At 50.3% G+C, this 142911-nt stretch overlaps 2 protein-coding genes and 1 non-coding gene across 4 annotated transcripts; 2 read left to right on the top strand and 1 right to left on the bottom strand.

Moving 5' to 3' along the window:
- The first annotated feature begins 13293 nt into the window (after window positions 1-13293).
- On the top strand, window positions 13294-43400 carry Grip2 (glutamate receptor interacting protein 2). Its single transcript, XM_027428888.2, has 24 exons — window positions 13294-13333; window positions 20329-20409; window positions 20649-20784; window positions 21431-21576; window positions 22185-22271; window positions 22891-22966; window positions 23898-24043; window positions 24779-24926; window positions 25011-25180; window positions 25579-25701; window positions 26015-26158; window positions 28651-28837; window positions 29255-29400; window positions 30022-30102; window positions 30328-30394; window positions 30489-30634; window positions 31653-31797; window positions 33645-33784; window positions 34271-34450; window positions 35225-35396; window positions 36445-36550; window positions 40805-40948; window positions 42302-42448; window positions 43242-43400. Exons 1-24 carry the CDS (start codon window positions 13294-13296, stop codon window positions 43398-43400), a joined length of 3117 nt encoding a protein of 1038 aa, XP_027284689.1.
- A 4790-nt stretch (window positions 43401-48190) lies between these two features.
- Slc6a6 (solute carrier family 6 member 6) lies at window positions 48191-119998 on the bottom strand. 2 transcript variants are annotated; one of them, XM_027428886.2, is made up of 16 exons: window positions 119780-119998; window positions 104935-104978; window positions 94894-95010; window positions 83200-83439; window positions 81767-81901; window positions 79805-80039; window positions 71535-71667; window positions 66470-66604; window positions 65477-65580; window positions 65232-65356; window positions 61544-61656; window positions 57836-57973; window positions 56816-56918; window positions 56247-56347; window positions 54032-54202; window positions 48191-51514 (listed from the first exon to the last, which is right to left on the bottom strand). In XM_027428886.2, the coding sequence occupies exons 3-16, from the start codon at window positions 94910-94912 to the stop codon at window positions 51368-51370; spliced, it is 1899 nt and encodes a 632-aa protein (XP_027284687.1). In that variant the 5' UTR covers window positions 94913-95010; window positions 104935-104978; window positions 119780-119998; the 3' UTR covers window positions 48191-51367. The 2 variants fall into 2 exon arrangements, with proteins under 2 accessions (XP_027284687.1, XP_027284688.1); XM_027428887.2 differs by lacking the exon at window positions 94894-95010 and having other exon boundaries at window positions 119780-119997.
- LOC113834240 lies at window positions 67288-67413 on the top strand. Its single transcript, XR_003487601.1, has one exon. It is a non-coding gene; the product is annotated as a U6atac minor spliceosomal RNA (small nuclear RNA).
- Window positions 119999-142911: the final 22913 nt, after the last annotated feature.

Genomic DNA, 142911 nt, shown 5'->3' on the forward strand with positions numbered 1-142911 from the left:
TCACACCTCTGCTGCAGGCTGGGGCTGAGGGTTGTGGGTGAAGCCTGGGCCTGGCTCTGGTCCAAGCTGAGTCAACTCTGAGCCCTGGTTCCCACTGGTCCCATCCCTGACACAGGCATAGCCCCTTGGAGAAGAAGAGGGACCCCAGGTGGGGACAGGTTGCAGTGGGCTGGGAAAACAGTGTGGAGCTGGGTGTTAAGCTTCAGAGTCTGGAGCAGAGCCTAGACATCACTTGTGACCACCCTTCCATTTTCCACCTATAACACCAGGGATGAGGATGGTAGGGATTCATGGTCCTGTGCTTCAGGCTGAGAACTAAGAATAACCAACCAGACTGTTAACAATAGGCCCAGATCTTATCAATACAAGTGTGTGTCAGAAAAGGCATCTCTTCATTTAGTCTCCACTGAACCCCTCAATGCCAGTCCACCCTTACCTTGCCTGTGTAGCAGAAAACTGAGTTCCAGGGAGATTAAGGAGCTTGCCCTTAGGCCACACCACTCACTCACAGATAAACTGTTGGTGAGCATTTTGTTAACATTTGAAAGCCCTATGTGAAATGGAGATGCTCCCCTGGACATATCCAAGGGGTAGTGAGTCCATGGGGCAGCAGAGGGCTCCAGGACCTGTTCTGGCCTGTGGGCAGTTAGAGTCTTCTAGAGGTCCCTGCAGAGGCAGAGGTATCAGGAGCAAGGTTACCCAGGAACTCTGTGCTGGGTCCCCAGGACCCCCTCTGCTCAATGCTGTTGCTCAGTTGTGTGGGTCCTGAGGATCCTGTAGATGTGATATGTGACCACATCTCAGGGCTGCTCTCTGTGGAAGACCCTGAGATCAGGAGTGAGAATTCACTTGTAGTTTTGGATATCAAGGAAGTTCTTGTATCTGCCCAGACAGATGGGGGTTCAAATCTCACTCTCTGTGTGGCTATGGACAGCTGTCAGACATCAGTTTCTTCAACTGTAGAGGGGGACCAAGAAAAGCCATCCTCTTCAGATTTAACTTAGAGTCTGGATCAGGACCCAACACATAGTAGGCTCTTGGAAGGTGTGGTTTATCATCCCACCCTCTTCCACATTACACCTCTGCTCCACAGTGGTCATGCCCTTGAATGTTAAGATCCTCATGGGGAGAAAGGCAAAGAACATAAAAAACCATGTATCCTGCCTGGCTAGCTGAGGACCTACTGTATGAAGGCATAGCCTGGCTGCTCTTGTTAGAGGTATTGTCTGGGAGATACAGAGCTGCACACCCATTGCATGGATATATTATTTGAGGGAGACCTCCTGAGACCTTGGTGGGAAGCAAGAGGTTTCCCTGGCTTCATATTTCTAAGATTTATTTATTTATTTTATGTTATGTATGTGTACCGTGTGCATGCAGGTGCCCACAGAGGCCAGAAGAGAGTGTTGGAACCCCTGACTGGAATTACAGGTGATTGTGAGCACCTGGCATGGGTTCTGAGAACCAAACCTGGATCCTCTGTTTCCTTCCACAGAACAGGTTCTTAACCACTGATCTGTCTCTCCAGTCCTTCAAGGTTTTATTTTAATGTCTGGGGACATGTTTCCTTACCTTCAGCCAATGGTCTTGTTGTTTAATTGGTATCTATTTACATTTATTTAGCCTGTGTGCCCACATGTGCCGTGGTATATATGTGGAGGCTGGAGTACAACTTGCAGGAGTCAGTTGTCTCTTTCCACCATGTGCATTCTAGGAATCTAACTCATGCCAGGCTTGTTGGCAAGGCTCTTTACCCATCCTACTGGCGTTCCAACCATGCTTTCAATGAGTCGTCCTGTTTCTCATCTTTTCTGAATAAGACCTCCAAATAACTCATCCTTTGAGTGCTTGAAGGGGGAAGTCACAGGCTACATGGCCATAAGAGACCCATAGCGTATTCTGTAACTTGAGTCTTTCTCTATCTCACCAGCCACCTCCCAAATAATGACATGGAGACTTCTTATTAGTTATGAAAGCTTGGCCTATAGCTTAGGCTTGTTCCTAACTAGCTCTTATAACTTAAATTAGCCAATTTATATTAATATAAGCTCTGTTAAAGGTATTGTCTGGGAGAAACAGAGCTGCACACCCATTGCATGGAGATATTTTTTGAGGGAGACCTCCTGAGACCTTGGAGGGAAGCAAGGTGGCATTACCTCTCTTCTATCTTGTACCTCCTGTTTCCTCTCCATGTCTCCTGGCATCTTCTGTGCACCTAGATTTCTCCTTCTCTTCCTTTCTTTCCCTGGAAATCCTGCCTATAATCTCCTGCCTAGCTCTTAGCTGTTGTTGCTGGAGTTACTTTCCCACCAGTTCCCACAGCTAGTTTGCCCCAAATAAGCACACAAAGACTTATGTTAATTATAAAGCTGTTGGCCAATGTCTAGGGCTTCTTGTTGGCTAGCTCTGTCTTAATTATTAACCCATAACGACTTATCTATGTGTTTCTACATGGCCTTATCTTACTGGAGAACGCCTAGTGTGTCCTATCCTCCTGGTCCCTGCATGGCGTCTCATGGTCTCTCTTTGCCTACCTTTCCCAGCATTCTCCTCGTCTCCTAGTCCCACCTATCTCCCTGCCTCTATTGGCCAAACAGTGTTTTATTCATCAACCAATAAGAGAAACATATATACAAAAGGACATCTCCCATCAGGCTGTTCAGCTTTTTATTACATCAATCACAGCAATACGTCTTCACACAGTATACAAATATTCCACAACAATATTCCTCAACTGAAATCCAAGGGACCAGTTAGTGTCTGAGAAGGAAACAATGGTTTTGAGAAAGGCAAGGGAGGGCTCTTGGAGCAGGAATTTGCTAGGTAAGTAACAGAGAGGACAGCTTGTGCAATCAGGGCTCTAGAGCACAGAATCAATAGATGCTGACACAGGGTATATTGCCCCTGCCTCATTCAACGTTTGTTGAGAACCCTTTGTGTGCCAAGTACTGCCCTACGTCTTAAGGGGATGCAGGGCAGGATAGTCATCTTCATTTGTGGGTGTATCCACACATCATGGTGACTTCTTCCTCTCTCTTGCCCCTGAGGAAGGATGCTCCCTGGCACCCACCCTGGTCACTACAGCTGGCTCTTGGCATTTCTTATATAGCCCCTCTCACCCCCCACAGAAGCATGAGGTTCAGTTCTGACCCCCAACTCAAACATGTTCCTTCCCTCCAATGCTCATCCACTGGTCCCTCTCTCCTGGGCTTCTGCTCTCCTCCTGGTCTGGGACACCAGGTGTCTTAGAGACTGTGCCAGGGATAAATTCATCCTGGGATTGTTCCAGAATTGCAGAGTCCTGGCAGGCTGCTGCGAAGCTCTGCCTTGTTCTGTGTTCTTTGCTGAGTGCTTGCTATTTGTTAGCTACCGCACTGGGTACTTGACAAGCATTTCCTTGTACTCCTTGAGGGATTGGGAGCTGTGATCTAAATTGCCCTCATTGTACCTGGGGAAACTGAGGCTCAAGGATGAAGTGACTTGCAAAAGCCAGATGTGTAGGAAATGACGGAGTCTGAGTCTGCCCAGGCAGGATAACTAGCCAGCCCAAGCATCTTGTCAGGGTATCTCGTTCCTCAGTGGTCAGGTAGTGCATGCATTTGCTGGGAGCAGTGTCCTTTCCGTGATGTCCCCACTTGTGACCTCACATGTACTGCTGGCCTGACTTTTCCAGTATCTCGGAAGTTCTCTGCCTTCTGGAGTTCTGCCTAGGGGGCCTTGGCAGCTTTGATGGGCCCTGAAGCTTCTGGCTGCTTCAGTTAATATTGCCCATGCCTGACCACTGCCTCTGCCCCACCAACTCCTGTCTGTGTCCCTTTGTGGAGTACAGACTCAGCTGGAACTCACGGCTTGCAGTGCATGAGAGTCACAGAGGGGGCAGAGCCAGCCATAGCCCTCCCTCGCCTAGCACACACTGAGTGAAATGTGCCTCCGCCTACCCACCTTGCTCACATCGCTGCCACTGGAACCTGTGCTGATCTCATCAGCTAATGCCCCGTGCTGTCTCCGTTTGTCAGCTTGAATGCTCAGTCCGGCAGGACCATCTGCCTGCTTTAATTGCCCAGATAATTGTGAAGGCTGCTGTCCCTGCCTCCTTCACTGATGATCTGATGGGGCGGAAAGAACATCTATCAGTCAGGAGGCCTGGACAGACCCACACCCCACCCCACCCCAACTCCCTGCATGTCCTTGGGCAATCCCCCTCTCTCTGGCCTCAGTTTCCCTTCTGTGTCCGGGTCCTGTCCTCTTATAAATAAAAGCTCCTCACCACAACCCCCATTTACCCACACAGTGCCCTTGGGCTAACCTTTATCTCTGCAGCCCCCACATTCCTGTTTTGGCCGAGGTATCAGTGACTCAGAGCAGATGTGGGCAGGTGGGCGGACATGGCGGCACAGAGCCAGCAATCTCCGATTGCTGCACAACTGGGGCAGCTGGAGTCCCCCAAGAGACGACCTTGGACAAGGTCCTTATCCTTCACAGAATCTGGAGGGGAGGCTTTACAGAATGAATGTGTTTGAGGCAGGGAGACAGCTGCAGGTCACTTGGGGTTTATAACTTGGGGATGGAGATGAAGGGACCCCAGGCTGACTGAGGCTGAGCTGAAGCTGGCCCATAGGCCACAGGTCCCCCCTTTCTTTCCTAGCCCACATGTGGACCCCATTTTACACATGGGAAGCCAAAGCCATTTCTACACATAGATATTCAGCTGGTCAGAGGTGGGTGTGTGGGGGTTAAATTCAGAGCCCCCAGAAGGTCCCAGAATGTTCTTTACTCTTTGCCACTTGCCTTGATGGGGGGGGGTGTCTAGGTGAGGAAGAGGATGAGCATCCAGTCAGAAGGAAGACCTTAGGGAGTAGGTTAGCTTCCTGGAGGACAGGACAGCAGAGCTGTATGGAAAGAGTTACAGGACAGAGAATACTAGGGACAGGCATGTCTGGGAGACTATGGTGCTAAGGCTGGGAGCTGGGTTTTCTCAAAGTGTTTGTGCCAGAACTGAGGGAGGCTGCAAGGGAGGTTGCCCAGGTTTGAACCCTTCCACTCACAACACTCCTGGTGTGCCATAGCAGGAGTATGGAACCCTCACTTGTCAGGTATCACAGATGACCCAAAAATACCAAACTCCAGCTCCTGCCTCAGACAATGCTTCCTACAAGGCCTCCACCTTCTAACCTTCCCAGGCATAGATACTCCCTGACATAGGTGTGACATAGGACTCCCTGGTGGTCCTTTTCACACCCTCACACAACAGCCACCAGCTATCATCAACTACAGATCTTTCTATGCCATCTTTCCATGCCAGCCCAGTGACTCCCTTTGGGTATCACATACACATCAAACTGTGACTTAGTTCAAGGCCCTTCTAGGACCATTCGCTCATCTGTCAAATGGAGCTGTTATCCAAACCTCATGAAGGCAGAGGTAGTGCCACAGAAGGTGAGGTACAGTCTGAAATATGGGGGGTTGGAAGAAGTTAGCTGATGTGGCCAGTGGTGCAAGCTTGTGTACATTCTCTCAGAGCCCCAGTTTCCCCTCTTGTATGTACCACTAGGCACTGGGTATGGAAGATTTCGGTCTGACATAATCAATGAGTGCTTCGGCTTCTTTCCTCCTCCCTCAGGAGGAGCTCTCAGAATAGCAGATGAGTGGCTATCACCTGGTCCAGCCATACACAGGGGCTAGTGAAACCACATGCAATTCAGAGCTGTGGCTCTTACTGCCAGGCCAGAGTCTGCATTGATTCTAGTGAGGAATCGCAAGTGCCTCTCACCCACTAGACATTCCAGAGCAAGACAGCGTGTCTAGGAGGCGGTGAGCTCTCTGTGGAGGTGTCCCTCACAGGATGGAAAGTCTAAAATGACAGTGATTCTGAGATTGTGCATCTTAATTATTGATGTCATAGTCACTCAGCCACACTGGTATGGTGCTTCCTGCATGTAGAGCTCTGGGCCTGGGGCAGTGGAGGATCTCCCACTGAGAGGGAAGAACAGGGTTAGTAAATGGAAGGAAAACTGGAGTCAGGGCTGGCTACTGTGAGGAACAGGTGGAAGCTGGAGTGAGGACGGGAATGAGAACATTCTAGGCAGAGGAATGTACCTTCATAGAGGACCCAATAAGGAAGCATCTGATTTTGATCCTCAACCACCAAGCTGTGCGTGCTGGGCCCCATCTTTTGTTTCTCTAAGCCCCAGTTTCTCCTCTTTTGTAAAATGAGCCACAGTACCCACTTCATGAGGCTCTTGAAAGAATCCATTAGACACTGTACATGTAGTATTACATATCCAGTAGGTGCTCAATAAATGCTGGCCCCTAGCCTCTATTTAGGGCATTTGCACTTAGAGAGTGATGCCTGATGCAGAAGTGGGAGGCAGGACCCTGGTTGACCCAGATGCACATATTTCCCCCACAAGTACCTTGTGCTCAGCTTTTGCTCTCTGCACCCCCCTCCGAAAGCCAGATTTGGAATACAGATGCCCAAGTGCTGCCCTGCAAAGCAACTGCTCCTGTCCTTCCTAGCACACTGAAGTGGCTCCTGGAGCCTGTCCTCCCCATGTTACCTACATAGCAATCATGGTGCCAGGAATGACACTCAGTGCCTTTTACCCCACACCCATCTGCCTAACACACTGGCCTGCTCCTGACCTCAGAACCAGCCAGGCTTGTGAGGGCTTCCCTTAGACACTCCGGGCATCTCCCACACTCTGTGAAGGCTACCCCCACTACCAGGAGTGCCCTTCCCACCTAATCTCTGTGGTTTTTACATCCTCTGTAGCCCCCTGATTGTGATCCACCCTGAGAAAGATGCTGATGCTCCAGTGTGTGTTCTGCTTTTAGCACACAGTAGGTCCTTGGTGAGCTGTAGCTGGACCTCAGACCTAGATCATTCCACTCCTAGTGTCTTTTTCATGTTGACATGACTCAAGTTTTGATGTTTTGCTTGAAGGCATAGTGAACGGGCAGGGAGGGAGGGATGTTAATGATCCCAAGTTCATCGACAGGTACGAAATGGTCCCCAAGGGCAGGAAAACGGGAGGGGGCATTAACTGAGGTCAGCTGAAGTCTTCACCTGCTTCCCAGGGACTCTGTCCGTTTAGTTATTTCAAGACCCTTAGCTGACCTCTCTCCCTCCATACTCTTCTTTGGCTGCCCAAGTGTCCCGGGGAAAGTTCTGAACATGACCCTGGAGAAAGCTATTTATTTCTCATACCCCAGGTTCCAAGGGTACAAGGTCCCTCCATTCAGAACACATGTGCTTCTGAGGCAGCTCAACCTCTGGTCTTTACAGGGAGCTGCAGGCTGGCAGGCCCTGTGGGACTTGTCAGGTCCCTTCAGGACAGGCAGAGCCTCACCCTGCGCTCTCATCACAGAAGACTCCCAGGGCCAAGTTTGAGGTGCATGTAGATATCTTACTCTCTAGGGTTCATACCCTCCAGGGGTCTGTCCAAATGTTGGAACATGGGGTGACAGGTTATTCCTGTAAACACTGCCTCCATTTGCTCCTCCCACACTCCAGCAGGGCTACCACTCCAATTTTCCATAACGTCTGCTGCACAGGAGAGGCAAGCAGGAGCTTGGATTTCCATCTTCCAGTGGGCTGGGCCAGTTGTATCTCTGTTCTGTCTTCCTCTCTCTTCCTACTTTGCAACACCCCTTCCTTCCCAGTCCCTTCCTTCTCTCCATCAGAGACCAGGTCTTGCTGTCTAACCCAGGCTGCCCTTGAACTCATGGCAATCTCTTTCCAGCTTCCTAAGTGCTGGGATTGTAAATGTGTGTGCGCCCCATGCACACACATCTGGTCCCATCTCCCACTTTCTAGCCTCTCCTGCCTTGCGGGTCTCCAAATATAAGCTACTGGCCTTCATGAGAAAGGCTTTAATGTGCCCCAAAGGAGTCTGAGGCACAGAGCAGGAAGGGGCCTGGGATCCAAGGGCCTGGCCTCTGAAGCATCTGACTCATTTTCCCCTCTGGTCCCTCCGAACCCTGCCCTTCAATCCCCAAGACATCCATTTCCTCGTACCCTATGTGGCTGTCATTGGCTCCCTTCAAACTAGGACACAGTTTAGCTCTCCTTTGGATCTGCTTCCCTGAGGCCCTGGCTCCTGTCTGCCCCCAGCCACCATGAGCATGGCCCTCCTGCCTGTCCAGAGCCTTCTTCCTTGCTTCTTCTCATCTGTCTCAGCCTGAAGATCACCTCCTCCGAGGGGCTCTTCTTGACCACTTGCCCTGAGTTCCCCGCTCAGCATCATTCCCATGTCCAACATAACCTCGGCTGTGTATTTTCTTGACTTCACTCTGGTCTCTCTTAGTTGGGGAGCTCTGGAAGTATGAGGCTTGTCTGCTTCACTCACTACAGAAACCGCAGATCCAGATTAGTGCCTGGCAGGTACCAAATGCTTGGTAAATGTCCTCTAAGTGAAGTACTAGGTACTTAGTAAATGTCATGAGTGGGGTACTAGGTGCTTAGTGGAGTCTTTAGTGGAAGAGGAAACTGCAGTGGGATGGGTTAGGACTATGGATGTACAAACCTGTACCAACCACCTCTATATGCCCCATGCCCTGAATTTCTCAAACTCTACAGGAGCACACACTTCATCAGCCATCAACCCCTGCTTGGTTGGATCCTCTTGCCTTCTCCCTCTAGGAGGGAGGAAATTACTGACATCGAGGGAGGCATGGAGCCTATGGGAGCGGGAACCTGTGGAAGCCACCTTTACCAGGGCCAGGCTCTAGCTTATGTCAACCTGACCATCCCTAGTCTCCGGAGGCTCCTTAGGTACAGCAGGGGTGCCAGCCCTCTGAACATGAGATCCTTCTGTCCACAGTGCTGGGCTACCCAGGAAATGGGCTGCTGGGAGCACTTTTGTGTGCTTCCAGGCATTCTGGGCAGGTTAGCGCTGCCGACAGATGGCCTGGCTTCCAGCCTTGGCTCACCCCTTAGTCCTGGGGAAGGAAAGATATGGGGTTCACTATGACCTTGGTTCCCTGTCCACACACGGGGCTTCCACAGAAGGTGCTGGATGGAGTACGTCAGGGGTGGCTCCCATTCTTCATGGGTCAACTGTGCCTCTTCTGAATCTTCAGGATTCCTGGTCCTTCTACACTGGTTGTTACGTTTTTTTGTTTTGTTTTGTTTTGTTTTTTTGCTTTTTGCCCTCCTGAGACCCTGAGCCAGTGACCCCTTCATGTTCTGCTGTCTGTAGCACAAGGAACAGGTGGATCTGTAAGCAGCACTGCCCTTAAGGGACCACAGGGATTGGGAGGATGTGGACACCTTGAATAGGTGTGACACAGCCAGATAGCACCCAAGGAAGCCTGTCTCAGTTCTCTTTCCCTGTGGCAGGCAGAATGGCAGGCTGGCCTCTTCTTCCCCCAGAGCCCCCACTTTCTAGATGTGTTTAACAGGAGCAATGCAGTGGCCCCTGGCCAGAAACTGCTGCCCCCTGCTTAGTGAGGGAGGAGAAGGAAGCCCCTCAAGCCTACAGCAATAAAGGGTTTATCTCACTGTCCTCTATTGCCATCTCAGCCTTCCTTCCCGCCAGACTTAATTTCCGCCTGTCACTTGAGGGGCCTGGATGGGTTCACAGCTTGTTTGTGTCACAGTGGGCTCAGCCCTGGATTGTGAGAAGAAGGGGGGAAGGGACAGGCATAGCTCAGTGCTGGGGGGGCCTTTAAGGCCCCTCTGGGTCTCTCGTTCCCATCATAGAGTGGGTTGTCTGCTTGCTGTTGTGGTCACAGCCCCTGGATCTCTAGGGATCCTGGGAGTCCATCAGCATAAGAACATCAAGGAACATCCTACCTGCAGGGCCAAGTAGAGTCAGCCACAGCAGAACTGGCATAGTCTGAACAACTCTTCTAGGGTCCCACCCTTCTCCATGCAGGTGTGACATCTAGGGCCACTCACAGCTCGTGGGTAATGAAGCTTGACCATCCTGAGGCAGAGCAGCTAGTCCATGTCACACAGTCTTGCTGTGAGGTGCTTGGCAGGGGGGTGATGGATGGATGCTTTCTCTGGCCATTAGTACAGGTGTCTCTGTTGTCAGCAATGGAATGAAACACCAGGGGTTTGTGCAAAGGAAGAAGCCTGCTTTCGCCTCATTGTACTGGACCCCAGAGTCCAAGGTAGGTCAGCAGCTGGTGGGGTAACAGTGCAGTCCCAAGAGTAGATAAGGCATAATCCAGTCCCCAGGCTTCTGTTCCAGGACCCATACACTGCTGGCTACTGTGGTCATGGCCCCTGGGTCTCTGGGGACCCTGTGAGTCCATCAGTACCAGGACACCCGGGAGTATCCCACCTGCAGGGCCAGGGTGCCTGTGAGGAGCCCTGCTCCCATCTCATCATGCCTGAGGGTATTCCCAGAATTTGGGATACATGCTTATGCTACCATTCTATAGCTTGGGAAGCTGAGACCAGAAAGGCTGAATGAGCAAAACCATCCCCTGATAATCACACAAAAGCCTCTGGGTTTGGAAACACGGAGTCTCCTGCCAGCTCAGGGGTCCAGCCACCCTCTGGGCTAACCTCACGTGCTGTCCAGTGTGTCAGAGAACAGATAAGTCAGATGCTATCTCTGGGAACTGCAGAAGGCCTGGCTCCAGGCCACTGTGTACACCCTGCAATCTGTCTCCCTCTCCTCTGCCTCCCTGAGGCTGGCAGTATTGGGCTAGAGGGGTGGTCGCTGGAGCAGCTCCCAGAAGCAGCTTGGCCTGCACTTGGCTCCCAGGTGGGACTTCACAGCAGCATTCCAAGATGCCTGAGTTCCTGGCAAAGACTCCTCACCCTCTTTTCCTACAACCATCTGTGGCACCCCCATCGTCTGCAGGAGGAAAGCAAACTTAGACTTCAGAAGCGTTTGTTAACAGATAGGTTTGGCCTGAGAGACCACACTTCTAGCAAGTCCCCGGTAGTGGTAAGAACGACGTCCCTCAGACCTTACTTGGAGGAATGAGACCTCACAGATCTCCATCTGCTGTTTCTCCCTCATCTTTCAGGAAGACTCTGCCCACAGGTTCACATGGTAGCTGCCTTCTCAAATCTACTTCTCCTTCAGAATCAGGCTCAAAAACTTCTTCCTAGTGGCTTTCCTTGTTCCTAGATGGCTACATGGTCATCATCTGCACCCCCAGACCTCTTTACTAGCCCTTAAAATCCTGAGTGGTCCCAGACCTCAGACTCCTTGGATCACACCCAGATCAGTTTCAGTGACTTTGAGAAAATTGCTTAGGCTTTCTGTGTCAGAGTTCACATTTTGTTCCAAGGTTGGCCAACAGTCACTTCCTCACATATGTATGGATAAAATTAAATAAAAATGTGTGGTGGGGTGACCGGGGGCAGGGCAGAGGCAGAACCTGTTTCCCTTCCTGTCTGGTTTTGTCTCCGGTCCCCAGTGCCCAACACAGCAGGCTCTCCTGTTAATCCATGGGGTGACCTTTCCAAGGGCTTCTCAAACCACAAAAGTAAATTCCAAAGGAGCAGCAAAGAGCCCAAGAGCTCCAGCTGAGCTTCCCACTGCCAATCAGAATCGCTCTAGAAACTCATCTGTCAAGAGAACAAATGTTTTCTTAAAGAAAGAGCAGCCGTCATGCCAGACGCCTATGTATCTTTTGCCATTCTGTCTTCAAGAGGCCACAGATGCCGGGGGGGGGGGGTGTCTGCTTTCTTCCCACTGGTGTGGAGTTGAGGTGCCCAGGTAGCCCTCTGTGCCCTGGTGAAGGCCCATGTCTTCATGGCCATCCCTCCTTGCTGTTTCCCGTCAGGGGAACACTTGGAGCCTGTGAGCTAGTTCTCTCTCTCTCTCTCTCTCTCTCTCTCTCTCTCTCTCTCTCTCTCTCTCTCTCTCCCTGGTTTGAATCATCCATATGGGATTCAGGCCCATCTTTTCCATCCTCACTAACTCTCCCATGGCTGCACAGTGCTCCTAGATCTTTGACCTTGGCCTCAGTGCTGGTCCAGAGAACTTGTCCAGTGCCTGGACCTTTCCCCTCCCCTGAGACCCTCTATTCTCCTCTCTACTCAAGGAAGTCTATTCAGGGAAGGCCTCCTAGGGTGTGAGAGCGAGTGGGGCAGAGACTTGAGCCTGCAGACAGATAGAAAACACAGATTCATCTAAAGGTGCCACCGGAGCTGGCCTGGGGTAGCCTGTGAGCGTAATCTGACTTCCATAGTGACTGGGCAGCCAAGGGTTCCCTGGGAGTGAGGACCCTGTATCTAAATCTCTGCTGTATTTGTCTGCATGCCCTGTGCAGTTGTGGATAGCCCCTGTTTGGTGCCTTGTGTCACTAATACTCTGCCCTTTTTCTCAGTACCCATGTGTAGAATAGAATGGGGCAGTTGAGGTGCCCAGGTAGCCCTCTGTGCCCTGGTGAAGGCCCATGTCTTCATGGCCATCCCTCCTTGATGTTTTCCATCAGGGGGACACTTGGAGCCTGTGAGCTCCAACTGGGAGAGTAGAATGGGGCAGGAACAATGAGTAGGTACCACTGCCCCCTCTGGAGGGGTCCTGGGGCTGCATTAGGATCTTCCTGGTTGATCTTGAGCCCTGAGTGAAGGAGGCCTATCAGAGTGCAGGATTGGGGTCCAGCTGGGAAAGGCAAGGGGCAGCCTGCCAGCTGTGACTGCAGCCCATGACCAGCTGCCTCTGCCTGTCAAGCTTAGATGTGGAAGATCCTCGGCCTGGGGCACTCAGTCCTTGTGTGATGTGGACTTGTGGACACTGTGTTTGGGAGGCTGTTAGGTCATAGTCCCTAAGCCCCTCCTTCCAGAGAGAAAAGTGAGGCAGAGAGAAGAGATCAGTGCCAGGGTCCTGGGAGGACTGTAAGCACTTGCAGAGGTGCCCAGGGTGGGGAGGGGGTGTCATGGCCAGAGAGGCCGAACTTTTTGACTTATGGCTAGAATCCTGTGCTGGTTCTGCTGAAATCTTTTCCTAACAAGAAAAAAGTTTAGAAAGTCCTGTCTTTTCCAGATGTGAAAACTGAGGCCCAGGGAGGACAGTCATTGGCCAAAGCCCTGGGGAACTCTAGGAGCAGAACCCTGTGCCCAGGACACTGTGTGAGGACCCAGGGTCGCCCTCTTCTAAGAGCCTGGGTGCTGCCATATGCCCCTGGGACTGAGGGGGCCTCAGATACTCATCTTCGAACCACAGGGATGAAAGCCTTGTCCCCTTTAAGTAGAGAGCTGGCTGCAGTGGGTTGACTATGCCCAGCCAGTGGGAGGGAGCTCCAGGGCCCCTCCTTGGGAGGGTGAGGGAGGGACCTGGTGTGTGGCTGGCAGCTGTGGGCAGTGCAGAGACTGCAGACATGCTGTGTGGACTCGGCCGGGACAGCCCTGCGGAGGCAGGTAGGTGGAGCGTGCAGACGTCACACCAGCTGAACGCAGCAGATGGGGGGCCTGGATGGTAGGAATGGGGCTGCCACTCTAGGGGACAAGGACTTTGGAAGTTGGGTGGAAAAGAGGGCATGGGATTCCTAGCCAGGCAGGTGCTGAGGGCTGTCTGCTCTGGAGCTATCCTGTCTCTGGAAGGCTGCCTCCCAGGGCTGTCCCTGGGGCACAGGTTACAGGGTGTTTAGCCAGAGACCCAGGGAGGCTGCCCCTCCTGCCTCAGTGGGGAGAGTAGTGTTGCTGGCCATTGGGAGCATGGGACTGTCCACTGGGACAGAGTCCTCCCCAGACCAGGGTAGGTCAAGGTTTCTGGGAACCCTGGGCTCTGGAACTCAAAAGAGGGGTGGGGCCCAGCTGCCACATTCCTAGGTGGCAGTGGTAATGTCTGGGACTGGGGAGAAGCTGTGGGGTGAGTACAATGATTGCTGTCTCTGTCCATCTATCTGTCCGTTTCCTAGCTTCAGCCAGTTGAGCCAGCCTGACACCATCCCCTAATAGTGTGGGTCATCCCAATCTCTGTGCCTTAGTGTCACCACCCTTCAATGCTCCCAGTTCCTTCCACAATTTACACACCCTTCAGGGTCTATGCCACTGAGCGCCACAAGTCTTCAAGGAACACCTCAGTCATAACAGTTGGAGTTGGGGACTGTGGAACTTCTGTGCTTAAGCCTGAGGCTGCTGGGCTTTCAGCCATACTCTCTTTGTGGCTTTCAGGCTGTGTCCTGGTCTTCTGGCCTCTGGGCCCCTACCTCTAGTGAGGGCTGCTATCTGGTATTCTGAGTTCCCAGGAGGGAGTGGCTAAGCCCAAAGTCTGATAATGGCTCCTGAGCTCTCTCAGGGCCTCTCTTGGGCTCTCTAGTTTCGACTCTGATACTTCCCTGACTCCATCACCACTGCAGCCCTTGAGAATCTCTTCCTTAGGTCACAGGACCCCACAATCACACTTGCATCAGTACTGGTTGACTTCCAGGTGTTCTGTGTTTCTTTATTTATCTCTTCCCTATTCCTCTATATAGCTTTGTTTCTGGTTCCTTCTTCTTCTTGATCATTAAGCTTCAGAATGTCAGAGAGCCTAATTTCAATAGTTCCCTCAAAAGTCTCGGGACCTAACATGGATCCCATGCCCATAGCTAAACCAACCACAGGGCTTCTCACTGGCCAGGCCTAGTTGTAGGGCCTCTTCTAATCTGGGGAAGGAAGGTGGCCAACAGGTGGTCACAGGCATGGGGGCTGTGGCCTCTGTGTGAGTGGAATCGGGATTGGGGTCTGTGAAGCAGGCATCCTGGCTCTCTCTGACCTGGATGTACTCTGCTGGAGTGGATCTTTCCCCAGGGACTGTTCAGGCTCTCTCCTGGGAGCCTCTAGGGTATCTACAGGATGGAAGATAACATACAGTAGATCTGACTCAAACTAAAATGGCTAAGAGCCCCACCCACCAACCATGCCAGCATATGCATACTGCCTTTGAACCCCTGCCTGAAGGACGGGCATGTCCTCTGACTCCTGACCACAAAGATGTCTTTGTCACTAGGGGCTGCCAGGCTTTACTGAATACTGGCCACTCACCAGGCTCAGGACAATTGAGGCAGAGTGTATGCACAATGGAGGATCCCTGTTGGCACCCCCTTCCCCAGAGGCTTCATCAGAGCCACTTCTAGTCCTGGGCTGTGGCCATGAGGGAACCTTAGAGGCCACCCACTTGGGGGTTAGCCAGGAGCCTGGAGCCAAGGAGGGGTGGGCTCCACCCAGGCTTCATCCCTTCCTAATCCTGGCTTCCGGCCACTCGTCTTGCTTCTTTGATGGCCGTTCTCCTCATCCACAAATAGGGCCTGAGTTCAAAAGCTAGGTGCTTACAGAATACTAGAAAGCCCTACCGCAGACTTACCCCCACTAGAAGCACAGTGAGGTCTTTCTGTTCATGTTGAATGCTGAAGAAAAAAATGGCAAGAGTTGATAGGGACTTTAGGAGGTGTTGGGATGAGTCTGCACACAGACTCATGGGCATGGGCTTCCTGACTGGGGACTTTTCATCAGGATGCTGCAGGAGGTAAGAAGGAATGTCTGGGAAGTCTTCCAGGATCAGGGAGGAGTGACTCTAGTCATGGCTCCAAGGAGGCTTGCCATACGTAGCCAACATTTCCTGCAACCTCGCTTGGGATCTTTGGTGCTCTTGCCAGGGGAAGGAATAGAACTGGGAGTGAAGGATGCATCCCCCTTGGGTCAGGGACACCTGGTTCCAGGATGCTGTGCAGCACACCAGCTGTGGCTGCAGTCTCCCCATCACAGGGACCCCAGTGAGACTGCCCCCTTGCTTCTCAGTGAAAGCAGTTTGTGTGGAATCTTGCAGTGGGCTGGTAGAGGGAGAGTCCAGAAAGGTTGCCAATCTGTGTTCTTTCTGGCCACCTTGGCACTGCACTATGAGGATTCCTGTTTGACGTGTGGCTGCTGGGCTCATGCCATTGAAAATGAACCGTGGTCGTCTTATCTGTCGTCACATGCATCTGCCTGTGGAAAGCTGGCTTCCTGGAGGCCTATTGGCTATGGAGACCAAAGCCCGCATTTCAGACCTGTGCTGATTCAGCCCTGCAGGGACAGGGGTGTCACTGTGGGACAATGTCTCTTTGCACAGAGAGGTCCAGGAGCTGAGGTATTATCATGTTCAGAGGGAGGGGGCATAAGGGGTAGGACCAGATGCCCTGGGAAGCCATGTGGCCTGGGCTTAAGTGCATCCAGGAGCTGAGTGTCCTTAATGTGGTTCCCTTAACTTCTGTGTACCTTGGATTCTCCATCCATCCCGTTATAGTGACAGTGGCACTTCAGACCCAGGCTTATCATGAAGACAGTGGTAGTGACTTTGAAGTTCTTGGAACCAGGCCTGGGGCAAAGCTTGCCCCATCTTTTGCCATGAGGTAATACTCACCCTTTCTGTGCCTCAGTTTCCACCCTGCTGTGTATCAGTATGCCAAGCTGGCCCGACTCCAAAGTTCATCCTTCCCTCTGCATACCAACAATGCCTTCCGTATTCTGGTGGTGAAGTCAAGGTTGGGCAGGGATGTGATGTCAAACAGCCACTCTCTAGGAATTGTCACTGAATCACCACCGTCAAAGTGGGCACTAAGGGACCTTGATCCAGCTGCCATGGGAACACAAGGATCCTACTAAGGGGTCTTCATCTTCAGCAGATGCCAGACCTCAGCTAAGTTTACAGCACCCCCCCAGCCCCATGCCCCCTTTCTGCCATTTACTTGGGCGGCATCCTGGCACAGCAGCTTGGCAAGGGACAGACTTCCTTTTCCCTTTGTCAGAGCTCAGTAGCTCCCTGGGGCTGCAGAGGGAGGGAGATGTGAGGCAGATCAGCAAGATTTGCCTGAGGAAAAAAAAAGAAAGGACTCCCCCCCACACACCTCTAGCAGCCTAACTGCAGCAGCCAGGACCAGGTGTCTAGGCCTGTGCCCTGACTCCCCATGGGCCCCGGAAGTGAATTTCTCTCTGAAGCAATTTCTACAGCACCGATTGACTGAAGTAGTGCTCATAATTGGCCATTGCTGGAAGGAGGAGACTAGAAAAATGCAGATAAAAATATCCCTGGTTTTTTTATGCATGTTTCCAGCTGAAATTGGTGGGAAAGATGTTTTTTTTCTTTTTTTTTTTTGAAAAGCCTTCATCTGTAAGCATGTAATTACCAGGTCCAAGAACCCCCCTATCAAAAAAAAAATACAAGAGGACAGGAGAATGTGAACATATTCCCTGAGGGAGGATGCTGGGGGCCAAACTCTATGGAGGCATCTATAAATAAAGTGGTCCCCTAATTTCTCACTGTCCTCAGTGAGGAACACCTCCCCCACTATGGAGAGCAGAAGCTCAGGCATGCAACCAATTGGCAGTTCTGACCCTGCCTTGATTCTTGGTTTGAATTCTGCCTCAGTCTCTCCCAACAAGAGATTATCCTGGGAGGGGGGAATCAGGATGTTCCCCCTGAAAATGCATCAGTATCATCCATGCCTTATGGGTTATTCTGAACATGACTGGGAGAGGAGGAAGTCCTAGATTCAAAAGCCTCCTACTCAGTAGACCTCCTACCTGGTATGACCTCATGACCTCCAATGGAGCCCCCTGGGCTCAACCTGAAATGCCTGTCCTTGCTCTGGCCTCTGCTAACTTCCCTGCGCCCACCCCCATTGTGTGTGTGTGTGTGTGTGTGTGTGTGTGTGTGTGTGTGTGTGTGTGTGTGTTTGTATGCATGCGTGTGCACATGCACATGCTTGGCTTTTTATGGGTTCTGGGAGACTTGAACTTGGGTTTTCATGCTTGTGTGGCCCCTCTCTACAGTCCCTGCCTACTAACTCCATGCACAGTGCCGTTAACCTGTTTGTGACCTCTTCCCATCAAAACCTGGAATTGCATAGCTGGCAACCAGGGCTCAAGGCTAGCAGGATTTGTATGACGGATAAAGTTGGGGCCACTCAGTGTTATTAATAGAAGACCCATGTGACTTAGTTGCCCCCATGAAGTTACCATGGCCAAGTTCAGCACTGGATGAGATCTGAATATTGGGATGAAGAAAGCAGGGAGTATCATCTTTAAAGATGGGTTGTAGGGACACTCTAGGTACAGGGTCCCCTCCTTCAGCAGCTAGCTTCCAAACCCTGACTGCTTAAAGTATTTGGGGATGCCCAACCTTCAGTTCTCTGTTCCTTCTATTTTATCTTCAGGGTTCAAATCTCCGCCTTTAACCCACAGGTGTTCAGGGCCGCATCCCAAAGGAGTCACTGCTCTGGTGTAGAAAAACTTGGTCCTCAGCTTCCTTGAAACAGGCCCCCACACCCTTCCCCGCAGAGGCATAAACCTTGAAGCTTATCTCTCATCTCCCCAGCACAGCCCAAGAGGGAGGAGCCTATGAGACAGGATCTGATTTGTCTGGATGAGACACATTTCAATTTCAGAATCGCCCTGGTGAAATACTAGACATCTGCACCACATCGCCGATGGAACACAGCCTTTCTAATTTTATTAGCTCAGAAACGTCTTGTTGGAGATAATGAAGGACATACAAGGGAGCAGTAACAGGAGGCATTACACTAAATGGTGTGTTGCCTGCATTGGAGATGGCTGTGAACATGGGTCTGGAAAGGAGGGTGAACACAGAGCTGCTGGGGACCCCACTCCAGGAGCCCTAAGAAAGCTGTTCACTTTAACTGCTGTTTGACTGGTTACTTACCAGCTTTCGGGGAAGCAGAGGGAGCCTGGCCACTCAGCAGAGTAAATGTAACCCAGAGAGCATGAAATGAGGGTACAGCTGTGAGCATAGTAAAGTCCAGAGAAGGACTTGTGTAAAACAAAGGTCCTGCAGGAAGGGAGAGGCAGTGGCTTCACCACAGAACACCACATCTGTTCTGAAAAGCAGATGTGGGTGAGCCTGGGAAAGGATGGAGGAGGCAGACATCAGTTAGCAGACAGGGAAAGGTACAGCTCTCCCAGGCCAGTGCCGGCCACTTAACCATTAGAGTTTCTGGGTTACACAGGTGCTGATGTGCTGGGGGCGTCCCCAGGTGTCCAATAGAGGATGCTTCCAAGGCTTGTGAATAGCAAAAGCCACAAAGCTTAGATCACGTTCCTAAAACAATGTCATCTTTGTATGTTACTTGTGTGCATTCCAAGGACGGTCAGCTTTCTGTATTGCCTTGTCCCTCTGCTGTGGGCCAACCAACCGCACATAAAAATTGTCAGGAGAAATTTGTACTGAACATGCAAACGTGCAAATCTTTTGTTTTTTTCCATCATCATATTACATATTGTGTTACCCAGTCATCTAGGCTGGAAGGTGCTCGCTGTGTTAATAGCATACTGTTTTATGAATGGACTGGAGAATCTGAAGTCGTGGTGTTCTTCAGGGATGGGGGACATGATCCCAGTGGATACTGAGGGATGACTACACTGTCTCATCTCTAGATGAGGCACAATGTCCATGTTGATCATACAAAGTAGAAAAAGCCTGGGCATGTTCAGTATAGAAGCATTTTTTTTTTCTGAACATTTTCTCACAGTTGAATCTATAGGTGTGGAGACAGAGAGCTGACTGTATTCTCTTTATATTTGAAATGTCTGGATGGGGTGTTTGTTTTGTTTTGGTGAGGGCCTCATAGCACAGGCTGATGTTGAAGTCACTATATAGTTGAGCTCCTAACCTCTGTCTCTACCTCTGGAGTGCTGGGGTCACAACGCCTGCCATCACACTGTGCTCTAATAACTCTTTTAAAAAAAAGTACCACAGAGACAAATGTCTGTGCAGATGAGACACGTCCTAGGAAGATAAGGAGACAGGAAATGAGAGAGGGGTGGTAAGGATCGGGGAAGAGAGTGGCAGGCCCCACTCCATCTGCTTAATGTAGGGGTGGGGTGGCTGAGAAATGATACTTGATGAAACAATGGGGAAGATTTTTCATTTAGTAAAGCTAAGGTTGGTGGGTTTACACACAAGTAGGGCTTATAGTCTGTAAAGTATTAGCATACATACACACACATGTACACAGAAGCACTGGCCAGGTCTGCTTACAAGAACCATGGTAAATGCCTACCCTACCAGGGATGCATCTAGATCTTGCGACAGAGCCAACAAGCCTGGGTTCTAAGCTAGGTCACAAGCCCCCCAGCTGTGGAGTTCTCCCTCTCTGAGCCTTAGCTTCCTTTCTGGATAGTTGGGCAGCATTACCTGTGATAACAATTTGGACTATAGCATGGGCATGTCAGATGCTCAGCCTTAGATTGGCAGAGAAACTGCCAATGTGGGGATCCTTATCCAAGCATTCTTAACCCCGAAGAGACCCCCAGGACACCTTTACCAGACACCAGGTATAACTGATGAATGGCATGAAGTAGAAGAGCTCCCCAAGTGGAATGAAGATGAAAGTGGGGCCTGGCAGTTTCTGACTCCAGTTTCCACCTTTCCTCCACAGATGATGGGCCTTACTCAAAAGGGGGAAAGGACGCAGTGGGGCCTGATGGGACCCTGGTGTGCCGCCGACAGAGCATTCCAGGTATGTTGGATCATTCTTTGCCTGGAGCTCTGCCATGAGAATTCCAGTGACTCATGAAGTGTGGGCAGTGCCACTAACTAGCCCTGTGCCCTTAGTGTGTCACCCATCTTCTCTGGTCCTCCCTGGTGGAGGACTGTGTCACACAGTGTAAAGTGGCCAAGTGCCTACCGCCCTGCCCAGCCTCCCCAGTCTTGGTCCCTGAGTAGGCACTACCAGCTCATCCTCCCGTCTGCCTACAGAGGAGTTCCGGGGCATCACCATGGTGGAGCTGATCAAGCGTGAGGGCAGCACTCTGGGCCTGACTATCTCGGGAGGAACTGACAAGGACGGGAAGCCCAGAGTCTCCAATCTGAGACCTGGGGGCCTGGCAGCCAGGTAAGAGGTGTGGGTCAATGGATAGGGCACCGGGAGGCAGATAAGTGATGGAGCTTGATGCCTGCCACAGGGAAGCCTCTAAGTGGCTGATTCAAGGCCCAGCCTCTTTCCTTCTCTTCCTCTAGAGTCACAGCACCCCACCCAGGCAAGGTGTGCACCTTTCCATGCCATTCCCTCTGGCCCCCCATACCACTCTCCTGGCAGGCTCCCATTCCTTCCTCCATATGCCACATTGCTTCCAGGAAAACCGTCAGGTTTCCAACTATACACACTGTCCTGGATGCTTCCTTAGACAACAAGGACTGGAAGGTGGCCCAAGTGTCCAGATGAACCAATCAGAAGGGCCTCAGAAAAGCGTGGAAAGAAAATAAGAGAAGAGTGATGGATGGGACTCTATGGCTCTTCTTTGGGCTTATGCAGTATGGTCAGAGATGTCACCATGATGCTGTCACCAGGCCAGCACAGTGGGACAGGCTGGGAAGTTCTGTGTGTCACACCCGGCCTTGGTTAATCAGGTGCTTGTGTGGCCTCGGATAAAGGAAGGACCGCTCTGAGTCTCAGCTCTCTGAGGATCCTGTGGGAGGGTGAATGTTGGTAGCCAGAGGCTAGCATTGGTCCAGTGTGGACTCTGGCTTTCTTGCTGTAGGAGTGATCTACTGAATGTAGGCGACTACATCCGCTCAGTGAATGGGATCCATCTGACCCGGCTCCGACATGACGAGATCATCACACTGCTGAAGAACGTGGGCGAACGCGTGGTGCTGGAGGTGGAGTATGAGCTGCCCCCGCCCGGTGGGTGCCCTTGGACGGGGAACTCTGTCCACTGCCTCAGGCATGGGGGGACACAGCGGCCTCCCTGCCCAGGCCTAGGGGGTGTTGGGGATCACCTAGACAGGGTGGGTGATGTCTGGAGGCTGGCCACACATGCTAGGGCATGCATACAGTATGTTGTTATGAGGTGGTGGTGGGACCCTATTCATAACTTGTCATTTTGCATAGTTGGATAGAAAGGAAAGTTTGGGGACAAGGACTAAATAACCTGCTGCCTGCCACCATTGCTGCCGACCCCACTGCCCTGCACTGAGCACAGTGGCCTAGGACTTCTCCCAGCTCTGAATTTCCAATGTTGGTCTAAAGGCTGGAAGCAAGCCTAGCCTAGCCCCCAGTCTCGCCGCATCTGTGGCCCTCATGAGCACGGTCAGGTCCTCTCCACTGGCTGTGGTGGACTAGGTGTGGGTAGAGATGATGAACTCCCGGTGCCCTACCTCCTCTGCCTGTAAAGTAGAGAGAGGTCAGCTGTCACTGTGATTCTGTGACTGGTCACTTGACGAGCCTTGGGCATATCTACCAGCACAGAGATATGGCAGAGAGACTCAAAGGAGGCCTCCATTTCTCCATAGCTCCCGAAAACAACCCGAGGATCATTTCTAAGACGGTGGATGTCTCCCTCTACAAGGAAGGCAATAGCTTTGGCTTTGTCCTCAGAGGTCAGTGTGACAGTCATCCTTGGAGTTGGGATGACAAAAACAAGGTCATCAAGAACCCATGCATGCTCTGTGTCCCATTAGTGGATGTGACATACATTCTGCCCAGAACTTTATCCTTTTATTTAACTGTATGTCTGTGTGTACATGCAAACGTGACATGTATGTAAGGGTCCAAGGACAGCTTGTAGGAGTCAGTTCTCTCATTTCAGTGTATGTATGGCATCTATGTACCACACTCAGCCCATAAGCCTTGGCAGCAAAGAGTTTTACCTGAACCATATCTCACTAGCCCTTGCTTAGGACTTTAAAGGACCCTGGACCACTGAGTCAAACATTAAATGGACAATTGTGAGAAGCGGTGAAGCACGCATGGTTGATGAGAGCCCAACAACAGAGATGGTGGGGAAAGATTCATAGCAAAGTTTGGAGTTACTGAGTAACCAGGGCAAAAAGGAAGAGAGGGTGAGGTCACGGGAGATGCGTGCTGTTTGAGAAGATGTGGATTGTGTTTCCTGTCCCTCATCCCACAGGGGTGGAGGAGTGGGGGGCGGGGGAGGCTGCTTGAGCCGGCGTCAAGAACTTTGCTTATCAGGGAAACTTCCTGTTGAATTATGCCCAGGAGGTGCCCATGAGGACCTGCACAAATCCCGCCCATTGGTCCTGACTTACGTGCGGCCTGGTGGCCCAGCAGACAGGTGAGCCTGCCTGAGGCAGAAGCATCTGCATCCTCTGGCCACTTGACACGTGTACCTGTGGACACTGTGTGGCCATCTGAGGCCCTGCATCTTCACATCACTTCCCAGATGGGAGACTGAGGCCAGGAGGGGACAACCTGCCCAGAGTCACTCAGGGAATTAATGGAGGTGGCTAGGAGAGACCCCAGCTTGCCTCTTCCCAGGATCCTTCTGATCCAGCCTGTGGCTAAGCACTGTGACTGGCCATCGCTGGGACTGTCTGTGAAAACCTCTTATGACCCAGCACTGCCTGGCTCAGCCCATCAGGGTCTGGAGGATAGAGTATGAGAGAGGAATATGTCCAGGCCCTGTCCCATCCCTTGACCCCTCACCCTTGATCTCTGAGCAGGAGACTCCCGACCATTTTAAGAGAAGCCTGGACCAGGCTTGTTGTAGATCTAAATTTGTCCTTGGTCTGAGGCCCTGCATGAGTCACTATTCATAGAACCTCCTGGAATAGCTTTGGCACCTGTCAGGGGTGACATTCCAGGGCAGGGATTGGGCCCAAACTGGAGCCCTGCTGAGTTCTTTCCCAAGCTCATTTGTCACGAGGCCAGAGTCACCACTGGAAAATGAGGGTGGGGACAATGGAAGGAGACTCTATAATGGTCAACATGGTGCCCATAGACCACCGTCGTCTCTGATGCTGTGTGTCCCCAGCCAAGTGGACACCCTCTCTGAGCTGTGGTGCTCTCTTCTGCCTCTGGTGCAGGAGGTGAGTGAGTAGTCTTGAAGAACACCTCCAGCTCAGACATGCTGTGGGGTAGAAGGCTGGCCTGGCACATTTTACTTGCCCTCTCTGTCTGTCCAGCCCCAACTTCCTCAGGCTTCCCTCCACACACTGCCCCATCCCTGTGCCCCACAACTGACTGGGATTTCACCTTCACCACAGGGAGGGCTCCTTGAAGGTGGGTGACAGGCTGCTCAGCATAGATGGGATCCCACTGCATGGGGCCAGCCATGCTACCGCAATAGCCACCCTGCAGCAGTGCAGCCATGAGGCCCTTTTCCAAGTGGAGTACGATGTGGCCACCCCAGGTATGTTGGAGTCTGAGGTACGGGCCGGGGGCAGGAAGAGGTTCCAGATGCTCAGCACTACAAAGGCTGTGTGATCTTAGGCCAGTACCTTAGCCTCTCTGAGTCTCTTGACTGTGCCAGGCATCTCCTGATTTCACTGCGGATCTTGCAGGAGCAATACAGGTGAAGTCTCTGGTCCTGTGGGGCAGGGAATGTCAGGTAGCATACTAGGTAAGGTAATATGTATTAGATGGCAGAGAAAAGAGCAAAGAGAGCACACACCAGAGCACGTGCGTGCACACACAAGCAGCCTGAGCATAGCTTCTAACTAGAGCATGAAGTGAAGGAGTGAATCTTTGGGGAAGCTCTAGACGGCATGGACTGTAAGTGCAAAGGCCCTGGGGCAGGAGTATTGGCTTGAGAGTGCGGGGCCAACCTGCCTGTAGCAAATAAGCTGCAGGGAGGAATCCAGGACAGAAGAGGTGGAGGTAGAAGGCCCAGGACTACAGGAAGTGACTAGCTGTCTCAGGGGGAGCTGATGTGAGATCAGGATGCTTGGGGTGCAGATAGGGGGTGTTTCTGAAATATGATGGAGGCCTGGCCTGATTTGCTGGTGGCTGTATGTATCTCTTCCTCTCTATGCTACCCCTTTCCTCAGTAGTAAGGGTTGAAGGACAGCAGGGCTAGTCCAGGCGGGACAGTGAGCATGTTTATTTTCCACGATTCTTTCTTTTTTCCTCCTCCCCATCATTCCAGACACTGTGGCCAATGCTTCAGGTCCATTGGTGGTAGAAATAGCCAAGACCCCAGGATCTGCACTGGGAATCTCTCTCACCACTGGCTCGCACCGGAACAAACCTGCTATCACCATCGACCGCATCAAGCCGGCCAGCGTGGTGGACAGGTGAGGCAAGGCAGGGGAGCACAGGGCAGAGGAAACCCATGGCTGTGTCCACTGGACCAGCCCCACTGTGCCCCTGTCCCACAGGAGTGGTGCCCTGCATGCTGGAGATCACATCCTGGCCATCGATGGCACCAGCACAGAACACTGCTCACTGGTGGAGGCCACCAAGCTCCTGGCCAGTGTGACTGAGAAAGTACGGCTGGAGATCTTGCCTGCACCCCAGAGTCGTCGGCCTCTGAAGCCCCCAGAGGCAGGTAGGCACCTTAGCAGGTCTGGGGCCCCAAATCTGGGATGGCATGGGGAGAATGAGAGCAGCTCCAGAGTTCCAGGATGGAAGCCTTGAGCAGACAGGACTGTGTGAAGCCAGTAAGCTAACTGCCTGCCACATTTGGCAGGGAAACGGAAGCTGCAGAGGCTTCTGTGGGCAGCACTCAGCTGGGAACCTCTGGGCCCAGGGTCTGGCCTTCCTGCCTGTTACTGCAACTGGTGCCTGGGCACATAGTTGGTGGCAATGCGTGTGAGCAAGCTGTTCCTTGTCTCGCTGGCTTGGGCAGTACAAAGATCTCAAATCATACCATCAGTGTGGGTGTGTAGACTAGTCTGCTGAATAGCTCCAGACATCTGTGACACTTTCCTCTTCCCACTGCCACAGTGAGGGTACAGAGGAGCGAGCAACTACACCGCTGGGACCCATGTGGCTCCACTTGCCACAGCCCAAGGCCAAGCCACTGCAGGGCCCCCACCTGGGCACCCGGAAGCCAGGACCAGAGCCGATGTAATGTGGCTGCTGCAGCAATGCTGTCTTTCTAGCACCCCTTCCTGGTGGGCGGTGTCTGTTGTGCGGGAGGAAACTGACACTGGAGCAGAGGGCTGCCCCTTGTCACTCAGCCTGTCCCTAGAGGCCTGTGGAAATACTAGTCAGGGAGTCCCAGAGTGGGAGAGAGACCTGTCCAAAGTAAGGGACTTTGGTGAAGGGGAGAGGGGATGCCTGTCTCTGTCTATGTGACTGTATGGTTCTCCAACCCCACCCACCCCCTGGAGACCAGGGCCCTGTTGGGGCTCACAGGGCTGTGCTCTGGTCTCCCCAGCCTTGTCCTCAACTCCCTTCTCCTCACCAACTGTGAACCCCGCCTTTCCCTGTGCCAACGCCAGCACCCTGCCCCGAGGACCCATGAGCCCCAGGACAACAGCAGGGCGGAGGAGGCAGCGAAGGAAAGAACACAGGAGCTCTTGTAAGCTGGAGGCTGTCCCCATGGGGCACCAGTGTGGCTGAGGATGGGGCTGGGGTGAGACTTGGGGTAGTGTTGCCAAGTAGGGTGAAGGATAGAGTTAAACATACAAGGCTCACCCTGGCCACCTGGGTGTGGTGTGGGCCACACATTGGATAGTCCCAGCTGTGACAGGAAGGAGTCTCTGAAGCTGCTGTGTTCAGTGTCTGAGGTCTGTCACCAAGAGCCTCATAAGAGCATTTCTGTGATGTGTCTAGGAAAACCCTCAGGGACAGAAATAGGTTGAGGATAGATTGCCTGTGGCAAGATGCAGGTTCTGGGGCAATGGGTGAGGAGACAGTGATTCCTTTCTTTTTCTGGTTTGAGACAAAGTCTCACTATGTGGACCAGTCTGGCCTAGAATTCAGTCTTCTTGCCTCAACCTCCCAAGTGCTGTGATTTCAGCCATGCACCACCCGACATGGCTAGGGGTTCCTTTGGGAGGGAATGACAATGCTCTAAGCCATCAAATTATACACTGAAAGAGTGACAACTATTGTGTGGGGACCTCGTATTAATAAAGCTGTTACCAGGAACTGGAGAGATGTCTCAATGATTAAGAGTGTTTACTGCTCTTGTGAAGATTCCAATTTCAGTTCCCAGCACCCATAACAGGCAGCTCACAACCACCTGTAACTCTACTTCCATGGGGAGCTGACAGCTGACACCTTCTTCTGGCCTCTGCAGACACCCACACACCTACACCCACATACACACACACACACACACACACACACACACACACACACACACACACACACAAGACATACATATGTACATAATTAAAAACAATAAAATAAATCTTAAAAAAGAAAACTATTATCAAAGCAAAGAGGCATGTAGAATACAGAACACAAAATATAGCACAACCCCAATCTGTGGTGATATTTTGTTTATGATCTAACAAATAAAGCTTGCCTGAAGATCAGAGTGCAAAGCTAGCCACACTAGTTCTCCATAGAGACCAAGCAGTGATGGCACACACCTTTAGTCCCAGAAGCCATACTAGTTAGCTAAAGAGGCCAGGCAGTGATGGTATACACTTTTAATCCCAGCACTCAGGAGACAGAGGCAGACAGATTTCTGTTAGTTAAAGGCCACCCTGAAATACACAAAATTGATCCAGTCTCAAAGAGAAACAGAGCTCACACAAAGGTGATCTCACCTCTTGAGATCACACGCCTTTAATCCCAGCACTAGAGAAGAATATAAGGCTGGAGGAGACAAGAGAGAGATGCAGTCTAGGGAGAAGGAAGTCTGAGGTTTGGTGGAGAGCAGTGCAGTCTGAGGCGGTGGATCACCCCTTCGGTCTGAGCATTGGTAAAGTTGAGAACTCTCCAGTGGCTGGCCATTTAGCTTCTCTCATCTTCAGCGTTAAGCCCATATCTGTCTCTGGGTTTCTATTATTAATACCAATTAGAATTTGTGAGACACCAATCCAGTTTTACTCTCCCAAGTTTTAGTCACCCACAGTCAACCACAATCTGAAAATATTAAATAGACAGATCTGGAAATAGACCATAGGTTTTAAATTGTACACTGTTGTGAGCAGCACAGGAAAAGCTTACGTCTGCACCACTTGGTCCATCCTGGGATGCGAACAGCATGTTCACCCAGCACATCTATCATGTATATGCTACTCAGCTGTCAGTCCCTCTATATCATCTCTGTTGGCCAGGTTGGCAGGTGTCCGCTGCTCAGGCGACATTTACTGTACTGAATAATGCCTGAAGAGCAACAGTCATGGGGCTAGGGATGTGTCTCAAGCAGTAGATTGCTTTCCTAGCATGTACGAAGTCCTGGGTTTTACCCTTAGTACTGAATAAACGGGCAAAGTGGTACATGCCTGTAATCCCAGCATCCAGGATTGGAAGGTAAGAAGGTCAGAGGGTCAAAGTCATGCTCATCTACACAGAAAGACCAAGGCCAGTCCAAGCTGCATGAGACCCTGTTTAAACACAAAACAAAAGGTGCTATAGTAGTGATTCTGGTAATTTTCTGAGAACATACTGGTATAATTATATTTTATCATAGCTATAGCTAATCTCTCTCTTCCTGAGGCTTGTTTGTAGGTGAAACCTCATCATAGGTGGGGAGGCGGGGTCTAGGGTGTCTGTAGACTTCAGTGCTATCCATAGTTTCAGGCATTTCCTGGGGTCAGGAAACACATACCCTATGGATAAAGGGGGTTCTGTAATATAATAAATAATACCGACTTCTAGAATCTTTGTCTTATAAAATCACAGTCCCTAACGCTGTCTCTCTTAGCCACTGGTCATGTAGGATAGATACCATAGTGCTTCTGTACAGATAGAGAAACCCGGGCCTATCCCAGGTGGCCTCGAACTCCTGAACCCCTGCCACTCTGGCTCCCAGACCTCTTGAGGACTCTCAGTGGGCAGCTCTGGGAGGCCTCATCAGTGTTCATCTGAGCATCAAACCCTCCTTTCCCACAGTGTCACTGGCCTCCAGCACGGTAGGGCCAGGCGGGCAGATTGTTCATACGGAGACCACGGAAGTTGTGCTCTGTGGAGACCCCCTCAGTGGCTTTGGCCTCCAGCTCCAGGGAGGCATCTTTGCCACCGAGACCCTGTCCTCTCCACCATTGGTGCGCTTTATTGAACCTGACAGCCCCGCTGAGAGGTGAGCCTGCTGCCTCTATGGGCCTGCAATTTGGAGTGCTCAAGCCAAATGGGGAACTGAGTCACAACTATGGGCCCCAGCTTCACCAATATACCTTTCTTAATCACTATATTGTCCCCACTACTAGCCCCATTTTCCAGTTAAGGAAGGGGAAGCTCAGAGAGGTGGGTACACTTGCCTAGGGTCACACAGTACCTAAGCCCTGTCTGCCTGTTTGCCTCTGAGACTGTGTATATCTTGTAAGGACAATGGAACCATCCCCAGTGGACAGATAGAGAAACTGAGGCCCAGCAAGCTTAAGGCGTTAGCTGGGGAGCTGAGCCAAAGAGACCAGAAGCTGAGAGTGGGCCCCCACCTTGCACCACAGCTGGGGTTCAAGTCATTGGCTTCTTCTTCCCACTGGGCTCTGGGGGTTAGGTGTGGTCTGCTGCAGGTGGGGGACCGTGTCCTAGCCATCAATGGCATTGCCACTGAGGATGGAACTATGGAAGAGGCCAACCAACTGCTGCGGGATGCAGCTCTGGCCCGCAAAGTTGTTTTGGAGATCGAGTTTGATGTGGCAGGTGAGTAGGCCACCCAGCTACATACATACACACCCTGGGACCCTGCCCCTCCCCCCTTTATGCTCCCTGAGACTGTGCACAGTAAATGCCTAAGCCCTGCATAGGGAGGCGGGAGCCCCACACAAGAGTCAGGAGGGTGTAGTGAACTGCATACAGCAGGGACATAGAGTTGGGTTGAAGGTCTCCAGGCAGCTTAAGTCAGGGCATTGGTCCTGGGAGTTCTACACTATGTGGACAGGATACTGCCTCCCTCTGCCCTCTGTTTCCCCTTCTGTCAAATAGCAGAAGACAGGGGTGTGGTATGAATTAGTGACAAGTTGTGAAAATGCCTGGATCCAGAGGGCTAAGTTTTGTTACAGACCCCACACTTACTAGCAGGCCCCATCTCTGGCCTCTGCCCTGTCTCCATTCTGAAGACAGCACTCAGCTGCTTGAAGCCAAGCTGTCAGCTCTCTAGGCCTCAGCTTCCTCCTTCATCAGGTGGAGGCAGCAGGGTGGGGCTGGAATGGTCACTTTCTGAGATTGCCCTCCTCCCAACCCATGAGAAGCCAGAGTGGGTGCAAGATACAGATCTCTGAGCTCTTTTGGAGTCTCTCGTCACCCTTGGCTGTTGGTTCACAGAGTCTGTCATCCCAAGCAGTGGGACCTTCCATGTGAAGTTACCCAAGAGGCGTGGCGTGGAGCTGGGCATTACCATCAGCTGTGAGTTCTCTCATCGCCTTACTGTTTTACCCACCACATCTCCACTATGGGCCGCAGCCCCATTTTACAGAAGGGAAACTGAGGCACATAGAGATGAGCTGATTTGCTTACAGCCACCCAGCCAGGAAGCAATGGGACCAGGAGTCCACAGAATCCTCTCCCAACCCTACCTTAAACAGAGGTCCTTCAAGACTCAATTCACAGTCTGTCTCCCCTGCTCCACAGCGGCCAGCAGAAAGCGAGGGGAACCTCTGATCATCTCCGACATCAAGAAAGGCAGCGTGGCGCACAGGTGGGGCACCACACAGGCAGGGGGGGTATAGCCATGGGGGTGGGGCAGTGCCCATCTGCACCAGGCTCCTCCCATCCGCACCCCACTCATGCAGGACTGGCACCCTCGAGCCAGGCGACAAGCTGCTGGCCATTGACAATATCCGCCTGGACCACTGTCCCATGGAGGACGCTGTGCAGATCCTACGCCAGTGCGAGGATGTGGTCAAGCTGAAGATCCGGAAAGATGAGGACAACTCAGGTATGTGCCTAGGAGACCATGTCTGATGGTCACCTGCTCGGGAGGGCTGGGAAGGCTTGTGCAGGGATCCCTGCTACCCACATTCCCCTGCTCCAGGGCCCTCAGGAGCCACTGCAAAACTCCCCAGAGTGTGAGATATTGACAGGACTGATGTACAGGGCTGATATCTGAGTGGCTTACGGGTTGCAGGGTTGGCCCTGGCGTAACAGAGGCAGGCCTGAACTGGTGGATGGGGAAAAAAAGGAGGAAAGAGGCAGGAGAGGCATAAGGGTGTGGTGAGGAGTATGATAAATGGAGAAGAAGCCACTGGTGGCCAGTCTTGTTTTCACTCCGCCCCTCCCCCTTTCTCCCTTGGCTCCTGCTATTTCTTTCCTGCTTCTTTTAAATATATATATATATATATATATATTATTTTTTTATTCATTATTTTTGTTTATTTTGTTTTTATATGTATGGGTGTTTTGTCTGCATGTATGTCAGTGTACCACGTGCATGCCTGTTGCCCAGGGAGACCAGAAGAGGGAGTCAGAGCCCCTGGAACTGGAGTTACAGGTGGTTGTGAGCAGACATGTGGGTATTGGGAATTGAACCCCAGTCCTCTGGAAGAGCAGCCAGTACTCTTAACCCTTGAGCTATCTCCAGCCCCTCCTTTCATTTCATCCCCCTTTCCTTCTCTTTGTCTTCACCCTCCTCTCCCCTTCCTCCCTCTTTCCCCCCTCCTTCCCTCCCTTCTCTTTGCTCTAAGTCTTGAGTTGCTGTGGGTGGCCTGTGAATCTGTGTTTTCAAATCTTGGTTCCACATCCCTGTAGGTTTTTCTTTTCTTCCCTTCATGGCACCCAGGCAGCAGGCTGGGAGCCTGAGGTGACCTCCAGGTCCCCAGGTTGTACCCCTGAAGGCCTGAGCAGGTGTGTGAGGGGTTGATGGAGTCCTAGGTGGTTGGAGAGTGCTGAGACTGGGGAGGGGTGGGTCCCAGCCCTCCATTCCTGGTCCTCACCCTCAGGAGTCTGTCCACTTGTAGATGAGCAGGAGAGCACAGGCGCTGTCAGCTACACGGTGGAGCTGAAGCGCTATGGTGGACCCCTGGGCATTACCATCTCTGGCACTGAGGAACCTTTTGACCCCATCATCATCTCTGGCCTCACAAAGCGTGGCCTGGCTGAAAGGTAAGTTCTGTGGCGGCATAGGGAAGACCTGGGGACACCTAGGGAGCAGAAGGCAGACTTTGGGCCTGAAAACACAGATTCACAGGCCACCCACAGATTCTTATTTCTGCTTCAGCATCAAACAACTCAAGGATAATCACGTCCTCTGTGAGCACCAGCTCCCCATCCTTCACAGGAATTTAGGTCCAGCCCAGAAACCAGGGTAGAGGAAATGATGGCAGAAGGGACCAGGGGACCACAGCTAAAGGGTCCATCAGGGCAGGTCTGGGCTCACTTTCAGCTGCCTCCAAGAGTATGTCCCCTTAGTGTCAGCATTATGAGGCCTCTATGTGTCTGAATATCAGGGGTAGTGCCCCATTGCTAGAGCCCCTCATAAGGCTTATCCTGAGGCCCTGGGGCTTTTGGGCTCCCTGCTACTCAAAGTGTCTCGGTGCTGTGCCAGGGAAGGAGCCTTGAGAGGAAGGTATTCTGACTGCCCCTCGGTGGGGTGGATAGAGGTGAAGTGGGCCTTGGGTGAGTGAGTCCCATCTTTCTGCCTCAGCTTTGCAAGGGTGAGTCAGGGGCACCAGGGAGTGTGAGTCGCTCTGCACAACAGAGCAAGGTGCTGGTGTGAACGGTGAACTTCATAGGGCATCCAGCACAACTGCCTAGCCAGGGTCCAAACTCAGGCTGGACTGCTCCTGGAGCGCCCTCTACTGGACTCTAGAGAGACTGCAAGAGTCTAGTGGACCATGCTGATTCCAGAGGGCCGACTGGAATGGTGGGTGGTTCACAGCTTTCTAGACAGGGCAGTATAGCCCAGAGTAGCTGCAGTATGTTCAGGCTTGCACTTCAAACCAGCTCTCTAGTAGCCACATTAAAAAAATCCCAGTGAAAAGAAATTACTCTTAAATAAATACACATTTCAACATGTAACCAATATTCATTTTTTAAAGCTATCGTGCAAAGTAACGGATTTCATCATGACATTTTTATATGCATATGCCATCCTCCCCCTCCCCCACTGCCAAACCCCTATCCCTCTGCCCCTCTCCTCCTGATCCCCTTCCTTCCCTTACATAGCTCCCCCTCCTGTTCAGGTCCTAAGTATTCACCCATTGTCTTCTATTTTCCCCTGTGTCCCTGCTCCCTTAAAATCTGGCCCCTGACATGATCCTCATAATCTTCATAACCCCTCCCTATATATAATTTTAAATCTAGCTTCCACAAATATGAGAAGAAACACATGATTTGTCTCTAAGTCTGGCTTATTTTTCTCAGCTTAATTATTTCCTACAAATTTCATTTTTCCCTTTAAAGAATTGTTACCTCAAACTCAAAGAGATCCGCCTGCCTCTGCCTTCCGAGGGCTGAGATTAAAGGTGTGCGCTACCACATTGGGCATCTATTTTCGTTTTTTTAAGAAGCATCAACATTGACTTCCTTACAGAGCTCCAGGCCAACCTGGGCTACATAGGTCAGCCTGGCTACATAGGCCAAAGACCTGTCTCTGAATGAAAGAGGAGCAAGAGGGTGACTGAGTTGAACTAACAGAGGTACAAAGCCTGGAATCTGGGGGAGAATTGTCCAGCAGAAGCTCTGAGGATGACTTGGATCCCTCTCTCCTCTTCCCTCATTCTCTCTCTTCCCATCTCTCTGAGGCAGAGAGGGTCTCAGGATCCCCCTCTGTCTCTGGAACACTGGAAATTCCAGAGTGTGCCACTCTACCTAACTATCCTTCCTCCTACATAGCTGGGGCCAACCAGGCCTGTGCCTTGGGGCCTCTGTGGGGTGTTTGAAGTCAGGACCAACACGCTCTGAGGCCCTGAGCATCTGGACCTCATTTGTGCTTTGTGTCCACTCCTCAGGACTGGCGCCATTCACGTGGGGGACCGTATCCTGGCCATCAACAGTGTGAGCCTCAAGGGCCGGCCCCTGAGCGAGGCCATCCACCTTCTGCAGGTGGCAGGGGAGACTGTCACACTGAAGATCAAGAAGCAACTAGACCGTGAGCCTTGCCACTTCCTGGGGACTTCCTGGCCTACAGAGGATGGCTAGTCCTGGATCAGGCTGTGTGCCACCAATCTGGAGAGGGGGTGGGGTCCTTGGAACAGCTGATGAGGAGGCTTAGAGAGAGGGGCCCTTTGCCATGGGGGCACAGTGCACTATGGGGTACACTCTGGGTCCAAATCAGTTCTCTACATGCTCCTATGTCCTATGTTCTATGTTCCTATGGTCTATGTATGCCACAGTTTACCTGAATCTTGGGGTCTTCTTTTTAATCTGGCTTCCATTGTTGTTCAACAGATGGCCTATCATTCAGCCTCACAAACCTCAGTTTTCCCATCCGTGTGATGGGTTCACTTACTAGTATGCCCCCATCCACATGGCAGCAGCCAGATTGTCAGGTGCTTGGGAGTTCCCGGAAATGGGGAAACTGAGGCACACAGAACATCTGTGTCTCTGAGGTCACAGTTGATACTCCTCTTCCCAGGTCCCTTCCTCCCCCGCCAGTCAGGCAGCCTCAGTGAGGCCAGTGATGTGGATGAGGACCCTCCCGAGGCCCTCAAGGGAGGCTCACTGACAGCCCGCTTCTCACCTGCTGTACCCAGTGTGGACAGTGCTGTGGAGTCCTGGGGCAGCTCTGCCACAGAGGGTGGCTTTGGGGGCCCAGGTAACGAGCCTGGGATCTTGGACAGGCTTTTGTGGAGGTGATCCTGCTGCCTGCCCCTCTGGCACCTTCTCTCCCAGCTGGCCTTTCCTTCAGAGGAAGCTCCCGAGGGTAACCTAACTCCACCCTTCCCCTGCCCCTCAGAGGGATCTGCAGTCCCATCTTCCTCGCTATGAGCTGGGGACAGACCAGCTTCTATTCTGCCTCTCTCCTTATCCCCATGCCTAGCACATAACAGGTGTCAATTCATGTTTATTGCACCCAGTTGAAGGTGAGAAAGCAGACAATGCCCTCATTGCTCGTGTGGCTGAGGCCCACTAGTGCTGCCCCTTGGCCTGTGGTTGCAGCTTGGGGAATTAGCAGAAAAGCATCTTGGGGTTTTTGGTGAATCCCCACTCGGTTTCAGTTAGGGCCTTTGGCTCTCTCTCTGAGTGTCCCCATCCCAAACTCCAGGGAGCTCACTCTCAGGGCTCCCAGCTTATCTTCAGGGCTCCTGCAGGTAGATCTGAGAGTGTGGTCCAATCAGAAACTGCCTTTCAAGGAGGCCCTAGAGCAGGCCGCGCCTGTGGAACTGACCATGGTGCTGGAACTTCAGTGTCCATGGCTGGATGGCTGGATGTTCAGGGGCTTGCTAGGGTGACTTGGACTCCTGGGTCTCTCAGTGGTCACTTGGGCCCAAGAAGGGTACAGATCTGCTCAGTGGTATCCAATTACTGGGAATGAGGGAGGGCAAGACAAGATAGAGAGAAGGCCCACATCCCTCTCTCCACCCGCCAGGCTCCTACACTCCACAGGTGGCAGTTCGGAGTGTGACTCCCCAGGAGTGGCGTTCCAGCAGACTGAAGAGCAGCCCCCCACCCATTGAGTCCCGGAGGACAAGTTACACACCTGGCCCTGCTGATGAGAGCTTCCCAGAGGAGGAGGAGGGGGACTGGGATCCACCTATGAGGTCTGTGGTAGGAACACTAACGGGGTGGGGGTGGGGTAGCCAGAGGGTAACAACACCAGGACGGGGCGGGGGAGCTAAGGAGGACAGAAAAGCGTCCCTGGCCTGAGGAGCATATCTGGGCTGGAAAGGGTGTCCTGTGGAAAGATAGCAGCAAACATGTCCTACTGAGGCAGCAGCCCAGCTTGTTCCACCTGAGTCTGTGAATAGCTGTGTTAACTGCAATACCAGATTCAGAATTTGAACCCAGACTCCCCCTCAGATCAGGCTGTATGAGTCACGACTCTCAGTTCAGAGCCACCAGCCCTGGGCTATGCATGTTGCATGTGTATGATTGGGCTGGTACAGCAGCCAGCTCCCACAGTGCGTCCCCACAAGGAACACCCATGCCTCCTCTGCCTGGGATCACCTCTCTATCTGTGCTAGCATTGTTCTCCTTAAAAGCAAAGCCGGGCCTTTGAGAAATGAGGACTTTGTAAATCACATTGTGGCAAATGGCTAAGGGCTCTGAGAGCTGTCAGGAGTCCTGCAAACTAGGTATTAGCTGTAGATGGTCACACAATGGGCTACCAGGATGGGTGCTGCCCACCCCTCCCCCAGCACAAATATCCCATCTTCTCCATCCATCTGTGTCCTGGCTGGTTCTGGCTCTGTCCTGTCACTGTCCCGTGGTGCCATGTGTGGGGGTGGGATCAGAGGCTGCCTTCTGGGGCTATCCCATGGATCTTTCTGTCTGTCTCTGTCTTCTGTCTGTCCGTCTGTCTTTCTTCCCAGGCGTCCTGTGTCACCGCTCTCCACCCCGTCTCATCTGCCCCTGTTCTAATTGGCCACCAACAGTCTTGGTCACCCCTAACTGCGTCTCCCCCCCATTCTGTGTCACCAACCACTGCCCTGGGGCCCCAGCACTGCCACCGAGGACACCCGCCTGCCTGCCTGCACGCCCTATGGCCCCTGGAGCCCAGCACTGGGCCCTGGGCAACGGAAGACTCCTCAGGCCCAGCCCGCCCACCCTCCTGCCTGCCAGGAGTTGACGCTGTGGTTCCTGTTGCAGCCCAGCCCCTGGCCCCGCCCGAGAGGAGGGCTTCTGGAGAGTGTTTGGAGAGGCCCTTGAAGACCTGGAGTCCTGTGGTCAGTCGGAACTACTAAGGGAGCTGGAGGTACTGTTACCTGGCCAAAGAGCCTGCAGGACACCATGTATGGACACACTGGAGGCTGGGGAAGGCTACATATCAATAGAGTCAGGCTTCTGTGTCACCTGGGGATATATAACACCTATATATCTTGCTGTGACAAAAGCCGCTTTAAACAGGAAGGGTTGGGGCTGGAGATGGCTCAGTGGTTAAAGCCCCGGATGTCAATGTAAGTGCAGAGTGGGCATGACAGCCTGCTTGCAAATTCCAGCCTCTGGAAGGAGAAGTCAGGGAATCCCCTGACCAAGCTAGTTAGCAAGCTTAGCTATTATCGATGAGTTCTAAGTTTGATTGAGAGATCCTGCTGCAATGAATAAGATGAAAGAGCAATTGGGGAAGGGTGACTCTGGACGTCAACCTTGGACCTCCACATGCACTCAGACACACATGCCTATGTACCCCCAGACTCGTGCACATATACCCATGCAAATAGGCGTACTCACATATGCATATCACATATACACACATGATAAATTGAAACGGGGGTTTTGGCCCACACTTCCAGGGCACAGTCCATCTGCTAGCACATGAAGTCACAGCAGCAGGAGCTTGGGAGTGCTGGTCGCTGTGTCTACATCAAGGAAGCAGAGCCTTGAATGCTGTGCTTGGTTCTATTTTCCCTTTTGTTCAGTCCAGAGCTCTAGCCTATAGGTTGGTGCCGCTCACATGCAGAGTGGATCTTCCCACCTTCCCATTAAATGAACCCATTTAATGGACATGTCTCCAGGTTTATCTCCTCACTGTTTCTGAGTCCTGACTGGTTAACAATAATTAACTATTACTGTATGTGTGCTCTCACCTGGGCACCCTGGATGTGAGGGGTCTTCATATGTGAGGGATATGCACACACATGCATATCTCTTGGGCATGCATGTCTGAGTGTGTACATGGAGGTACCCTGAGGCCATCCTGCTGTCTTTGTGGATGTATGGCGTATTTACTCATGGCATGGGTGATGAGAGGCTATAGGGGCCAGCTATGGGTGAGGTCTCCATCACTCACATATAAGACAGGAGGATCTCACAAGGCCATTCTGTGTTCAGTTTTGGGACAACCAAAAGCTCTGTTTCATGGGCTACCACCACCACTCCTGTTTGACTCTAGCATGGCTGACTGGGGGCATTATTCCATTCATCAGCCTTGCCAATTAGCAGGTTTAAAAAAAAAACTCCCATTTTGGTTTTTCAATCTTTTCTGTTTATTTTCTGTCTTGCTCATTTTGATATTCATTTTCTTAGACTTTTTTTTATGTAAGTAAAGATACTTGTCCTGGTTTCTTAGCTATTTAATCTCCACTCTTCTTTCTTCAGATAATATAGTTCAAAGCTATGAGTTGACCTGTAAGCACTGATTTGGCTGTGACCCCAAAGGTTTTGTTTGTGGAACTCTTGTTGTCTACTCAGTATCAAATATTTCAATGGTTTCCACTGTCACGTGACTTAAGCCCTTGATATCTACAGAAATGCGTGTTTGAGGGTTGTCTTAGCCAGGGTTTGTATTGCTGTGATAAACACCCTGACCAAGAAGAGCAACTTGAGGAGGAAAGAGTTTCATCCACATCATAGTATATCATCCAGGGGAGTCAGGCCAGGAACGCAAGGCAGGAACCTGAGGCAGCAACAGTTGCAGAGGCCTTGGAGGAGTGCTGCTACTGGCTTGCTCTTAGTGGCTTGCTCAGCTTGCTTTCTTACACATCCCAGGACCACCTGCCCAGGGGTGGCACCTTCCACAGTGAGTTAAGCCCTCCCCCATCAACCTTCAAACAAGAAAAAGTCCTGTAGGCTTGCCCACAAGCCAATCTAATGGAGACATTTTCTCAACTGAGGGTCAGTCTTCCCACATGACTCTAGCTTGTGTCAGATTGACATAAAAGTAGCCAACACTTGGGGTTTTAACTGTTAATTGCCTTCTTTAATCTCTCTCCCAACTCACCAAGCCTCTCCTAGGCTGTATTTATCCCAATATTTAACCCAATTCCTAGAAATTTTTTCAATTTCTACATTTTTTTATTTCCTTATCATCTCTGCTTTTCACATCTTGAGATTTTTCTTTCTTAACATCTTTTTAGCTTCTTACTTTTCTGTATGTTTTAGACAGACTTAAATTTTCTCTTGCATTTTCTATTAGTTCTAGCCATCAGAGTTCACGTTTGCCTATCTGTTGTGTCTACATGGTCATGGTTCAGGTCCGCCTATCTGTTGTTTCTACATGGTCATAGTTCAGGTTCGCCTATCTGTTGTGTCTACATGGTCATGGTTTAGGTTCGCCTATCTGTTGTGTCTACATGGTCATGGTTCAGGTTTGCCTATCTGTTGTGTCTACATGGTCATGGTTCAGGTTTGCCTATCTGTTGTGTCTATGGTCAGAGTGTGAGTTCACCTATTTGTTGGATCTATGGTCGGATGGGCTTTTCAGCTTCATTGTTGCAGCCGCTTTAGTGGCGATTGCCCATTCTCCGTGGTAATGGAGTGAGTGTCTCTAAGGTCTCAAGTCTTTGAACTTCACTAGTTCCAAACTAGGTCCCATAGAGGCTAGAAAAGGGCACCAGAACTCCCGTAACTGGTTACATAGGTTATGAGTGCCATGTAGCTGCTGGGAACTGAATCCAGGTTCTCTGCAAGAGCAGCCTGTGCTCTGAACCACTGAGCCATCTCTACAGCCCCTTCACCTTCTATTTTGAGACAGGGTCTCTTATTGAACCTGGAGCTTAGCATTTTGACAAGACTATCTGGCCAGTGAGCCCCGGGGATCTGCATTTCCATCCCCCATATAGCCCTAGTATTATAGATGCACACTGCCATGCCTCTACACAGGTTCTCGGGACCTTTATTTTTTTTTAAAGATTTTTCTTATTTATTATGTATACAACATTCTGTTTCCATGTATATCTATCTGCACACCAGAAGAGGGCACCAGATCTCATAAGGGATGGTTGAGAGCCACCATGTGGTTGCTGGGAATTGAACTCAGAACCTTTGGAAGAGCAGTCAGTGCTCTTAACCTCTGAGCCATATCTCCAGCCCGGTTCTCGGGACCTTGACCCAGGTCCTTACACTTGTGCAATAAGCACTCTCCCCATTGAGCTACCACGTAAGCTCTATACTCTCTAAGGACCCTTTCCCCAAGATCCTTGCCTGGTCTTGCCTGGTGGACTCCGGCTCTCCAGGATGTGAGGACTAGTTGTAAGAGATGTGCAGAAGGCACCTATATCCACTCCACCAAAGTTCTCCCCATCTCCTCCACGACAGCTTGGCTGGCCCTAACACAACCACTTTCTCAGTCTTCCTGGAGCGTGGGCATCAGTGCCAGACAGAACAATCCACCAGAGTGGAAACTCAGATACAATGATGGACACAAAAAGAGAAATTTCTAGACTGGGGAGATACCTGTGTGCCTAGGAAGCTGAATATCACAATGGAAGAGGCTCGCCCTACTTTGGCACCTCTGTGTCCCCCTACTCATGTGGTCTGTGGATGTCCCTTTCTGAATGTGATGCTCTCAGCTCACATTCACATGCTGGGCACTTCTGACTCTGCCCACTGCCCCATCCTGTGGCACAGCTCTGTACTTTTCTTATCTCCATCCTTGTCCAGATGACCCTTTCCTTTGACTTTTGCTTGGCAACTCCATGGTCCCACCATGTCCTTCTGGCCACCAATCCCTCCTAAACACACACATCTGTTCATGTTACCTTCTTCACTAATTACTTGCTCCAGAGTTACCTCTTGTCACTATGGGATAAAAAGTCACATATGTACTTGTAGGCTGCAGGGTACTGGAAGACCCTTACTCTCCAGGCTTTCCCACAGTCCAGCTTTGCAGTGTTCACTCTGCCAGGGGTGCTCATGTCTCCCCTCCCTGTTGGGGAAGTCTGGCCTAGACTCTCACTTCCCATGTGCCTTGATATGAACTGAGGCTCAGAACCCTAACTGTGGTGTCAGATTCTGAGTTCAAATTCTCTCACTAAATATATTTGTCTGTAAAACAGAGAAAATGGCTCAGTACTACAGAACGCAAGATGAGTTAAACTTGTAATTTCTGAGAACTGAGCCTGGCACAGAGCAGATGTTAGGCTGTTGTTAATTCCCAGAAGCTTTCATTCTGATCCTGTGAATGGTTAATGACCCTCCTCCTCTGTGTTCACCCTGTGACCGAGCGCCTGCCTGACAGAGCCGGATGGAGTAAGTATATGGTGTGTGAGTGACAACTGTGTTTCCACAGGCTTCCATCATGACAGGCACTGTACAGACTGTGGCTGTGGATGGCAGGCCTGGCCCTCGGCCCTGGCGCCGGAGCCGGGAGATCCGAACATCCTCTGAAGACCTGCAGGAGCTGCTGTTGCCAACGCCTCTGGAGATGCACAGGGTGGGCACTGGGGGCCTAGCGCCAAGAGGAGCTTACCTGCTTGGGATGCTGAGGGCCTCCACGCTTTGCCAGGCTTTATTCTCTCTCACTGACAATAGGGACTTGGGAGCTGGAAAGATGACTTAGCAGCTAAGAGCACTGGCTGCTCTTTGAGGGACCCAGGTTTGATACCCAACACCCACAGCAGCTAGAAACCATCTATAACTCTAGTTTCAGGGAACCTGATGCCCTCTTCTGGCCTCCAAGGGCACCAGGCACACAATGGATACACAGACATACATATAGGCAAAATGTCAAACACATAAAATAATAAAAACTTTAAAAACCCAAACCAACCAATCACCACCACCAAAAACACCCAGGAGTTTTTATTAGGTTTTCTGTAACCCTCACCATTTGCATAATTACACCCCACACCTGAATACAGACATGCCTGTGATACACAGTGGGCTATTCATTTTTTTCAGCCAACTTTATCCCTGTATGCATGTACACATATGCAAATATGTATGTTACATACACACATGTGTACACACACCATAAGGTTACATTACATGTATGTATATGTGCATATATACAGCTAGTCCTCTCTACCTACAGGTTCGGAATTCAGCCCACCAGCCACAGATCAAAGTATTCAAGGAAAAGATGAGCATGGTGGTATAAGTCATTAATCCTAGCACTTTAGAGGCAGAGGCCAGTAGACCTCTGTAAGTTCAAGGCCTAGTCTACAAGCAAGTTCCAGACTAACCAGAACTACATAGCAAGACTCTATCTAAAATAATAATAATAGCAAGTATTCACAGAAAAAAAAATTGTACTGAACATGGGCTGGCTTTGAACCTCATTCCCAGAGCAGTGCAGTGAATCATCTACGTAGCACCCACCGTGAACTAGGTCCCAGAAGCCCTCTGTAGAGAACTTGAATATGTGGGTGGGCAGGCACAGGTTCTCTATAGGTCCTACACCATTGAACATCTGCAGATTGGGGGATCCTCACAGGGGCCAGGAGCTGGTACCCTGCAGACACCAAGAGACAACTTTACATGCCACCATAGGCAAATGACTGACATCACCAGCTGCATCTCTTGCACCTGTGTGTATCTATAAAGAAACCAAGACATCAGAGCACCCTGGGTTTGTTCAGAGTGGTGAAAACACTGAGATCCCCTACTCTGCTTTCTAAGGGACCCTTGAGCACTGGGACCTGTGGGGTGCACATGGCAAGGTCGATAGCATAGAGCACAGGCTCAAAGGCTGCTGAGGCCAGTCAGTAGGCTGGGCTTGGATCCCAGGGAGGTAATGGAGCTTAGAGCAGAGGTCACCTCCTCTTCCTCCTCTTTCTCCTCCCAGGTGACCCTGCACAAGGATCCAGTGCGGAATGACTTTGGCTTCAGTGTCTCGGATGGCCTCCTGGAGAAGGGTGTCTATGTCCACACTGTGCGCACTGATGGGCCAGCCCATCATGGAGGCCTGAAGCCCTTTGATAGGCTTCTGCAGGTAACTCAGGGGGCCCCAGCACTGGCCCAGGGACAGGGTCCAATTCCCACTGTGAAAGTTCATAGAAAGGCCAGTGGGATGAGTCCAGTGAGGCTGCTCACACAAGAGCGAGGTTCCACTCACTGTTGACTCCCTGGCTGAGAGGGCCTGTCTAATAACTGTTCCTCTGAGACACATGATCTCCTTAGACTTCATGGTGTAGGAAATTACTTTCATTTTTTTCCTGCCTTTAATCCAAACCATTATATGACAGGTCCCTTCCCAGCCTATGGCCAGAACCAGTCACATGATCTTCTCACAGAAAGGAGGTCTAGGAAACAAAGCTGCTCCTAACTCAGCCTCCAAGACTGCCCTTCCCTTGCTCCGGCTATTTTTGTTCCCTTGTTGACTTGGCTGTATTTGTACTTAATTTATGTTTTCTCCTAAATCTTGATGGGAGCAGGATTTCATTTCAGGAAAATCAAACAGTTTTGATGTATTGATGAAAAAGCACAGTTCTCACTTCAAAGGGGATGAGAGAGTTTACTCTGTGATTGAAAGCAAACAGTTTTAAAAATATTGATGGAAATACCAGGTAGGCTGGTTACAGCAAGTCAGAAATCCATGCTTTAGGCCTCTGATGCCATTCTTAGCTTGAGAGATTGGTGGAACCTAGTGGCCACTTGATCATTGAAAGGATCAATGTCTGTTAGGTCAGACATTGGTGGACCTAACAGACATTGATCAATGGGTGCTAAGATAGCTCAAGATAAGTTCTAAGGGTTGGTCCTGCCATATTCTATCCTCTCTCCAGGTCAACCATGTTCGCACTCGGGACTTCGACTGCTGTCTGGCGGTTCCTCTCCTGGCAGAGGCTGGGGACATCCTGGAGCTGGTCATCAGCCGTAACCCACTGGCACAGAGCCGCCGGACACCACGGACACCAGGCCCCAGCAGTCCCCAGATGCTCTGAGGTCATCGTGTAGCTCAGCTGGAGGAGTGGCCCCACTCATCCACTTCTGGTCTACAGATTCCACACCCATTAGAGTGGCATCGTCAAGCTGGATCTTCAAGATGTTCAGAGAACCCCACCTAAAAGGGGTCAGCCCTGCTGCTCAGCCAGGAGAGAGTTGTGATTCCCTCCATATCCCTCAGAGCAGTGACAGGAGTGGGGACAGCCCAGCTCAGTGTAGTAACTGGAATGAGCTGCCAGTGGCTTCCCATCCTGGGAGGTGAATAAACAGGACAGTCCTGAACTGTGGCCAGCAGTGTTCGTTGATCCAGCTGTACAGGTGGTACCCAGTCATCACACAAGGACCCTGCCACCAGGAAGGGTGTGGCATAAGGAGAATAGCATCCTTCCTTGTTCTGAGAGCCTCCAGCATCCAATGACCACACTGGGAAACCCCCATTAGGGACATCTGTGGTGCCAGGGAATGCTAGCCCCTTCCTTCGGGTTGGTGGCTCAATCATTTCAGCTTCGTGAGTGGTTCTGAACCCCAGAGCAGAGCTGTGGCATCACCCTCCTGCTCCACAAAACCTTAGCTCAAGTCACTACTTGGCATGGAAAAGCCCAGGAACATCCACTCACCTGCTATTCCAGCAGATACGGAAACAAGGCTGAGTCACAGCTCTGCCATCGACCCTATCTGAGGAAGGGAGAAGAGGAAGAGGAAAGAGAGAAGCTGACTGAGATGGAGGGGAAATGGCTGAAGGACAAGAGAAGTGCGAGAGAGAGCAATGTCTAAAGATCCTATTCAAGGAGGTCCCCACTTCACAGCTGGGGACACCAGCATCCCTTAACTTGGGCTTCCTCCATCTCTGCCAAGCAGAACCTTTCCGCTTCAAGCAGGACATAAGCCACCTCCCAGGGGTCTGGGCTAGTCTGAGGATTGGCTTTGTGTTTGTCCAGATCAGGTCTCAAGGACCCAGGGGTCTCCAACCCAACCCTATCTTCCCTTTTCTGCCCTTGAAACTAATTGCCAGAAAGACTCTCTGTTCAAGAGGACAGCTGGGGGCCCAAGAAGCCATTCTTTACTCCTGGTTCCCTTCTTGGGTGAATCTGAGCAGACACAGGGCCATCTCCATCTACCCACTGAGACCCCTTGGCTCTCTGCTCTTCCACTGCTTCCCCCATACCTTGCCCTTTGTGATGGCTTCCCCAGGATCCCTCACCTCATGCCTGGGTCCAGGTAACCCAGCACCTCTGATTTCACTGCCCTAGGGTAAAAAAATACTGCCCACCCATCACGGGCAACAAACAAATCAAGACCTTCAGCTTTGAGGGCAGGTGAAAGACACTTCAGAGAGGTAACTCCTGGCCACCAGCACCTGATACTGTGTGATCTTGGGCAGATGGCTCAGCCTCTCTGGGTTTCTGGTATGTGGCATGACTGTACTCTTAAGGGCCTTTTGGCTTGGGAAATCTTTGTTCCACTCAAAAACTCCAGGCTCTGAAAAAACAACTCCACCCCTGCCCTCCCCTCGGGCTGAGGCTCTGCCATCCTCCCAGACATATGCAACTAGGCCAAGCGGGTGGACCTCCTGGCCATGGCCTGAGGCCTTCTCATATGCAATATCCCCCCCTGGCTTCTTTCTCACAGGGGTGTTAGCCCCACACATCCCTAGCTCCCTCCCCAGTGAGCATCCTGCCTGCTATGCATTTTGGGTACCTCTCCAGTGATACCCCCACCCCACCCCCAGAGCTGTATTTTTCTCTGGCTAATATTAGAACATAGTCCTTGTAAAGTATTTTTCTATGTGGGTTTTCTTAGGGCTCCCAGGAAGCACCCAACACACCCATGGCTCCATTGCACAGGCTGGTCTGTCTGGTCTGTCTGGGGTCCATGGATAAATCTTTGTCCCACCAGGTATCACAGTGACTGGGGGGAGTGCTATTGGGATAAATTTTTAATAAAATCAGTTAAAAGCACACAGTAGATTGTTTGCTTTATTAAAAAAAAAAACAGGTTGGCAAGGTTTAGCTGCTGTGTCAATCTTGCAGCTCCTCAACTTCTTTTCATTCATTCATAAAGTGGTCCATGGCACTGAAGAGATGGCTCAGTGGTTAAGAGCTCTTGGTTCTCTTGCAGAGGACCTGGGTTGGTTCCCAGAGCTCCCAACCATCTGTAAGTCCCTCTGACACCCTTCTGACCTCTGCAGGCATCAGGCACACATGTGGTATATGTACATACATAGACAAAACACTCATACAAAATGAAATCTTTAAACAAAAAATACTGATTGAGTCAGGATCCAAACACAAGCCAATTGGCTGAGACAGATGGAGGGAGGGAGGGAGGTGGACAGGGAGAAGGCCATCAAAAAGGCAACAGGAGCACAGTGGTGAGGTGCTTTTGTTTTTATTTTTTTAATGCAAACTGCATGAGGCTTTATTATAGTTGTTTAACAAGCTAACCCATGTTAGCTTGAGTCTTTCATCCACCCACCATGGCGGATGGCTAGGAAAGACAGCTCGAAAGTCTACATAGAGATCTTATAGGGCTGCGTAAGGGGAGTGTCTAGGGGTATGCACAGGCTCAGGATTGGTGTGCCTCCAGGCTTGGAGGGTTTGCCCTGTGTTGATTGGTCACATAACAACCAGTTGGTTGTTATGGCCCATAGGCCCTCCCAGGGTGGTTGCTATGCTCTGCGAGTCATTGCTGTGCACTTGTCCGTAAAGCACACCCAGAGCCATAAAGCATAGCAGCAGGTGAGGTGCTCTTTTATTCTGTCACATCTATGAAACCAGCCAGAGCAGAGCCATAGTCCCCACCCACCCAAGATCTGGCTGGGAAGTCTACATACCCTGGAGCAAACCAGGTCTGGGAACTTCCTCTCAGGGGTCCTTACCTCTGCTAATACAGGGAACACCCTTATATGAAGACCTGACAGTCAAAATCAGAAGCTGGAAGCATCAACACCCCAATACCGTGGATAATTCCACACCTGATGTCATGTAGCAACTAAGCTAAAACAAAGGTAGGGTTACACCTGGGGGTAGGGTGTGTGCAGTTCCAGGACAGTCTGATTAAAGTAAGCTATGTTTAGAACTGGCCAGTCAATTGCCTCTCCCAAAGTTGGAATTACAGAGAGCAACCCCTCACTGGTTTTTGAGGTTCCTTTAACAGGGAAGGGTTAGAATTGATAGAAAACAGCGATTGAGAAAATTGGCTGTTAGCACATGGACAGAAGAGTCGGGACTCAGGGCTCAAGGCTGCCTGTGAGGTAGATTAAGTGCAAGAACCCATCACATGGAAGGGGAGGCATCAAGGCATCAGGGTAGACATTTTTGTAAGGCAAAAGGGCAGTCATATACCACAGGTTCAGGAGTTTACCAAGGCAAAAGGGGTGGGCATACATCATGGCTTTACAAGTTCTGGGCAGGTTAAAAACATAGTTTGGAGGAAACAGACGCTTATTCGTAAGGTATGGAGACTTAATAACAATGTGTAACAATGTAGCTCTTGCTTTGGCTTCACAGTGCCAGGCTGGGGCCTGGGGGCGGCTCAGTACAGGTGATATGTGTGGCTTTCAAGCATAAGGACCCAAGTTTGATTAAAAAACAAAGCAAAACAAAAACCATGTGAAATTGCCATGCAGGAGCTAGAGAACAGTTTAGTGGTTGAGAGCTCTTGCTGCTTTCCCAGGAGACCAGGTTTGGTTGCCAGCACCTACATGGGAGTTCATAGCTACCCATGACTTCACCGTCCTGGGGCTCTGATGCCCTCTTCTGGCCTCTGTGGGCTCTGCACTCATATGCACATACCACCCCACCACATTAACCCCCCCACCCCCTCCACAACTGTTTTTTTAAAAGCCAAGTGAAATAGTTCTTGCAGTCCCCTAGCTGGAGAGGAGAGACAGGTGAATCCCTGAGGCTCACAGGCCAGCCTATTCTAATTAGCCAGCACCAAGCTAGTGAGAAACCCTGTCTCTAAAACCAAAGTCAGCAAATGCTCTTAACAGCACAGCCATCTCTCCAGCCCCAGTAAAATCCCCTTATAAACTGTACAGTGCCGCCAAAATGTAGAGGTGAATACACAACTCCAAAACACACCACACTACACGTTCTTGAATTTTAAAAAGGAAATGTTTATTGTTGTGTTACAAGGTGATTATAAACTCCTCTAAAAAAAGCAAAGATGGATTTAAAATATCAATATACATATTCATCTAAAAAGCAAAAGAGGAAAAAAACACGAAACCCTGCAAATGCAGGGGTGTCGTCATTAAACACCAATACACAGAGCTTATACACTGCAAGACAGGTCACACACCAAGGATCCTTCAAACATGAACGCTCCTCCCCTTGTTGGTTGGTTTCAGGTTTTTCTGTGTGTGTGCGCGTTTGTTTTTTTGTTTTGTATTTTTTACAAAAGTTTAAAATATCTTAAAAATATTTTGAAGTTTTTAAAAAATGTCCTGATGAGCCAGACATATTTCTGAAGGAGGCAAAACCCACGTTCTCAGCTTTCTCTTGTGCTAAATACAGAGTCACAGTTGTTAGGGATTGGAAAGATTAATTGGGTTTAAAAAAAAATGGAGCTACCATCTCATTTTGAAGCCAAATATATAACAAGATGCTCTGCCCTTCAGGGAACATGCCAGAACATGCCTGTAATGACACCACAACCCTCCTAAAGAACATGGAAAACCAGCTTCCTGTGAAGACCCAACTACTGGGAGGTCAGCATGGAGGAGGGGAGGCGGGAGCACTGCTTCTGGCTTCAGAGGCACCCCTCTCCATCTTGGGGTATCTGGTTTTTTTTTGTGTGTGTGTATGGTTTTAGACTTGATGAAGGAGGGGTGTGCACACAGAGGTATTTACAGTGTCCATAAGGACAGGGGTCTCGGGATTGCGTGGGACTGTGAGGGCCTTCTCTAAGGGGCCTTCCTGGCTTGTGTCTGCGTCTTGGAGAGAGGAACAGGACTGGTGCCCATTTAGACTGGTTGCCTAGAGCATTGCCCCGTCCATCCAGAGGAGCAGGGCTGGAATGCCATGGTAGTGACACCCTGGGATACAGAAAGCCCCTTCCTGTGCAGAGGGGAAACATGCTGCTTTCTTCCCATGCTTTGCCATGGTCTGCATGGTCTTCCAGGGTGTTAGGGAGATGAGGACTGGGGCCAGAAGCATAGAGGGAACCTTCCCCATCATTTTCCCAGGAGGAAAAGAAATCTCTTTAGGCTACTTCCTGCATAGCCTTGGGCTGCATGGAGACCAAAGGCCTGCCATTACAGCCTGTCTAAGGCTCTTCACTAGTGTGTCTTTGGCCCTCAGTTTCCTGTGGTGCCAGTGGGGTGGGGGGAATCAATTCCTAACTCCTAAAGGCTTGGGGTGGGGGGAGAAGGGTAATATGGGGCTGGGGTGAGCAGGAGACTGAGGATGGGCAGAAGTGGGTGGCTCTCTCTGCTCCATGATAAGGGCAGGGGGCCCTTATCAGTCTGGCCTTTGGTTGTCAGGAAAGGCCTGACAGTTTACTTGACAATGCCCAGGTCCTGCTTTCCTTCTGCCCATACCATTGAGAGCCTGGAGCAACAAATGACTCAATTATCCAGTCCACTCAGTTCCCAATGCAAGTCTCTCCTACTCCAGGCCTCAGTTTTCCTGTTTACAAAAGTGCCTGAGATTGGGGGACCTCTGGGACTGTCCACAGTGCTTAGCAGGGATCCTCCACTTGGGGACTAACATAACCTCTTGGGTCCAAATAACATCTCCCAGGAGAGTCCTCCCGGGCCCACCCTGGTCCTCATCTAAATTTGACATTGTACCTTGCTTCCTGCCCACATCTAACAGGCAGGGCACAGCCTGACCTGTTCCAGGCAAGGGCTGGTTGGTGGACAGCTTAGCCCTCTCTCCAAGAGGCAGGTGGACCAGAGTCACGAGCTCTACTTCAAAATGTTACTTACATGCAGACATAGAAACACAAGCATCACAACAAGGGCCATCAGGGCCATTAGGGCTAGGGGCTGGGTGAGAGTGGTAGGCATTGAAGACAAGTGCAGGGACACTTTTGGGAATGGGCTCTGGAGGCGGCTGGCCTTCCATCTAGGCAGGGCCTGGGGACTTGGCCCACTGCGTCTTTGGTCTAGAATTTGATCTGGGAATGATAAAAAGGCCTTTCTCAGGCCATTTCCAGAATGGTGCCATTTGTCTGCCAACCCAAAATACTGATGGCTCGCCAGAGTAGCATGCCTGGTGGAGGGGAAGGGTAGACAGGCACGACCATAGATGCTGCCGCAGCTGGATGAACCCCCTCTCCCTTACACTTCACCTGTCTTCAATCACCCACAGTGGTTACTTTTAAGGTTCCGTAAAACAAAAGAAAAAACAGGGCACATTACAAATTGGTAAAATCAGGGAAGAAAAACTCCAATAGTCACAATAACACAAGAGCAACCAGAAATACACAGGACAATAGGAACACGGTAGAATTACGGGTGGCTGACTCAACAACCACTGGAAGAGGACTAAAGGGTCACTTGGCAGAGTACATTGCTTTGGAGACAGAAAAATGTGTACATTTGCCAAAAAGAGGTTCAGGATGGCACAGTTGGGCCCAGTGGAGGCTGGGGTGAAGGTGTAGCGCCCTCTACTGGTTCAGAAGGAAACAGCCCTGCCTGGGGTCAGCCAGCTCTGGGGCACTGGTCTCTGTGGAGACAACCTCAACCTACTACCAAGTTGGCTCTGCACTTGAGCTTAAATCCTTTCTCTACAGCCACTCTGAGCACTTTGTGCTGGGAGCTGGATGGCTCTCAGATGGCCATCTTTAACAAGAGTTTGTCAAGAGGCAAGGAAGGAAAGTGCCCTCCTGGGGTACCCTTGCCAGTCTGGGGGACACTCAACCTCCTAAGCTGCTAATATCCTTTGGTCCACTGGCTTCCCTCCTAACCCTCAGCAAAATGCATTCCCCTTGGGGAATGCCCAGATCCCCACTGGCTATGACTCCATTCAAATACAACAGCCCCTTTTTGTGTGTGATTCTGACCCCAAAGCCCAGGCAGCTCATGTGGACTGGCCTCAGGTGATGTTATTGAATGCTCAAGGAAGGCCGAGGCTTCTGCCTAAGCCAGCTGAGGCTCCCAGCCCCCAGCCCCCAGCCCCATTTTCACCTGCCTTTTAGACTTCCCATTCCTGCCTCTAAGACTGGTGGTGGTTCAGACAAGCCCACTGACTCCCCACCCTCTACTTCAAAATAAAAGGGAGGAGTTTTGGCCCTGGTACAATAGCTTCGGCTGCTCTTAGAATCAACCCTTCATGTTAAGGGTGGGATTATTATTTTGGCATCTTTCTTGTTGGCTGAGAAAGAGTGAGGGTTCTCCCCACGGCCCTGTTCTCTCCTGCTCCTCAGGTCTGTTCAGCTAGTGGGGGGGCTCCCTCTCCTCAGCTGTGTTCTTCCTCCTGAACCAGCCCAGAAGGGACTAGACCTTCTTGAAGATATATCCACCATCATAGGAAAATTCCACCCAGCAGTTAGTATTTTTTTTTTATCTCTTTCTCTTTTTGTTTGTTTTTGGGCAGAACTTTCTGCCAGCTATATAAGCACCGAAGAATTGCTTTTGAAAACGAGATCCATTGCTGGCGAGACCAATTCAAGTGGAAAGTGTATGACAGACTGTAAGTATATATAGTTATATGTTAAAAAAAAATACAAAGAAAAGTTTACCAAGTTCCCATAAAATACATCAAAATCAATAAGAAAGTCCATCCTGTCCCCAGGACGTAGGCCCGTGGGTTCTTTTTGTACAAAATATCCCCCAAATCAAAACAAAATACACATATACAGACACACACATGATACACACATACATATAGAGTAACATTTTCTGTGACAATTAAAAAAAATCCTAGTACAAATATAAAGCTCTGTAAACCTGGTCCTATGAGAATCTAATGTTAGTAAACAGCAGGAAAGCGGCGCCTGTTGCATGGCCAGGACCTTACATCATGGTCTCCACGATGACGTGACTGGGTTTCATGAGTGCGCCGTTCATGACGAGGCTTGTGCGGGAGTGGAAGGGTGTGGCCCCCTCACGCTCCACAGCCCAGCGGTTGGGCTCCCTGGGGGTTATCAGGTATTGGATTCTCTGTAGTAAAAAATGAGGAGGGGTCAAGAGGGGACCAAAAGGGCTCCTCCCCCACACGGTATTCAGGTATGCTTGCTATGTGGCATCTGGCCAACTGCCACCCATTCTGGGCCTTTTGGTGATTTTTCTAGAAATGGAGAACCGATGTCCTACAGTGGTTTCCACAGCCAACCCCTGTAGGTGTGCTTAAGACAGAGCACGCATAGCCTCAACACGCAGGAATTTTTCCCTGGGGAGCTAAGTCCTGTCTTTCCTGTGGTTTATTCACTCTGGTTGCTCCAACTCCCCGCTTCTAAGGTAAGTCTGCAGGTTGGGTAACTAACCTAAGACCCCCCACCTTCTCCAAGGCGAAATTTGTACTTCTTGGCCTGTGTTTCCTGCCTTCATGAGGTAGTTCGTCACAGGCAGCCTCTTCTCCTGCAGGGTTGGGAGCTCACTGCACAGAGGGTACTGCCCTTTCAGATACGAGACAGTGGGAGAATCCTCAGACCCTCTAGGCATGGAGCCCAGACTTCCCAGTGTTCCAGATGACCATGGAACTGGTGAGGGACGAGCCCTCTCCAGGGACTCCAGGAAGTCACCAGCAGAGCTAGGAATGGAACTTGGCTCACGCTTCTCGCCTCCTGCCCACTTCCTGCCAAGTGCCTGCTCAGACTGAAATGGGCCAGCAAGGGAAAAAAAAAAAAAAAAAAGAAAGAAAACCAAGAAGGGAACAAAAGGCCCTCATAGGTATTTACATTCAACTGTGGCATATTACATCTGGAAAAGCTGCTTAAAGCCTGCATGTGTGGCCTTGAGTGTTCCCTGGCTCTGCCAAGGGGCTGGGGCGAAGCAGCTTATTTAAAAAGACATTACTGCACTTGAGAATCCGCATTCTCTTGGAAAAGCCCACAAGACCTGGTAACCCCAGCTGTGTGGTTCCTACTAACACCTGAGTTGCTCTATGCAGGTCAACAGACCTGCAACCCTCCCCATAGACCTAGCCTGCCTGCCCAACTTCAACCCTGCCTCGCCTGCATTGGAACATTGGGTTCCAAGTGCAAAGTGGGGAAGGGTGACTGGCAGCCACCAGCCGCTGGGGCTGTCCATATGGGAAGCTCAGCTTGCTCTGGAACCCTGGTAGGGTTAGAGATCCAGGTGTGCCACTAGCTACCTCTCAGCTGGAAGGCCACCTGGACATCTTGCACTGCTAGAGAGGCTTTGACTCAATCCAGCTGTGGGGAGATGTCTCCTCCCTCCCCCCAGCAGCATACTCCGAATGAACCTGTCTGTATATGGGCCAGACTAGCCTCTGAAAATCAGGCCTTGAGTCAAGCAGTGGGTCTTCTACCCATAACCACCCCCCTGCCCCCACTAGGGAGGCTGGGGCAGGAGTGTTGAGTGTTTGAGCCAACTTGGGCTATATAAGTGGGTGAGTTCCAGGCCAGCTCAGCCTATAGATTCAGACACTGTCTCAAAAAAGAGTTGGGGTTTCAAAAGACCCTGCCCTAGCTTTAGTTACTGCTACAGAATCTGCCTAACATGAACAGAGGTCTAGAAACCCCTGCCATGTCCAACCTTCTAGGATGGTAACCCAGGTTGGCTCAGGGCACCAGGGGCCACCTGGAGGGCTCAAAGCAGAAGCAGCTGCCTGTCTGTCCTGGGATCCAGTGTTTCGGCACAAACAACAGAGAGAGATTTATACTCTGGATTAATGGTGTGGGAACTGTGGGAGTTGGGGTCCTAGCCCCAATCCTCTACACTCCAGGAGAGCCTTGGCCCTCAGACCAGCATGTACCCCCTGGCTCCTTCCCTGTCTCTCCTTTTCTCTCCCAGCCAATACAGCCCCCTCCAAGGGAGGAAGCCTGGGCCAGCTCAGGGGGGAGGCAGAGCCCCAGGACATCCTGGCTCCAGATTCTTTTTGTAAGAGAATAAAAACAGCCCAGAATAAAACTGGGGCCTTGGAGCCGGCCCAGGCACAAAGGTTAAAGTAGATTCTAAGAAAGGGATTTCGTGGAAAGAGCAGGGGACTGCCAGGCCTGGAGGCTCCCGCATTGTGGGAAGAATTCCTGAGGAGGCTGGGGGAAGGGAGGGAGGAGACAGGCAGTCCTAGAGGCTGGGAGCAGCCTCTAGGGCAGAGGGGCAGCACACCCTAGCACAAAGGGTAGCATGGTGGGGGTGGTGCTGGGTTTCCTCTCCAGAGCCCATCTCCTGTCCTGACTCAGAACAGAGATCCCACACCCTTTAGCTTGGCACGGGAGGCCACTGTCCCCTTTCTAGCCTGGCCATTAACCCTTTGTATCGAACACCAGGACCATATTCTACCTCATACTATGTTGGACACTTCCTCAAGCCCATAGTCCACTTTAAATGTCATCACAAAGCCTTCCCCCTGTGAATGGCGCCTGTGCCTGTTCACCCACAGCACACTCCTGCTTCTTGTGCAGTGAGAGAAGGCCTGGGACTTGGAGAGAGGGGGTCACACAGAAACTGGCACTGGCTGTCTTCCACCCCCCATCGCCCATGTCTCATACTCACCACGCGGAACGGTCCCTCCGTCCGGCAGAGGAGGATGGCAATGACCAAGGGGATACACACCATGGAGGATAGGGCCAGGCCCCAGCCCAGCCCAATTGCCCAATCAGGATACACGTAGACTTTGTTGTAGGTCAGGGGTACATACTTGACAAGAGAGAAGATGAAACATCCCTGTGGAGAGATGGGGCAATCAGAGGATCTCTAGGCATTTGAGAGCAGGGAGGGCATTATCTGGGGCAGGGCCTCTCCTTTATCCTTACTACAGAAACAGGATGGTATTGTGCCGTATAGGTCGCTCCAGAGCAAATCACCTGCTCAGTATCCTTCTATGGCTCCCCAGGTCCTTTGGAATACCAACCATGTCAGCCCATAGCTATGACCTCCTCCTTTGTCATCCGCCCTCACCTCTCAGGACTCTTTCTAGCTCTTCAACATGTGCTCGGGGCCTTCACACAGGCTGTTCCCCCTGCCTGTCCCCTTTCTTTCATCTTTTCACCCTTCCAGTGTACTGGCGTTGCTTGCCTAGGCTTCTTCCTTCCAGAAGTCACGTGGCTCTGATACCCAAAGTTCAGCCGTTTCCCTCCCTCTAGAGCAGTGGTTCTCAACCTGTGGATCGCAGCCCCTTTGGGGAGAGGGGTGCCAACTGATCCTTTCACATTGGAAAACACAGGTATTATTTACGGTACAACTCCTAACAGAAGTAGCAGTGAAAATAATTTTATGGCTGGGGTCCCCGAAGCATGAGGAACTGACTGTATTAAAGGGTCGCTGACGAGATCGATCCGCAGTCCGTAAGGCTAAGGTTTCTTTATTCAGATAAATGCCAGCCCAAACGCAAGCCAGAGCGCACCAGGGGCAGCAAGGCAGCCAGACAAGAGCGAGGCCAGAAAAGAAGGGAGGGCTCCCACGTGTCTGCCCCCTTAAGAACTCCTCACGCGTGTCATCCTGCACCCCTCAACCACGCCCTGATAGGCGTGGTCAAGCACACCTGTAGCCGGCCTTTAGGAGGTGTGGCTATGGTGTCTCCCTACAGGTCACAGCATTAGGAGGGTTGACACCCAATACTCTAGAGCATCTCTCTTTTCTTTAAGGCCAGTTGCAGTTCTAGGTGTACACAGCAAGTGCTCAATAAATGTCTAAGGCATGGCTGAGAGCCAGATAGCCAGCACCCTCAGTGCCATGGCCTCTCTGCACACTGGTCACCAGGTCTGGTTCCAGGGCAGGGTTCAGGGCCAAGTCTCTTCCGGACTTGGCCCTGAAGAGTAGGTAGGGTGAACCATGAACCCTAAAGCTGCACAGAGTCCACCTTTGCCTTTGAGGGGGCCTCTTGGGGGACTGCCTCTCTCTGATGCTTTCAGCCTAGAAAGCCTCAGCTTAGGTGGCATGAACCCCACAGGTGGTGGCTCTGGGCTCTACCTAGCCTGTTCAGCAGGGAGCCTCATTCTGCCTCAGAGTGCAGCCAGCCTCTGGCCCAGGCGACTCTCCAGAGAGGAGAGAGAAGGAAGCCGGGCTCAGTGTGAGAGGAACCCTAAGCACAGCCTGGTGTGAAGGAGAATGGGCGTGCTGGCCTGAGCCCAGTTGACCGCATCTCTGCGTGGGCTGGGCCTCCGGTGGTGACCTCCTGACGTTGTTGGGAGAGGTCTATCAAGAGCCACAATCACACTCATCAGATTCTAAATTGTCACCTGCCACTGAAGTCCCACATCAGGATGTCCTTGTCACAGAAGTGGGGAAACTGAGGCCCAGATAAGGAAGTGAGTTAGCATATCTACTTGGTCTGGCCTGGGAGTAGAGGTCACAGGAAAGGGGACCCACTAATCCCTAAGCACTGGTTCTAAAGTGAAGGACATATGAACTCAAGGTTCAAGAGAGCAGTGTAGGTGGGACTCACACACACCCAGATCTCTAGGGCACTGGCCAGGCCCTGCTGTGAAAGCTCAATGGTGCTCACAGCAGAGTCTTAAGGAAGGACCCTGCTGAAGGTACCCATGCAAGCATCAAGGCCAGCTCCAAGGTGGCCTGGCCTACTGTCCCTGAAACTGCCCTTCCCGTTTCCTCTTTTTCACAAACTCCTATTGGTCCTATAAAACCCTACTCAACCTGCCCCCATTCTCCCAGTTATAGCTGAAGCTAGCTTGGTCACAGCCCACACCCAGGAAATGCTAATCAGAAGGCAGGCTCACAAGGTAAGACTGTCAGGCTGAGTGAGACTTACAGCACAGAGAACTGGAGTGATGACAGCCCAGCTGTACTTCATCCAGGGCCCAGGCCGATAGCCAATCATGTCCTCAATACCGTCATATAAGTTATCACCACCTACGAAAGACAACAGTGGTGACACGGTGACACGGTGATCAAAGCCAGAATAGCTCCCCCTGGAGTGCAGTGCAGCAGGGGTCACCAGGGAGCCTCTAACCACCAGTCCTGTGTTTCCACACCAAGCATGGTCACATGTGTCTAAGGTAGCTTGACACGCAAATGCAGCTGGGCATCTGCATTCTGCTGGAAGTTTTAGACAGAGCCCACAACTCAGTGGGGCTAACCTCAGTTCTCTAAGAGGTCAACATGGACCATTTATAGGTCAGAGAGTAGGTCACCATAGGCTCTGGTGTGACAGTGCTATATTTATAGCAACATATGTTCACACCTTGGGCTTTCAGTAGGATTATCTGTGATATGCTCAAGGGGCATCTCAGAGTGAACATTGCAGGCAAGGGAAGTTTTTCCATTAAGGTCTGACCAAATGAACAGCTTGAAAAAAGATGTGTAAACATGTATACTCACCATATATCCAGGCAATAACAAAACATTCAAAGAATGCAACCCACAAAAGGCATACACCACTAGCTGCATAGTAGTCAAAGAGTTGAAACACATACATGCCACCCTGTGAAGGAAGAAAATCAAAGATAAAGTTGGTTTGCTATATCGTCTCCAATTCCCTTCACATATAAAGGGACAAATCAGCACATTTTTTCTTTTTTTAATTCTAAAGAGCAGGAGGAAGATGATATTCAGGGCCAAGTGTGGTGGCTCATAGCACTTACAACAAATACTCTATAGGCCAAGACAGGTGAATTGCTGTGAGTTCAAAGCCTGTTAGGGCTATATAACAAATCAACTTCATGTTTGAAAAAACACACAGGGTTAAGGGGAGAGCACAACATGCCCTAGCAATACCAAGGGTCACAGAAGTCTACATGCACAGATGGTCTTAAAACCAAGTGTGGCCAAGTCCAGGGAACCCACCACTTGGTAGGTGGATACTGTATGACTTTGGAGGAGTGTTCCTACAAGCACTTCCCTAAAAGTTTCTCCTTCTGGTAAAGAAAAGTGGTGCAAGCCTGAACAGGGTTTGTGATAATGAGTGACAACCTTCTAGAGACATCAGGCAGGTTGGTTGATATCCTGGGGCTCATCCTTCTCTAGCCACTGCAACCTTTAGCCCTCAACCCCTGTGTTCCCTTCCTCTCCTAGTGTCTCTTCCTCCTATGTAAAGTATGGGCCCTGCCCTCTGGACATAGCGGATGCTCTCTCCTCAGCAGACACCCACACAAACGACTTGCAACACAAGTGAAGTGCCAGGGCCTTGATTTGACCACAGCATCTCAAAAGGGAGTGTGGAGGAAGCTGCATGGTCATTGAGAGCTGGACAGATTAAAGATTCCGGGGCCTAGCCCAAGGGGGTATGTTAAGTACCTCCCTCCCAGCTGCCTCCCCTGTGCCCTTAAGGAGGAAGCTGGGCATCAAATCCAAATGTAGGAAGGGAAATGCCTCATGCTACCCAGAGTAACAGCCACCTACCTCCGTCACCATCGACAGCCCCAGCAGGTAGCTGATGCTACACAGGATGGCGATGAAGACTTCCCGACGATAACCCTTCCTTAGGAAGGACGGGTAAAGATCAACCAAGGATGTGATCTGTCCTTCGACTTCAACAAACTGAGGGGTGAGAAGGAGAGAGAAGGGGCGTGAGGAGGCTTAGCACTGGCCTGGAACTCAGGAGGAGGGCTTGGGCACATCTGACAAAAGATAGGAGTAGGAGCTCCGTCCTGTGTCCTGGGCAACATCTCACGAGACCTACCTGGAAATCCATGTAGCCAGACTCTGGGCTGTGCAGGTAGCCACTGTGGTCTGTAGTCCAAGAAACTTAGGACATATGGCTCTACTCAGGTCATTCCTGCCCTCATCACTGCAGACTCACCCAAGAGCAGTTGCTTCTCTAGGAAGCCAGGGCCAGCTCTTGGTTCTGACACACTTGAGGGTGAGTGTGTGGTCATGACAGCATTCTTCTTGGTCAAGTCCAGTGCCACACACATCAAGGCAAAGAAATGCCTAGCCTAGCCTAGCCTAGTCCTTCACATGGCCACTCAGCCACAGAACAGCAAGCAGGTCAGCCTCTGTACTAACCAGCTGGAAGACTCTGGGCAAACCCTGGCCTCAGTTTCCCCATTCACAGCACAGAGGCACTTCCAGTCTGACTTACATGGTTACTTAAACCCACTGGAAATCACATGATCCAGGAATCTATGGGTTCCAGACATCATAAAGAAAATTCTGGAACATCTACACACACACACACACACACACACACACACACACACACACACACACACACATACCTTTCATCCTTTTTGTATCTAATGATTTATCTTGGAGACTTCTATGTCCCTATACAAAGAGCCACCTTGCTTTTAATAGCAGCATAAAACTGCACCCTCTGGACACATCACCCTTCACCTAAACAATGACATTGGCAACAACATTCCTTGTCATCAGTCTTTGGGCATGAATACACAAGTCTGTAACAAGGTCTTGGCAGTATTGGGAGGTTTGAAGCCACAGAAGTATTTAAATTAGAGGAACTGCTCCCAGACTGCACTGAGTCATTGAAAAATTGAGATGCTAAAGGCTGGGCATATAAACACTTGGCAGCATGCTCACCTAGCATGCAAAGGCCCTGCGTTTGATCAGCAGCACTGCATTAACTAGGCATGGTAGGGCACACCTATAATTCCAGCACTCAGGAGGTAGAGACAGGAGGAACAGTTCAAAGTCAGACCTAACTACACAGTGAATTTGAGGCTAGCCTGGTCTACGTGAAATGCTGTCTTGAAATAAAAAGACACAAAGGTTTGGGGACAGAAGTTCCCCCTGCATTCCTATAAGAAAGATCCAATCATGGAGGCCTTTGGGAGGTGGTAAGGGAGAACACAAGAATGGGCACAGAAAGAAACCTCCCCTTCACGTGCCAGAAGGAGTGACACTCTGCATCCAGGATTCAGGCATAAGATGACCAAGAGGTTCCTAAACTCAGAGAGAGAGGTGGACTTTATGATCTCTAACTGATGTGCCCAAAGGGGATTTGAACCTGAAAAACAACTGAGTTGTAGCGAATGGACAGCCCAGATGCCAAGCTACAAAAAAAGTTAAGAAGGAAGGCTGTGAATCAGAGCCAAGATGGGCCCCTCTCAGACTCGCTTTCTCCTGCTGCAGAAAGGTTATCAGTGACACCCAGGCCAGAACACTGCAGGGACAGGAGCTAATGTATAAAAATCTGAGTGCAATGGGCTGGGGAAGTGCATGTGTTTAGCATGGGCAAAGCCCTAGAGCCCACTGTTGGCACTACGAATAAAGAAAACTGTTGGTACAGAGCTTGGGGAACAGCCTCAATTCAGGAGGATAGAAAAGTTCCCAGGACAAAGCCTGACATTAGACATGCTCAGTGCCAATGAGCTGCACATGGAAAAAAACGGCCATCTGACTTATGACACTTGGTGGCATCTCACACAGTGGACTCTCTGCACCCCCATGTAAGGCTGGCTTCTCTAAAGCCCTCCTAATTCTCCAGGTTCTGTAAACCAGTGTCTGGAAGACCAGTGGTCTATTTCCTTGCTCACCTGTGCCTGGGTGAGGGATGATGCCATCAAGTCACTTAAGCCTCAAGCCTTGGGAGACCCGCTCTGCACGGCAGGGTAAAGAGGAACATCCCAAGGCCAGCTTTCACAGCCCCTCAAGAGTGTCCGCTTAGCCTGTGGCTCAGCTGAGAGTCACACATCCTGCGCTGAGTCCCACAACCCCAGGGGAAAACACCCGTGGCACCTCTGGCTGGGAAGGTTGTGAGCCTACATGGCCTGTTTAGAGCCGTGGAGCCATGGTGATGTCACGCTTAGCCACTTATTAACTCGTGTTTTTGTTTTCTTCTTCCCCTCTGAGCACTGGAAGATGTTCTAAAAGCCACTAAAAGGCACTGCATGGGGTCTGCTCCCAGGGCCAAGCTCTCAGAGCAGGAATGATTAACAGAATCTTGTTTGTCTACAACAGCAGCTGCCCATCACCAACTGCACAAGGATTTGCTTTTCTGGCTCTGAAAAGTTTTCACTGTCTTCTCTGCTAATCTGACTCCCTTGGCTGCCAAGTCTTGTACTGTGTTCTTGACCTTGCTAGCTGCCTCCTCTGGACTCACTCACCTCTGCTTGGTTCTGAGTCCCCCAGGACCCATCCTGATAGTGCCTTCCAAGGCTATGCCCTTGGGAAGGGCGATGAGGAGTCAGTATCCAGACCTGATTCCCACAGCTTATTTCAGTTTGACAGACGTTTCCCGAAGCAGCTGGACCCCCCAAACTCAGGCCACGCAGGAGTTTCTCCTGCCTTCCCTGTGTCTCTAGCTGGCCTGAGCCCGAGACCTCCTGCCCTGCATATACCACAGTCTCCCTCCTGGAGTCTCAAAAATACCGCCACAAAAAGACACCTACTTCAGGGAAACAGACACACAATCTCCCATGAATCTCTCGGGCACCTGAATTCTCTATGCCTGGCACTGAGCCTCCTGCTTCCCATCAGCAGGATGAGGAAACTGAGGCTCAGAAGGAGGATGATGGATGTGGCCATCGTCACACACAACAATGCTGCCTCTCCTAAGCTAGATGCAGCAGCTGGCTGGCTGACACCAACATTCCCTGGTAGTGAACTGCCTCCTGTAGAGGGGCTGGGGCAGGATGTAGGGTATAGAGCACAGGAAAGTGGCTGGGGGGGCATGGCTCAGGGCAGAGTCCATGCTTAGTGCATGTGAAGTCCTGGTTCTACCCAAAATAAACAGGCAGATAAGGCAGGCATTACAGCAGCCAGAGGACAGGGGACAGGCTGGCCTCAATCAGGAGCAGTATGCCAAATGTGACTCAGTTTTTCTAGACATACTTGGGACTGTGGTGGCCTGGACAATGATTGACACATGCACTGACATTTGTACCTCTGGGTCCTGGCCTTCTATTTCTCATTTATGGCTTGACTTGAGCCACACACCCCAGACACCCTCATCTCCTTGCTAGGGTAACAGCCTTGAGCAATAGGGTGGAGGGTCTCTTCCCACTGCTGGGCTGGGGCCTTTCTCTGGCTGAAATCACTGAGGTGGTAGCTTGACGGGGAAGGGTCTGAACATCTCCCAGCTTCTGTAAGAATGGGTTCTCACAGTGAGGCTGACCAGGTGAGCACCAGAGCTTCACATCCACATACCTGGCTGTCCAGTCCAAGCAAGAGGAGCATAATAAAAAACAGAATGGACCAAAAGGTGGGCAGCGGCATCATAGTCACAGCTTTTGGGTAGGCAATGAAGGCCAAGCCAGGACCTAAGGGAGAGAAACGGGGAGGGGGGACACAGGAGGACGCACAATTAGTACCATGTCACTTAGAACCCTGGGCCTCACAGATCACCCATGTCTGGATGAGGAGAGGGTCACCTAAGCCCAAAGTGCAGGAGGAGCCAGGGAAAGAGACTGGTGGGGCGTGGGAGGGGCCCCAGGCAAGCATCTGTCTCCTACCCAGTACATGGTCTCCTCTCAGGTGAATCTAAGCCCATATAGACACAGGATCCTAGGTGCAGGGAGCAGGACTGAGCCTGGGGCTCAGGTGGCCAGAGACTGAGGAAAAGGAGGACCCACCCCTCATACAACCAAAGCTGCACACTGACGCTGGCTGGAAGGAAAGCTGTGGTTATGTGATTCGTGACACCCTCCTTTGCAAAGAACGGTTTCTATCTTTGAGTTAATGGCTAAAACACTGTTTAAATGGAAAGAAAAAAAAATTTATTAGCATGCCCAGTTGGGCAAATGGCTTTTCAGGGGCATGCCTGTGGGGCCTCTGCCCCCCAACAGGTACCCAAGTTCACACAAGGCAAGGTAGAACCGGCCAGGCCTGGCACTGAAGGGAGGCAGCATGGGGTAGCAGGGTCCCACATCTCAGTCCTCACCCACCATTTCCTCTCTATATTTTTCCAGGCTTCAGTTTCCTCTACCTGAAACATGAGGGTCAGGTGGCCCCAGGATCCTTCTGTTCTGATTCTCAGAGGTGGATACCACTGCCCAGAAAAGGGCTATGGATTATTATCAACAGGAAGCCCTGTCCCCTCCCTCCCCAGAGGCAGAGGGGGACAAGAGCTCCGCCCACTCAGAGTGGCTCACAGAGTCATTTGAACACAAACATCTGCTTGTAAAAGCCCCCAAGTAGATGCTTGGAGTGGGGGCACATTATCTAGCTAGTACTTGTGGACTAAAAAGCTAAAATGAAATCAACTACTAGAAACAAAACAAACCAATCAAGAGGAAATGCAGGCCAGACTGCAGGAGACTTGGAAGACGTCCTGTACTTTAAAGCAACCATCAAAACTGAGTGAATGGCTTAAGAAGAAGAAAAAAAAAAATCCACAAGAACAAACCAATTTTGAAAAAAAAAACAAAAAAACAAAAAAACTGGAACCAGAACTCACTTAATAAAGCATCAACAGCCAACCGCAACTGCGGCAGGGGAGGGCAAGTCTTACAAGGCCGACTGAGAAACCTTACTGAAACAATGATGGGCGGGGGGCAGCCGCTAAGTAGTTGGTAGAAGAGATTCTAGAAGATTCTTTAAGGTGGGGCTGCTTACCAAGGCAGAAGCTGCTTGAATGAGCAAGACTGGGGGGAGAGGAGCTCGTGCCTCCCACCCAGGACATTATGAAACACACTTAGAATCCAGTTAGAACTGGAAGCGCTCTGGTCCCCATAAATTCCAAAGCTCTAGCCCTGCCTGGTCCACTCCAAAAATGAGGAATTGGGACTAGCCAACTACAACACAGATGTAAAATGTGGTGCCCCCCACCCCAACGCCTCTGCACCAGACACTGAACAGACTCAGTTCACTTATTTCTGTCTTTTGCTTTAGGTTTTCTCAAGGCAGCCTCAGGAGAGGGGCTAAGGGCCCTTCTTGAAAGCGACAGTGAGCTTAGGACAACAACAGAAGCCGAGAGTGCTTAGGCCATTCTGATGCCAGCATAGCACGCTGTGTCCTGTCTGGGCTTCCCTGGGTTCTTTCAAAAGGTGCTTTTCTTTGTTATAGGGCTTGCTAAAAATCTTATGGAGTCACTGTCCTTCTTGTTCTGCTGGCTGTTCAGACATCACTGTGGGGAAGGAGTGACGAGGTTTTTGAAGCAGATGGAAGAAGAAACAACTGGGACTGAGCACGAACTTGGTATGGAAATACCCACTGTGCACAAAGGTCCCCTTGACGGGCCTCATCTTTCCCCCCTAACAAGCTTCCTCCGTGCCCTTGGTGACACCCAGTTACTGGTTTTGAGCTACCTCCTCCCATGTACATGTGGAAAGAGCGACATTTGCAGAGGGGCTAGAAGCAGTGCTGGGCTCCTTGCTATACAACTTCCAACACAGGAGGCTGTAGTACAAGTTCCTGGGCCACCAGTCCCTGCTTTGGAGTCCCTGAGGATGGGCAAACAGTTCTTTCGAGTGTCCAACTGGGACATAGTGTAATAGATATGTGTGTACAGTGTGAGTTCACACTGGGGTGTATCTGAGTTAGAGCCCAGCAGCCAACAGAGGATGAGGGGTGCCTGAGGTCAGAGGAGCCAGTGAGAAGGGAAATGGCTATAGTAGAGGGCTCGACAGACATGCAGTGGGTGGAGACTCAGTGTCCAGATACACTGCCTGTGGCCCTAGCCTGCCCCAGCCCACTCATGCAAGGGTCCTGAGTTGGGCCCTTGGTCTCATGTGAGAGATGAATATCTAGACACAAAGTGTATAAGTACCCTGTGACCTTCTAATACCAGGGCTCAGGACTGGGCAACTGGAACATGATCTTGAGTTTCAAACATAAGGAGGTCCAAAGGGCAGAGAATGGCAGGGACTTAGGGTACCTGCCCCTGGTCTGCAAAAATCCCTAGAATAACAATGTACAGACTGCCCCCATCCCACCCCATCCCAGTGGCTTGAAGGGAACTCCAGTCTAGAGCCCTTGGCAGCCTCCAGAAGACCCCAGAGGGGCTGTGGGCAATTAGGTTAGTTTAGACAATACCATTCTCCAAGAGATCTGGGTGGTGGGGAGGTAGCCCCTGGGGATCTCTGCCCCAGAACCCCAGCCACTGCAAGGCTAAGTTGCAGGGTTAGGCCAAGGCCCAGTCCTCATACCCAGACTCCTAAACACTGTGATGAGTTGGTAGGATTCTAGTCCATGTTCCAGAACCATCTTTACTGGAGCTCTGGGTCCCATGTTGCTAAGGAAGGACCCATTCGGTGCAGACCCTGAGACTGACCAACCATTCTGAACGGTAAGTGTCCTGAGTAGCAACATGGGACCAACTGGCCCTCATTACCTAAGGGCAACAATGTCCTCATATCCTCACTCCCAAATTGTCTCTGTCATGGTCCCTGGGTGGTGTTCCTTCCTGCCCTCTCTCTCCTATTGACTATAGGGATGAGGCTTGGTAAACAGACGTAGGATAGACTGAAGAGTGGATTGGCCTGGTGGTGGGGCTCGCCAGGAGCAGAGTGCAAACCGCAGAAATGAAGGCTAAGATGCCAGCAGCGCTGGTGATAGTGTGCTAGCTGTGGCTGACCTGGGTCTCAGTTGGAAAGCAACTTCCATGGCTACAGCCAGCGGTTGCTGCGGAAGGATTAGGGGCTGGAAGACCTAAACCAGCCACCAATTCCCTTCTCAACCGCCCATGTTCCTCCCACCTTCAGTGGGCCAGGATGCACTGAAAACCTTTAAATGTACTTTTGTACTCAGGTATGGGGGCACGTCTTGCGGGAAGAAGGGATGTCTATGTAAAAGCCAGGCTCCCTCCATCCCCCTGGGGTCTGGCTCCATGCCTGCAGTACTCATCTTACACACTAGGTGGCAGTGCCCACCACCACTGCCACCGACACCACCGTACCTGACTCAGCCACATCAGCAATGTCCACCCCTTGCTCTTGTGCCATGAAGCCCAGGATGGAAAAAATTGCGAAGCCAGACACAAAACTGGTACCACTGTTCAGGCATCCCAGCAGCATACAGTCCCTAAGTTACACACACGTCAGGGGGTAAGTTAATCACAACACAAGGAAGCCACGCTCCCTACTTCTCTTTTTCTTTAATCATCATTTCTAACGTTCACGGGCCCGCCAGCGCAACACTTGCCTGTACGAGTTATACTTGTACTTGTTGTAGCTTCCCAGTGAGGTCATGGCCCCCAGGCAGATGGCATAGGAAAAGAATATCTGGGTTCCGGCGTCGATCCACACCTGAGAGGAAGGGTAAGAGCATTAGAGTGAGCACCGGGTGGGGGGGGAGGGAGGGGCTGACAATGTGAGGATTTTTGACCAACCATGACAAGGTCTACATGGGGATCCTCAGTGTCGATGAGCTGCAAGGAGCCCCAGAAGGCAGAGCCAGGGCCTCCTCTTTGTGCATCAGTTAGGAGACTAGACCACCAGTACCAGTCTAAGAGCCTTGGTTTTCGTATCTACAGAATGTACCCCTAGCCCACCCTGCCCTGCCCTTCAGCACTGCTTCCCATGCTTAGTAAAGAATGGTCTTTACTCTGCCTACTCCTAGGTCACCATGGTCTACTCCCAGGTCAAGGCAGCTTTGATGGCTAAGTCCAGGGGCCTGAGTTAAAACACAAGGCATTGTTTACCTCTCCAGGCATTATCTCCCATAGCTCTGGAAGGCAGCAAGCCTATCTTCCCAGCTCATAGTTCAGACTGGCCACCAACCCTGCCCTGCTTAGAGACCCAGAAATGCTGACCCCTGGGAGGCAACTGAACAGCATGGGATCCTGGGACAAAGATCTCAAAGGTCACACAAAAGCCTCCTGGGTTTCACAAATTCCTAATGCCCCTCAGCTATGTGCTGGGTTAGGGACTTACAATATGACCCCCTTAACTTTCAGAGCTGCCATCAATCTTAAATCTCTCCCTCATCTGAGGATGCCTTCCTGAATACTGAGTCTCTGCTCCTGGCATGGCCTTAGCCAGTGCCATGCCTAAGGCAGGCTCTGGAGCTTGGAAGGGCCACAAGCCACCATTAGCCCAGTGGAGAAGTACCAGGCAGCAATGCCCAGCTACACATGGGCATGAAAGAGCCATGAGATACACAGTCACCTGCACCCTGATCATCACCCTGCCATACCTGTGGGTCCTCAAGGCGGCTGATGTCAGGGTACAGGTAGAATTTGATGCCTTCGCCAGCACCCGGCAGGGTCAGTCCACGGACCAGCAGCACCAGAAGCATGGCAAACGGGAAAGTGGCGGTGAAGTAGACAACCTGTAGGGGTGAGAGGGAATCAGGTGAACCTGTGAGCATCCTTGCTGCAGTGAAATGCAGACACCCTCTTCTCTCAAGGCAACGGGTCACACTGGGAACAGCAAGGACTCTGCAGACACGATGGTGGTCTTCCTGCTGTGTGACCTTCAGCGTGTTACTTAACCTCTCTGAGCCTCTGTCACCTTTCCTAAATAGGACATAAGGATCTAGCTTATAGCTGAAAAAAAAAAAAAAGTTAAATCCTATGACTAATTTACATAGCTCAACTGAGCTCAGAATTCAAAAAAGCAAGCAAGATGGAAAACAAATCCTCCCCACTTTGAAGAACTGATCACTAGGAGGAAAAATACAGACAACACACAACTGAGAATCAACTATCCGGTGTCTGTGCAACCACTCAGCCCAGTAGCTGTCACATGGCACTCAGCACATTACACCGGGTGCCATTACACTGTCAGTGAGACACTGGGATAAAGACTCAGAGAAGGCTGGAGAGAGGACTCAGGGGTTGAAAGCACTAGCTGCTTTTGCTGAGACCTGAGAACAGTTCCCAGCATCCACTGGGCAGCTCAGGACTATTTGAAACTCTGGTTCCAAAGGATGCAGCGCTCTCTTCTGGCCAATGCAGGCACCAGGCACACACATGTAGGAAAATACCCACACACATTTAAAAAAAAAGACAGGTATTGTATGAAAGGAGAGAAGGTTAGCACTCCCCTTGTCAAGGATGGAAGAGGCCCTTGGGCCTAACAACACGCATACGGTTAAGGCATTGCCACCTACTTCGTGGCATCTAACCACTGTTTATCTGGTGCCCTCTTATGGCCTGCAGACATACATGTAGGCAGAACACTGTGTACAATCTTTAAAAAAATAAAAAAGACAGAACCAGGTGTGAGCACATATCTGTAATCCCAGTGCTCAGGAGGCTGAGGCGGGAGTGTTCAGGGCCTGTCTGGGGCTACACAGTGAGACAAGTTCCTCAGCTCCTGCTCAGGGCCTTCTCTTGCTGAGAGAAGACACAGTGAGTACTCTCTTTCTCTGGGCCTTGCTGTCTTCTCCTAACACAATCAGATGACTGAAAATGGTTGTCAAGACACACAGCCTGATTGACGGTGACTTGAGAGGAGGTGGGTGGGAACTTCTCTAAGGTCATGACCAGAATGGTGAAGGCCCAGCCCTTTCCCAGCTTACAGGAGACTGACCCATGAGGTCACGCTGTGTCCCAACAGGCCAGAGTCGGGGGGTGAAGAAGGGACTGGTAACAATGCCCTCTGCCTAGTCCCATGAGCTGTTGGTCACATCACTGCTGGGCAGTTGGCCTTTACAGGGGGTAGAAGACCTGAAGAAGGCCATAACTTTCTAGGGAGTCAAGCCCCTTAGAGGGGAACTTAAGCACAGTGCCTAGCACTGTCCCTATCTAGACTTGGTCTCCCCACCTCTAGATGAGAGCCTTCAACTAGGTAGTTTTAGGTTCCCAGCACCGAGGCTACAGGGCAAGGAGGTGTTTGACCCAGAGGGTCAGCTGGAGTTGTCACTCATTGCCTACCTCCCAGTTGGCAACTGTGGCTGAGGCTTCAAGGGGGAACTCTGACCTCACCCTCTGTCAAGGTCTACAGGGAGTGTCTGGAAATACTTAACAACCCAAACAGTGGTGGCATTCTACAAGGCGGAAGAAGGGCCTCTCCTGTCTGACACCCCTCCCTGGATGCCTTTCTTCCTCCAGGCCTCGGTGTCCCTGGCCACTCTTGTTTCTTTTCCCTTGATGGACAGATGGACACCAGGGACAAAGGCCAGTCAGGAAACCATTGAAAGGGTAAAAGAAAGAAAATCAGTCTGTCCCCTCCCTTCCTGTGGATAGGCAGGCAGGCACCCCTGGCCAGGTCCCCTCTCTAAGGCCCTGCAAGGCCACACCCAAGCTGGTAAACAATAGCCACACACAGGAGCTCCTTAGAGGTCCCCAGAGGGCTAGGGCTTCAAAGCAAGTGGATTGCAGCCAAAATCACTGAATTCATGGGGGTAGGGGGCTCCTTGGCTTGCCTCTTTAATAAGCACTTATATGATGCCTGCTATGTGCCCAGCATGGTGCTGTGAACTTATTCAATACTCAGCATACCTGGATGAGCTCAGGGCCGTTACAACCTGCACCTTCCCTTTCAAGAAAATGAGGCCCACACTGGCCAGTGTCACCTGCCTGGAGTCCCCAAATAGTATTAGGTTGTTAGTGGTGAGATCTGATCTAGGCCAAGTACTTTCAGGGCTCCCGTGTCTTCAGGAGTATTACTGCTGTTGACACCCATGTCATGCTGCTCCAGCCATTTCTCCAGAAAGCCACCCTTGTTTTTGTAGCTTTGCTGTTCCTTGGATGAGCCTAGGAGCCCTTCTCTCAACTTTTCCGTGACTGTCCCTTGGGATCTTGCAGGGAGAGGCTGGTGCCAGGCGCCACCATGGGCCCCTGACGGTGGCCCAGTAGGCCTTGCTGTGGGACGTGGTATTTTTCCACTCCTGTTTCTGAGCCTCCATTACTCCTCTGAGCTCAGGGCCAGAGGCCACATAGAAAATGTAGGCTTACAGGACAGCTCACCCCCAGCCCTCTGGAGGTTGGTGGGTGGCAAAAGGGAGGTAGCTTCCAGCCTCCTGTTAGCCTTACTTGGGAACGGATAGCCTGGGCAGCAAGAGTCATTCAATCAATCTTTTCACACCAGGGGAAACTGTGGCTGAGCAGTGAGAGGGACTTGTAGTCATTCCATTTGTAGGGGCAGAGGTGAGTACAAACCCAGGACAGGCCTTGTCTGCCCTGGAGTGTGACCACAAGCCCAGCCATGCACATGTCCAGGCCCTTCCTGGGGGAGTGATGGCAGTCTGTCTCCTCATGAGAGCAAGCAGGAACATGCCTGGCTTCTGCCTCACTGCACTTACAGCCCAGCACAAGGGTGAGACTGAGTTCAAATCCCAGCTTGGCCACTGATGAGCTGGGTAGCACTGGGAAAGTTAGTTAAGCTCTCTGAACCTCAGTTTCAATTGTACAGGATTGAAGAACTTCCGGAGGATTGAATGAGCTACCACCCAGCACTTAGAGGCCATGTCAACACCCCAGCTACCTGGCTTGTTGAAGCAGTGAAACTGATACTGAGTTTGGGACCTATTTCAGACCCTCCAAGCGCCTGAACTCTGGAGCCCAGGCCTCCATCCATCACCCTCCTTTCTCCTGGACTAAGTTAGCCACGGAAGCAGGGTTGGCCAAGAGGGCTCAGCCCCCATGGCTGGAAGCCTGGTCTGCAGCCAGGGCTGGAAGCTGAAGCCAGGCGGCGGGTGGGCCTCTGGATGGGTAAGCAGGCAGGCGAACGACCTCTAAGGGCCTCTCAGCATTGAGCTGGAGGAAGTCCACAGAGCTGTTTGTCTTGGCTTCTCTGACCCATTAGGCCCACTATTGTTCTAGGAACCACAGAGCAGGGTGTAGCTCAGCGTAGGTTGAGGGGAGTGGGGCTCTGGCCAGTTGCGTTTTCACAGGAGCCACAGCTGCAGCCTGGCACCCTCTCTTTGACCTTGGCTCTGTCCTCTGTGTGGTGTGCTGTGTCCTAAATATTGCTGACTGTGCCTGGTAGATATCAGCCTCCTCCATCAGACTGGGGGCTCCCTATGTCCAAGCCAGACGCACCGCAGGGCCTTTACACTGACAATTGCCTGTGCTGGCAACACTCCCCTCAGAATACTCAAACTCTCCATTCTTTTTTTTTTTTTTTAGTCAGGGTTTCTCTGTAGCTTTGGAGCCTGTCCTGGAACTCTCTCTGTAGATCAGGCTGGCATCTAACTCACAGAGATCCGCTTGCGTCTGCCTTCCAAGTGCTGGGAATAAAGGCGTGGCTTCCACTCCTTTCTCATCATCACTCAGTTATGTCAGTAACCTTTGCTGGCCACCCTACAGAAGATACCCCACACTCCTCTCTTCTCTCCTGTAACTCATCTCTCTTCCCAGCCGGCCATAGATGCCTAACACTGTAGATCCCCTCACTGTTTCTAAGACAGGATCCACACACAAGGGTCTCAAAGGACATCAGTGCACCCCGAACACAATCGATGCTCTCTGCAGCATGCTCAGCACGGAAGCTCCCTGGACACCCCCTGACAGATTCACTTCCATGTAGGGGAGCTTGGGAAGTGGGCAGAAGGTAATTGCTGCTTACTCAAGATTGTGGGTCTGTTGGTAGGCAGACCCGAGGTACTTAATATCATCTCAACGCTCATGTTCACCGTTTGACAGCAGAGGGGACAGGCTTGGGTGGTGGGGGACTGTTCTAGGACAAGTTTCCTGATCTCTTCTGAGCTTCAGTGCCCTTGCTGTGTTTCAAGGAAAGCAACATGCATGCTCCCAGGAAGGACTGCAGGGAAATAGGGAGCACCGTGCACAGGGTCCCTAAGGAGATAGACAACGGCATTGTTCCTTCTTTCTGTTTGCCCTGTGGGGTGATCCTAGTACGGTGTGGTCCAGGCCTGGTTGGCATCCCTTCAGACTGAGGTTCAGTACAGCAGTGGGCTCTGCACCCCAGTACAAGGACAGTGACACAGGGTAGCTAGACAGCCCTGCTTCAACATCTGTTTTAAACCCCGGGTGGCTGCCAGCATGATATGCAAAGTTTGGGTTCACACTGTGGGCTGATGGCCACAGCCAGCAGCAGGACTGCCGACTGGCCTGTGGCTCAGCGAGCATAGCTCATCACACCAACACTGTACATCAGGGACAGGGCAATGGCTAGTGACACGAGCTCAGTGGAGAATACCTGGCTGCCCACCAGTCACGAGGTCACTAAGCTTGTCCTATCAGAGCACTCTCGTGTGCAGACATGGGCCCTCCTCCTAGGGTAGAGCTCTGTGAGGACAAGGCTGGCCACAGTATGGCTGTCCCTGAGGCAGGGGACAGGAGTCCACTCACCTTGCCTGTGGATCGAACACCCTTCCATATGCAGAAAAAACAGACAAGCCAGACTAAGAGGAGGCAGAGCGCAAGGTCCCATTTCAGAGCGCCTGGTTCGTCGATTCCGGAAGACAGGCTGAGTACATTGCGCCTTTGGGAAAAGAGAACAAGAGGTCAGAGGCTGGGGGCCACTTGGCAGCAAAGCCAGCACGGGCAAAATCCTGGGTTCTGTCTCTGGCATGGTGACAAAATAAAATACAAAATGTTCATTTTCATTCCAGCATCTGGGAGGCTGAGGCAGGACTGCCTTGAGTTTGAGGAATGCCTGGGCTACACAGTGAATTCCAGGCCAGCCTGGACTACAGAGTGTGAATAAATAAATTAATAAAAAATCAACACCTACCCCCACCTCCACAGAGATGCCTCAGTGGCTGCTCCTGCCCCAGGCACTGCATGTGCATAAGCCTTGGGACCCATTTGTCAGGAAGACAATGGAGGGGACTAGGGTAGCAGGGCAGTCAAGAAGCTGCAGAATCCTTATCAGGTGACCTCAGGATCAACCCAGCCGGGCTGTGGGCAAGTTAAGTTCCTCAAGCCTCCATTTCCTCTTTTGTAAAATGGATACTGATTTGGGTGGTAAGATGGCTTGGCATAAAAAGGTGCTTATGGCCGACCCTGCTGAACTGACCTGTGACCTGCACAGTGGAAGTAAAGGACGGACTCTTTCAAGTTGTTCTGACTACACACACACACACACACACACACACACACACACACACACACACACACACACGATGTTTTTAAATGGGGACTGATTATCTGCAGCACCAATGGACAACCTTCAATTTTAACTGTGGGCCAAACACAGGGTTCAAATCTCCTTACAGCTGCAGGCAGGCCCCTGTCCCAGGCCACCCTCTGAGCAGGAATGGAAACTATGAACCTCGGTTTGTCCTTTGGTAAATGAGTAGTGCCAGCTCCTGCCCAGGGTGCTGCTTGGGAAAACATCCTTGTATGTTCTAAGCTTTCAGTGGGTTAATGGGACCCCATACTCAGGAAGCCAGCTGGGTCTTAAGTACCCTCTGGACCAGGACCTTTGACTTTTTTTTTCCTCCAGAAAAGCCTCAACATAGAATTTTGAATAAACCCAAGGGTCCTTCTAAATGGTCTTCAAGCAACATGTTTGGTCCACAGTCATTGCTCTTAGGACCCAGGATGACACCTGACACACAGCAGGATTCAACAAACACCCACTGAATGAATGAACCATCCAGGAGAACCAAGCATCACACTACTAGGTCAACGCAAGAGGTACCCCCAAGGCTAAACAAGGGACAACTTTGCTTGGTTCTTATTCTGCTTCTCACAGTGACATCAGTGCCCCTCACCATGTTCCTAAAAGAGTGTCTGACCAACACAAAAGAGACAAAAGCCAACAGAACCTGACTATATGCCTTTTCCATTGATCTCATTCAATCCAAGGGGTAGAGCCCATTGGCCACATTTCACAGATGGGAAAACTAAGGCTTAAAGGGTCCATTTGCCCACACTTGAAAAGCCACTAAAACTCCTGGCCTGCCTAAGTTCCAAGGCTCTCCCAACTCCACCACAACATAGTCTGATTTTAAAACAAAATTGCACTTGCTTTTAAGGACCTCCAGGAGCTGGAAGGCTGGCTCAAAGGGTAAGAGCATTGTCTGCTCTTCCAGAGGAATCAATTCCCAACACCTACATGGCAGCTCACAACCATGTGTAACTCCAGTTCCAGAGGATATTACACCCTCTTTTGGCTTCTGGGGCATTAGACACACAAGTGGTACACACACACACACACACACACACACACACACACACACACACACACAGGCAAAACACCTATAGACATAAAATATAATAAAAAAAAATTAAACAATAAATCAAAGGGCCCTCCAGTCCTCCACTACAAGCTGGGATCATCTGGTGTCTCCGGGCAGCATCATGGGGTACCTTCACAAAGCAGGCTAACAGCCAACCACATGCAGCTGGGCCCCTGCCAAGCTGAGACCTGGCAGCACCACAGAACAAAAAGCCCTTCCCATTCAACATTCAGCACTTGGGTGCCAGCCATGGAAGCTCAGCGTACAGGGAGAAACAGCCCACACTCCTGTGAATGGGCCACATGAGGGAGAAGAACGTGGCCCTATTCCACACCTTCAGCCTTTTCCCTGGCCTGCCCTCCTCAAGTGTGCCCTCTGCAGCTGATGCTCCAAGTGACTTGCTGTAGAGCCCATCTAGCCTGCCTTCCATCCCACTGGTTCTGACCACCTGGTGAACAGCATGCTGACATAGTCTACTCAGTCAATGATCAGCCACGAGATTGCCATGTCTCTTTGTTCTTTGGGGCAATCCATCAAGAAGTTCAGAACTCCAAAGCCAAATCCTGCTGGTCCTAAGAGCCCCATCCAGGTCATGACCCCCTCTCTGTCCATTCCTACCACCATTAGGACAAAGCCAACTGATCAACAGTGCCCACTGCCACCAGGCACTGCCAAGTAGAGTTGCTCTGGTAGCTGAGACAAACCGAGTCCTTTTATGCCTCTGCTGCTGGGGACAGTCCCTGCAGGCTGGCACCCAGTGACATTTTAAGGTGGATTTTCCCTGACCCAGTAGCTCTATGCGCAAGACCAACTCCTATTATTCTACCAGCATGCCCCCCCCCCAACCGCCTAACAAAGCGTTCACCAAGAGGTGACCTGAGTGTCCCTGAGTAAGCCTTGGGGTGGGCACAGTGGAATACCATCAGTGTCAAGTTCTTGATGTTCTGATGAAGCAGCATAACACCCTGAGGGACAGAGTGAGCCAGCAGAGCAGGGGGCATACACACAAGACCAGCTTCTGTGATCAGGAGAACCTGAATACACCTCAGCCAGCAAGTGCTGCCTGGGGACAGAGACTCAACAATAAATGTAGCTCTTTTGCAGTGTGAGTATTCACATATATACTTCATAGACTTTATAGACTTGGGCAGGGACTGGGGGGCGGGGTGAGACAGGGTTTCCCTGTATGGCCTTGGCTGTCCTGGAAGTTGCCTTGTAGACCAGGCTGGCCTCGATCTCAGAGTTCCACCTGCCTCAGCCTCCTGAGTGCTGGGATTAAAGTTTTCTTTTGTTTTTTTTTAAGACAGGGTCTAACAGCCCAGGCTGTCCTTAAATGGTTGACCTTCTTGCCTCTACCTGAAATTACACAGTATTGAAATTATACAGGTCTGTCATCCGGCATCATATAGCTTGCTGGGGCCACAAAATGTCTTAGGAATGGAAGGAGTAAGTCTGTCAATCAGGCTCTGACAGCCCCAGGCAGGCCTGAGAAGGAGAGTAGTCAGTCATCTGAATCCCAGCAGGGACCCTTCCACTAATCCTCGATATCCTTCTTCCAAGGGGGACTGGGAATCCCTTGGGCCTTCTCACTGGTCTGAGTGGAGCTCAGAAAACTGCAAGGTGCATGAGATAACCGGGCCACACAATGTCACTTGTGGGTGCCTCCTAAACACCTACATCCCCCCCACAATGCCCTGCTCAGGCCCTACTGCACCCCAAAGCCACTACAGTAACTTCTTCCCAGCTTCCCTACTATATTCTCCTCCGTACTTGTTAGAGGGGCCCCCCAGTATCTGCAATGCCAGCTCTCATCCTTGGCTCCACATCCTCCCATGTCTCCAGCCTCCCTCCTAACCTGTCCCTCTCACCTTCCATGCAAATGTTGATGCTTTAAAGAATATGGGGAGTACCTAACAAGAAGAGTTGGGGAGCAAACAGACAGGAAGCCAGACACCATGGGTGCATAGCTGTCCCCTCTACCTCCCTCCTCACCTGCCCCTTAGGAGTTGAGTGTGGTCCCTCAACTGTTGAACTACTGCTTCCTGGGCTACGGTTTCACCATTCACAGATGATCTCTTTCCAGGTCTCTGTACTGATGCACTTTTCCCAAGGGCAACCATTATTCCTGGACACCCTCCATCAAGAGCACCCAAGCCCTCTCCTTCCCCAGCTCTGGTTCTGAGGTCAGCATTTTCCCACAATGATCTTACTTTCTGACCGGTTGAGGTGTCTGGCTACTAGCAAGTCAGATCTGTGCACGTAGGGTCTGCAACTGTCTGAACCACAACACCCAGCACAGGAAAGCGCTCACCTGACATTAGCTGAGGGAATTCGTTACAGCCATTAGGTAGATGGGGAACTGAGGCTCAGCCTCCCATTGACCCTAGGCAGTAATCAAGCCTAGGGCTGATTCTTTTTTCTGATGTCCCCTAGAGCACATCAGTGTGTCTCTGGCCAGGGCTCCCAGCCTTAAGCTTCCCAGTCTCTTCCAGAGGTAAGCTGCAGATCTTTTCCAAGAAAAGGGCCGCTTCTTGCCAGGATGGGAACTAAAAAAGAGAGGCCAGCCTGGACGTGTGTTTGCAGCCGGCTGCCCTGCTGCCGTCCAGTCAGCACTTGGAGATGTAAATTCATCCTCAGAGTGGGCCAAATCGTTTCCTTTTGACTGCAGGCCAGCCGTTTATTGGCCGCAGCAGTCCCCTGGAGACTGGCAGAGGCAACAATTATAAAAGGGCCGCCCGCTGGAGCATGGGGCCCCCACACAGCCCTTAGCCACGGAGGAAGATTGGCTGAGCATGGCTTGTTTGCAAATATGACTCATTTCTTTGATTCTAATAGAATCTAATGATCCATGCTGGGCTCCCAGGGGGCTCTGCAGGAGCCTCGGAGGAAGGCCTGGCTCCAGCCTGCTGAAGGGCTTTAGGCCAGACCTGGCCCCGCCTGTCGTCCAAGGCCTGTGGGGAAGCAGTAGGTTTGGGGACAGAGGTGACCCCAGAGGTGAAGACCAGTGGGATGAGGCCATAGGGGCAGAAGCTCTGTGACCCCATAAACATACCCTAACGCCAGTGTGAAATGTTGGTCTCTGGGGCCTAGCAGCTTCTCACGGGAACCGCTGGGGTTGAGAAGGTGCCTAGCTTTGCAGACAGGGTAAGTGTAGCAGGAGCAGGGTGATAGAAGTCCATGCCTGACCAGAGACTGGAGAAATACAGATGTGCTCGCACACAAGCAATGCACCATGTGGCCTGTGATCACAGGCTTGGTTCCAAGGCCTGCCCTGTAGCACAGGGATGGGAGGTGGAATGGAACAAAGACAAAAAGTTCACTGAGGTTGGACCTGTGTCCATGCTGGGTCCCCAGAACCCTAAGCACATAGCTTGGTCCAGGTTCCTTACTGCCAGAGAGCACATGTGAGCACTGAGGTCAGCCAGGCTAACGCTGGCTCACAGAGCATAGAAGGGGGGACTCAAGCTTGGTATTCCAACTGCCCTGACCCCAGAGGGTTGGGACACATGGGAGCTACACTTAGGCCACACTGGGAGGGGAGTTCCCCTCCGAGGTCCTCCTGGCTCCATGGTAACCAGCAGAAGGGAGGGACTGAGAAAGTCCTCTAGTGATTAGAAATTGTGGAAAGGCTCTGCTCCCACTATGACTTGTTACCTTTGGCTCCCAGACCTCCAGATCTGGTTCAGGTAAAGAAACAAGGAAATTCCTGGACCTGGGCCAGTGCTCAGTGAACATTGCTGTACTAGCCCACTCCTTTCTGGCAGGGTGAGATCACAGTATGGGAAAAGCAGGGGAAAGCTCTGAGCCAGGGATGGACCAGAGGCTTCAAGAAAACGGCAGGAGCGAGCAAGAAGCCAAGTGACCCTAAGCTGCACACAGGAGTCCCTTGAGGGGCATGGTGTGCACGGGAGGGCAGCTGGATTCTGAATGCATGATGGAGGGCCAGTAAACTCCACGTGAAATGTGAGGAAGGGTTCCCCACAGTGCCTTACTTTTTTCCCCACTTAAGTAGCCTCAGGGTGAGCAAGAGGTTGATTGGGTGAAAACACTGGACACTATATCTGACTACCTGAATTGAGTCCCTGGAACTCATGTAAAAACATAAAGAAAAAACTGAGTCCTCATAGTTGTCCTTTGTCCTTCACACACATCATGATGTGCATAACTCAACTCTCCTAAAATAAATTAAATGGAGAAGGAGGAGGAGAAGACTTTGCATCGAAACAGCTCACAGCACCCACCCTTTCACCTTCCTTTCCACCGTTTCAAGCTCAAGACAAGGGGAGGAGGTTCTTGGAAGCAGGAAGCCCTGCAGATTCCCTGATGCTCCTGCCCACCTCAAGTCCGTGGCACACAGGCTCAGCAGGAGGCTGGTGGAGGGTTGGGGGGGCTTGCTCACCTCTGCCTGCTTTGCAGCTCTGCTCAGTGAACCCCAGGCTCAGGTACTGTGAATGCAAAGGTATTCTCAGAGGTTCTAGAATACAAAGTCAGGTCAAGAGCCTGTGCAGGCCAGTGTGGCCAGAAGCTGGCACTCCTTGGGCACAGCATATCCACGGACACCATGGAAAAGCCTGCAATAAAGCCTGGGGAACCAGGCATTTTTCCTAAAGCTAGGCTTTCCTGATGAGAAACAAAAGCCAAGTGCTTTGCGCAAGGCTTCTAGAATACAAGGGTGCTGGAACAGACTCAGGCTGAGAATGTCTGCGGAGAGGGCAAGGGCACTGAGCAGAGGTCTTCTAAGACTTTCATGCCACAGTGGCAGGTGCCAGGCAAAGGCAAAAACAGCATGATTCCCTTGCCACCTGTGGACATTTGAGGGGATCACATTCAGATCCTAAACCCTCCCCAGAAAGGATACTTAACCACAATGAGGATACAACATGAACAGTACCCTGAAGTGAGGGAGCAGCTTTTCAGGGTGGCCATGAAGGGATTCATCCATCTAGGGCTGCAATATAGCCCCTGTGACAGTACTAAGATTATCCCAGGGATGGGCACTGAGGCCAGAGAGGAGACCGAATCTGTCTAAGACAGAAGTGGCAGAATGAAGGTTTAAACCTGGAAGGTAGACACCTCAGAGGCTGGCCAGGTGCCAGAAGCCTCAGAAAGTTAGGTAGCCCTGGCGTCCAAACCGTGCCAAGAACAGTACAGAAAGGCCAGGGCTTGTGGCCTTGGGCCCCTTAAAGGAAAAGAGTGAAATGCCAGCATTCCATTTGTTTAAAAACTCAGCTCTCTGAAGGGTGGGAACATGCTTTTAATACCCCTCCCTTTGTTTGCTAGTGGAAAATACACACATTAGGAGACACCAAGTTCCCAAAGCCTAGGGTCCTGCCTGTGAATGTATTAAGGCCCAGGCACGGCACAGGCCACCCAAGGAAGACCACTTCCTGCAAGTAAGAACAGCTGACCGATCTTGTAGGAATCACAACACAGCTCTCCCTCCTGATGGTCCCTAGTTTGGCTTCCTTGAAGTAGAGCAGCCACTGCCCACCAAGGAGAGGGAGTTTCATCTCATGGTAGTCTGGGACAGGCCTTCCTCTGCCTTGATTCTCCATTGCACATGAGGCCTCGAGAGGCACCCTGAGTTAAGAGCACATGCTTACAAGGGAAGTGACGTACTCAAGGGTTTCTAATAAACTTCTATGAACTGTTAGGATGTCCTGGAATGCACATTCATGAGAGTTCCCCAAATGCCATTAATACGAGGATATATCTACATGCTGTTCACACGCTGGGGCTTGCCAGTCTGTTGCTCTTGAGCTGCCTATGATAAGCCAAAGGAAAGACTGAGAGATGAGATCACACAAGCCATTCACTCCTAACACCCTCTTTGTTGCGAGGCCAGCCACAAAAGAGCCACCCACAGACACATGAAGGAGCCCAAGAGCGGACCTACCAAGATGAGCACAACCCAAACTGGCACCAAGTATTCATGAGCTCAACAGAGCACTTAGTTAAAACCACCATGCTTGGGAATGGTTGTTATACAGCAAGAGCTAACTAACTGATATATAGTTTTACTATCAACTCACCTTTTCATTTGAATAACTACATAAATTCATTTTTCTCTGTGATAATAGAATGCTTTTCCCAAAATACATTAAGAAAATTATAATTTTCAAACACATGTACACCTATATTTGGAGAAAATTCTTTCACAGGAATCCCATGGAATAAGAATGCTACATTTTCCTCATTTGACAGCTAAACTAAGGCTCAAAAGGGCAGTGGGGTGACTTGCCTAAAAAAATCAAATAGCCATAATTAGTAAACCAGGATTCAAATCCATCTTGTATGAGACAAAGGCATGGAGTTATCTCCAGCTGTGTGTCTTCCTTCCCTCCAGAGACAGGGCTTCTCATAATCAAGATGAAGATACTGTCCCCTCTAGAACTGCCCATGTCCCTCCTCCTTCCCATGATGTGGCCTTACTCCCAGAACTCGATGACAGGCGAGGTGAAGTTGGAGGCGCTAAGGGAGACCCAGAGACTCTCATTCCTACGCAGGGTGTCCTCCATGCAATGTGGTGTGTTCCAGCTGTGGTTGCAGTGGGCCCAGGGAAGCTCTGTCTGGAAGGAGTGAAATAGGTAGTATGTGGCCCAGGCCAGGATGACAATGTAGTACACATTCAGGAGGGACACGATGACGATGGATGCGTAGCCAATGCCTGTGGGCAAGAAAAGCAAAATGGACACATGTCAAAAAGGAGGCACATTCAACTGGGAGGCACTGGTGTGCCTAGGCTGTGGGCCAAAGGGGCCTCCTCAACAATAAGCACAAGATAGTCACAGGATGAAGGAGTGACTGGATGAAAGGACTGGGAATGAGTGGTCAAAGAAATGGTGGCTAGATGAATCACAGGAATGAAAGAAGTAGGGACAAGACAATGACTATGCAGTTGGATGGTCAGATGGGTAGCCAGAAACATGGATAAACGGATGAATTTTTCTATAAAAATGGATGGATAGAAATATAGATGGACAGATGGATGGTAGATGGATAGAAATATGGATGAATGGATAGGAACATGGATGGATAGATAAAATATGGGAGAATGGGTAGATGAATAGAGATGGATGGATAGACGGATGAATAAAAAATGAAAATATGGATGGAAATATGGATAGGGAGACAGAAATATGGAAGGATAGGTAGATAGATGGAAGGATAGATTGATGATAGATAGATAGATAGATAGATAGATAGATACATGGATGGATGGATGGATGGATGGATGGATGGATGGATGGATGGATAAGAACATGGATGGGTAGGATGGAAACCTATCCTACCCATGAATAGATGGGTCAATGGACAGATGGATGGATGGATGAATAGAAACATGGATAGATAGATAAAATATGGGAGAATGGGTAGATGAACAGAAACATGCATGGATAGATAGATGGATGAATAGAGATAAGTGAAAATATGGAGGGAAACATGGGTGGATGGGTAGAAATATAGAAGGATGGGTAAATGAAAAGAGAATGGTGGATGGAAACATGGATAGGGAGACAGAAATATGGAAGGATGGGTAGATGGAAAGATAGATTGATGATAGATAGATAGATAGATAGATAGATAGATAGACACATAGATGGATGAGAACATGGATGGTCAGATGGACAGATGGATGGATGGATGGATGGATGGATGGATGGATGGATGGAGAGAGAGAGCTAAATGAACAGACTTTATATTCATACTTTAATATCTGTTTGTTGTATATATAGTCTAATTCTTCATATATATACATATGGTGGTTGGTTGGAAGGCTGGATAAATGGAAGAAAGGGAGATGGATGGCCTAACTATTGAGTGGTGGCTTAATAGGAGAAAATAGTAGGTAAATATTTATGTGGGTGACTAAAGGAAGGGCCTAATATTCCCATTTCTCTTACACCATCATAGTAGTGATTACTCCAAGTAAACACTAAGTACCGAGCACATAACGGAGCTACCATCAATAGAGTGCTGGCCACACACACAAAATACTCAGACATGACTGTCATTCTGTCTTCCCGGTAACTCTATAGGGTGAGAATACTGTTTTCTAGATGAAGAAATTGAAGCTCAATGACTTCCCTAAAACCACTCCATCAAGCGGATGAAGTGAGGCCCGAACCCAGTGCCCCAGATTCCTGCATTTTGAAAGCTGCCAGCTCGCTTATCCAAACACCCACAGAGGTGGCCCCAAAGGAGACTTTCTAAGTAGCTGGGAACATGCTGTATCTCCCTTCTCCTTGCCTCTTGGTGACATTTACATCACAACATGCTGCTGCCCTGTATCTGGCACTGACATATGTGACAAACTCAGAAGACAGAAGGTGTCACTAAAAACCTGGTGGATTCAATACATACAGACTGAGGTGACACCAGTTACATACTCACCAGAGAACAAGGGGCAGATCTTCTCCCAGCAGGTGATTCCCCCTTCTGAGGTGTACTGGCCTATTATGACCTCCAGGAAAAACACAGGCAGGCCACTCCCAAACAGGAAAATAAAATACGGTATGAGGAAAGCACCTGCCAAGTGAGCAAAGGGGAGAGAGTGAAGCCGTAAGTGATGGCCGGTAAGATGCTCACTCCCAAAATGTCCCAACCCAAGTTATCAGGAGTGAGGGATGTGAGTAAGCATGGAAACCAAACTCAGACTTCCCTGAAGATTCTCCAGGCCTACCTACCTGTCCCACCCACTGATCTGCAAATCTACCAGGTTCCTCAAGCCATCAGGCTGGTGCCTATGCCTGTCACCTGCCTGCCTTCTCCATGGTATCCTTCCCATAGAGGCTGCTTGATCTGTTAGACCTAGGAACATACAGCACTACCTCCTTCTAGAGCTATACCCATCCTCCACAGGCCAGCCTGGGTCAACGGCCAGGAAGGCCCAGAAGCGGGGTGTGGGTGGGGGTGGGAGGCAGGAGGTAGAATCTCCCTGTGATGGGAGTACCAGGGGGAGACAGGGAACAAAGTATCTGAAAGGAGTGGTCCTACCTTCATGCACTAATGGCTTTAGCGGGTCCATAAACCCTGTGAAATTGTGGGCACCTTGGGTCTACGCTATCTGCTTTGTTATAGGGAGTGTCTAAAATACCCATCAGAGTTCCCAGGGCATCTGAGACCTATTAGGTCAAGAAATTAGGTGCTAAGAGGAGGTTCCCCCAAAAGTGGCTCTCTTACCACAGGAGCAGACAGTATGCCCACCTTTACAGTCACATGACAAGTGGTTGCCACCTACATATTCTTCTCTGGTCCTCCTCTGCACCAGCAAGAACATCTCTAGGCTGGTGCTGCCTACTCTTGACACCTGAGGGGACTCTCTCAGAGACCTCAGCAGGAGGAGGAGACACAGCCCCCGCAAAAATCCAAACCCAACCCCACCATAGGCAGAATACATTCATGGATGTCCTCTGCCCCCACCCCCCCTTTCATTATGGCAAATGATGCTGGTTGCGATCTACAGAAAGAGAAAACTAGCTTTTCGGAATACATAGGGTGAAGTTAGAAAGCAAAATCAGCACTAAAGATGCTAAAATAGAAGACTGCAAGCCCAGAGGTGGTGGAATGTGGGAATGGAGGCCATGAAAGTCTGAGGTTAAGGGCATGGGTCAGACAGGGAAAACCAGAGGATCATAGAGACTGAGGGAGAGTCCTCCAGAAGGTAACCTAGCCAGAGGCTAACATAATACCACCCTGCCCTCAGGCATGTTGACCCTGTGTCTGAGGTGCAGGTGGGGCAGGGGAGACCTGGCCTGAAGAAGGTCAGAGAATAGAAAAAGATCTCTCACACACTGACCCCAGCCTTCCATTTGACCCAGACTCACCTCCACCATTTTTGTAGCAGAGGTACGGGAAACGCCAAACGTTGCCCAAACCCACGAAGCCTCCGGCCACAGACAGCACAAAGTCAATCTTGCTGGACCACTTCTCCCTCTGAGGGGGCTTCCCCTCAGCCTCATCCTCAGGCCGTGTGCCTGGGCTCTTCCCTGGAGAAGGCTTCAGGATGTCTTTGTGGAAGTCTTTCAGACACTGCAGCTTCTCCTTGGTGGCCATTTCCTCGTTTTCTATGGGAGGCAGATCAAGGTGGATGATGAGACCTACCCAGTGGTAACACTTAGGACCAGTTCTACCTCCCCAGGCTGCAGCAGGAGCTTCCACACCATGAGTCCCCATCATAGAAGCCATGTGGACCCCAAGAATCTCAAAAATTCAGGTCTGAAACACTTGCAACCTATAGAAGCAACAGGCTCCATTTCTCAGGCACCAGCTAAACAGAAGCACTGGTGGCCCAAGATTGTCCCCAAACATCAAATTTCATTCATCCTGTACCCTGGGCAGTTCGGACATCTCCCAAAGGAGAGTCTGTCTGTAGCTCTTCCTTCCAGGCACTTCACTAATTGAGGTCTGCACAGAAAATAGCAACTCACATCTCGGTTACACCTCCGTGCAGAGCCTAGTGAGGGACCTGATCTACAAGAGGTACCTGTTCTCAGTGAAGAAGTGAGGCAGGGATGTGGTGTTGACTGCACAGGACACTATACTGGGAAACAGGCTTTACCATCAGGGTATAGAAAATGGACAGTGACAGAATATGTTTGTAGCAGAAAAAAAATAATAAGGCTTTCTTATATAGAATTATACAAGGATGCTTGTGGCAGCTGAGGATATGATGCCAGGGCATGTGTGGAAAATAAGCTAGGAAAGCCTGGCCCATCCCCAGGCTGCAAACCAGGGCTTGCTACTTACTACCCGTTCTTCAGTCTTGCCAACGCCAGGGTAAACTCACAGATGCTAGCAAGGAGGGGTCTTGCTTTCTGTTTCGCAGCTGGGCTTGGATATAAGGAGGCTTCCTAAGCCTGGCACAGTTCAGGGTTACCTCCCTGCTTAGTAGGGGGTTGTACCAGCTAATGTTCATCTTCTCCTAGCATCTCCTGTGATGGTCACCATCCATGTCATCAAAGGACACATAGCAAGTCCTTGGATAAGCAAGTAACCAAGCACATCTAAAGACCCTTGTCAATCCAGGGTCCTATGTGCAATGGTTCACATACGGCATGGCAGAGAGCCACAGGGGAGGGATGAGCTTGGGGGAAGCCAGAGCTAATAGCCCTCCCTGCTCTTTTCTGAGCCTCAGTTTCCCTATCTGCACACTAAAATGAGTAACAACAAAGGTAGCCACAAGGCGGGAGGTGGTGGCATACACTTTAACCCCAGCACTTAAGAGGCAGAGGCAGAGGCAGGCAGATCTCTGTGAGTTCAAGGCCAGCTTGGTCTACAAAGCTAGTTCCAGGACAGGCTCCAAAGCTACAGAGAAACCCTGTTGTCTCGGAAAATAAAAAGAAAAAAGAAAGAAAGAAGAACACCCGCTGAAGTAGATACAAAGTGTGCTGTTTCCAGCTCATGCCGCTGGGAGAGCACCTTCACCTACTCGGCTGTAATCTGGCTTCCCACAACCAACCCCTACCTGAACTCCAACTGCACACACTTCCCAGCTGGTGGTCTTCTCTATGACCAGCCCAGAGATTTGTGGAAAGAAGAACCTGTCATGTTTAGAACTCTGAAGCTCATCACACAGTAGGGCATCAGGAAAATGCTGCTGTACCGACAGAACCTCAGTACCAAGGAGAACACGGTGAGGCCTTGCACTAAGGTCCAGAGCGGCTGCCAGAGACATTAGGGTCTACAGAAGTGACAGGACAGGTTCCCGGGGGGCTCTGCAAGGAGCAGAGGCCCAGAGGCTCAATAACCCCACTTCCTCCACACCTCCTTCCTTTCACTGGCTGGCTTGGGGTGGAGGACCCCAATTGTTTTGCTATCTGGCAGTGAACAGACCAAGAAAGGCTTCCTGGAGCCACTGGGCAGCCCCCGGAGTCCTTCCTCTGTCTGGGGGAGCATCCGCATGGCCTTTCTCTGCGGCTCCCCCGGGGCCCCGCATGGCTCAGCAGGCCTGTGGCCACTGTGAAAACAGCTCAAGCGGCCAGCATTGTTCCTGCAGCAGGTCAGCAGCCCCCGATGGTTATCTGACCAGCTCATTGTGGCCTGCAGTGGGCGCATAATTGGAGGATGTGGGACTCCACTCCCTCCAAGGGAAGGGTCCGCTCAAGAATGACCTGGAGCCTCCAACTGAGAAGGGCTGATCCACCCTTTGGACACGTCTCAATCCTTGGAGCTGGGAAGACTTCACAAGGTCAGCCTAGCTTTTAAACTTAAGAAGAGGAGAAGGACCAGCCTCCAGTATTGGGAGGGATGGAAAAAGGACAAGGGTCTCCTTGCCTCACAGGCAGCTACCAAGGCTGGTTCTAATAAGGAGCCAGACTCTAAGGCCCTATGCCCTGCTGTCCTGACAGCCCTGGTTCTACATTCTGGACTCCCAGACCCACTAACAACCCTGTACTCAGAGAACCCTCTAGAAATATGGGAAGGGCTCAACAACTGGGGTTCCAAATAACCCATCTCTCGACTCTGCTTTGCTACATAAGGCATCTATCCCTGAATACTCTAACGATTCCATCTATCATCATGCTGCCTGAGGCTGAAGCATGATGGCTGGGGGCCTCAGAGAGGCAGTGCAGTGCCTGTCCTGTGACTGGCACTATGGGGTCTCTGTGGGTCTCTTCAGTCATTCAGGTGCACCCAGGAGTGTGGTCCTCCTTCACCGTCACACCTCCTCCCTATGGGAGTGTGGTCCAAGAACTAAATGGTTCTCCATTTGCCTTTGGAAAAACCAGAGCCCACTGGACCTGCCTCAGCATCACCTCCAACCCTCAGGTTGGCTGCAAATCTCAGGGCTACCATCAGGGTAGGGCATCCCCCTAACCTCAGACTTCCCTGGGTCCAGAGACCCAGGCACCCTGTCCTCCTCCTCTCTTGGATTCTCCTTCCAAGTCCCTTTCATGTGTCTGACCAGCAGCCCTGCAATATACCATTCCAGCAAGACCTGCAGATCCACTCTGCACATTCTTGGCATCCACCCCCACGTCCCTGTCACCATGGCAACCTTCTCTCAGCCAGCAGCCCCTAGCTCAGGCATCTACAGCAGCCTCCCTATAGGTCTCCTTGCTGCTCTGCTGCCTCCAGCCTGTTCTCATGCAGCAGCTGACAACAGCAGCTTAAAAAAAAAAAAATCACATTCATAATGAACACCAGCTCTCAGTTCATTGCTAGAGGAAAACACAAGGCCTGCTCCAATCCCTGGCCCTCCCAGATCCCAAGCAAGACCCTTATAAATCCTTACTTATCTCCCACCCATGTGGGACAGACCCACAGGAATGCTATAGCTTCTCTCCCCACCCCCTATGCTGGCTGTTCCAGGTCCTATGGTAGCAGCTTGGTGATTGAGCCCTGACTGAGGGAGGGGCTGAGAGCCACTTAAAGTGACTGAAGGATCTTAGGCAAGGTACTAAGCCTCTCTGGTCTTCAAATGTTCTCATCTGTAGAGCATTGCTGCCTGTCATGGGGTACAGAGAGAGAAACGAGGGGGTGCACAGAACAGCACATGGTACATAGCAAGAACTTACTAAAATAATAGCTAGTGTCATTATTACCAACCCTCGGGTGGGCGAGGTCTTCATCCCACTCAGCAAGAGATGAAACAAGGCCCAAACAACTCTGAGATCACTGGAATGAGGCAGTATCACTGAAGCCCTGAGGCTTTGCCTCGGCCTTTCGCTTCTCTGACTTCTCATGACACCCTCTGGGGTCCACCTCTACAGACTACCAGTGAGGCCAGTCCACCCTCATGGTGGTCAAGTGGCTACAGCATAGCACAGGGAGTCCAGTCCCTTCACACCACCTGCCGACAGCCTGCTTCTCCAAAAGAGGAGCTGTTTCTCTTGGCTCAGGGCCTGAGGTTGTTCACAGCAATGCAGACCTCATTCTAGGAAGCTGCCTCCGTGGTTACCACAGCTACAGGTGATTACAATGCATGGAGTTACTGGCTCCAGGATAAAGTGTCCCTCCGCATACAGCTGAAATCACTGTCCCTTTTCCAGGGGCAGCAGCTAGATCCAGCTATGCTTGAATGCTAGCTTGCGTGTTTGAAGATCACCAGGCAAGTTTTGCCACATACATAGCCAGGTTGACTCTGGTGCCAGTGACAATGTGGGATTACAAGATACACTTTTGTACCCTCTAGCCAGTTTAAAAAACATCAGTTTTTTTTTTTTTTAGTACCTAGGCTAAACTATCTCAGAACAGTTTCCTGTTCTGTCATTCTTTGAGGTGGGCAGATGTGCAAGAGGAAAGACAGGGTCTTATATATCCCAGGCTGGCTTTCAACTCACAAGTAGGAGGTCTGGCCTTGAACTTCTGATCCTCATGCATCTACCTTCCCCTTCTGCAATGCTGGGATTACAAGCCAGCACCATCACACAAGACTGATGTAGGTCTGGGGTTTGAACCCAAGGCCTTGCACAGGCCTCACAAATGCTCTACCACAGAGCTGCTCCACAGTCCAAAGACTTCTTACATTTTCTCACATCAAAGAAGCAGAGGTGCAAGTGATAGCCTGCCTCAGGCCACCACACACAGGGGCCAGGACAGATGGAGCCAGCATCCCCATCTTGCTTTACACTTACAGCATTGTATAGATTAGAAGAGTATACTGTGCATAGACACAGCTGCTGGGTCAGAGAAGCGGCCTGCCCAGTATAGAGCCCACAGACTGGAGACCCAAAGACATGGCTCCTGCCTGCCTGCCTTCCTCCCCAGGCCTAACTAGCCCACTGTGGCCTTCAGACATCCATGCACCAGCCAGGCAGGCCTTGAAGTTGATTTAAGCTGCCACTGCCTCCCCAACATTTGCCTCTGTACTCTAAGACAAGCAGGCACCAAGTCTCAGCCCTCAGTGCTAGCATCCACCTGCAGAACCTTAGCTTGAACCAACAGCCCCTACTAGAAAGGATTAAAATCTCTTACTGTTGCTGCCTTCACCATTCAGGATCTCTTATCAAGGAGGCAGGCACGTGTCTGCTTCCTCTTGTGCTTGTCCCCAGCCCACCCCAGTGCCTAGAACACAGCACGTTCTCACAGAGAGCTTTAGGAGAGACTGGATGTCTCTCGGGGAGCCTCTGCAGAAGGAAGGAGCTGTTCTGTATTCAGTGTGAGCAGGTCTCAAAACTGGAGCAGGAGATGGGTCATATACCCATTGCACATGTGGAGACACCTAAGCCTGAAGACCCCTGCAGAGCCGAGTCTGTGGCTAGACCCCTCTGTACTGTCCTCTCCAGAGAAGAGTCTCCCTCCTGTCTTCTCCTTGTTCACTGAAGAGCCAGTAGGCATCAGCTCCATGAAGAGGCCATAATGATGCTTCGTGACCCAGGGCACCTGACAGCTCTCACCATACTATGGTGAATAAGAACAATAAAATAAATACTCAAAAACTGTCAAGAGAATTGCAAATTTTTCAGTGTTCTCTCCATACTGTAAGTATGTAAGACAGTTGATTTGATACAGCCATCTCATAAAAAATATGTATCTAAAAACCTCATGCTAGAGAGATGCCTCAGTAGTTAAAAGCATTTTGCTGCAGCTGGGCATGGTGGCACATGCCCTTAAACAGCACTTGGGAGACAGAGGCAGGCAGATCTCTGTGAGTTCTGAGGTCAGCGTGGTCTACAAAGCGAGTTTCAGGATCGAGTTTCAGGATCGTCAGGACTACACAAAGAAATCCTGTTGCGGGGGGGGGGGGGGGGGGGGCACTTGCTGCTCTTCCAAAGCAACAGTTTAGTTCCCAGCACCTACATGGTGGCTGGAAACCATCCATAAAGCTCCAGTTCTGTGGGATCTGATGCCCTCTCTAGCCTTCTTGACACTGCACACACGTTGTACACAGACATATTCAGTCAAAACACTCATATTAAAAATAAATTGAAACTTCATGTTGTATATGCCATAAATATACAATTATTGTCAATTAAAAAATGATATGCCAGGTGGTGGTAGTGCATGCCTGTAATCCCAGGACTTGGGAGGCAGAGGCAGAGGCAGGTGGATCTGTGTGAGTTTGAGGCCAGCCTTGTCCACAGAGCAAGTTCCAGGGCAGCCAGGGCTACACACAAAGAAATCCTGTCTTAAGAAATGAAAACAAAACTATATATATATATATATATATATATATATACACACACACACACACACACTCCTGTAACTCCACCATTTGGGAGGTTGAAGCAGTAGGATTGCCAACAATTTGTGACTAGCTTGGGCTACATAGTGAGTAAACAACTACAAAGCATGATCCTGTCTCAAAATAAAAATACAGAAGCCGGAGAGATGGCTCGATGGTTAAGAGCACTGATTACTCTTCCAAAAGACCCAGGTTCAGTTCCCAGCACCCACACGGTGCATTACAACTATGAGTAATTTCAGTTCCAGGGAATCTCATGCCATCCTCTGGCCTCTGTTGGCACCAGGCACACATGCTGGCAAAACACCCATTCTCATAAAAAATTATAAAAATGAATAATTTTAAAGGAAAAGAAAAAGAGCTGCAGTTAATAGTACCCACATTTTTTTCCTTAGCACTATGTGAAGTTTCCCCAGGCGGCCTTTTAATTAACTCCCTGCAAAGGTGCCTTCATCATCTTGCTATTGCTGATGACACTGCCCAGAGAGGTGAAGGTCATTTGACCATGGCAACACAAGGCATACAGGAGTGTGAATGCCCCCTAGGTCTGTCCAAACATCCAAAGCCCATGTTCTCAACCACCCATGACATTCAGGGATGCCACCTCTACAACTTCACAAGTAAAATAGGTCCGGGGGCCTTTAAGCAGCCAGATACAGGCTGATGAGATGGCTCAGTGGGCAAAAGTGCTTCGCCACAATCCCTAGATGTGGCATCCACAGGCTGGAAGGAGAAAACTGACTCCTCTGACCTACTTATGAGCACTGTGATCAGTGCACACACAAGCCCACTCACATTCAAAAGATGTCATTTTTAAAAGTTAAAAACCAGCTGCAAGCCACTGAGCCAGCTGACAAATTAGGGAACCAAGCTCAAGAGCAAACAGGGAAGTGAAGGGCCACATGACTTGACAGGCTGAACCAGGGGTCATGGGACTGTGATGGGGACCCTGTGCACAGGAGCCTGCCTCTAGTCAGCAAGAACATCTCACAACTCAAAAGGGGTTCACTGGAGCAAAGTCTCCACAGACCAATAACAAATGTACAGGTGCAAGGAGCAGATGGGCTGGGATCTACCAGTAATGCCTGAGTAGGAGGGCTGGGATCCATCAGTAATGTCTGAGTAGGAGGGCTGGGATCCATCAGTAATGTCTGAGTAGGAGGGCTGGGATCCTTCAGTAATGTCTGAGTAGGAGGGCTGGGATCCTTCAGTAATGTCTGAGTAGGAAGGCTGGGATCCATCAGTAATGTTTGAGTGGGAGGGCTGGGATCCATCAGTAATGTCTGAGTAGGAAGGCTGGGATCCACTAGAATTGTCTGCCAAGAGTCTGCTGTTCTGCTCAGGTTACATTCTTGGCCCTAAGAATTGTGTAAAGAGCATCATTGGCTTAAGTGAGCTGGTTAACAATGTTCTCTGCCCTCTAAGCAGGGTAGATGTTTCTGTAAGGAAAACTTAAGAGCCAGGGTGGTGGTACTGGCCAGTAACCTCAGCTTTTGGGAGGAGGCACCAGGATCAGGAGTTCAAGATCATCCTCAGCTACATAGTAAGTTTGAGGTTAGCCTGAGCTACATGAGACTGGCTCAAGAGAAATTTTAAAGGAGAAATTACTTTTTAAAAGCCTTTAAAAATAAAAAAAATAAAAAGCACACCTTTAAGCAATTTAATCATTTAATTGGATCACATGGCCTTCATCATCATTTGGTAATCTATTTCTGCAAACAGGCTAAGTCAAGTGTGACAACGGAACCATCTCCTGGAGTCTGGCAGGCAAAGGCAGAACAGAACAGGGACCAGGGAGGATGGGCAGCTCTAGGCTACTGCCACCAAAGTGCCTCTTGGACTGGGATCCCCTGGGACCAGATCCTTCATGGTGTCCCAAGAGAGCTGAGTGGCACTAGTACTTCCAACTTCTCTAACGCCTGTGCTCCAAACTCAAAGAAAAGGGGCGTGGCCCAGCCAGTCCCACTTTGGTCAGACCACTGGCCCAGCTCAGTCAACACAGCCAGTAAAGGGCAAGTCAAGGCTTGTTAAGAGTATACAGGCAAGATCAGGCTTGAGCTCCAATGGCCTGTCCCCATGAGGCCAACCAGGAAGCTGGTGGTTCCACTGGCCAGGAACAGAGCACAGAACACTGAGCAGCAGAACCCTCATCAGAGTGAAAGTGAGCTTGCTGAAGCATTAGCTTAGCTCTGTCTCTGGCCAGGGTGCCTGGGGCTCAGCATCCTACTCCTGATCTGGCTGCAACCTCACCCTCTGGAGCACAGGGTGGATGCTGAGGCTCAGAGCAGGAATGCTCTTGCTCCACATCCTCACCCAGAGGTCTAGAGGACCTCCAGATGGGACCTGCCAAACTGAACAATACCTTTTGCCAGCTTACAGGGGCAAGCAGATAGGGTGTGGTGGGTTCTGTTTGCAGCCACACACACAGCTGGGATTATATCCAGACAGATCGTGCTTTTCATCATACTGCCATCAAGCCAAGTTCTATCTAGAAGATCTGGGGGAACAGAGTTCTGAGAGGAGGGGAAAGTATACACAAAGACAGCCATACTAGGACCTGGAAGGGTGACTTCGTGGTTAAGAGCACCAGCTGCTCTTCCAGAGGACCTGGGTTCTGTTCTCAGCACCCACATGGTATGTTCAACCTAATACTCTCTTCTGGCCTTTGCAGGTACTGTATGCATGTAGTGTAGACATGAACTCAAGCAAACCACCCATAAAACAAAGAAAAAAGATAAGCCAGGCGTGATGGCACATGCCTTTAATCCCAGTGCTCAGGAGGTGGATCACTGTGAGTTTGAGGCCAGCCTGGTCTACATAGTGAGCTCCAGTCTGGCCAGAGCTACCTAGGGAGACCCTGCCTTGAAAACACAAACAAAATTTACAAGATAGCTACAATAGACCTGGCAAATAGACAGTGGAAGTCCAGGTTTAAACCTAGATTTATAATGAGTTTCCCACTGTCCCACTGACAGCTAAAACCCTTTCATTTACAAGCCCCAGATTTCCTGGAGTGGACAACCTTCTTCCAGGTCAGGAAAAGGGTCTTAAGGGCCTGTGTTCTGTGACTTTCTGGTCATTTAACCCCCACACCTTGGAGCTACCTACTGCCCTTCTGAGCAGAGTCAGTCACTCATGGGATGGTGGAAGGCAGCTGCTTTGTGTGCAAAGAATGGGTATCGGACCTCCTTCCTATTGGCTAAAGGTCCACTACTGGTGATACGCGGAAGACAGTGTCTCTAAGCACAGGTAGCACCAGACTCCAGAGATGAAGCCAAGTTCTGCAAAGCACAGGGTTCCCCTTCTACAAAACATGACTCCAGGCCTGGCTCAGAGTGGCAGTTCTCCCTGGTGGCAGAAGATGGCTGTGTGGAAACAAAGCCCCATCTGTCACCTGCCTGTCATCTACTTGTTTGGTCTAGTTACAGGGCCATCCTATTGTTCCCTAAAATCAAAGACAGTGGGAAAGCACGTTTTATTAAAACACAAAGTTATGGGAAGTTCAGAGGAAAGACAGGAGAGAGCTTCTGAGGTAGGAAGAGACTGCAAAGGGGTACAGGGAAGATCCTTCCCCTCTGGACTGAACACCCAGAACCTAGGTTGGGGACTGGGGGCTGGGGGTTGGGGAAGTAACCTAGTTACCAAATGCCATTCAGCAGACCTCCAGTTTGTAATAACAAAGCTAGGCAGGAGGAGAAGGTGGGGGAGAAAAAGAGAAGGGGGGGCAAGAAGGAGGGAGAGGAAGAAGGAGGAAGTAGGGAGGCCTGACCACACCATGGTACCTCCAGGGTGCTCTGGGCCTGTCTTAGAAGCAGGGCCGGGGTGTGTGCACCTGGAGATTTTGTACACAAAAAGCTTCAGGACACCTGGCTCCTGACCTTGCCAGCCACCTGTCTTCTTTAGCTCCTAGGTGGACATGCTCTTGGCTCTGAAGGGACAGCTCTGCTCCTCCCCACTTTCTCCTCCCCCTCAGCTGAGGAGCCAGGGGAGGTGAGTCAGCAGGCATGGGCTCCTGGCACTGACTCACCCAGCCACAGGGCTGTCATTCACCTCCAGCAGCGTCACTTCCCCAGCATCAGGGCCATAGGCCTCTTGTGGTGGGTGTGGGGCACCAGGGTCCTGAGGCAGGCATGTGGAGCCCAGGGTTTTTTCTGGAGGCCTCTGCCACTTCCACAAAACTCCCCACTTTCAAGCTACAGAAACCCAAGGCTGCACCCTGTGTCCTCTCTATGAAAGGGAAGCAGAACCCTTCTCTCACTCTGCAGAAATGCAAGAGAAGCCCCAAGTGTTAGGCCACCTTGTGACTCCCTCTGCACTGCCAGGCCCCTAAAGTTGTCATCTCTGCTGTCTGAAGTCACGACTTCATGGAGAGCAGGCAGTATACTCTGCTAGGTGGCCTTAGGCAAGTCCACCCTTGAGCCTCAGCCTTACCATCTGTGCAGTGGGTGTGATGTCTGGGCAGTGTGTGATATTTGTAAATACACCCCCCACTCCCTCCAAGGGTTCATCTTTCAATGCTTCTTTTTCCCACACAGGAAGGGCATCCTTCCTTCCTGGCACCAAAGCCTGATCAGACTATGACCTAAAAGCATGGCAGGAGCAGTCACCCACCCAGAGCCACCCTCGATTCTGAGCAAAGGGGAAGCTGTGCCTGCTAACCCACCCCCATTCCCAGGAGCTGAAGACCTCCACAGGATGCTCTCTCACACCCCACACCTTGACCATACAAGAGTAAAGAACAGAACCCCCACCAGGCAATGACAGTCAGCCTCCAGGGCAATGGCCTCAGGGTCCTACAACATCACCAGCCTGTGCTCAGCTGTCTGTCACCCCTCCCACCAAGAGCCCCAGCTGCTTCCTGACATCAGGCACAGTAAACACATCAGATAGAGTGTTGAGGACCCTGTTGGTGCAGGGATGCCTGCAGAGCCACAGGGCAAAATGTAGCAACAGACACTTAGGAGAGAGTGACCTAGAACCTGGTCATAGCCTCAGAGCACAAATTCCCCAAGAAGATGGAGATTCTTATCGCTGTTGTTTTGGAGAGCCCCGAATCTTTGCTTCAATTTCGATCATACAACACATTCCCCGAGTATCTCCCCAGATGACTCTAGCTAGGGTGAACTTTCCCTAAAGGTTTGTCAAGTACCAGGGAATTCCCTTGGCAGCTGCATGATAGGGCCTCAGAAGCCCTGGTATGTCCATACACAATCCCACTCTGTAGAAGAAACCAAAGCCCTGGCCCCACAGTACTCTGCCATGGGTGGCCGAAGGAGATGTGCTCCAGTGAGGGAACAAGAGAGAGGTGGAGAGAGTAGGGACACTCTTAATACCCCCACCCTGTAGATATAACAGGTGCCAGAGGCAGAGAGAATAAACTCCTATTGCAAACCTGGGTGCACGGGATTCATATCTAACTCTGTCAGGCTGACGGACGTTGGTGCAGCGGGTGGCGGTGGCAGCGGCTTCCAGGGCTACAAGATGGTGCCTAACACCAGCTACTGCTTGGCTAGAAGAAAAACTCAGCGTTAAAATCCATGTGGGGAGTATCCGGAGGTTGACACAAATCAGCTGTGTCTTCCTCTGCGCATAGGGCATCTCCCAGGGCAACCCCAGCACTTGCCTCTCCATTGCTAGCCCGGGTAAGCTTTTGTGATGTCCACCCAAGGCACAGCACTGCCTTCTCATGACCTGCCACCAGCTGCTGGAAACTCAGAGGCATGGCCCCAGTTCACTTCTAGCAAACTCTGCCTGACAGCCAGGTCAGCCCCAGCTCAAGAACTAGCAGCGGCTCCCAGCTGCCTCCAGAGCTCTCTCTGAACTTCACCTGAATCCAAGCTTCACCAACCCTTTCTGTCCAATCCCGGGTGGGTGATCCCCTTTGTATCCCAGGACGGACACGTTCCCCTGGTATTCCTTGTTCTGGCTCTAAACTCTTAGAACACCCATGTTTAAGGATATCCCACTGAAACCTTCTTGGCCATCCCAGAACCTGCCACATCACACCTACCATTCACCTGGGACTGGGCTCTGGTTCAGAACTAGGAAACTTTGGGCAACGTTTCAAGATCTGCTTGGGAAACCTTGGTGTCTTCATTTTGTTTTGACTGACACAGGGTCTAACTGTGTAGTCCTGGCAGGCCTGAAACTCATATGAATCAGGCTGGCCTCAAACTCATAGAGATCCATCTGCTTCTGCCTGCCAATTAAAAGTGTATGCTACCTACCACTCCCAGCTGGCCAGGCTTTGGTCCGATAGACTGTAGAACCTTGGGGCATAAGCTAGGGTGTGAGTACCAGGACCCATCTGTACCTATTAACTCAACCTTAAAGGTGGAGCCCAGAAATCTCACCTGCTACATCCGCTTCCCAGTAGTCTTAGAATCAAGGCTGGGAAGGGCAGGGTTGTAAACTGGGAGGCACTGGATAAAATGTCAAACAAAACTGACCAGCAGCCATTGTTTGGCTGATGCAGTGCACATGTGCCAGGCTTATGGGGCGAGGGGTTGTAGGGGGATGGACGGCAGCTAGCAAAGCTGAAGGCCCTTCAGTCCCTTCTGTGGCAGCTCTTCCAACTCTGGACAGGGCCAAACACTTTGCCTGCCTTAACTGGAAGGAGTTTGAGAGACAAAGGCAAGGACTAGCGGGGTGGCTTCTGGGGCTGGGCAGTTAAGTAGGACCTTCCTGTCTGATCCAAGGAGAAAGTGTCAGAGGCTGCGCATAACCACAGTGGGCAGCCAGGGCCACAGAAGCTCCCCCTCAGCTCAGCATCGTAGCAAGGGCAAAAAATAGCTGGACTAGCCTGTCATAGATGGCACAATACCACAGGGACATGTCTTGGATTTGTGAGAGGGGACACTGTCCCCTACAGTGGTGGAAACAGAATATTCCTAGCCAGAGAAACACCTGCTATGGAATGCCAAGAGCAGGGCAGACCTTGGAGGCCTCAATCTCCACTGCTGCAGACAGACTGCCCCTCACTAAAGTGAGATTAAACCAGTGAGGAACCTTACACCTGGAGCCCCACTGTCCCTCCCACACAGGCACAGGCTCAGGCACACTGGTCTCTCTCAGGGAGAGAGCACTCACAAAGCAGTCCCCAGAGAATGGGCCCTGCTTAGTAGCACTGTTGGGATTAGGGGAGCTCACAGAGGCCCTTAGAGTAGCACCTGGCACTACAGGTGACAAGATAATGACATTCTCCCTAAACCTCTGCCACCAGGATTTGGGCATAGCCCTGGTGAGTGTCTGATTGGCTCCTTAACTGCAAGAGCTCAAACATGGGGTGTATCACCCTAATACTCCACCTCCTCCACTGACCCTCCCCCTGGGGGGTGCCCCTCAGGTGGAGGGCTGAGGGCAGTAGTGATCACTGCTTCAGATTCATGTCTTCCCAAAGAGCCCCCATGGCTGAGTAGACTCATGGCCTGTATCTATCTGGGACAAAGCCTTCACCAGCTGGTATTATTGGGGAGACAGGGTCCCTAGTATTACACTTCTTTTGTCTTTTTCCACTGTGCTGGGAATGTAGCCCAGAGCTTCAAATGCTAGCCAAGTGCTTTGCTAACCAGATGCACCCTTTTTTTTCCCATTAAAAAAAATGTTTTCTTGGGATTGGAGAGATGGCTCCACAGTTAAAGGGTACTGGCTGCTCTTCTAGAGGATCCAGGTTCAATTCCCAGCACCTTCATGGCAGCTCACAACTCTAACTCCTGTTCCAGGGGATCTGACACCCTCACACCAATGCACAGAAAATAAGATTTAAAATGTTTTTTCTTTTACATCATGGGGAAAATATCTTAAAAAAAAAGTCTCCATGGGACTGGAAAGATGGGTTACTAGTTAAGAGCCTTACTCCTCTTCTGCAGAAGACTAGAGTTTGGTGGCTCCCAACCATCTGTAACTCTAGTTCCAGGGGATCCAATGCCCTCTTCGGACTATTGTGAGCACTGCACCCACATGGTGTACATACAAATATACAGGCACACACTCATACACATAAAATAAAAGTACACAAACCTTTTAAAAAAAAATCTCCATAAGGGGCTTAGGGCATATGGTTCAGTGGCAGAGCTTTGCCTAGAATACATAGAGCCCCTGGTTCTACCCTCAACACCATGGGGGAGGGGAGGACTCCCACCTCTAACCACCCTAGCAATTCACAGACACCCCAATGTATTTCTGGCTCTCCCCTCTCCTCAATGAAGCCCTCCTTGCCCAGCCTACACCCATCTCCCGGCAGTGTGGCTCTGGTTCCCCAGCAGTAATCCTATACCTTCTCTGGTGGCCTCAGATTGCTTTGTGTTCCAGAGCAGGGACTGGACTTGCCCCAGGTGCACTGAGAAGGACCTGGGTTTGCTGTAGCCATAGCAACCCTTTGTTCCTCTAATTCCAACTGTTTTCCTATGGTTGAAATAATAGCTGCAGCTGACATGTGGCCACACAGCTCTGGGTGCTTTATATAATTCCACCTAATAACAGTTTTTTTTTTTTTAATCAGGCTAAATATTTCCCTTCTTCCCTTAAATCCTTCTCCAATGATTGCTGCCGCTCACTTATCTCCTAATTAGTCCAAAGGCAATGGACCTTCAGAGCATCTTAGCGTGCAGGGACAAAAGCACTCTGGAAATGTCCTGTGCATATGGAGAGATACCCACCTGCTCAGGCAGTTCATTCCAGGCTCTAGGTATCCAACCCGTACTAGCCAGTGGGATGAGAGTCATCACCCCACTTTGTGGATGCCCAACCAACACTCACAAGGTTAAGCCACTTGACTGAAGTTTTTTATACAGCCAGGAAGAAGTACACTCCCGAGTCTTGGATACTTAACTGCTGAGCTCAGGATTATTTCCAGGTTATCACCTTTAAATAACCCAAAGTCCTACCCCCCTTCAACTTGGCAGAGGCGACTCCTGACAGTGGCTAAAGGTAGAGGGGCCACTTTGCAAATTAACCACAGTTGCCGTCACAGGCTGGCATGGTGGCAATGTGGCAGGTGGCATTGACAGCAGCAACATCCACCCACATGCCACACAGGCCTTGCTAAGTGTTTTCCCACTTAATTATACTCAGAACAGGTGAGAGTCAGCGATACCAGCTGTGATTGCTAAATACCGACCCTCTGGCTAAGAAAGAGGGCTTGTTTTCAACCTTTAAGATCAACCAGGTTAAAACAATCAGGAGGACAAAGTCCAAGGAATGGCTATTCTCCATGACTAATAGTGGGGACAGCCAACTCTAGGGGCTGCCCTAGCCCAAGCCATTCCCCACCCCCTGCCTGCTCCAGCAGTGCCTCCCCCGCTTCCCTCACCTTCCCTGAGCGGTCACTCTGAGCTCTCAGTCACTCTTTCCAGTATCCCACCCTCCACAGCCTAGGGCTTAATCAGCTTAGTCATGTATACAGCCTGGGACACCCAAAAAAAGGTCTCCTTTTCCTCCTTGGGGGCAAGGATACCTGTGATTTAGGCCATAGCTATAAATAGCCCCTAACTCCATCCTTTTTAATTGACTCATCTATTTATTTGGTCAAGGAGTTCCTTCTTACCCCTCCCCCACCATGGCCGAGTTCTACATTACTACTTCTTCCTAACACACTGATGCCTGATGCTGGGAAAGGAGGGTCCCTCCCCGGGGCTTCTGCAGCTTTGCTCTCAAGTCCATAGCAGGCAATATCTCCTTTTGAGAATCTGGTCGGCCTCCTCCACTGCCTCACCTAGATTTTAATTAGAACCTAATGGGTCACTGGCCATCTGAGTGGTGACCTCAGGACCCTGGCTTCTCCCTGAGGGCCTCAGTAGCATCATCTGCTAAATGGACCATCTCAAATTACATAAGGCAAGGCTGGAGGAAGGGCCTCAGCACAGATCAGATTTAAAATGCTCTGGGAGCCACAATACACCCTCTACCCTGGAAGATCACTGGCTTTTATTTTAGGAACTTTTCAAACAAGCACTGATTCCATGAGACCATTCTCATGTCTGTGAAAGAAACAAACAAACCCACCAGGCAAACACCAGATATTCTGGTTCTCCATCCACTGGGTGACAAACAAGGAGCTTTGGCAGGGTGGTTCTCTATGGCCCACCCCCCAAAGCCCTGTGAAAATGTCTAACTAGGTAATACTCCCAAGAACAGCATTCCTCCCAGAACCTCCAGCCAAGGTGACTCTTAGGCTGAGTTGGGGTGAGAGCCCAGTTGTGCTTTTCCATCTTGAATGCCCATCATCAAAACAGTTACCTAACAGCCGCAAGCTCAAGCCACAAATATGGCCACTGGTCTGTCTCCACAGTCTGGTTCCCCAAAGTGGAGCAAGACCAACCCTTGGACACAACATCCAGCATTGAGGTCATCAGGTGAGAGTCCCCTCCCCTGCCCAGAAGATAAGCCAGGCCAAGACACGCCTTTCTCAGCTTCCTGAAAGTTACTCTTCGCTTTCACTCTCAGCCACACCAGGCGTTTACACACGCTGCTTCCTCTAAGGGTAATGCCCTTCCGGTCTTGTGCCCACCTGTTGCTTAAGACATCGGAAATAGTTGGTGTGTCCAGAGCATCCTTACGGGGTGAGGCTCGGTGCTGGAGTGTTTGTCTGGCTGTGGGAAGCCCCGGTTTCCATTGCTAGCACATACACAGAGGACACATAACTAAGACAGCTTCAGATTGCCCTGGCAATCTCCAGACTGAGCAGTCTGTCTCTCACCTGAGTCCACAGGATACAGTAGAGACTAAACCACAGAAAAGTCCACTACATTTGTATTTTAAGACAGTCTCATGTAGCTGAGGCTGGCCTCAATCTCACTGTGTAACTAACAATAGCCATGAGCTCCTGATCCTCCAACTCCACCTCCTGGAGGCTAGGATTTCAAATATACACGCCCACACCAGAAAAGCCCAAGGCTTTTGATGACTGACAATCAGACTTTCGATTCTCACTTTTCATATACTTCAGAGAGTTTCCCCAAACTTCCCCTGCCATCAAGCATTCTTGCCAGCCCTGGTCTTTCTGCAGGATGGCAAAGCTAGTAACAGATAAAAAGGCAAACTTGCTCAAAGACTGGAAAGGTCAAAGGGTTAAGATCCTGTCCCAAGCAGAGTAGGTAAGAAGCTGAGGTGACACCTCTCCTTGGCCATAGGATCCAGGCATCAGTCAGCCTGGAGAAGGCCACTGTTGGACCTGGGTGTGATGGCTCATACCTATAATCCCAGCAGTCAAGAAGCTGAGGCAGGAGGATGCTGTTAGATTCCAAGAGATATATACAGCAGGACCCCGTCTCAAAAGCCAAGAACAAAGGCCACTCTGGTTCTGCCTCTTTTAGGATGACAGATGTCTTTGAATGTCTCCAAGAGCAATGCTCTATGACCACAGTTAGAAAGATGCATCAATAAGAGACACAAGCTTTTAAAAATATCCAAACTCTGGGGCTGGCGAGATGGCTCAGCGGTTAAGAGCATTTGCTACTCTTGCGGAGAAACCACAGAATGGCTCACAGAGTGGTGCCTGGGAATGCTCACTGAGTCAGTGCCCTGTATTTTACCTGGCAATCCTATCCGGTGTCCCAAGGGATCCCTGCATTATCCACACCCAGCACAAAACACAAAGCCCAGTATAATATGAGAGTTTGAATACTCTGGCTGCCCGGTGTGAAAAACAAGGTCTCACCCTCTCCCTCCCCAGACCCCTCCTACTCTTCTCCCCACCCCCATGAAGCCTCTTTCCTGCTGGCTATGGAGCACTTTTGAAGGCCTCTGGGCTTCCCTCTTCAGGTATACATTACTGAGGGAATGTCATACAAATGATATACAGTTCACCTTTTGCTAGCCAGCTAGCATGCTCCCCTGACAGACATTACTAATCAATTGTGGCACTGTTCCCACTGATCCATCACCAGCCTTAGATAAGAGGCAAGAGAAGGCCCTGTAAGAGGAATGATCAAGGGCTCCAGCTAAAAATCATAAAACTTGTGTTAGAAAATAGCAAGAACAAGAGTCCAGGGGTGAAGGATAGGGTTGCAGGGATGAGTGAGGGTGGAGGGGTAGGACAGAGGCAAAGAGAGAGTCAGCATGGGAAATGATGGGCAGAGGGATACCAGTCAAAATGAGGTAAGTGCTGTGACCCCCCATGGAAATGTCCCACTAAGCTGCCAAGCTGGGGCTGAGACTGGACGGGATCAGTGCTTCCTTATGCTCCACACAAGTCTTTAACAGACAAGGGAATTGGCAGCAAGAGGGGAATCCCTTGTACCAGGGCACCCAGACCCTAAGTGACAGTGGGGCTTCATTTGGTCATTGCCACACAAAAAGCTTATCTGGGGTCTGCACATCTTTAAAATGGGTATCCCAGGATAGAAGTGTGCCTGAGTGGCAGAATTAGAGGCAAGCATGCACCCTGGGTTCTGCCCCATGTAGGGGGAGGGGAGGACTTCTACACTGCATCCAGGTGTAAGATATGCCCATGTACAACCACAGTCAGGGCGTCAGACAGAAAAGCTCAGGGCTGGCCCCTGCATCAGGGTTGGTACTGAGGTGGCACTCAGTAAAGGACACATGGAATACACAGACAAGCAGGAGGCATGCCCTGCTCAGTCTCCTCCTTAGAGTACCTTGCACAGCAGAGGACAAGAACCCAGAAGTGATCATCCCAGAGGGCAGCACCCTGGAAGGCAGACTTGCCTCTTCAATTGAGGGGGTGCAGCTGCTCCAAGGACTCCTTTGATGAGGTAATTCTATGTGTGGTGCTTGGCACTAATTCTGTTAAACTAGCTGAGCCCATAAAACTCCCCTGGGCTCACCAAGGCTCCATGTCACCTGTTCTGCCAACCCCTGTCCTGCAGTGGACTTTCAATTCTCTTGGCTTTTTATAGTGGGGAGTCTGAGACTCAAGAGATGTTTAGTGATTCCCTTCAAGGTCACACACATCAGGCACATTCTGGGGCTAGGTTGAGAGCTTTGTAGTTTGTCTTGTAGTGCCAGGGATTCCTGGGTCACATCCCAGCCCTGGAACTAGAATGAACCTGGACCTGCCTGACACCTCAGCTCTATTCTCTCCACCACAAAGCTGAAAAGATACCCTTCTGAGATGAAAACCAAAGGCTAGGGGCCCCATGAAATGAGTGGGGGTGGGCCACACCCAGAACTCAGTGTGTATCATATCTGTGTAATAAGCTCCCTTCAAATCCTACTGACCACCATGTAAATGGTGGAAGAGAGACCATGAGCTTTTTCAGAAAGAGCAAGCCAGAAGGGCTACGTAGAAGTGGTGTAGGGCAGTCTGAAGGGCCAAAGTGCCCCCACAGCATGGTCTGCATCTAGGATTAGCTTTGAGGAGGAGCAGGCCGGCCTCCATCTTCTCTCTGCCTATGAGGCTGCCAGGCCCCAAGAGGCCAGCCACTAGCACAAGACTCTTTATCTAGAAACAGAATTCACATTCCAGCCTCGGAGCAAGCAGCAGCCTCCTTGGCTTCCACTATCCTTGGCTGCTTATTAACCAGCAGCAGGAAGGTCTTGGGAAGGGGAAGGAGAAGGGGAGTCCCTGGAGGGGACTCATTGCCTATAGGGAGGGCAGTAGGGACAGCAGTGCCACCAAGTGGGTACCAGAGTTGGACAAGTGGGTTCATAGTTGTGGGAACTTGGAAGGTGCCCCTTTACCGCTGAGTCTCTGTTTCCCAATCTACACAAAGGAGATACGAGTACCTAGGAGACAGCACTACTGAAAGTCTGTACCCAACTTGCTGAGGGGTGTGGCCATGCCTGGCACTCATATGCATTCCACCTGTTCATCTGCCATTTTTACAGAAAGAATAAGAACTCCTACTACCATGGCTGTTGAGGTTGTCACATGGCTCTTGGGGTTATAACAAGGTAATGTGTTACATCTCCAGGCAAGTCCAGTACCCACAGGCCGTTAAGAGTCCCTGACACATGGCCATTAAAGTGAAGACTCTGAGCACAACAGAGAAGGTTATCTGCCCATCAACAGCTGCTAAGGGAGGTCTTCTGAGCCTCTGGGGGTGGGCACATCTGACATCAGAGGACCCCTGGTCTCCATTTGACTGACTGTAACTGACACAGAAGCACATTCATCCAGGGAGAGTGAACAAAAGTGCAATTGGATCCAGCCACAAGTGGCAGTTACCAGGGGACTCACGAGAGCTCCACAGATGACCCGAAGTTAACCATGCCCCAGCCTTGTGCCAGTGAGAGACCTGCCTTGGAAACTGAGAGTATAGCGCAGGATAGAGAATGGTTTACATCAGAGGGCTCCACCCCAGAGCTACGAGAAAGAAAAGAGGCAGAAAGGGAAAGGGAGTGAGAGCTGGGAGGGAAGAAGATTAGATATTAAGCAATCTCTACCCAGGAAGGCGGAGTTATCCAATTTGAGAGCAGGGTCCACAGGTGGGTCATAAGATCAACAAAGTGGCAGGAAAGAGGCGTGGCTGGCAGATGGCAGGGCATGGACTTAGAACATTCCAGAGAGTGTGTATACACCCTCCAGTGTTTCTTAGTAAATGTCAAGATTAAAAGGACTTTGAAGTCCCAAGTTTAAAATCAGCTAAATCAGTCTGAAAAACAATATCAAAATCCTTCCTATGGGCACTATTACAATTCTGAACTAGAAGAAAGGGGGAAAAAATTAATGAGAAGAAAAAGCAAGCTGTAGTAAGTACCAAGACAACCAGCAGATTAGATATGAGAACTATGTCAATGTTAAATGTCCCGGGCTGATAATTGGGCTGTGATTACATAAGACAATGGCCTTGCTCTTATGAAATATGTGAAGGACTAGGGGAAGGGGCACCCCCATTTGTAAATTACTCCCCAATGATTCAGCAAGAATATTATTAATGTGGCTCTTCATAGGAAAGACAGCAGTGGGTATAGATAATACACTCTGGCCAGCATCAACACCAGGACCATCAGAGTGAAGGGCATCAGAAATTCAGAGATCTCACAACTTTGCTGAACATTTTCAGTTTTGTTCTAATAGAACTTTCAGTGAAGCTGGGCCTATTGCTCAGTGGTAGAGCTCAGAATTAGCACCCTTCCATCCCCAGCAGGGCCTGCACACAGGTGCGTACGCATGCGCACAAACACACCCTCGTGAGCATGCACACAAATAGAAGAGATTAGCGGAGAGGCTTGTGATCAAAATCTGGAGCATCCTGTCTGGAGCCAGGCCACCTGTGAAGGTGGGTCTCAGGCTCAATTCATCCAAGCTCCCACGCCCCATGTGACACCTGCCACATCTATTCCCTGGCACAGCACAGGTACAGGCAGGCAGTCCAGTTGACCTTCCACCCACAGGTGCCAAGAACATGTGATGAGGCCCCCCTCAGTTATTTTGTCTTCTCCTAGAGCCTGGAGGACACTTTAAGCTGGAGACTCCTCCCTGCAGAGGGTGGTGTTGGTGAGCCTGTACGGAAGCTGAAAAACTACTTACGCTTGAGAGGCTCCTCTGAAGGGGCTGTGCGGCTGGCTCTGCACCTGTTGCAAAGAGGAAGCAAAGAGGTGTGGTCAGAGCCTGCATGCCCAGGGTGACCAGGTCTGACTGTGGGTGACTCTCAACACACATATGCTAGGGAGGGGACCTGTGGGACCCCAGGGACCTGACAGGGGAGATGCTGAGTCCCAAGCATGTATATCCACACACAGACCTGCACTCTCACATGTGTGCTAATGCAGGCCCATGTGGTCAGTCATACACAAACATATGTTCTCTCTCTCTCTCTCTCTCTCTCTCTCTCTCTCTCTCTCTCTCTCTCCTCCCTTCCCCCCTTCCTTCCTTTCTCTCACTCAGTCTGAATCCTTCTTCTGACTTCAGTGCCCTTGAACACAGCCCAAGTCACAACGAATCACCCAACTGCCTTTGCTCACTGTGAGATGTTTGAAGCCCTGGTGGGTTTGATGTACAACAAAGGTCCCTTTTGGGTCAGAGAGATGGCTCAGCAGGTGAAGGTGCTTGCTGCCCAGCCAGATAACCTACCTGAGTTTGATTTCCCAGACCCACATGATGGAAGAAGAGAACTTACTCCTGCAAGCTGTCCCTTGAGCTCCACATATACACTGTGCCATGCTCAGAGACATATATCATACACACATAATACATATAACATTTTTTTAAAAGAGCGGTTCTTTTTGCTGGCATGCATTGGTAATCCACTCACTAGACCAGATCAAAAAGCCCACACCACTACCCGCTCTGTAACCTACCCACCCAGGTCTGTCACTGACGATCCCCTATGGACAAAGCTAGACAGAGGGGTGGAGAGAATCCCTTTTACTGTTATTATCATTATTATTATTACATTTCTTTGTGTGTTGGGGGACTGTCATGTGGAGGTCGAAGGACAACTTGCAGGAAGACTCTTCCCACCATGTGGATCCTGGGGGTTGAATTGGAGTCAACAGGCTTAGCAGGCAGCAAGTGCCTTCCATAGCGGAGCCACCTTGACAGCCCAGCCCCAAGAGTCTTAGAAGGCAGAGCCCACCAATTACCGCATTTAAATTACTGAGAACCTTCATGCCCAGAAAACCTGCTGAACTCCACTGCACAGCATTTCTCCCATGGGGAGATGGCCCAGAAGCCATCTCATGGATTCTGATTTATTGTTCATGTTACAGTGTTGGGATAGACCCCAGAGTCCTGTGCACGATCAGTGGGAGCCCCACAACAGGGCTGCACCTCAGATGCTTAAAAAAAAAAAGAAAAAGAAAGAAAGAAAAGGAGCCTGTTCTTTAGGACTGGATTTGGGAAACAGACAAGTGGGGACAGAGCTCTGTGCCTGGAGTCCCAGGCCACCCGCAGTGCTTCTGGCCCAGACACAGGAAAGCCTTTCAGCTTTCCTGGAATATAAAAATGTGTAGAATCGGGAAAGGCATTCTTATTGATGGAGATCTAAGATTTCAGGGACACTTAAACCAGGATTAATGGTGATGCACAGGGGTGAGGGAGGAAGGTGGGCAAGGGCACCTGTCCCCCCTTAAGCCCCTCTTCTCCTTCTCCCTGGCAGCTCTACCTTCTTGCTTGTTCCACAACTTGAGCAAAGTTCTAGCAGTCCTGTCAGTATATACCAGCCTTCCTCCTCAGACCTGCCACTACTGCATCAGGGCACATTCAATGAGTCCAAGGTAGCACAAAGTAGGAATAGTCAACAATTTCTTAAGCACCTACTATGTGCCAGGCACTGTACGGGGAAAGATGCCAGCAGGGCCCAAGAAGCTGAAGTCCCTGCTCTCAAGGAGCCCAAAATGCTAGAATGAGACTGAGATATGAGTAAGAAGCCACTGGGGCTTCGGCCACTTCCTGGCTGGACACAGCCCTACAGAAGCAGAAGTGGACTGGTAATATCTGCAATGGTCAAGGCACAGAAATGGAAAATGGCAACATGTACCTGACTCTCCTGGGCTGTGCCAAAGGAAGAAAGAAAGAGGATTGAGTCAGCATGTTTGAAGCACAATTCTTAACACAGTACAGTGTTCAAGGAACCATGAAGGATGTCACTGTGGAACCATGAAGGATGTCACTCTGTCTGGGGTGAATCCTAACCAATAAGAGGCCAGCTCACCTCAGACAGGTAAGAGTGGCTATCTGTGTCAGTGGGTCTATCTGGCTTGCTGGCACTCACACCCTACATGGCAACAGCCTGAACTGATTTGATCTGGAGATGCACATGTATTGATCTCATCCTATGGGGTATCTAGGAACTGATCTCACCTCTTACTTCCTGGGGAGCATGTGAACAAGACCTGGACAATCAGAGGGGTTAGCCATGGGTGGCTCACTGATGGACTTGACTATGCCTGGACAATTAGAATGACAGCCAGAACTCTTGTTTAAAAACAAAACAAAACAAAAATCCCTGGGGCTTGAAGAGCTGGCAAGACAGCTCTATGGGTTAAAGACATTTGCCATTTAAGCCTGGAGACCCGAGTTCTATCCCCAGAACCCACACAAAGATGGAAGGAAAGAACAGACTCCACAGTTTTCCTCTGACACACACACAAGTATGCCATGCCATGTGCATCGCCCTCAACACACACATAGACACACACCATGCATACACACATAATCCTAAAATTAACTTTTTTTAAAAGAAGGCTCCTTCTAAGTTGGGATGGCTTGCGGGGGTGGGGTTTCACTGGGGCAGCTAAGGTGCCCCCATGGAGAAAGAAATAGGCACTGAGGAACCAAAAATGCAACTGATTGATGACAGTTCAGCACCTGGATACAACCACCCCTGAAGCATACTGAACCTGGCCTCTCCAGTTCTATTTACTTCTAAAGTTAATTTAAACTGATTTCTGCAGACTACAACCATAGGATCCAGTCTCATTAGGGAATGGAGGTACATACATGTAATCCCAGCCCTGGAGGGGCTGAGGTGGGAAGATCATGAGTTGGAGACTGACCTGAGCCACATAGTAAGTTTGAGAGCAGTTTGAGCTAAAGAGAAAAACCTTGTCTCAAAAACTAAATAAATGCAGGGCTGGAGAGATGGCTCAGCAGCTAAGAGCTCCTGCTGTTCTTGCAGAGGACTAGAGTTCATTTCCCAACACCCACATTAGGAGGCTCAAAACCAAATGTTATTCTACTTTCAGGGACCTAAAGCCCTCTTCTGGCCTCCTAGGATACTTGTATACACTTGTACGTACATAGATAGATAGATAGATAGATAGATAGATAGATAGATAGATACATACATACATACATACATACATACATACATACATACATACACACACACACCAATAAAAATTAATTAACTAAATGCCTAGAGATGTGGCTAGGGGCAGAGTGCATGCTTACCTAGTATGAGACAGAGAGACTTATGCCTTGGTTTGAACTTGCTATGTCATTTTATGCTCACTCAAACGTTCAACCCATTAGGACCAAGATGGAGGATGCAGGTGACATCTTAGGTCCCCTACAGTCTGACATTCTATCCCTCATGTGTCTGTTGCAAAGTTTAGTCCTGACCCTCACCCTCAGCCCTCACCTCAGAGCACACAGAAAGGCATATTTAATTCATTCCTCACAGGCAGGCCTGTGAGACATCTGGAGGACTCTTCACAACAGACTGTGAACCCCACCCCCAGCTCTACCAGCTCTAAATGCCACAGATGTGGATGGAGCCACCTAGTCTCTTTTCTGTGACAACTGGCACTTCTGGTCCAGGGACCAACATGCTCTATGAACTCAAACTCAATCTGTCCCTCTCCTCCAGTTGCTGATGCCAGGTGACCCATGTAAACACATGCCTCAGGAGACCATACCACAGGGCCCCTCTCCATTCTCAAAGTAGAGCCCAATTTGAGACAATTCCAGGAGGTTGCAACTTTCCACAAGGATAGCACCAGTACCGGGTCAAGGGGAAGCCTCTAACATAGCCCTTGCTTCTGCTGGCCCCCATGCTCTAGTTAGCAGGCCATTTGAGGGATATTCCAGAAGGCCCTGTGTTGTCTTTCAGGAGCTAAGAGCCTCTCTCAAAGAGTCCCCTAACACCACCACCACCACCCCAGCAGGCAACATGCCAGATCTCATGCTGTGGGCCTTGTCCTGACACACTGCCTAGAGCCACCAGGCCTGTCTGCAGGGCCTGGCTGGCCCTGGGCTCTACCCTGACTTAACATCCGACTTGGCTGCCTGCAAAAGTCTCCTGCGGTTTTTTGGACCGCCAACACTGCGGAGTAAGTAGCAAAAGGCTTCCCCATAGCATCCTTTCCAAGGTGGCACTGGCCCAAGGCTGGCTCAGCCAACTCCCAGCCCTATGACCTTGAGCCAGTCACCTGCCTTCAGGGAGGCCTTGGGGTTTTCCTATGCAAAATGTGAAGACTAAGGAAATAGAATGTATCATCTAATTCATTTTCAGTTTTTGGGTAAGAAAGATCTACAGCCTGGGTCTCCCTATGTGGCTCTAGGGACTGTGTCACCCCAACTCCTGGGCTCTTGGCCACACTCCCTCCTCATCCTCCCAAATAACTGAAAAACAGGTGAACCCACTGTTCAGCTATCTCAGCTAGGCTTTTAAAAATCTACTGGATGCTAGGTTCCAACTTGGAGACTCCAGCTTGACCTGAAGTGTGATGAGGGTGAGAGCCTTGCTATTCGGGAGCCTGAACAGGAGGCTCATGAGTTTGTGGCCAGCCTGGGCTGAAAAAAAAAAAAAAATTAAGAACTCACATCTAAAAACAAAATCTGAGCACAGCTGCTCTGCTATTTACATCCCCATAACAGAACCACACTAAACCAAGCCCAGCAGCTCCAGACCCCTAGTAACAGAAGGAGAGGGGCTCAGGATGGGTCCTCAAGGAGGTGAGAATTGGTGGTAGTTATCCTGACTGCCTAAGACACAATAAACAAGGAGGGTGGCTTTCCTGGTGGTAGATATGGGGCTTTCCGGGATGCTGGCAGAAGGCTAAACGCTTTATATTCAAATGAAGCAAATTAGCCTTTGGCTGGAGCCTGTGGCCCAGAATTTAAAGTAGGAGTTAGCACTAAGAAGGCGTGGCTCTCTACTAGTAAGGAGACCATGCTGGCTTCCCCTAGTTTCTTTCAGCCAACAAAACACTGCCAAGAGGGGTGGTAAGTTTCCAGCCAGTGGGGCTTGGGGACATGAAGAAGCATAAAGGGACATCACAGACCCCCCACTCCCCAAAAGTCCACCGTGCCAAACCTTCCCTACTGTGTCTTAATTGGTCACAGGGGAACAAAACCAAACAAAACCAAACAAAAAAAAAAAAAAAAAAAAAAAAAAAAAACAAAACAGTCCCACAAAGAAAGAATACCAGTGTTTTATAACGCTTGGGGTGGGGCAGGGGAGGAAAATGGCTGGAGTAGAGAGCCCTACGTACCATTCTGGGTTACATCTTCAGAACCACGCCATCAAAAAAAAAAAAAAAAATACAAAAAAACACCTGGTGTGGCTGAAAACTGACCTGGGGGAATATTCGGAAGGGCCAACACATTTTTCCAGGCTCACAAACAGGATAGCTTTAAGAAAAGCCCACCTTCTACCCATGAAAAATGAAAGACAGAAATAGACTCTACAGCACCTAGGAGGGGCTGGCAGGCGTGGGGAATTTTTTTTCTTTCTCTCTCTCCTTTTAAAGGTTTGTTCTAATCTATATTCTCCCACTAATAGTTTAAGCAAACCCACATTGTTCCCAAGGAGATATTCTCTACTAAACGCCAGTTGCCACAACTCTGCTCAGTACCACTCTGGAACTCCAGTCTCCAAATCGGGAGGAACTCTTTCAGAGCAAGGTCAGGCCATCTGGAAAATCAGCAAGAGGACAAGTGCATGGTACCTCAGGCCATGATGATAGCACAGACATTGAACTCTTCCTCATTATCCACCAAGTGGTCTCCTCAAACCCAAGGACATGAGAGGGATTAGGATTCACCAAGATCACACAGCAAACCAGAGGCCAAGGACACCAGCCCTGGATAACCCTACCTGTTTTTGATGTTCACCGGAATCACTTTTTTGTTGGGACATCTATCACTCTTTCCAAACAGACAGTCCCAGGAGGGCATACTTCAGATTGCCCTATTAACTGGCCATATCTGCACAACTTGGGATGAATAAATACCTGCTAGGTGGGTGGATGGGTGGCTCCAAGCCTGGACCAGATGTTCAAAGTATAGACAGACTCTCATTTCAGGATGGGGGTGCACTTCTGTGAGCCACACCCCTCTGCTAGATGTTGAAGTCACCCCCCCTCCTCTTGGTGTGTCCCTAGTAGGTGGGCAGGCAGATATAAGGCAAGCTCACAGAGGTCCAAGCTCAGGACTCAGGCCTAGAGTCCAACAGAATTCTAGGTGCTGAGGTAGGGAAGTTCAAATCCACTTTGACTCTCCTGATCTTGGACTTCCTTTATGTAAAGCACCACCCAGGGTCAAGGGACAGAACGCTTCATAGACCAGGAAGCTTCAAGATGTCCCTTGCCGGAAGAAAATGATGGGGAACAAAGGACCAGGCTCAGCTGAGAACCTCAGACAACAAGGACAGGTGAGCCAGATCCGGGAAAGATTCTAACATCAAATTCTTCTTTAGAGTCAGTCTGATTTCACAGAGCACGGCGGAGCCACTGGAAGACTCTTGAGCAGGAGACTGGCCCAGTATTACCACCTAGATGGTACAGAGAGGTACCCAGGAGGCATGGTGGCTGGTCAGGAGGCTGTGGATACCAGGTGCCATCTGGTGATGGAATGAGGGTCCTTGAAATCATTACTAGTCTTCCATTGAGGCTGTTTAGCCCTGGAGTAGGGGCAGAGTCCCCAGAACAGCCCTGTTCCAGTGCCCTTCACCCACTAGGCATGACTGCACAGATCCACAAGCCAGCCACACTTCTCCACCCCCTGTCAAGCATCTAGCAACCTCAGTTTATGGGCAGGAAGGGGGCTGATGGAACATGGCAACCAGTCAGATTCCACCTCTACCCTATTACAAACACCATGGAAACAGGACACTCAGAATGTCCCGGCTAGGAGACCTAGCCTCAAGTTCCACTTAATGGTGATACTGAGACTCAGGGGGGATGGGGAGGGACAAGGCAAATAGATTGACCAGCCCAGTTAACAGATGTCTCCTGTCTACTAGATGCCCAACAAGTGTGGGCAGAGTGTCCTTCTCACCCTTCCCCCATACATCTCAGTCCTGGGCTGTCCAGAGCAGCTCGCCAGTGCCAGGCTCCAGGCTCTTCTCCAAGCTTTCCGAGAGCTGGGTCCTGGATTACGGGTATCTCTTAAGCAGCCTGCCCTTGGGGTACTTCCTTCACACCCTGTTTCCATTAATTGAGTTCCCATTAATTGAACAACGCGGAGGTGAGGGGCTGGGGTTGTGGCTCAGTGGTACCGTGCCTGTCTAAGTGTGGAAAACCCTCTCTGGATTCCATCCCCAGAAAAGTCAGTTGCACAAGACCTTGCCAGTGTCCTTAATCTACCTCCCAGAAGGGGAGTTTTATATAATCAGAATGGTGGGCACAACAGGGGCCGGGGAAACTGAACAATAGGTGGTTTGAAGGTTGGATCTCTCCCACTGATACACTTCACCCAGACCTCACTAGAACTCCTAGTCCCTGAGGTGAGTGGGTGGGGCAGGTTAGCTGGATGATCCCAAACAAAGTCCACAGTACCTGAACTCCACAGTCAATGAATGGACCACTCTTCCGCACACCTGCAACCTATTCCCAAGTGCCTGCCCTCAGCATAAGGGCCTGGGATTGTACATTAACCTCCAGATCTTCTCCCCCTCCCTATGCTGGCCTCACCCTCTGGAGGGACTGAGAGTCGCCCAACACCAAAGACTGGTTCATTCGTTGCTGCCCTTCCTACCTCTGGGATAGTGCCTGACATGCAGTAGGTGCTCAATAAGCATCTGCAGTGTAACCAGTGGTACACACACCTGCAGTTTCAGCCACCCGGGAAGTTGAGGCAGGAGGATTGAATGGGTAAGATCCTGTATCAAGAAAGAAACGTGTTCCTCCTGTCAGTAGAGAGGCCTCAGGCTGCTGTTCACCTTCAGGGCAAGTTGGAAGCCACTGGGTGGGGTGACTCCCTCACTGAGCTACAGTCTGGGTGGTCAGCCAGGACAGGTCAGTGGGTCAGAAGCCAAGGATGTTCACAGTGGGCTGGTGGGCTTGTACGTTCTGCGAAATGTTCTGCAATGTGTTCTCTAATGGGTTCTGCAGGGCATTCTACCGGGTGCCAGGTCATAATGGGCCATTGTTTTGTATAGACCAAGTGGCAGAACCTGAAACAGTATGATGCTGTTTTTGTTAAAAACAAAACCAAGCCACAGCTGGCTAGCTGACTGGCTGGCTGGCCTCCTGAGCAAATCCTTACACCCACAAGGAAATGAAAACGGACCCTGAAAGTGATAAAAAGCAGTCTGAGTTCCTACAGACACTTTAGGTACTACACAGCTAAAGCTGCATGTAAGGGCAATAGGTAGCCTTAAGGTCCTTATTTACTCATTCTGCAGTGTTGGGGATGGAACCTGGGGCCCCAGATATGGCAAGCACACATTCCACAGCTTATATCCTCAACCCAACCTTTGTAATGATCTGAAGGGAATATATTTTAGCTTATAATGATCCTGTATTGTTTGAGGTATATGACTTATAACTTTAAAAGTAGATCATTTGGCAGTTTCTCATTTCTTTTTCTTTTTTCTTTCTTTTGATTTTTCGAGACAGGGTTTCTCTGTGTAGCTTTGTAGACCAGGCTGGCATCGAACTCACAGAAATCAGCTGCCTCTGCCTCCCGAGTGCTGGGATTAAAGGCGTGCGCCACCACCGCCTGACTCAGTTTATCATTTCTATGTATATGAAATGGCACATCCATAAAAAAGCTTGCACACAATGCCCACTGGTAGTCTCTCATAATCCCACACCTACAGACAAAGCAACTGTCTGACAGACGGATAGGCTGTAGTATGGTTATCAAGCCTCTTGCCCTCAGGGCACACTACAGGAACCAAATGCAGAAATCAATGGCCTTCAGTTTATACAGCTTTCCTCCCTTACACATAACTAAGATAAATTTTAATTTATAAATTAGTCACTCAGAACAATAACTCATAATAAAATAGAATTATAACCCTATACTGTCATAAAATGTATTCATCAACTTATGAACTGCTCATTTCTAAAATCTTGCAGTTAATATGTTGGGCCACAGTTAGCCATACATCATACATACATACATACATACATACATACATACATACATACAGTGATGGGATTACAAGGGTGATGCCTCACGCCTGGCACAAATCCACTGATATGAGGTGGTGACTTGGCAAAATGCATTCACGGTGACAGACACCTACAAGTGCTATCTTAAGGGGTGGAGAGAGCTGGAGACTGCGGCTCAGTGCTACAGTGTCTGCCTCGCACGTGCGAAGTCCCTCGTGTGAAGTCCCGGCAAGTGTGAAGTCCTGGTTCCATCCTCAAGCAAACAAAAAAAGCAAGGAGCCGGAAGAGCTAGAGAGATGCCTTAGCAGGTGTGACAGCTGGCTGTACAAGCGTGAAAACCTGAGTTCAGGTCCCCAGCACCCACATAAAAAGGCAGATGTGGCCACGCACTCATGTAAACCCACCATTGGATGGGGGGAACAAAGGTGGGAAGGTGGAGTTTGCTGGCCACCATCCCAGCTCCAAGTTCAATAGGAGAACCTGCCTCAAAAACATGGAGACTGATGGGGTAAGGGACTTGATGTTGAACTCTGGCCTCTACACACATGTGTACACATGAACACGCACGCACGCGCGCACATACAAACACACACACACACACACACACACACACACACACACACACACACACACGGTAGAGAGTGACCGAGAAAACATGTAATGTTGACCTCTGGCTCCACAACCACACATACACATTTACACCCCCACATGCACCAACACACTTAAGATGAACCGCAAACATATGCAAACATAAGAGATAGTTATCTAGATCTGGGGGGTTGTTACACTGATACCTAAAACCATTAAACTACAAAGCATCTCTCCATTTCGGTACACTTTTTTTCAATTTTAATTTAATTGGAGGGAGGGGTACCAGAGATCAAACAAACTTGGAACCTGAGGTTAAGTGCACACTGTACTACTTACCTATAGTCCTAGACCCTTAAAAATGCCTTTTTCCTTAAAACAATGTTATTATTATTGTGTGTATCTTATGTGGCATGCCAGGGTCTCAGTATGGAGGTTAAAGGACATCTTTGTGGAGTCCTCTCCTTCCACCATAGGACCTGGTGATTTCACTCGTTTTCAGGTTTGCCTGGCAAATGATTTTACCTGCTAAGCTATATCTCAGGCCCTAGATGCTATTTTTTGTTGTTGTTGGGGGAAGAGGGGATTCAAGACAGGGTTTCTCTGTGTAGTTTTGGCTGTCCTTCACTCTGTAGACCACCAGATTGACCCCGAACTCAAAGATTTGCCTGCCTCTGCCTCTAAGTGCTGGGATCAAAGGTGTGCGCTACCACCACCTACTCCAAATGCTTCATAAAAATCTCAGGGAAGAATTAGGCACAGTAGCTCACACCTGTAATCCCAGTATTCGGAAGCCTAAGGAAGGAGGATTGTGGCAAATTCCAGGCCAGCCTGGGCTACACAGTAAAATCCAGGCCTCTCAAAAAAAAGAAAAAAAAAAACAACAAAAAAACAAAAAACCATCTTCCTGATTCTCTGACCCCATTCCCCTAAGCCTGGCCCTCAGCTCAGGTTTCTAAAAGAAACCTCTAACACTTTGTGGGAAGGGAACAGCACCACCACCTCCCCCACTGCTCCAGCCCTGCCCATAACTTTCCCTAAAGATGCCAGATCTGCATGCTCCAGAGAGGCAGGAACCAGCAAGTTAATGGTCTGGTACCTGTTAAACAGAGCGTCCGGACTTCACCTGGTGTTTACAGAAAGAGCATGAGGTCGGTACAGATTCAATGGTACAGAAAATGCCTTGTACCCTGCCCAATGGTAGACCGGCAGGCAGCCAGCCTTGCTCTCTGGAGCCTAGCCCAGCTCCTTGATCACCATCAGGGTTCTCTCCCAGGCTCCAGGTTAGATTGACTCCTGCTACTGTCCCCAGACCCTATTTCTCTCCCCACTAAACTGCTGATAAAGCCCCATAACTATATGCCTGGAACTCATAGCCCTTCACCACCTGGCTCCAGCTAGATCTATTCATGGTCTCTGGTCCTCTTTCTAACTGGGATCCTGTGGCCATGTTCTCCAAACATGCTTGGCTATTTCTTATCACAGTACTTTTAAGCCCTCTGTGTTCCTGCCTACCAGACCAGCTCACCCTGCTTCTCAGGCCATAGGAAGCATTGACTCTGACATCATCTCCAGCTCTACTTCACCAAGCATACACTAGGTCACACACTCTCAAGGCAACCTGTGGGTGACAGTGGTCACTGCAGCAGCCACTCTAGTTTTCTAGCTCCTAACATTCTAACTTCAAAGCCAAGGTTTCTTTTTTGGCGGGGGAGGGAGGGTTCAGGACAGGGTTTCTCTGTGGCTTCGGAGGCTGTTCTGAAACTAGCTCTTGTAGACCAGGCTGGTCTCGAACTCACAGAGATCCATCTGCCTCTGCCTCCTGAGTGCTGGGATTAAAGGTGTGCGACACCACCTCTCAGCTAAAGCCAAGGTTTCTTAACCAACTAAATGAGACACATTAAGAATGAGCTCCAGGCTGGGCAGTGGCAGGTGGATCTAAGTAAATTCAAGGCCAGTCTGGTCTACAGTGTGAGTGCCAGGACAGGCTCCAAAGCTACACGGAGAAACCCTGTCTTAAAAAACAAAAACAAAAACAAAACAAAACAGACGAACAAAAAAAAGGAATGAGCTCTAGGGGCTGGAGAGATGGCTCAGAGGTTAAGAGCACTGGCTGCTCTTATAGAAGACCCAAGTTCAATTCCCAACACCCACATGATAGCTCAGGCCTGCCTGTAACCCTAGTTCCGGGGGAACCAACACTTTCACACAGACATACATGCAGACAAAAATGCCAATGAACTTTTTTTTTTTTTTAATGAGCCCTAGTTCTCACTCAGGGCATTTCTAGGACCGTAGCCGCTCCCCATAGCACATAGATTCAAATACCTTCTTTAGCTGGGGTAAGTTGACAAGCACTAGGAAACAGACGACTCTTGCCTCTGACCACTAATAAAGTGGAGATCAGTCCACGACCTGGGGTTCCAGGACAGCCCTCTATTCCCACCGAGATCCCCCAGTGGCAGTAGCTGGGCAGCATTCCAGGGAAGCCTTGTGATTGACAGCTCTTTCCTGTGTCCAGGAATGCGCTCAGTGACTCATGGCACCTTATCGCTAAGACCTTTGGAAACTTTCAGAGAACTAAACCTTTGAAAAGTTGAGGTTAGAAACAGGGTCCCCAGAGCCCAGGCTGCCTCTGGGTGGGCTGGAGAGGGGAAGCAACACCTGCTGCAGAAATGGCAGTAAGACCCCACAAGAAGGTGCAGAGAAGCAAGAAGGAATATGAGACACTAAGGACCCCCCTCCCCAACACCCTCTAGCCCTAAGGACCAGAAGACCTTTGTCTTCTCTTTTCTCTGGACTCAACTCCACCTTCATGTCCCCAACAAATTGGTGGCCCAGGCTCTGTGAAGCCAAAAGCACAGCTAACCAAGGCAAAGCTTTTGGAAACCCAATTCTGTACAGTCCAAGCAAGGCAGGTTCCTAGACAGCTCTCAATTGGCCCATCTGTGGAATGGGCTCTTTCCCTACTGCTTGAGCCTCCACATTCTACCAAGCAGATGTAGCCCACAGCAGGGTACAGAGGAGTACAGAGAGGCTGACCACAACAGAGCTACAGTCAGTAAGTACCAGGGTATCTCCCAAGGGACAAAAGCTTGCTCTGGACTGCGCCATGGCCCTTGCCACATACCAGTGACCCAAGACCTCGTGACACCGTCTAATCAGCAGCTCTAGAGCAGAGCCCGGCTTTACAGCTTACTGAAAGCTTATTCAGCCTCATCTCCCTCAATCCCCTCAAGGACAAGGCGAGGCTGGCCTTAGCGTCCTTGTCGCCTGGACAGCCAAGCTCAAGCTAAGAGAACTATCCAAGGTCACCATTAAGAGGGACACACTCTGGGGACAAGCACTGGCTCATAGATCCCTGGTTGACATACCCAATGGGTAGTATGCCCCACCCATTTTACAGGTGAAGAAACTGAGGACAAGAAACGTTGCCGAAGGTTAAAACTGGATGACTGAGTCAAAGTCTAAGACAGCCTCCAACAATCTGCCAATATCATCCTATTGTGGGTTCTCGGCTAATGTCTAGGTCCCCCTCCAGCCACCCACCATCATCTTGCTAAAGCACCTCCCCTTCACCCCTCATTCCCCGATGACTCCCTGTTAGAGAGGGAGGCAGGCAGGCGGTTGCTAAGCGCTCACCCGCTCTCTCATAAAAATAAACTCCTTCTGGCTTAGAGACTCTGGTGAGATCCCCTCCCTACCAGTCAACAACAACAACAAAAAAAAAATTTTAATTTAAAAAAGATCTTCATGACATTTGCTTGAAATCCAGCTGTGCCAAATCAGAGGCCAATTTACTGACATCCAAATGGAGCCACGTGCTACCAAACCGCAGCCCTAAGACCCTCTGGGTCAAGCGCCTGGCCAGTCTTTGAGATGATTTATTTCCCCAGGCAGGAAACGGGGGCCCAGGCTGTCTCCCAAGCCTTTGGGGCTGGTCCTGGGGGAGGCAGGGATCTGGCAGAGGCCCGGCAGTGACCAAAATAGCCAGGTCCGTGGCCCTGCGGAGCACACGCCTCCCTTGCGGCCAGGCTAGTCTACAGTCTAGGCTGAGGCTTTGGGGCTGTAGGACCTGTTCCTGAGACTGGCTCCTTGTGTGGCTTCCCCACTGGGAGTGGACCAGAACGTCCCACCCAAAAGAGGAACCTGCAAAGGGAAGGGGTGAAATCTAGAGGAAGATGTGTCCAGCTGATCCACTGGCCATTGCCCATGGCTGTCCCGGCCGGCCTCAGTCCTGCTACTCAAGCCTGGGGGCGGTTGTCACTGCTACCTGCATGCCACACCCAAGCAGCACCTGGAGCCATACCTCCCTCTGGCCTCTCCTAAACATCACGAAGAGCTAAAGATGACCATTGGGCCCACTAGGCACAAGGGATGTCCTCTCAGGTACAACTGAAAGACAGCAGACTTGTCCACAACCAGAGACCCAGAGATACAGCTACATTCAGGGACACACACGTGCCTACGGCTAGGGTTCCGGAGACAGGAGACACAACCACACGTACAGGTTCATACAGGCAAGACACACATAGGGACACACAAGAGCGCACATCAGGAGACGGAGCCATACCGCCACACTACACGCAGGTATAACAGCCCAGGACACTGGGAGCATCACTCGCCCTGGGACGCACATGTGCACGGCCGCCTGGGGTGGAGAAACAGCCACCCTCAGAAACAGATATTCAGGGACAAGGATTCATCCTGTGGGACACAGACAAACACACACACACACACACACACACACACACACACACACACACACACACACACACACACCACACCTGCCGCCACACCAGCAGCCCCAGTCCCTTCGCCAGGGAAACAATAACTCCCTCATCAGCGAGGCTGAGCAGGAGACAGACCCTCGGTCGCTCCCTCCGTGGCGAAGGGGATGGCTGAGCGCGGGGAGGCCAGACCTGCAGGAACGCGGGGAGGTGGCGGATCGCGGCCCGGGGAGGGGGCTGCAGTCGCGGCCCGCGCGCCCTGGGTACCTGGGTGGCTAAGCCCGCGGCGGATGGCCCGGGACTGGAGGGACTGGCGGGGCTGGCGGCGATCGCGGCGTTGGCGGCTGGGCACGAGAGCTCGACTGCAGCCAGGTCCCGGAGCACGACGCTGGCGGCGGCGCGGAGGAAGCGGTAATTTATAAGCGGCTTCTCCCTGACCTCGCGTGTCTGTTGTCTGAACAGGCAGCTCTCCGCATCACCCATCCTGCTGGGTGGAAAAATACCAGCTTGGCCGGGCCTGGGGCGGGGCCTGAGGCGGGGCCTGGACTCTCGGTCACGCCCACATTCGAGAGACACACGCACACATACACACACACACACAGACACACACACACACACACATACACACACACACACACACACACACACACACACACACACACACACACGCATGCACGCACGCGCGCACGAGCTCGGACACACAAAGAGCCCGGGCTCGCCTCGTCGAGCGCGCGCACCCATCCTCATGCTCTATCAAAACGCTGGTAGCAATGGCACTGCGGACGATGAGGAGCTAGAGACCCAGACCCCTGGCTCATCTCCTGTCCTGATAGCCACTACCACATCACAACGCTCTGTAGCACATCCACCTAGCTCTGGGCATGAGGCCTGGAGCTGCTACAACTGCTAGGTCTGTGCCAGAATCTCTTCCTCCTCCCCTGCGACCTCCTGGCCAGTGTGCACTCTGCGAGCCTGGTTGAGCTGCTGTGGAAATGATCACCGGAGCCACGTCCCCTGGCGCACATGAAGCTGTGCTTTCGAAGCGCTCCTGGCTTCATCGTGGCTGCGTGACCTCAGGCAAGTTCCTCAGACCTTCTGTGTCTTGGTTTCCTCATCTGTAAAACGGAAATAAAAATAGTGGAACTCATCACTTTTGGCTGCTGGGAGGATTCAAGGTTAACTGTGTAAAGAGCCCGAACAGGGCACCAGGCACCTAGGAAGTGCCAAACGAGTGTCAGCAAATGTGACTATTTTTAAATGGAAATGGGGAGTGTGCCATTATTCTTGCCCTTATTTGAATGAGCAGGTCCTCTTTCTGATTGTACACACCCACAGCCTGGCTGTGCCTGAGGTGGCGCTGTGTGACCTTCAGTAAGGCCTTCCCCTCTCTGAGTGCCCACTTCCTCGTCTTTCCTCTCCACTCTGCACACAAGTGGCTGTTATGTAGAACGCCTAGCCTTTTGCCTCTTAAACTGAGGATAAAGGCCCGGACCTGATCAGCCTGAGCCCATTGTCCTAGGCTGGCACAAGACATCAGGAAGCAAAGTAACAGAGGGGCACTTCCTCTCTATCTGGCCTCATCCAGTCCCTCTGCCTTTGGACTCCAGCTTGTCTTCCCACCACATGCGCCCAAGACCACCTCCAGCCAATTTATACAGTAGTCCCTCCTGACTGTAGGACAGCAGCACACACAGAAGGCCCCGGGTAGCTTCTGCTGCTGTTTTCCGTGAATGCACCCAATTTAAAGGAAAAAGTGAGGATAGAAGCAAGACAAAGGACTCCAGACAGTGGGTGTCCAGACACTCCTATAATCTCAGCACTCAGGAGCATCAGGAGTTCAAGGGGAGCCTGGACTACATAGTAAAACCTGAACGTAAAAAAAAATTTTTTTTAGATGGGCAGTGGTGGTGCACACCTTTAATTCCAGCACTCAGGAGACAGAGGCAGGCAGATCTCTTGAGTTTGAGGCCAGCCTGGTCTACGGAGTGACTTCCAGAACAGCCAAACTACACAGAGAAACCTTGAAAAGCAAAAACAAAAAAAAATCATCTACAACTTTCCAGACTCACATGTCATTACTCACAGAACAAAGGGCCAAGGGGTAGGTCAGCGAGTGGGAAAGTGGCTGAAATTTGAACCCAGAGCACACATTGGGCAGGCAGAGGAGCCTGGGGTGGGGGTGGAAGGAGCAGAAGAAGCAAGTGCTTGAAAGGCTGTAAAGGCCTCCCCGCATGGTGTCCCAGTACTGCAGAGAGCCAGAATAGTGGAGGCCACAGTGCCATAGCAGGTCCAGAGATGCAATTTGGAAAGTCTCCTGGGGTGTCCTGAACCTCAGAATGATCCACACAGTACCACACAAGTGATGTCTATGAAAAAATAATAGGATGTGACTCAGGTACCCATCCCCCTTTCCCCTCGGTAATGTCAGCTCTGTGAGCCATGAGATCTGGTCCTTGACTTCATCAAGTACACAAAGCTTCACAGGCATGGTGCACAGAAAGTGCTCATATTTATTTAGTTATTATATTCTGAGATAGGGATACCACTTCATTGCCTAGCCTGACCCCAAATTGTTGGACTCAAGTCATCCTATTGCAGAGCCCTTGGGTAGCTGGGGTCACAGCTGAATGCCCCTTGGGTCACTACACTTGCTATATTTGTTTGGTTTAGCTTCCTTTCTCTAACACTTTCATGGCCTGCAGAATTCACTTCATGTAAATAGGGTCAGCTTCCCGCCCCCTCGACCAAGCGTAAGCATCCCAGTGAGCTAGCTCAGCAACGCTATTTGTCCCACTTTACAGAAGGGGAAAACTGAGCCACAGAGAAAATAACTGGCCTGGGGATGCTTGGCCAGTGAATCACAGAACTGGAATCTAAACCTAGACATCTGTTTGTTTCCAGGGGGGCTTTAGGAGAACCCAGCCCCAGGCTGTGGGTGCAGTGGGTTAGTCAGGCATGGAGTGTGAGCTCTGTGTGTAAGAGGCCATGGACTGTCAGAATAGTCAGAAGTCACCAACAGGGTAGCCTGCGTTGAGTCCAGCTCCAGATGCTTTGCCTGCACTGGACTTCTTCCACTGTGTTTTGAGTTCATTGCCACGAATCAAAATTGAGGTGATTTTACATATATGAACACCTGTATTCCCCAGCTATTCAGATGCTTGGGCAGGACTGCTGGGCTTAGAAGTTTGGAGCTAACCTGACAACATAGGAACACTGTGTCTCTTTAAAACAATTTCAGGCTGTAGGGTCAGGCTGCTAGGGTGGTGGTGCATTCCTTGAATCCCAGCATTTGAGAGGTAGAGGCAAATGCATCTCTGATTTCCAAGACAGCCAGGGCTACAAAGAGAAACCCAGTCTAAGAAAAAAAAAATCAATCAATCCAGGTATGGTGTCCCACACCCTTCAGCCCAGTACTCAGAAGACAAAGGAAAGTGAATCTCTGATATTTCAAGGCCATCCTGATGACGCAGCCAGTTTCAGGCCAGCCAGAACTACATAGTAAGACACTGTCTCAAATAATTTGTCCAGACACAATGGTACACACATGTAATCCCAGCATATAGGAGGCAGAGAATCAGGAGTTCAAGTCAAGCCTTAGCTACATGAGACCCTGTGTCAAACAATTTAAAAACCAAATGAAATAAATAGGGGCCAGAGAGATCAGCAGAGCTTGAACTGCTCTTGCAGAAGACCAGAGTTTAGCCAGGTGGCACACGCCTTTAATCCCAGCACTCGGGAGGCAGAGTCAGGCGGATCTCTGTGAGTTCGAGACCAGCCTGGTCTACAAGAGCTAGTTCCAGGACAGCCTCCAAAGCCACAGAGAAACCATGCCTCCAAACACACCCTCCCACCCCCCCACCCCCGTAAAAGACCAGAATTTAGTTCTCAGACAGCTCACAAACACCTCTAACTCCAGCCCCAGGGAATCTGATGCCTTCTTCTGGATTCTGAGGACACTTACAACCCTGTGTGCATGCACATATCTGCATACATGCACACACACACACACACACACACACACACAATTAAAAATAATTGAAAAGAAATAAATAAACCTATAATTCCAGCACTCAAAAGACTGAGGCTGCAGTTTAATAAGATCTTAGATCTTATCTCCAAGAACAAAACAAAACAGGACAGCCAGCGAGTTGGCTCAACAGGTAAAGGCAACTGCTACAAAAGAGATCCAACCTGAGTTGGATCTCCAGAACCTATATGGTAGAAGGAGAGCACCAATCATACAAGTTGTCCTCTGACATCTACACAAATTGTGGCGACAACACATACATTGAATGAATGAATAAATGTTATAAAAAATAAAAAAGCTTTAAAAAAAGGAAACTTGGATTCTCTTGAAAATTGTCAGAATGGGCTACCTACAAGCCCATCACCTACTTGTCCACAGCTATCTGGCACTGAAGGACACGCTCACACACTAGACATGAACACCCTCCCCCCACCCCCAGAGATATCACAGTCACACCCTATCTTGTAAACATCTCCAAGTCACCAGCTGGTCCTGCAGGAGGCTGCAGGAAGAGACTCAGACCCAGGCCAGAGGTGGGAGCTGGAAAATTCAAAGAGAGCTATTGTGCACACAAGGCACCAAAAACATTGGCGCTTAGGAGGCCCTTCAAGGAAAGCCAGGCAGAAGTTCCTTCCATGAGCCAAACACTGGCTGACATTCCAATGGGACCAACTCATTTCAAGAATGAAAAATCGATGCTCAGGCAGAGCTCCTGGGGATGTGTGCAGGGTGACGGCCAGGTTTTGGGCTTTCGGTCCATTCACAGCAGTGAATGTGGTTTGTAAGAAGCCACTGGGAGTACATTACAGCAACTCTCAATAGTGACATCAAATCGATTCAGGGCTTTGAACAAAACCTCCTGACCCTGCCAGAGGAACTCCAGTCCTATCTGTCAGGTCATTAAGAGTAGTCGCAATGCCGAGGGAGGCACAGAGCATGCTGGGCCATCTGGCCAGCTCAGGAAGACCATTTGGCACCAGCTCTGCAGAGGATGGAGGATCATCTTGGCCAGCCTCACAGGACTCGGAGCACCATTCCCCACCGTAGCCCTGAAGAGACAAACAGGGCCGTTAGGTGGTGAGTGGTCACTTTCTCCTAGGTACCCCCTCTCCAGTGTGTCCACGTGTCTAGCAGTGTACCAGTGGTCACACCATACAACCTGATCAGAGTACCCTGCCTCACAGGAACCTGCATCCTGCCTTATTCTTGCCTGCTTTCAAATCCCAGAACCCATCAAGGGCTGTATGACCTACAGTGAAGCATAGACCTCTCTGTGTTTTGCTGTCCTGATCTGTATAGCCATACTAAACAAAACACCAGTTCCCCCAGCACTGCTGTGAGAACCCGGCGGAGATGATTCGTGGCAAGCCCTGAGCAGGGTCTCTGGCACTATCCACTACTGGGCATGTGGAAGTGCTCCTCCTACCCATATGCCCATGTGCCTGGGACCTTCCCTCTTCTCAGTCTTCACTCATGATCTTTCTTCCCTACCCACTGGCCTCCTGCAGCCTGGGACTCAGCCAAAGCTGGAGCTCCAAGCAGGAAGCACCCAGGAGGCAGGCTCCCTAGCAGTGCCCAGCATGTGGCCAGCGCAGAGGAGCATGGGAAACCATTGCCGGATGTGGTCTTGGGGAGGTAAGTCCCTGAGCCCCACTTCCTCCTCTCTCTGAGGCAGCCGACTGCTCCAGAGCCAGAAAGGGAAGGTATCGGCGAGAGGCAAGGGACCAGAGATATACAAGAAGTATACGTTGCTGCATGGCGGTGCCAGCTCCCTGGGAGTGACTGCAGGGTCCTTCTTCTTCCCCCTAGCCCATCTCCACTCCCAGCTGAGAACATAGGAGGGCACCACCACCCTGGAAAACAGCTTGGCAGTTTTAGATAAGGTTGGAAATTTCAAGTAAGGCTGAACTCTTGGCCTGTGAGTGAGCAGCCCCACGCCCAAGTATTGAGACTCAGAATCCCTTGTGCCAGAATGTGAATGGCCGCACAATTCATTGCGGCTAAAAATGGAAACAGCCTGGTTGTATCAACAGGAAAAGAGAAGCAGAATGATTGCAGCTCTAGCAAAAGGACTCCTGGGATGAGCAGAACCATGAGGGAGCTCAGAACACCCTGGGTGAGAGAAGCCAGACTCCCTGTGGTTTCATTTATATGGAAAATCACACTGGGAATCAGAGAGCAAGGGCTGCCTGAGGGGAGGGAGGGGAGGGGAGGGGGAGGGGAGGGGCATTGCAGTGGGACAGGACAGAGACAGCAGCCTGACCCGAGGAGGCTGCATTTGTGCTAGATGTGCGCATCTGAATGCTTTTTGCAGTGGGCACTACACAGGTCTTTGATTCTGCAGTTCCCACCCCCACCCCACCCTTCCTCCAGCTATGGATCCAAATATTAAGCCAAGGGGCTGAAGAGATGGCCCCAAGGGACTACATACACCTCAGTAAAATCCAAAAAGAAAGGCTCCCAGACCCACTTTGGCTTCTTTTTGGCTTTTGAGCCACCCTCTGTGCAATCCCATGCTCCTGGAGGCCCGTGAGACAGAAACACCCCCCCCCCCACACACACACACAGAGGACTTGTGGCAGTCTGGCTTCAGAGCCTTTGTACCACTGCTCTCTGTGCAGAGCAATTTCCCCTCAGCCCTTCTCAGGATGGCTCCTATGGCCCTAGCTAAGGAACACCCTCAGATCTCAGCTCCTCAGTCTCCAGTCTGGTTCCTCAGACAGCCACCTGCCCATTGTCCCAAGTCCTCCACCCCCCCCCCACCCCAGACCCTAGCCTGTGCCCTATTTTATTTTCAGTCTAACTTGGATACCCAGGTAACTGCTTCCCATCCTTTACCACTGGCCTGTCTATATGCTCCCACTGGTCTGCTGCCTGTTCCATGTGGACAGGGTTGTGGATACAGTATGGTTCCCAGAGCCTGCAGCAGTTCTGGCCTTCACTGCTCATTGGATGGAGCTACCCAGCCTGCAGCTGTCTCCATACAACCTGCCCATTTGTGTTCCAGGGGGACGAGGCCCATCTTAAGGGCTGTGTTTACAAGTACATCCACAGAGCCCCCTCCTCTTCTAGCTTCGCTGGAGGCCCCTGGACTCATGTCCTGAGCAGATCTTCAGTCACCTCACTTTCCCCATCTGTGGCAAGGACCATCCCCCCCCCCCCCCGACTGAAAATCCAAAGATGCCAGTTACTCTCTAGGGTCATTAACACAGAGATTTGACTAAGTGGGCAGTGATTCCCTATTTTTTCTCCATCTCAGGGTGCAGGGGACCCATGCCAAGGCTTCTCAGGCCACTTGGATTTAGGAACGCAGGAAGGGGTTCTCAGAGGCCAGCCTCAAGCAGAAATTCGGGGGGAACTGGGATGAAAAGCAGGATCCCAGGCTCCACCCAGATCTTCTGACTCTGAAACCAGAGTGCACGTGGAGGGGTTGATCCCACTAATCAGAGGCTTTCAGGGTTCTCCGGCTGCTCTAGTTTGAGCACCATTGCTTTGCTTTGGGGTGGGGAGGGAGGGTAGACTAGTACTATTTTTTTCTTTCTTATTTTATTTATTTATTTTTTGTGAGAACTTTGCCTGCATGTATATATTTGCACTATGTGTGTACTTGATGCCGAGGACAGCATCACCATGTGGGTGCTGGAAATCAAATCCCAGTATAAGTATGTATGTCTGTGGGAGAATATCAGAAGCCCTAAAGATAGGTGTGACCCGCCATGTGGGTGCTGGGAATTGAACCCAGGTCCCCTGGAAGAGCAGCCAGTGCTCTTAACTCTCTCCATTTCTCCAGTCCCTCTGCAGGTGCTCTTTACCTTGGCATCTCATAGCAGCAGTCACTTGAATAGTTTAAGAAACCCTGACACAGGGCTGGCATAGAGCTCAACGACAGAATGCTTGTCAGAGGCCCTGGGTTCTATCCTCAGAAACACAGAGAAAAAAGAAAAAGAAAAACAAAAACAAAAAACAAAAAACAAAAACCTAATGCTGTCCAGGCATAATGGCGCAAACCTTTAGGATCTTGTGGAGTTCAAGGCCAGCCGGGTCTACATAGAGAGATACAGGATAGTCAAGACTACAAAGAAAGACCCTGTCTCAAAAAACGAAATACATACACAAACAAAAAAGAAAAAGAAATGCTAATGTCTATTTCTCCTCCTCACCAGAAATTCCAGTTTAATTGAGTGTGAAACTATTTCTTTTTACATATTTAGACAGGGTCTCATGCATCCCAGGCTAACCTCAAACCCACAGCAATCCTCCTGCCTCCTAAGTGTTTGGTTTACGTAATTGTTAAATAAGCTCTCCAAATAATGGAATGGCTCGTCAGGACCCAGAAGCCTTGGCCCATGGGTGCTAGGCACCCTATAACATCATAGCTGCCCAGACATACCCACTTCCTCTGCCCTAATTCCTCCACATTCTTGCTGGAGCCTCTCTGAAGCTGCCTTCTTATATTTGGGTATTTCCCCTCCCTTCCTAAACACAACAATTCAAAATATTCCTAGCCTCCAGACAATAAACAAAGCCAGGGAGGCAGCTCTCCTCTTTGTGCCCACTTATGGCCTGATCCAAGGCCTCCCTGATTGGGCACTCAGGCCATTGGGACTGGTCATCTGAGCCTGGGTGGAGTGGGCCAACTCCCATTGCTATAATCCCAGAATCCCTTGACTCTTTGGTGACCCCCAGGCACACCCCTAACACCACTTTCCCAAGGAAACAGACTCAGCAAGGGTGAGTGATTTATGCTAAGACACACAGCAAGGCTGAGAAGGCCCCTCTGGCCTGAGGTTTCCAGCTCTGGGGCAGATGTAGGCTCTGGAATTCAGATACAACTGTAAGGTCTGGCACTCTGTCCCTTATCAGCGGTTACATTAGACAAGGCTAAACCTGGGAGCACTCATTTGCAAATGAAGATAGCTGCAGAGCTCTAGCTGAGGTCTCTGTGAAGGCCTAGTCTGCGTAGGGCCAATGTTCAGAATTATTACTGTCATTCTTGAATATTTTTGCCATGATGGCAAAACTAGAAGGAATGAACAAAGACCCCAGGGGATGACAGTGGGATGGGGGAAATGGGAGGTTTGATGCCTAGGTGCATGCCTGTGATCCCAGCGGTGGTGGAGGCCAAAGAATCAGAAGTTCAAGGTCATCATCATCTACATAGTAAATTCAAAGCATGCCTGGGATTCACTGGGTTAATAAGAAAAAGAAGAGGGTGCTGGGAGGAGAAGTAGGAGAGGGGAGGAGGCAAAAGGGAAAGTCAAGTAGAAGAACAGAGCTAATGTCATCCTGATAGCAGTAGCCCTGAGGGTGACTTACACCTGGCCCCTCCTCCTGCCTCAGTCAAGCCTTGATGCTATTTATAACTAGTTGGGGGGTCTTTTCCTACTGGGAATGGAGTCTGGGCTTTAGGTGAGCTGGGCAGCAAGTGCTCTACCACCAATCTCCATCCTCGAGCTATTTGAAGCCTTTAAGCCTATTATTTTTCTGCCTGTGTACTGAAAAGCTGGGAGTCCAGCCTTTATCTCACACATCTCCCTTTATCCTTCACATGGCCCTTTGTGTATCAGTAGTGGAGGAATAGGGGTGACATAGGACACACGTCATCCCTAACACAGCACAAACAGGACAGGGGTTCATGGCTTCTGGATAAGCCCTGACTGATCACTGGATATGTGATCAATGTGTGAATGGCTCCCTGTGCAGACACTGGTTTTCTCACAAGTGGTCCAGCCAGACAAGACATGAAAATCTCAAGGTATTCCTTAAGCTGTGCTCTTCGACCTGAGACAGCTTTTTCCCAGGTCCCATGCTTTGCAGATAGGTCGGTCACCTTTCTACAATCTACCCAGCTGCCACCATCACTGGTTAGAATACAGGACAATCTGCTAGTTTGGCCTTTAGAGTTTATGGCCTTTACTCTGTCTATGTGTCCAGCCACCAGTGCACAAGGAAGATACCTAAGAGCTGTTCCACTTATGCTGTGTGACAGTGGACAGATTGCCTAGCCTTTCTGGTTCTGAATTTCCAGAGATGTAATAACAAAGGGGGCAGAGAGGAGATGACCACCCATGAAAGGTCCAATCACTAGAGATAATTCTAATTAATAAGAGGGGTTTTACTCTTTTCAATTAGAAGCTCCTCCAGATAGATGCCCACATGTCAGTCTCCTTTTCATTCCATTTTGTGGTTTTTTGTTTTTTTTTTTTTTTTTCTATTGGACCCAGGGTCTCTCCTCACAAAGCATGCATCTCCAGCCCCCACCTCCCTTTGTAACAAAGCCATCCCCAGAGAGAAGCTGTCACCTGGTTGAATCTGACTAGGTGGCTGGCTTACCATGATCCTCGTTTTTATGGGAATTTTACTTTTTAACAAAATATGTACCTGTGATGTAAAAGTGTACCTGGAAAAGAAGTTCAGTGGAGAGAATCTTTGAGGCCCTGCAGTTCCTGAGGCTGCTGTCACCTCAGTGGATCTGTTCTGGTACTCTAGAGGCTTGCAGGCCCAAGACAATGCTGGGGCTCTCAGCGCTGCCCTTGCTTGTTCTGGTTTGGGTTTGCACAGGACTCCATCATTCCCTGGCCTTCTTGTTCTGCATCTGTCTCTTCCCTGCCTCACCTTAGCATGGCATTCCTCCGTGTCATTGTTTGTCCATCTTCTGTGTCAGGCCCCATGTCCACATTTCCTTCTTGTTTTTAGAAGGCAGGTTTCCTGTAACCCAGACTGACCTCCAACTGGCTATGTTGCCAAGGATGACTTTGAAAAGCCAGGCGGTGGTGGTTCACACCTTTAATCCCAGCACTCGGGAGGCAGAGGCAGGCCGATCTCTGTGAGTTCGAGACCAGCCTGGTCTACAAGAGCTAGTTCCAGGACAGACTTCAAAGCCACAGAGAAACCCTGTCTTGAAAAACAAACAACCAACCAAAAGGATGACTTTGAACTTCTGAGCCTCTACTTCCTGAGTGTGGGAGCTACAGGTGTACACCACCATGCCCAATTCATGTAGTGACAGGGATCCAACCAAGAATTACAAGCTTCCTAGTCAAGCACTCTACCCACTGAAATACAACCCCAGCCCATTTTCCTGACCCTCAAAATACAATGAAAAACTAAAATTTACAAATAACTAATGGGGAGGAGCTGTGGGAGATGGCTCAGTGGTTAAGAGTACCGCTGGGCATCTCATAACCATCTGTAATCCTAGGTCCCTGAGATCCGACACCCCGTAGGCACCCTCACACACACACAAACAAAAAATAAAAATACATCTTTAAGATAAGGGGTGATGGTGCACACCTTTAATTCCAGCACTTGGGAGGCAGAAGCACACAGATCTTTGTAAGTTCAAGGCCAGCTGGTCTACATAGTGAGTTCCAGGACAGCCAGGATTACATAGAGACCCTGTCTCAAACAACCAAAACAAAACAAAACAAAAAACCAAAAGTACTTTAAAAACAAAAGCTAATTTAGGGGCTGGGAATATGGGTCAGTTGGTAGATTGCTTGCCTAGCATCTAGGAGGTCCTGGGTTTGATACCCAGCATTGTATAAACCAGGTGTGGTGGTGCACACCTGTAACCCAGCACTTGGGAGGTGGAGGCAGATGGATCAGAAAGTGAAAGCCATCCTTAGCTGTCAGGTGAGTTCCAGTCAGTATTGTCTTAAAAAAAAAAAAAAAAAAAAAAAAAAGCACACTTGAGTTGTTAGGAAGGCCAAAGACTGGATAATCTGTGCAGGCAGGCAGGCAAGGGTCTTCTGCTGCAGGGATGCTCTGAGCATCAGCAGCAACATCCTTTCTCTGCGTTCCAATCAGATCCTCACAATGGCCGGAGGGCAAGTGCTGTTAACCTACAACCCCACCAACAAGGGGTAAAGCCTGTGACACCTGAGAGAGGCTCACACAAGCAGGAGTGGGATTCTGGCTCCTTGACCCCAGGGCACTCATGAAGAGGGACAGTGCCTGGGTTCAAGAATTTGTGGCTGACATCTGGGCCCCAGGGCATTTTCAGACCTGTCATGGGTTCCCCATTCAGGCCTTGTCACCGGGTCTGCACATGCTGAACAGGGTTGGGCCTGGCATTCCAGAGTTGCACAGGGCCTGCTCTTTTGCCTTCTTACAGCAACTCATAAGGCTTAAATGTCCCCTTGTGACCAAAGCTTTTTCTGTCCCTCAGGCCCAGAGCACCATGGGAGAGCACAAAAGGCCAGTGGTTATAGCACTTTATGCAAAGACTGGTGGTTATAAGAAGCTTCCCTAATTTTCTTCTGAAGGTGTTGGGCAGATTTAAAACAAGAATATATTGCTGGGCATGGTGGTGCACACCTTTAATCCCAGCACTCAAGAGGCAGAGGCAGATCTCTGAGTTTGTGGCCAGCCTGGTCTGCAGATCGAGTTCCAGGACAGACAGGGATACATAGAGAAACCGTGTCTCTGGGAAAAAAGTATTTAAAAATAATCATGGGATAATCCAAGTTCTAGACTTCCAAGCAGCCCCGAGTGTATCTGCTCAGGTGTGTTGTTTTTGTTTTTTAAAACAATACTGACTGGAACTCACCTGACAGCTAAGGATGACTTTCACTTTCTGATCCTCCTGCCTCCACCTCCCAAGTGCTGGGTTATGGGTGTGCACCACCACACCTGGCTTACGTAGTGCTGGGTATCGAACCCAAGACCTCCTGGATGCTAGGCAAGCAATCTGCCAACTATGATCCACATTCCCAGCCCCTAAATTAGTTTTTGTTTTTAAGGAAGATTGTTTTAAGTCTTATTTTAAATCTGCACAGTGCCTACAGAAGAAGATTCTGGAGGATTCTCATAATCCCCAATCATTGCCTGAGTCAGAAGGAGGACCTCCTTTAGGGACACAGGCAAAACAGGAAGGCGCAGCCCCCCCCCCTGCAAAGCCAAAGCTCTGAGTTGCAGCTCTCTCACTCTCCTGCTTGTCATAGAGCCTTTCCTGAAGATGCCTAGGGCTCTCTCTTCAGACCCTGTGAACATTTGCCATAGCTGGGGCCCAGCACTGCCTCTGGCCACACATTGTTCTACCTTTGACACATTTCACTTCCAGGACAACTTCAGGAACAGCTCCCCTTCTCCCCACTGTGATGAGTCCTGCTAGCCAATGGACTGTCCCATGTCACAACACTTGTGTTCAGCTTAGATGTGCCAGGAGAGCCAGGGAGTGAAAGTGTGGGGATGATGTAATGATGAGTGCAGAGAGAGGAACTTTACTGTCAGAGTGTAGTATGTAGATTATTATTATTATTATTATTATTATTATTATTATTATTATTATTATTATTATTTAGCTTGCTCAGTACTTAACCACTATTAGTCTCTCCTGGGCAGGATTCAGTCACCGGGTGTATCACAGGTACATGCACGGAAGGAAACACTGCAGGCTAGAGAGATGGTTCAGTGGTTAAGAGCACCAGCTGCTCTTCCAGAGGTTCTGAGTTGGATTCCCAGCACCCACATTGGAGCTCACAACCATCTGTAAAACTAGTTTCAGGGGGATATGATGCCCTCTCCTGGCCTCCTTGGGCACTGCACACAGGTGGTGCACTGCTATACAAATGTTTATATACATAAAAAAAAACCAACTAAACAAATCTTTAAGAAGAAAAGAAAGTGTAAAATTCTAAAAAAGAAAAAGTGTGAAACATTGTAGGTGTTCTTGGCCTTAGAGGATTGTGGTTTCTGAGATGCCATTATTGCTACAGTGTCTCAATTTCTCAGACAGGGAAAGGGCTTCAAAGGCTGTATTGTTACTTTTTCTGTTTCTATGATAAAATACCAGGATAAAAATCAATTTAAGGAAGAAAGGGTTCATTTTGGTTCATAGTTCCAGCATCATGGTAGGAGGTGCCTCATGCAGCAGCCTGAGGCAGCTGTTCACATTGTATCCACAGTCAGGGAGCAGAGAGAGGTGAGCGCTGGTGCTTTACTCTGCCCCTTTCCTCCTTTCTATTCAGTCTGGGACACCAGTCAGTGAAATGGTGCCACCCATAGGCAAGTGACTCTTCCCATCTCAGTTAACCTAGTCTAGAGAACCTCTCACAGGCATGCCTGGAGGCTTGTCTCCTAGGTGACTCTAGATCCTATCAAATTAACATTTTAAACCAACAGCAAGTGTGGGTCACAGCTAGCTGGGCAGGGTCCAAGAGTGTTCTGGCTCCAGAACACTGGCTCAACTTCTCCTTGATTATGCTTTCTTTTACTTATAATTGTCTGATTGGTTCTATCTGATAGCTGTGGAAGTGAAGACTGAGAGTGAAACTGTGAAATGATAAAGGGGGCCACATGGAATCAAAGACACCTCTGCCCTTGGTAAAATGACTCTACAAGTCCCCTGGGCCACCAGATTTCTTCTCTGTCCATTCCTCAGCTCTGTTTCTTTTCCATTTTACCTTCTTCTTCTTCTTCTTCTTCTTCTTCTTCTTCTTCTTCTTCTTCTTCTTCTCTTCTAAAGATTTATTTATTTTTTTATTATGTATACAGTGGTCTGTCTACATATATCCCGCAGGTCAGAAGAGAGCACCAGATCTCATTACAGATGGTTGCGAGCCACCATGTGGTTGCTGGGAATTGAACTCAGGACCTCTGGAAGAGCAGCCAGTGCTCTTAACCTCTGAGCCATCTCTCTAGCCCTAGCTGCTGCTGCTTCTTCTTCTTCTTCTTCTTCTTCTTCTTCTTCTTCTTCTTCTTCTCCTCCTCCTCCTCCTCCTCCTCCTCCTCCTCCTCCTCCTCTTCCTCATCCTCCTCGTCCTCCTCCTTCTCCTTCTCCTTCTCCTTCTCCTTCTCTTGATCCCTTTTAGAGAGTTGCCTCTAACCCCTGGCTGGCTCAGATTCACTAGGTAGCTCAAGCTTCCACCTCCCAAGTGCTGGGGATTACAGTATACACCATCATGAATCCTCCTTGGTCTCCACCTTCCATGGTCTCCACTCCCTTCTTGTTCTTTTTCATCTCATTCTTCTGTCTCCCTAGAACTTTCAGTGACTCCCCATTGTCTGCTCTGATATGGTGGTGGTCCTAGAACCCACTGCACGCTCCTTTCCAGCTCTCTGCCTCTCTGCTTGTCCTAATGTACCTAGCCGTCTGCGCTTGCACGCCACCTGTCCCCACTTGACTCTTTCTTTAGCCTCTACTCAGATCTCCTCTACTCCCTGGGCACTGTCCATCATCACCCATCCACCAGGCCTTGCTGCCTCTCCGGGGTGTCCCACCCACTCCTGCAGCTCTCTACTGACAACACTGTGGAGTCAGTTCTCTCGTTCCACAAATTTTAGAGCTAAAACTTGGGTCATCAGGCTTTCTAGGCCAGCACTTTAAACCCATTTCCAGGGCTTTAAAAACTGAAGTCTTGGCCTTGAGCATACTAGCTAGATAAGCATTCTCCACCCCCAGACACTTCCCAACCTTTTTCTTTTTTTCCCCAGAAGGAAAACTTTACCCCAAACAGCAGGTCTGTCATGTATGCTTGGCCAGAACCAGCCCCACACCATTTTAGATGGTTTGCACCACCAGTCAGTCATGGGACAAGATCTCTGAAACTGTAATCCAAAGCAACCCCTTTTTCTAAATCAACTCTCCTAGGTGTCTCCTTGCAGAGAGACCTCTGACTGAGGCTCTCATCTCTTGTGGAAGTGCTCTTTGCCCTATTTCTGGGGGAACCCTGGTCCCACTGAGGTGATCCCAGATGCATTTGTGCACCCACACACTGGCCAAGCTGTTTTTGAACTTCATGTGAATGAGTCATACAGTTTGTGCCTGATCTCTTTTCCTAAGCAGGAGGGCACAAAATGGAGACACTAGTTTAGGGGTGTGTGTTTGTTTGTGTCTGGGGGGGAGGGCAGGTAGCGGTCCAGCCTTTTGTTGCTAAGCAGTAAATGTCTGCTCTATGGATGAGCCAATTTCTGCTTCTGCTGTTGAAGGACACTTGGAGTGTGGTCAGCTCCAGGGCTGGGGTGTAGTTAGTAGTACAGGGCTGGTCTTGGGGCTGGAATCCTCCTGGCCTCCACTTACGAGGTGCTGGGATTGTAGTCTACCCAGGGCTCCTCCTGATTTTATGTAAACCGAGTTAGCAAGAATCCCAGCAGCCCTCAGGAAATAAGAGGATCACCAAATGTTCAAGGCTAGCCTACTCTACTTGGGAGTTCCAGGCTAGCCAGGACTATATAGCAAGAGCCTATCTGAGGTTTTATTTTTTTAATTTTATGTGCATTGGTGTTTTGTCTGCATATGTATCTGTGTGAAGGTGTCAGATTCCCTGGAACTGGAGTTACACAGTTGTGAGCTGCTATGTGGGTGCTAGTAATGGAACCCAGGACCACCTCTGGAGTAGAAGCTAGTGCTCATAACCACCGAGTCATCTCTCCAGCCCCCTGTCTAAAGTTTTAAAAGCAGAATAATGGGATTGGAGAGATGGCTCAGCAGTTACAAGCACTGGCTACTCTTGCAGAGAACAAGGTTCTATTCCTGGCACCTACATAGGGCCTCACAACCATCTATAACTCCAGTTCCAGGGGATCTGATGCCCTCTTCTGGCCTCCACCAGCACCAAGCCCCAAGACTTAAATGCAGACAAAACACATAAAAAAATAAAGTACATTTTTTAAATTAAAAGTAGCTTATGATTCAAGTAATAGATGTACAAAATTTTTAAAATGAAAATTACAATAGAACAAAAACCGATTTAATAAATAGATCTGTCTTTCTTTCGCCCCTTCCCAATATCAGTTTATCTGGTTATTATAATTTTTTGTTTTTGTTTTTTGAGACAGGGTTTCTCTGTGTAGCTTTGGAGCCTATTCTGGCACTCGCTCTGGAGACCAGGCTGGCCTCAAACTCACAGAGATCTGCCTGCCTCTGCCTCCCAAGTTCTGGGACTAAAGGCGTGAGCCACCAACTCCCAGCTTGGTTATTATAATCTTAAGTTAGTTGGGTTATGACCCCCAATACAAGTCTGAGGTTAAACAGTGCTATGTACCAACATCTTGTCTCAAAAGGGAGGCATAGAAGGCCAAGTGTGGTAGCAGGAGGATCTCTGTGAGTTTGAGCCCAACCTGGTCTACATTTCAAGTTTCAGAACAGCCAAAGCTACGTAGAGAGATCCTGGGAGGAGAGAGAGAGAGAGACAGAGAGAGAGACAGAGAGAGAGAGAAAGAGAGGATACCGTTTTGTTTTACAATGCTGGGGACAGAACTCAGGTTCTTCAACATGTCAGGCAAGTATCTACCCTTGAGCTAAATCTCAAACAAGACTTTGTTTTGTTTAAATTATATGCATGTGTGTATGTCTGTGCACATGAGTGAAATGACCAAAGAGGTCAGAAGAGGGCACTGGAGTTACAGGCAGCTCTTAGCCGTGTGATGTGGGCGCTGAGAACTGAGCTTGGGCCCTCTGCAAGAGCAGTACACACAACAGCTGAGGCATCTCTTCAGCCATTTGTTTTAAAATAGAATCTCACTTGGTTACCCAGGCAGACCTACAACTCACTATGTAGTCCAGGCTGGTCTTAAACATGAAGCAATCCTCCTGCCTCAGACCCCCAAATGCTGAGAGTACAGTTTCAAGCCACACCTGGCTTCAAGTCATGGGTTCTGTGGAAGAGTCAATGAAAGGTTTTGAGCAGCAAAGCAACAAGATATGATTCATTGATTGGGACAAAACCGCATGGAGCTTACTGGGGAACTGCAATGTCACCATACGCCAAGGGCAGATATGGGAGCCCCTAGAGAAGCTGTGTCACTTGTTAAAACATGAGGTGGTAAACTTGTGCCGGGCCCTTGTGCATGGTTGCACCACCCCTAGAGAGCTCAGTCCATGTTAGCTGCTGGTGCAGCACTTCCAGATGGCAGGTTGCATAGATAGTTCATCACCCTGTGCCTAGCTGGCACTGGGACCACAGAGGGGAGGGGCTCATGCTTGGGTGTTCCTGAATTCTGGGAAAGGGAACAGCTTCCAGGTTGGATGCTGCAATAAAAAGAATAATTTAACCTGTTTCCCAGAAGCTCTGTCACCAATCTCTGATGAAGAGTGTGCTGAGGCTGGGTATACAGCTCAATAGTAGAGGGTCTGGGGATTGGGGGATGGTTACCAGTACAGCAAAGAAAAAACAAAACAAAACACCTTCTCCTGCAACACCGCTGTATGGAAGCAGCTTGACATGGCTGCAGCCATCTTGAGTCACGAGAAGCACTTGGCTGCCCTTTTCTACATAGCCTCCCACAGAAAACCATAAACAGATAAAGACATGCCAGTCCTGTGGGTCTTAATCAGTGACTTTTCCAGATCCTCAGATAAGCAGATAGATTACAGCCAGTGGAAGTCCCTTAAATCCACTCCAGTTTCTGACTAGGCAACCAGTTGGTCACAATGCTGCTGGGACCATCTGTCAGTAAATTTCTAATAAGCCACAGCATGCAGTCCCAGGTCTGTCTGCTTCGCTTGTGTTGGGGTGGGTCTCACACCAGGCAGGACTGCGTTGCTCTGGAAAACCTATGAATCACCAGGGAGGCTTAGTTCTCTCCTCTGCCTTCAGGGAGCACAGTGCACATTGCCTTTGAATGGTAAACAAACGTTGAGAACATTTATGTCTACTTCCTGGGAACATGAAGTCCCCATCCTGGGGCTGGGGTGCCACACCTCCTCATCTTGATCTAGGGAATGCAAGGCCTCTGCATGTCATGGATACATAATGAGAGGCCATCCCCTGACAACCTGGGGGCAGTTTGGACCTGAAATCCTGCCTTCTCTGGACAGTAGTGTGACCTCAGGTTGTCTGTGTTGGTTACCTATCAGATCACCCCAGAAGAGTGGTTCAAACAATAAGCATGTGCTGTTTGCTGTGGCCAGGAATTTGGGTGAAGATCTGCCAGAGGGTTACTGTCATGGTGTCTTCTTGGGCTGCTGTCATCAGAAGGTTGGTGTACTCTCTTGGGGCTGGTGCACTCGATGTTGGTGGGATGACTCAGTTCTCTGTGGATGTCTGTCCCACTGTGGCTGGCGCCCCCAGTGAAGTAGTCCCAGAGATCAGGGTGGAAGCAGCAGTGTCCTGTGACCTAACCCATCAGCAGAAGTCACCCATCATCTTCTCTGCAGTATCTTTTAGGTTAGTGAGATTGTGCTGTTTGCTGGGAAGGGACACAAGGGATGTGAGACTCTTTGTCATCTGGCCACCGGGCTGCAAGGATGAGGATGGAGCCTGGGGCTACTCTCTGGGTGCCAGGTGCTATGCTGGGACTGTGGCTGGACTTTCAGAGGTCCTAGAAAGTGCCAGGTCCAGGTGTCACAGTATGCCTTAGATCACAGCAACAGAAGCCACCACAGCCAGGGCTGCTGAGCTGTGGGTGGCAGGCCTGGGAGGGGATCGAGCTTCACAGCCTTGTAGACATCAGAGAGGTCTCCTTGGATATCCAGAACAGCTTAGGCCTGGAGGGGGAGGGACAATGTCACACCACACACATAATCATGGCAGATGAAGAAATCAGACCCACAGTCCGGTCCTCGAAGACACTTCTCTCCCCAGCTCCTATCTGACACAGAAATATCTGTCATGTGCTGTGCTCTGTTCAAGAGGCTATGATCTAGCTGTGGGCAACAGGGACACACCTCTGTTCACATAGGCCTTAATTCTGTGGTGCTGGGCTGGGGACAGGCCTTACTTAGAAGTCACCACCAAAATAAAGGGTAGTTCTACTTTAGCTAAGCTACACGCACATGCCACCTGCATAGGGCACCATCATGTCCCCGTGTAACAACAGAGGTGAAAACTGATGCTTGATGCTCACAGCACTGGCTGAGATCACAGACAAGACTAGCCCAGGCTTTGCTGTGGACACCCCAGCCCAAACAGATACAGATAGATACTGCAGCCTCTGCCTGCCTCTCAGAACACACAAAGTCACTTTGGCACTGACCAGAGACCTCCCAGGCCCAGGGCTTCCCGAGTTGGGAGGAGGCAGCCTGGACTCATGTGTGGATCAGCTTCTGTGCTCAAGGTCAGTCATGTGACTGATTAATAGGGCCTGTGAGTCCCACAGGAGGGATTTTCAGGGATTGCTGAGGAGTGAGGAGGATTGCCTGACCTCCCCCCCTTCTCCCTCCTTCCTTCTCCAGAGGTGAGAAGAGATAACGGTGGTTTGTGAAGATTCTGGGAGCCCAAGTCTCAGGATCCCTACATAGTTTGTCACCTCATCTACACCCCAAGTTTGGAATGATTACCATCAATGGCAGAGCCCTCAGAGTGCCAGGCACAGAGCTTCATTGCCCAGAATCTGTGAGATAGTCCATGCAGGTTGGTGTGTATGTGTGTGCCCATTTCACAGATTAAGGAAACAAAATGGCAGAGTGAAGGCTATCGCCCATATAAACGTGCAAGCACAGAGCCAGGCCCGTAAGTGTTCCTTCACAATGACATGGGGCCAGGGAGATAACTCAGAGTGTAGAATGATGCTGAGCAAGCATGGAGTGTGGATCCCCCAGAACCAGCACGGAAAGCTTGTAACCCGTGTGGGAGGGACTGACAGGAGAGGATGGCTCAGGCTTTCGGCGGCCCAGTGGGGATGGGAGACAGGACCCACACAACCAATGACAAAAACAGAAAAAATAAATACACAAAAAAAGGTGATCTCCAGGTTCAGTGAGACCTGTCTCAAGAGAATAAGGCAGAGGGTAAGTTGGCAGAACACTTGATGTCTTCCCGTGACCCTCCACAGGCACAAAGGCACAAACACCCCTCTTCCCACAGAGCTCTACGTGAGGGTCTGGGCATGTGATTCAGATGCTGAGTGATTGTCTAGCTCCCTTGGGCTCAGTCTTCAACCTCATGAACTGGGCGTGGTAGCCCACACCTGTAGTTTCAATACTCTGAAAGGGGAGGCAGGAGGAGCAAGAATTTCATAGCCATCTTCTGTCACATAACTAGATCATGGCCAGCTTGGGTTACGTGAGACCCTGTCTCAAAACAAACCACAAAACCCTCTGCTTTGATCAGCTATGCGATGACTTCTTCTTGGTCACCATGCTGGCCCCAGCCACCATGATAACTGACCAACACAGCTGGACAAGTGGGAATGAGTGACCAGTGCTGAAGACCTTGACCTTGGACAGGTCCCTCCTTGGCCACACTGCAGGGAGCCCCTACTTTGTGCTTGGCATTTCTCAATCTAATCTTATTCATTTTTAAATTTATATTTTTATACATATCTACCTACAAAAAGTACAGACCACTGTCAGTATTTTTCATATTTATATATTTTGGGGTATTTTTTCTTTTGTTGTTGTACTGGGTGTTTTGTTTTGAGATAAGATCTTGATATTGGCTAACCTAGTACTTGCTATGTAGTGCAGACTAGCCTTACTCATGGCCATCCACTTGCCTCAGCTTCCCAGGTGCTGGAATTATAGGCACGAGCCTCTATACCTGGTTAAGGCCATCCATGTGCTAATCAAGCATGGTCTCACTGAGTTACAGCATTCACTTACACTAGAACAGGGTCATGATGGGTGATAGGTGGTGGGTGGTAACTTGTTTTTTCTCTATCTCCAGCACATCCCAGAGACTCATCTGTCATGGTAGGTGTCAATCCATTTGTCAATCCGGTTCACTAATTCTTATTACTGTATAGTACTCTACTGATCGAGCTCACGCCTAGGTGGTGTGATTTTTGTTTTCCTGTTATAGATGAGAAAACGGGGGTTCAGAGAGGTTAAAAGCCTGTGTGGGGTCAACCAGCTTCTAAAGCAACAGAAAATAACAAGCTGGTTCCCAGATGATACTCCTTTATTTTTTTAATATTTTATTTATTTATTATGTATACAACACTCTGCTTCCATGTATATCTGCACACCAGAAGAGGGCACCAGATCTCATAACGGATGGTTGTGAGCCACCATGTGGTTGCTGGGAATTGAACTCAGGACCTCTGGAAGAACAGTCAGTGCTCTTAACCTCTGAGCCATCTCTCCAGCCCTGATACTCCTTTATAATGAATTATATAAACAATAAGAAGAGGCCAATAAATCTCATCTCATCCCAGGATGAGAGCCCTGGGAATCATCTCATCCTTGGGGGCTGGTCAGGAATGGGACCTGGTTGATCAGGAGGTTGTTCAAGGTCAGAGAGCACCCTCAGTTCTAGAGGCACAGCTCAGCAGTTACGAGTATATGTTGCTGCTGCAGAACATCTGAGTTCAGTTCCCAGCACCCATACTGAGGGGCTCATAACTGCCTCCAACTCCAGTACCAGGGGATCTGACACCTTCCCACGGCCCTCTGTGGGCATCTGCACTCATGCACATACCACACACATGTGCACATCCATACACACACATGTACATACCCCCCACATATACATACCCCCGCATGTGTGTACATACATGCACATACCCACATACATGTGTACATATTCACTTACAGAGACATAAATAATAAAAATAAACATTTTTTGTTTGTTGTGATTTTTTTGGTTTTGTTTTGTTTTTCCAAGACAAGATTTCTCTGTGCAGTCCTGGCTGTCCTGGAACTCACTCTGTAGACCAGGCTAGCCTCAAACTCAGAGACCTGCCTGCCCCTGCCTCCTGAGTGCTGGGACTAAAGGTGTGTGTCACCACCACCACCTGACATAAAAAATAAATCTTAAAAACAAACAAACAACAAACAAACAAACAAAACTACCCTCAGTCCCATATCTACCCATCATAGGAGTGAATTGAGGACACAGCATATAGATTCCAGGGTCGGGGCGGGGGGAGGGACACTCAGTTTCTGCAAAACACCTCTTCAGCTGGTGGCACGTGCCTATAATTCCAGCACCTAAGGCATTGCTATGAGTTCAGGACCAGCCTGCCTATACAGTGAGTTTTAAGCCACTCTGCAGTATGGTGTGAGACCCTGCCTTTAAAAATAGAAGACTCCTCCTGCATACACACACTTTTTAAAAAGGACAGCTCTTCCCCTAGGCAGTGAATTGGAACAGCTTGAGCCAGACTCAACTTTAAGCTTCAGTTTCCTTGGTGGTAACATTGATTGATCACTCCCACCCAGAACATCTGAGGGTTAAAAATCATGGAGGGACCAGAGATTTGGCTTGGTTGGTGGGATGCTTACCTAACACGAACAAAGTCCTGGATCCATCCCCAACATCACTTAAAGCCAATGTGGTGAGGCACACCCAGCATCTCTGCTTTAGAGAGGTGAAGACTGGACGGTGAGGTCATCTTCAGCTATATAGTGACTTTGAGGCTAACCTGGACTATATGAGACTCAAAAAGTAGAAACAAAAAAATCCAGGGTGACCCCATCAGCAGGCCAGACTCTCACTGCAGGCAGGAAACCAGCTAGCGCCCTGGGCTGCCTGTCTGTCCTTCTTCT

This window comes from Cricetulus griseus, chromosome 8 (genome assembly GCF_003668045.3).
Source record: "Cricetulus griseus strain 17A/GY chromosome 8, alternate assembly CriGri-PICRH-1.0, whole genome shotgun sequence".
In the NCBI taxonomy this organism is placed as follows: Eukaryota; Metazoa; Chordata; class Mammalia; order Rodentia; family Cricetidae; genus Cricetulus; species Cricetulus griseus.

Coding starts and splice junctions, on each gene's coding strand:
- Slc6a6 (XM_027428886.2), bottom strand. Junction 65,581..66,469: donor GCCGCCTTGAGGACCCACAG/GTATGGCAGGGT, acceptor CCTTCCTCTCAG/GTGTGGATCGACGCCGGAAC. Junction 51,515..54,031: donor CGGAGGGACCGTTCCGCGTG/GTGAGTATGAGA, acceptor TTTTTACTACAG/AGAATCCAATACCTGATAAC.
- Grip2 (XM_027428888.2), top strand. CDS start 13,294: ATGCTGTGTGGACTCGGCCGGGACAGCCCTGCGGAGGCAG. Junction 22,272..22,890: donor CTTTGGCTTTGTCCTCAGAG/GTCAGTGTGACA, acceptor AATTATGCCCAG/GAGGTGCCCATGAGGACCTG. Junction 30,103..30,327: donor GCTGGGCATTACCATCAGCT/GTGAGTTCTCTC, acceptor CCTGCTCCACAG/CGGCCAGCAGAAAGCGAGGG.